Source organism: Theropithecus gelada, chromosome 1 (genome assembly GCF_003255815.1).
Source record: "Theropithecus gelada isolate Dixy chromosome 1, Tgel_1.0, whole genome shotgun sequence".
NCBI classification, from domain to species: Eukaryota; Metazoa; Chordata; class Mammalia; order Primates; family Cercopithecidae; genus Theropithecus; species Theropithecus gelada.
In genome coordinates, this window is record NC_037668.1 from 152,986,841 (window position 1) to 153,131,019 (window position 144,179).

Genomic DNA, 144,179 nt, shown 5'->3' on the forward strand with positions numbered 1-144,179 from the left:
ATTATAAGAATAGAGTTGTTAAACAAAAAAAGACTTAGAAGGAACATTTAAAAAGTTACTTAGTCTTAGAGCTTGCCAGCTGGATACATCACACCTGAGTGAAGCTGTGGAAAGGCTCCGAGACACCAGAGCTGGAAACAATGCCCTCAGCTCCTGAACACGCTTGCGAGTCCCTGGAAGATCTGAGGTTCCTTTTTAAGCGGAAAGATAAGTAATGCCTTTTCACCTCAAAGTAAGGCCATTAAGCTCCAGATGATCCTCAATAAGGGACACCGTCCTCTCAATATTCAAGAATCACCTTCTACAGGGGCCTCTAGACTGCCCATTGTGGGATATGACCTAGGCGAAATCCTGCTTCTGTATTCTTTGGACCTGGCTCGATACCACTTTCAGCAACTCATGGAGCCAACTCAGCCTAGACAGTGAGAGGCTGAGACTCACAGAACCACCACCGCCCCTCGTCAGCAGGAAACAGTTACAGAAGACTGGACTGCATCCACTTTCCACCAAAGATTTGGGGTCTTGGACTCTTAAGGCAGGGGTAAATGTTACAGTAGGTAGCTAGTCAGGTATGAGCAGGGCAGGAGAAGGCTCCCCACCACACACACACCAAAGTGTTGGGCAACCATCAGGTGATGGCCAGGTGGTTGTTAACAGTTTGTTTAAAGTAATAATCGGTCACAGCTGGCGCCAGGGAGAGGCAGCCTCCGGCTAGATAGAAAACACCTGAAACTGATCAGCAGCTTCCCAATAAGATCCTGGAAGTATGCCAACAAATCAAACCCCCAAGTCAAGATGTCAAGCTGTGCACTTGGTTTCTTGAGTCGCCTGCTTGGCCCTCTTCCAAGTTGTACTTTCCTTCTTTCCTTTCCTGTTTTTCCTTACTGGCCTAAAGCTTTTAAAATAAACTTCCACTCCTGCTCTGAAAAAAAAAATTGCTTAGTCAAAATTTATTTCAAGGCCTGAGAACATTCAGACTAATCAAAATGGCACTACTGTAACTTCTTTTTTTTCTTTTTCTTTTATTTTTATTTTTTATATTTTTGAGACAGAGTCTTGCTCTGTTGCCCAGGCTGGAGGGCAGTGGCGCGATCTCGGCTCACTGCAAAATCTCCACCTCCTGGGTTCAAGTGATTCTCCTGCCTCAGCCTCCTGAGTAGCTGGGATTATAGGTGCACGCAACCACACCCGGCTAATTTTTTGTAGCTTTAGTAGAGACAGGGTTTCACTGTGTTAGCCAGGATGGTCTCAATCTCCTGACCTCGTGATCCACCTGCATCGACCTCCCCAAGTGCTGGGATTACAGGCGTGAGCCATCGTGCCCAGCCTTGTAACTTCTTATAATAGATAATTAATATAAAACTTTGAAAAATGTAGATACAGTTAACTAACCTCTACTAACCTCTATGCACCATACCATTCCATCTTAAAAGCAATGGCTGTTTAACAAAATGGAAGGTGACAGCAAAGTATCAAAGAACATTCACACACTTAGAGAACATAATTAACAGCAAGCTAGTCAGACAAAACAAACACAAATGTTTTCACATTTTTCATGTTTATTTTTAACTTTGCTTCATAAAGCCACATATAATTGAGCTTCTTTCAAGTATAGGATTTCTAATATTAAAAATAATATTTTCTACATAGCTCTATAAAGAAATGAAAAAAGCCACAAGCTGCATTGTTTACCATAAATTCATACACCAAAAAGTAAAACACAATCCAATTAAATTTATACATGTTTTCCTTTTGTCCAACAACTGTTTCAGATGTTTTTCTATGTACTTTCAAAATATTTTTATTAAAGTCAGTTCAAATTCATTTATGCAGATTAGGAAAAAAATGATCCATAGTGAATTATTTTTAAAATTACCTTCTATATACTTCTATCCCTCCACCAAACCAACCACCAAATCTATTACTAAAGTGAACAATAATGCAATATACTGTTTGAAGGGGCCCAACGCAATCTGTAATCTTAATTTTCTAAATATCCAAAGATTTCAGCTTTCTGCCAATATCAACAAAAAGACTCAAGTGGCCAAAAATCACAGTCAGTAGGACGAAAAAAATCTACAGTATGAAGATTGTTTAACAAAACCTATGCCTTTCTCTCAGGCTACAAGCATTCTTAGACTAGCATTAAATTACATTGTGTGTATACAACTACACCAGTTTAGATTTGTCCTGGAACATATAGTTACATTAACAATAAATAATTTTATAAGTATTTTATAGTTTAATTGGCTCTTAGGCTAGAGGGAAAACAAGCAGTGTGTGTGTGTGTGTGTGTGTGTGTTAAGAAACTGGTACATATAAACGAACGGCTATGTGTTCCTTTAAATTTTTTTTTAATGTGTTCACTTAAATCTTGAGGAAACCTAAAGATGAAGTCTGTTGTGTCTTTGTTTTTCCTAAAAAAGGAAAAAAAATCAAAGTCAAGAAAAATGTTAAAGTCTTACAGATATCTACAAGAATATCTACTCTGAAGAAGAAAGAAGTGTTATCCAACAAAAAGGAGATCTATAGATTAAAAAAAGTTTATCTTACTGTCTTAACAACAATAAAGATCTGCAGAGGGAGTCCAGACTACTTAGAACTGAGGCAGCTCTATACAGAAATGAAAATGGTGCAACGATGTGACTGCCCAGATAATGACTAAAGCCAGGTGCAGTGGCTCAGGCCTGTAATCCCAGCATTTTAAGAGGTTGAGGTGGGAGGATTGCTTGAGGCAAGAGTTTGAGACCAGGCTGGGCAACGTAGGGAGACCCTATCTCTACAAAAAGATTTTAAAATTTAGCTGAGCACAGTGGCTTCCCCTGTAGTCCCAACTACTCAGGAGGCTGAGGTGAGAGAATTGCTTGAGCCCAGGAGGTCAAGGCTGCCATAAACCTTGATCACCATTGTACTCCAACCTGGGTGACAGAGCAAGACCCTGTGTCAATAAATAAATAAATTAAAGAAAGAAAGAAAAAGAAAATGACAAAAAACAAAATTTCACAAATGTCTTCATGCTTATAATAATATATTAATGCATCATATATCACAAATACAAAGTCTGGAGTTTTCCCCTTAGGCTTATAATAAACTATAAAACTCCTATTTAATGTATTTACTTTTATAAGTCTTCTCTGTTTAGGAGTATATGCTATACAAGTACATACATGCTGGGTTTTTGCCAAGAGAACTATAGTTCTCATCTCAAATTAGTGACTTGCCTTTTAGCCCATACTTACATACATTTCATTTCCATTATAAGACACTTAATACCCTTCTAGTGGTACATTCTAATCAACATATTTTGAAAATCTTGATTTTTAAATAAAGCTTGTTATATATTTAAATAAATGAAACCTGTTAATAATTTAACAGTTGAAGCACAAGATAGTAATTACGTTGTTTTGTTTAAACTAGTTCACAGCTGTAGGAAAATGTTTGATTTTACAACTATAACCAAGGTGAGACTGGACAGTTGTAAGCAGTGAAATACTAGAATACAGTGAATGAATAAATAAGATTTTTTTTTAATCAGTGGCCATTCATTATTTTGCTTTTAGGAACCTGGAAGAAATGGTCTTCTTTAAGTTCCAAATGTTCTGGTAAATGTAGGTGTTTCTTAGCTTCCTCAATATCACCTTGAATTGCTGAAAAAAGTGACTCTAAAGAATCAAAGTTCTTTCAGGTCTGAGGTAGCCAAGGACGGCCACATTGAAGATCTCACTGCAGAAGTCCTCTTTGAAGATACCCACGATATGCCTTTCCATGGCCTTATTTGTGTTCTTAGAGTATGGGTTCCATCCTATCCTCATGACCATCTTATAGTCATCTCCACTTCCAGCACTGGCCCAACCATAATAAATGCCAGTGCATGCATCAGCTGGAAGAGTACTACTTGTTCAGGAAAGTTCGCTGTGGCCATGCCCAGTGCTTGGATCCACAGCACCTGGCCTGGGCAGAAGTAGAGCAGGTGCCTCAGAATGCAGTCCGCTCGCTCGGGGCACGGGCTGTGGCCCAGTCCACGCATTGCCCAGACCCCAGCACAAGGGGGTCCATTGGGGGACTGGGTGTGAACTCTGTGCTGGGGCAGACGCCCACGACACATGGTGGTGGGTGGGTCTCTCACGCCACCGACCCCAGGAATAGTTTCTGAGGCAGCTGGACTAGGGAGTACTGTCATCTGCACCTGCTTCTCCCACACACTTCTCTGATGGAGGCCCCCAGGGACGACACTGATGGGAGCAGAGGCTTCTCAGGGATGATTTGGGGATGATTTGGATGGGGAAGGCAGAGAGAAGAAACAGGCAGTCTTGGATTATGCAAGTTCTACTGTATTGATGCAAAACTTCAATTCGTCCGCACCACCTCCATTTAAACTGAATCAAACACGTGTTCGCACAGCATCAGTTTCACTATGTCTGAGGCCCCAGACCCAGGTTGGGGAGAGGTTTGCCTAAGCGTGCTGCAAGACCACGCACAGCCAGCGATGTGCAAGTGCACACCTGCACCCACACAGGCGAACACAGCCCAAACATGTGCAGGCACACAGTGCCGTCTCTCAGCCGACAGACTGCGAAGGGAAGTGAAGTGGGACCCGAGCTGGGTGCCAGGCCAGTGAAAATCCTGAACTGGCTGCTCCTGGCTCCAGAGAGTGCAGATTCATAAGGTATGTTGAGGTGAATGCATGGGTTTTAATGCGTGCTAAGTGACCTCTTTGATGGAGATTTCAGGGTAAGGTTCAATCCTTACACTTCATGACAGCCCTGGCTCCCACCTCGGCCATCATCTTAGGAAAAGTCAAACATCCTCTCCAACAACCACTACAATTCAGACACTTCAGATATTTAAGTTCTTCCCCTTGGTGCAAACAAACCCAGCAATGGCAGTTATTGCATCATCTAAAAAGAAACATTCTCTTCTCAATTAAACTCATTCTTGAGTATTCAAATCCAGTGACTAGGCAATTTTAATCATCTTCTCTAAAGCAAACAGAAATTTCCGCCAGATTATCAGGCCCACTTAACTTCCTGAAGCCAGTCCCTGAGGGAGCATCACCAAGTCTCCTACTTAGACCACCGGGCTTGAGGCAGCTCTGGACACCTTGAGCACAGTCAGGGAGAGTGGGAGAAGGGAGCAGAGGGGCGCCACCTGCTCCTGCCATCTGGGTCCCTCTGCGTCTCAGTCCCCTTCAGCTGGAGCCCTCCCACTGCTCGCATACACCTCATACTCAGATTTCCAACTGAAATCCTCTTCCCCCTCTCTGGCCAGGCCACAGGCTCTTTCTTGTCTTGGTGAAGCCACAGGTGTGTGACAGTTTGGTCTCCATTTGCCCACCAAACCCAGCCTCCTCACCACTGGCCCCTCAAGTCCTGCTCTCCTCAAGACTTCTTTCCTGACTATCCTGCCCCTAGTCGACCTTGCACCCCAACCTTGCTCTCTTCTCCACCATCACTAAGGAAGGCTTTTCTTGCCTACCAGACAACAAGCTTCTTCCCCGGGCAATTTATTTTCCCTAGCTCAAAGGTTACCATTCACCCTTGGTGTTTATTGACATGATTTCACTGAACTACAGATGTAGTATGTGTGGCAGCTGGGGTGTGGGGGAGAAATAAAGGTGGCCTATACCATCTACATGTGACATTCCTTTCAGTTTTCCTTCCCAGTTCGTTTGTTTCTTTGTTCTTGCATCAAACATTGCCCATTTATCATTTGTCTGGTATTGTGAAAGACATTGGGCATAAAATAAGATAGATAAGACACAATTTCTCCCCTCAGCCCCCAAGGGAGCTCAGAGTCTAGTAGGACAGTAGTTAGAGGTTCACAGCAGATAGCTACAATACAGTGTAGTGAGTGCAGTGATAAGGCATTGTGGGAGTGATGCAGAGGGGGTCCGAACCTGGGTGGGGAGGAGGCTCAGCTGAACGTTGAAGGATGAGCAGGCAATAGCCAGGGGAAGGTGGGGGCAGGGGAAGGGAGATCGAGGGATAGCGGTGTAGCAGGGAAAGGAAACTGTGGAAGGCACCATGACATGTGCTGAGAACTGAGGGTAGTTTGGAGTTGCTGGAACTGAGGTTGGTGAGCGATGAGGCCAGAACTGCTCTAACTCTGGGGGGTGCCATACATACTGCAGTCGTCATGATAGGTAGCCCCTGTTGTGCACAAATTTTGTGGCTTTAGTCCATGGCCCTGAATGTGGCTGAGAGGTAAAGCTAAGCTTGGTGATAAGGACTACAATCTGATAAGGACTGAAGAACTTGAACTTCAGCCTCATGCTATCCCCAGGTGACTGAGCCCCCACCATGCTGTGTCCCTCTGGGCACCCATATGCTGGTCTTTTCCTTCTCACCCCTTACTCCTTAGATCACAGGCTGTTAGAACTAGAAGAAACTTTAAATGCCATCAAAGGCAATCCCTTCTTTCAACAAATAAAATAACACTAAAGCAAATAAAGGCCCAGAAAAGGGATTGGTTTGCCAGAGGTCACATAGTCAGTGGTAAAATCTTCCAGGTCTGTTCTTCCCCCAGACCCACTTACCTACTGGCAATATCCTCAACATACACCCTGCCCCCCGCAACTTCTCTTGGTGTTTTCTTTCAGGCGTTTGGATGTGGCTGAGGCTGATTTGCCAAATCCCCTCCCTAAACCTTACAATTAATGAATTGGGGGTGGGTCCTGGCAGCTGGACAATGAGGCCCCTGGAGAGGTTTATTGGGGAACTGTAGGAAATGCACTTCCTTCCTGAGCAAACTTCCAGAAGTGCCAGGTGCTCCTGGATGTGTGGGAAGGACCTGCACACAGCCACTGGGTAGAAATTCTCAAAGGAAGTTTGGAAGAAGGGGAGCCTTGGGAGACACACAAATGTAAGGCAGCAGAGCTCCCATCTTTAACATTTCCCCTCACCCCTTTGGGAAAGACTGCCAGAGACACCTGTGCAGCCTGGTGTGTGGTCTGGGGTGACTGTAGAGAGGGGAAGTCAAAGGAAGAGAGACTTTCCTGTTGCCACCTACTTGGTAGTGTCATCGGGGTTGGGGTCGGGGGCAAACACTTGGAATTTCAGGCCATGATCAGGGAGGGAGCAGTGGTCCCCCCACTCCGCCCTCATGATGCTGGGAGGGCTGGAAGGAGCCTAGAATGCTCAGAAGCCCCTGGTGCCTGTGCAGCTGTAGGCCTGGGTTGCACATGTGTCAATTCTGTGTATCAACAGCAGGTGTTTATCCTCTCTTCCCCTATTTTCTCTCCCCTTGATGTCAGGCTGTCCCGTGACTTGTTTTGGCCAATGGAATATGAGAGCAACACTAGCGGGAGCTTTAAATGGGTTTGTGTTTTGGCTTCATCTCCTGAGCTTTCCGGGTTATGGGGAGAGCTTGTCCTGAGTGTCTGCTAGTTCCAGGACGAAGACCCACAGTCTGAAGCAGAGCCACAACATCCGACGTGCAGGCTATTGAATGAGAAATAAATACAATTGCCATCTGAGATTTCAGGGTTGTTTGTTAAGCAGCATGGTCAGAGCAAACCCTAGCATACAGTTATTTTGAGCAAGACTGAAAACACAAATGACCAGTGACTTAACACAAAAAGGTTTTCTTCTCTCATGTAAAAATCCAAAGGTAGGCCATCCAAGGAGTCACCAAGACCCAGGACCCTTCCAGCTTTCAGTTTCATCCTCTCCAGGTTGTGACCTTCATCTTCATGATCCAAAGTGGAGTGAGTGATCAGAGTCCACATTCTAGCCAGCAGGAAGTAAGGTTGAGGGATGGCAGAAGGACATGCCTGTCCCTTTAAGGAGACTTCCTAAAAGTTTTACACAGGGAGTAATTTTGAAAATATTTAACGACCAGTAAGGCGTGGGTTTCAGTTAATCAGAATGAACGCCAGCTATAAACAACAGGTACATCTCTACCTGGGCATGGGGGGTAACTACCAGCCCTGATCACATCTTTCCACTTACAGATCTCATTGGCAGATCTTAGTCACATGACCATACATAGCTTCAAGGAAGCCTGGGAAGCACAGTCTTTACTCCAGACAGCCTTGGATCCAAACACAAGTTGGAGGTTCTAGTATCGAGGGAGAAGGAGAAGGTATTTACAGTGGGACAGCTAGTGTCTCTGCTACGCAATTAAAGACACTTAGCAGATCTCTTGGTACAGGTCCATAAGCCCTTTCCACAATTTTAAAAAGAATTTTCCAAGTTTCTCTGAAAACTTTCATGAAAAAGTATTTTTCATAAATCATTAGTCAGCAGAATCTGACCTGATGTGTCTATTCAATTTGGGGCGAATATTCATACATTTGCTGCAGAAATATAATGTGTTTGATTATGAGGTACTATCCTGAATCCCCCTACATACATACAGTATGTATACACATACGCATATAGGCATGTACACAGTATTACCTTTATAAAATCTAAAAAAAGCCTGAACTTGAAGCACGTTTGCAGGGTTTTGGATAAATCAGGTGATCATACATCCCAGTTTTACAATTGTAGTCCTGGTGAAATTATTATTTTTTTTTTTGAGACGGAGTCTCGCTCTGCCGCCCAGGCTGGAGTGCAGTGGCCGGATCTCAGCTCACTGCAAGCTCCGCCTCCCGGGTTCACGCCGCTGGTGAAATTATTGATAGCTCCCCCACCCCTCCTTTACACTTTCAAAATTGCCTGGTTTGCATGATAAATTATATGGTCAACCTGTGGATAAGGGATTGTGTATCTGTACAAAGTTAAGCTCTCAATAAACGGCAGCAGTTATTACAATTCCCAAGTCGAGCTCTTATGGCCCCTGTGTATATACAAGAATATACTAAAATTTTTTAAGGTAGCCATTCACTTCCTCACACCTAAACAGTACCCTCATCCTGATTTTGGCACCATTCTTTATGAATTGGCTTCCAAGACTGCGTGGCAGCCAACTTCATCCCAGTTGCCTCTTAGTGGTCACAGGCTTGGAAGTAGTGAGCACTAAATCAAGGCTGTTTTATTGAAGCAGAAAAGGGACTAGCACATTTTGAATGTTGACAGGCTTTTCTTTCTTTATTTATGGTGAATTTAAAAATAGGCCTGGAGATGACTTTTTGCAGCTGAATTCTGCATTCATGGTATCCCCTTTCCACAGGAGAGGTGTGGAGAACATCCGCCTGGAAAGTCCGTTTCTTGATTTGAGGTTCTTCCCCCAGGTTCCACAGTCAGGAGCTCAACTCCTGGGACAGGCGCCAGTGTCTGTCTAAGCAGGGCCAGGCCTGAGCAGCACTGTAGATGGTCCCTTTCTGTTCCCTCTTCCCTGCATTCCCTCACCATCCCCGCTCGACTTACCCTCTTCCAATTTCCCACAGCAAAGCACAGTGTGATATTTCCCAAACTTGGCTCATCTCCACTTGCATCTGGGGGTGTTGGAAAACACAGATTGCTGAGCCCTGCCCCCAGGAGAGTGATCGAGGAGGCTGGGGCCAAGGCCACGAATCTGTATTTTTAACTGTCCCCTTGGTGATTCTGAAGAGCACCCTAGATCAAGAAACACTGGGCTGGGCACGGCGGCTCATGCCTGTCATCCCAGCACTTTGGGAGGCCGAGGTGGGAGGATCACTTGAGGTCAGCAGTTCGAGACCAGTCTGGCCAACATGGTGAAACCCCGTCTCTACTGAAAATACAAAAATTAGCCAGGCATGGTGGTGCACACCTGTAATCCCAGCTACTTGGGAGGCTGAGGCACGAGAATCACTTGAGCCTGGGAGGTGCAGGTTGCAGTGAGCCGAGACCACGTCACTGCACTCCAGCCTGGTTGACAGAATGAGACTCCATCTCCAAAAACAAAAGAAAAAAGAAAAAAAAGAAACACTGGCATAGTGCAATGAGCAAGGGCTTTGGAATCAGACTGGAGTTCAAATCCAGCTTCTGCCACTGTGGTCATGGGCCATTACTAAGCTTCTCTGAGTCTCAGTTTGCCCATTTGTAAAAGGTGAAAATTGAGAAAAAAAACAACAACAACTATATATAGTTGTTGTTATTGTTGTTTTGAAGGGTAGCATTTTGCTCTGTTGCCTGGGCTGGAGTGCAATGGTGTGATCAGCTCACTGCAACCTTAAACTCCTGGGCTTAAGTGATCTTCCCACTTTAGCATCCCATGAGTAGCTAGGACTACAGGTACCTGCCACTGTGCCGATAATTTTTTAAATTGTCGTAGAGAGAGATTCTCACTATGTTGTCGAGGCTAGTCTCGAACTTCTGGCCTCAAACAATCCTCCTGCCTCAGCCTCCCAAAGTGTTGGGATTATAGGTCTGAGGCACCACACTCAGCCAAAACAATGTATTTAAAGATCCTGAAACCATAATTGGCAGATTAAAAGGACTCAATAAATATTAATTCCCCCCAAGTTCTGAATCACAATAAAGCATAATTGATTAATAAGACAGTTGTGGGTTACTCTTCCAGAGAGACCAGCCCAGCATTTAAAGGGGGAGGGACAAAGTGTTAAGACCAAGAATCAATTCTCTCGCTGGGTACAGTGGCTCAGCACCCATAATCCAAGCATGTGGGGTTGCAGTGCGCTGTGTTTACACCACTGCACTCCAGCCCAGGCAACAGGCTGTCTCAAAAAAAAAAAGAAGAAAAAAAAATTAATTATTCCCTAGACTTTGGTGGAAATGTTTGAGGGGAACAGGAGAGATCTTCCTAGCCCCTGTAAATTATACCTAAAGGATTTCTTATATATATATATATATATATATATATTTTTTTTTTTTTTAAGACAGAGTTTTGCTCTTGTTGCCCAGGCTGGAGTGCAATGGCACGACCTTGGCTCACTACAACCTCCACCTTCTAGGTTCAAGCAACTCTCCTGCCTCAGCCTCCCAAGTAGCTGGGATTACAGGTGCCTGCCACCACGCCTGGCTAATTTTTTTTGTATTTTTAGTAGAGACGGGGTTTCACCATGTTGGCCAGGCTGGTCTCTAACTCCTGATGTCAGGTGATCTGCCCATCTCGGACTCCCAAAGTGCTGGGATTACAGGCATGAGCCATCTCGCCCAGCCGATTTCCTATCTTAATGGAAAAATTTTAAAACCTTTACCCTTTATTTTTCCCTTCTTGCCAATAATCCTTTTCCTGTCCCTCATTTCAAAATCAGATTGGTCTGATTCTATCATGCCAAAACTACTGGCTAATTTTAGCTTATATTTGATAGAATGACAGCCTGTGGGGGGAAGGTTGATTAAGTCTGTTTCTTTTGTCATGATCATAGTATAGTCCCTATATGATATTTACTCAGCTCTCTTTGCCTTGGGGCAGGGATGACAGGATGCAATGGTGAGCTATCAATCACTGATAATGGCTTTGGTAGGCTTTCATGATGGCCACAACCATGTTCCATGTCCTGTAAATTCATAGCTCCACATCCATAGGATGCAGCCACAGGTGGAAGTGGTTCTTGGAGGAAGGTGGTGGAGAGGACTCTTTTTGGCATGAATGCTGAAAGGCTTTCTCCAGCTCTCCAATAACAACAAAAGCAGTTTTGTCTCCCATGTTGTTGTATGCAGTCAACAAATATTTATCAGTTGCTTGTTTGATTTTATGTTTTTATATATGCAATTTCTCTAAAATCTTTAGGAATCTAAAGTTCTTGGTTCTAGGAATCTAGTTCTTGGTTATGGGAGAGGCATGGAGGGGGACAGATGAAGTGTGAGATTAGATAACATTTTATAGTTTAACTTTTACATTTCTGCTATATTGTGTGGCTATATGGCTTAATGAGAAAAGATGGTCTTTGGAGTTTGACATGCTTGGTTTCAGATCTTGCCCCCACCATGCTATTATTGAGGATAAACTCTCAGTGGCATAACCCAGTGAAACTTTATCTCATCTAAGTCATAGTCTTAGTGCAGGGAGCAGAGGTCAGGATGAAGGGTGCCCTGCTCCATGTAGTCATTCAGGGATCCAAACTCCTCCCGTCTTCATCACATGGCTCCATGGTACCCGGGGTCATCCAGATAGTGATGTGAAAAAGGGAAGTGGAAGCTCATCTGCAAAGTCTTTATGGGCCAGGCCTGAAAGTGGAAAAAATCACTTCTGTCCCCATTTCAGTGGCCAGAACTCAGTCATGTGGCCTGCCTAACTGCAAGAGAGCTAGGAAATGTAGTTGAGCATGTGTCTAAAAATGAAGAAAATGGATACTAATGAGCATTAAAAGGTTCTGCCACAGCTATTCATCAGCTTTGTGACCTTGAGCAAATGACTTCAACTTTCTTAGCCTCAGTCCACTCATCTGTAAAATGGGAGTAATACAGATCTCATGGGACTGTTGTGAGACTTAGAGGAAATAGTATACATGACGTGCTTGATACCTAGTGCGTCCTTCCCATTTTAAATATACAGATAAGCAGTTTTTCCTTCCTCTGGGCAACTCCAAATATTGACTAGCTGAAAGTTGGCCTTCAGCAAACTTTTATGTCATTAGGGGAATATGGATCAGCACCCACAACTCCTATGCCCTGGGAGTAGAGGGTTGAGTTTGGGTGATCTCTCAGGGAGGCAGCAAGGTGGTCCCTGAATCTTGGGGGAGTTTGTCTTAAGGTCTTTTTGCAACATATGTGAAGGTTTTGCTGAGCTATTATCTGAATAACCAGGAACAGTGGTTCTCTAGTTACCTCGAGGAAAGTACCAGAACAAAATGATTTCCATGCAGCACCAAGCATTTATGTTAACAGAAGTAAAAAAATCTGATGGAACTACTGGACTATTACAAAGACTTTGGAAGAATCTTTCCTTCTCTTGAGATCTTTAAGAAAAGGTCAGTTTCTTTTTTCTTTTTTTTCTTTTTTCTTTTCTCCTTCCTTCCTTCCTTCCTTCTTCTTTTTCTTTCTTTCCCTTCCTTCCTTCCTTCCTTCCTTCCTTCCTTCCTTCCTTCCTTCCTTCCTTCCTTCCTTCCTTCCTTCCTTCCTTTCTTTCTTTCTTTCTTTCTTTCTTTCTTTCTTTCTCTCTCTCTCTCTCTCTCTCTCTCTCTCTCTCTCTCTCTCTCTTTATTTCTTTCTCTTTTTTGACAGGGTTTGGCTGTGTTGCCCAGGCTGGAGTGCAGTGGTGTAACCTCAGTTCACTGCAACCTCTGCCTCCCAGGTTGAAGTGATCTTCTTGCCTCAGCATCCTGAGTAGCTGGGATGACAGGTGCCACCATGCCTGGCTAATTTGTTTGTGTTTTTGTAGACCGGGTTTTGCCATGTTGCCCCAGCTGGTCTCAAACTCCTGTGCTCAAGTGATCTGCCAAGTGCTAGGATTATAGGCATGAGCCACTGCTCCTGGCCAGAAGAGGTCAGTTTCTATATTTTGGGGCTGTTCAGCACATTTCTTTTTGGATCAGAAGAATGGGCTGAGGCTTCTGGGGCCACCTTCATCCCTCCTGTCCTTTCACGGAGTGGTCCTTTTCTCCCTTCTTCAAGAAATGAGGCACCTAAACCTTTGTGGCTGAGTTGACCTGCCCCTTAGCCTCTGAGGCCTGCTTTATAGGAACCTCCAGAATGCCTAACCCCTGATCGGGTTCCAGAACAATGTCCTAGAACATACTGTGCACTCGATCAGCCATACCCAATGAGAGCCAAGTTCAAAAGGGACAGTGTAGGGAGATGCAAGGTGAGAGGAGAATAGTGAAGTGCTGTCCTGGGAAGTAAGATATAAATAAAATGCCCCTGTTTCCAAAGAGGCAGTACAGCCCACAGGCTCTGTTCTCGGGCGTGCCGTGGAGTTAAACCAGAGCTCAGAGTCAAGACAGGAGAAAGAAGGCACAGGCTTGGCAGCCAGATGCTTTTTCTTCCTCTGCTTTCTGTTGGGTGGCTTAGAGGATGCACACGGAACCCAGACTATGCTCTTTCCTCTGAATGACTTCTGGCCACATCCCTCCCCGACCCCAAACTGAAAGCCATTCTATTTTTTTTTTTTTTTTTTTTTGAGACTGAGTCTGGCTCTGTCGCCCAGGCTGGAGTGCGGTGGCCGGATCTCAGCTCACTGCAAGCTCCGCCTCCCGGGTTCACGCCATTCTCCTGCCTCAGCCTCCCGAGTAGCTGGGACCACAGGCACCCGCCACTTCGCCCGGCTAGTTTTTTGTATTTTTTAGTAGAGATGGGGTTTCACCGTGTTAACCAGGATGGTCTCGATCTCCTGACCTCGTGATCCGCCCGTCTCGGCCTCCCAAAGTGCTGGGATTACAGGCTTGAGCCACCGCGCCCGGCCAAGCCATTCTATTTTAATATTTCTCTTGGGAAGTAGATTCCAAAATTTCCCTAAGTCTTCCTGTAAGAGGAGACTCTGATTTCCAGTAAATCCAGGGTCACATAGTTTTCTATATTCGTTTGCATTTGGTTTGCATAAATTAGCATGCTACCAAACGCTGGACTCTGAGTCAAAGCAAGCCAGGGAATTAATGCAAAAAGACTCAAGCTTCTGTGCCCCTGGGAAATGGCAGAGGAAGACAGCTTCAGCCTCAGAGCACACAGCACTGAGTTGTAAGAAACAGGTCTCATCATCCCTTTGGCCAGCAGATTTTCACCCTGGGCCCACTGAGAAGCCTGCCAGGGGGTCCTCTGTTGTCTGGACCCTGAGGCTTCCTCCTCAATGTGTTGGAGCCTAGGAGAGAGGATTAGAGTTATGCAGTAGGTGTGGGAGCTGTGTGTGATGGGATAGGAGTTGGGTGAGGAGGGATCCTCAGTTTTGGGTAAAGGCAAAAAGGCAAGGAAGCCAGGAAAAAGCAAGGAATTGGAATAAAGACAGAGTGTGGGAGAAAGGGAGTGAGCTGGGTACAGGGGTGGGAGCAGATGTAGAAGGAGAAGGACAGAGAGTCTGACTCAGGATTGAGACAACCCGTGGGAAGTGGACCCCTAGTGTAGAAACAGGAGAACCAGAAAGGAGAGGTAAGAGGGGGCAAGAGTTGGGGGAGTTAAGTAGAGGCAAACCAGCAGGCAAGCACTGCATGGCTAGTTGAGAACGGAAAAGGGACGTAGTGATCTAGGAAGTTTCTGTTTAAAGGCAGACAGTGTATGGTCAGGCAGTTTCTCCAGGGGCTGTATCTATTTTCTTGTTTTTTGTTTGTTTGTTTGTTTGTTTTTGTTTGTTTGTTTGAGACAGAGTTTTGCTCTTGTTTCCTAGGCTAGAGTGCAGTGGTGCAGTCTCCACTCACCGCAACTTCTGCCTCCCAGGTTCAAGCAATTCTCCTGCCTCATTCTCTCGGGTAGCTGGGATCACAAGCATGTGCCACCACTCCCAGTTAATTTTGTATTTTTTTTTTTTCGAGATGGAGTCTTGCTCTGTCGCCCAGGCTGGAGTGCAGTGGCGCGATCTTGGCTCACTGCGAGCTCTGCCTCCTGGGTTCACACCATTCTCCTGCCTCACTCTCCCTAGTAGCTGGGACTACAGGCGCCCGCCACCAGGCCCAGCTAATTTTTTGTATTTTTAGTAGAGACAGGGTTTCACTATGTTAGCCAAGATGGTCTCGATCTCCTGACCTCGTGATCCGCCCGCCTCGGCCTTCCAAAGTGCTGGGATTACAGGCATGAGCCACCGTGCCTAGCCTGTTTCTATTTTCTTTTGCCAGACAGGTTATGTTAGACTGGGGTTTCTTGCTGGGGTCTGTCCTGGGACTGTCTGAGGTGTCACGAAGAGCCCACAGGTACAGATGACAGATTTGAAAGTGACTCCAGGCGCAGCAGATGACAGCAAGATGGGGCTCCAAGTTGTTTTTCTAGAAGTAACAAGCTGCTGCACTACCCACACATGTAACTCATTTTCCCTGTGGCCAAGACACTCCTGTGCCTGAGGGAAAGGCAATGTCTGCGGCAGAAACGGAGCTGTCCCCCAGCCAGGGGAGAGAGTGGCACCTGGTATGGTGCCCAGTGCTCTAAGGCATGGAGCTTATTGACTGCTGACTGTAGACCAGCCACTCACCACAGTGTAGGTTGGAAGCCTCCTAAGGCCATGCATTTTGCAGAGTCAGCCCATGGTGGGGCCAGGAGTGTGGGCTCCAGTGTCACCCCTTTGGGATTTAATCCTGGCTCCACCTCTGAGGGCCTTGGATAAGTTCTTGTAACTCCTCTATGCCTCAGTTTCCTCATCTGTAAAATAGGAACAATAATGCCTACTTCATAGAGTTGTGGGGAAAGAACCAAGCACGATAATCCCTGTAGAGTTCTTAGAAGAGTGGCTGGCAGAGAGGAAACACTCAGTACAGGCTATGATGACACACGGCAGCCCTGATAAGATGCAATAGAAAGATTGCAGAGGTTGGAGAGAAACACCGGATGGGCTCCCAATTGCTTGGCTCCATGCCCGATGTGGCAGCTGCTCTTAAAATTTCAACTTCAGTTGCTGCAGCCACAGCAGCAGGCTGTGTGGATGATGGCCAGGTTCAGGCTCTGGCCAACCACAGGTTGGGAAATGGCACTGTTAGCTCATGATGTTTCATCTGGTTTAATGATGTTTCTTCCTGTTTTAAATTTTCCTTTCCTTTTTTAGGGGAGTATAAGGGAAAGAAATTGCTCCTTCCTTTCTTTGGAGAGAAGGAATCCATGAGCTGGAAGGAGGGACCCTGGCACGAAGAAAGGCACAGGCCCCTCCATAACTTGTTTCTACCACTCCCCTTGGAGGGCCCTTGGGGAGGGTTTGTTAGTCTTGAATCTGTGGCCAGGAGAAGCCAAAAATCCTTCGTGGGGTTTCTCCCTGTCCTAGGCCTCCTGTCAGAGCTAGTGGAGATCTGCTGGAAGGAGGCCAGGAGGAGGGGATGTATGGATGCCATCATGCCTGGATGGAGGACCAGAAGGTCTTTATAACAAATATAAAAAATATTTGTGGAGCTCCTAATATGTGGCAAACTGTGGTAGACCTGGATACCCAGAAACACGGCCACTCCCCTAAAGGAGGTTGCAGGCTATACTAATTAAAATAATTATTTCAGTACCTTCTTATCAACAGAGTCCTCCATGGAGACTATTTCTCCCCCTGCCCCAGGCACACAGAAGCCTTGAGGTTCTCACTGTGGCCCCACGGTGACAGCACACCCAGGTGGGACTCTCAGCTTATCACTGATTTGCAGAGCTGCTGTCTTGCGCCGAAAAGCAATGTGCTGGTGGATTAAAAAAAAAAGTTCTGAGAGGCTTCTTAGAAGGTCATTCTCCACATCATTAACTATTCAGATTCTGGAGCACAGTGCCAACCCCCTCTGTTTACCACAGCCTTGATCTTCCTCTCAAGGTCCAGTCGCTAATGCTATGGGATGTCTGGTGGCCCCACTAGGGCTCCCCCAACCCCCACCTTGAGCCTTAGCTTCCGCCTGTTTGGAGCTGTTATCAGAGGCAACAGACTTGAACATGACGGAGTTGCTGCCTCTTGGGCCTGACCAGAGAGTTGTGTTTTCTTGGCCTATATCATCACAGATTTATCCTCAGCCTGACCGCAGTCATTATCAGCTAAATTCACCATCTCTAGATGCCCAGATGATTTCAAAAGTGGCCTGTAGGCTGCCAGTTGGTGTTAGAGTTCAGAGAATCCCTGGACTTCAGCATTAGAAAGGAGCAGCTGCTGTGTCGGGGGTGTCAGGGGCTGGATGCAGGGGCTGTTGCACTGATCCCAACTTGCTCCATTCACAAGCCCCTCATCCATCTCTGAAGACTGGACCAAAGCCAGGGCTGGGGCAGGCCTCTCTGGGCACAGGGGCTTGTTAGCATTAGTTTCATTCCTTCACCAAGAGGCCTAAAGACATTGGAATGATGAGGCAATTAATGTGAAACGGAAACAAGCGGCTTTAGTTCCAGGCATTCGAAACCGAAAGGAAGCTGTTGACATTCTTTGAGACCCACTCTAGGCTATGCTTTATGCTGTGCTAGCCAGAACTCTGCTACTTACTTGAAGTAGGACCTTGGGAAAGTCCCTTCTCTAGGCCTCAACTTCCTCATGTGTAAAAGTGCATCTGGGATTAGTCAAGCCCCTTCCAAGCCTGCCATACTATGGGTCTAAGTATCTCAGTAATCTCTCTGTCACCCAGGGATCAAAGATTTACAGATGTGTAGGAGAGATGGGGAGGAACAGACTAAGACATGTCCTTATGAGTTTAGTTAACTAAAAGGTTTGGGGAAAGAAAGGGAAATAAGAAAATAAAGTGAAAAGGTGGAAGAAGGCAGAGTGTAAAAGAGGGAGCTAAGGAAAGTACAAAAGATAGAGATGTCTGCTGCAATTTCTCAGTACTCTTCAGATACATCCTGGCCAGGTTTACTTTCTTAGGGGGCAGGATAGGTTGTGAGGGCGTGGAAAATGGTATTTTTTCTAGGAGAGTCACAATAGTATTGCCATCCCACATGCTCTTATACGATGTGACCTTGCCATTTCTCTACCAAGATAAATGCAGTCTAGTTTCTCTCCCTTTAAATCTGAGCTGGCCTTAAGACTTGCATGAACAACAAAATGTGTTGTTATTCCAAGTGACTTCTGAGGCTTGGTCAGAAGCAGCTTTCCCTTAGTTACTTTAAGACGTTTGTTCTGAGGGAAGCCAATCTGACCACCTGAGGCCACTGTGCTGGAGAAACCACACATAGGCATTCCTGTTGACAATCCTAGCTGAACCCTGCCTTCTAATAATTTCCCTCAAGTCTTATCAAATAAGTGAATGAAGCTATCTTGGACCCTCCAGGCCAGCCCATGCTCCAGCTAAGTATTACTGATCAATTTCACTTTATACCACAGGGAGCAGAAGAATCACCTAGCTGAGCCCTACCCAAATTCCTGCTGTGTTTGTGCCTAGATTTTTTTATAAAACTAAAAGTACTGGAACAGGATGGTAGGAGATTTTTTTTGTTTGTTTTTTAACCCTTGTTTCAAACAGCAATGAAAAATCCTTAAAAATGTATAAATAAGACTTTGAGGTTTTAGAGGTGTGAAATTTCAAAAGAAATCTGGAGGCTGGGTGCAGTGGCTCACACCTGTAATCCCAGCACTTTGGGAGGCAGGCAGATCACGAGGTTAGGAGATTGAGACCACGCTGGCTAACACAGTGAAACCCCGTCTCTACCAAAAATACAAAAAATTAGCTGGGCATGGTGGCAGGCACCTGTAGTCCCAGCTACTCATGAGGCTGGGGCTGGAGAATGGCATGAACCTGGGAGGAGGTGGAGCTTGCAGTGAGCCAAGATTGCACCACTGCACTCCAGCCTGGGCGACAGAGTAAGACTCTGTCTCAAAAAAAAAAAGAAATCTGGAAGCCAACTTTTCATTTGCCCACTAAGGACTTTAGTATAAAACTACCATCTTCTGTAGGTCATCATATCATTTTTGTTTTTGTTTGAGACAGAGCCTCACTCTGCCACCCAGATTGCAGTGCAGTGGCGCAATCTTGGTTCACTGCAACCTCCCCCTCCCAGGCTCAAACCATCCTCCCACCTCAGCCTCCCAAGTAGCCAGGTATGCACTACCATGCCCAACTAATTTTTAAATTTTTTTTTAGTAGAGATGAGGTCTCACTGAAGCAGTGTTGTTGTCTGGGGTAAATACCTGGGTTCATAATCTGGAGCCAAGAAGATTAAGGACATGAACACACACGAGGAGTAAGTTTAGTAGCAGAGGTTTAATAGGCAAAAGAAAGAGAAAGGAGGGCCGGGCACAGTGGTTCACACCCCTAATCCCAACACCTTGGGAGGCCGAGGTAGGAAGATCACGAGGTCAGGAGATCGAGACCATCCTGGCTAACACAGTGAAACCCCGTCTCTACTAAAAATAGAAAATTAGCCAGGTGTGGTGGCGGGTGCCTGTAGTCCCAGCTACTCAGGAGGCTGAGGTAGGAGAATGGCGTGAACCCGGGAGGCGGAGCTTGCAGTAAGCCCAGATCACGCCACTGCATTTCAGCCTGGGTGACAGAGCAAGACTCTGTCTCAAAAAAAAAAAAAAAGAAAGAAAGAGAAAGGAGAACAGCTCTCTCCCTTGTGAAAGAGAGGGCCTCCCAAAGGGGAAAACCCAGCCTGCAGTGGACTACACCCGATTTTATAGGCAGGCTTGAGAAGGCAGTGTCTGATTTATGTAGGGCTCACAGATTGGTTTGACCAGTATGATGTTTACATAGTATTGGGGGAATCTTATTATGTAAATGGGGTCTTTGCCTGGCTGGTGCTGTATTGTCTTCTCCTTACTGCACATGTGGTTTGACAAAGGGAAGGGAAGATGGAGCTGCCATTTTGAACATGCCTCGTCCCAGGTAGCCTTTTCCTGTTGGCACAACTGCTGGCATTCACCTGTACAAGCTTCTGGCTTGCTTGTCTATGTCTGCAGCTCGATTTTACAGGCTGCTCTTTGTAGAAAAAAAAAAAAAGAAACTATTTTGGGACTGCTTTTCATGAAAAGAAAAACCTTACCAAGGACTCGCAGTAAGAAGAAATTAAGCAATTTCTTCTTAACTCCTATATCATTACTATATTGCCCAGGCTGGTCTCAAATTCCTGGGCTCAAGTGATCCTCCAACCTCAGCCTCCCAAAGTGCTAGGATTACAGGCATGAGCCACTGTGCCCGGCCATATTGTATTTTTTTAAAGTACATTTTATCATGAAAAAGGGAGAAAAGGGACTACATCCTACCAGAATGGCTAAAATGAAAGAGATAAACACTATCAAATTTTGACAAAGATATGAAACAACCAGAGCTCTCATATATGCCAAGGGGCAGCGTAAAATGGCATAGACACTTTGGGAAATAGCTCGGTAGTATCCACTAAAGCCGAAAATATGCATATATTCAATTCCATTCTTAAGTATATACCCTACAAAAATTTATGAGCATTTTAACCAAAAGATCTGTGTACAAATGTCCATAGCAGTAATCTTTTCTTTTCTTTTTCTTTTTTTTTTTTTTGCTCCAGTCAAGTGAGAAGCAGTGATGTTTTAGTATCCAAATTCCCATCAACAGCAGAATGAATAAATAAATTGTACCATATTCACACCATGGAATGTTGTATAGCAAACAGAATGAATGGACTATTACCAGAAAAGACATGGACAAATCTCATAAACATGATGGTGAAAGAAACCACAGTCAAAAAAGTACATTATTATGTGATTCCATTTATATGTAGTGGGAAAAGGAAGCAACATTAATTTATGGTGTTAGAAGTTAGGATAGTGGTTACCCCTAGGAGTAGTGACTGAAAGAGATCATGAGATGGTTACTGAGGGTGTGCCATGATGTTTTGTTTCTTTATCCGGGTGCTAACTGCCTGGGGTTGCTTACTTTGTGAAATACCGTTGAGTGGTATGCTTCTAACCTGTGCACTGCTCTGCATATGTGTCATACTTCAAAATAAAACAGTAGGATACAGGAGGAAGGACATAGTCTCAAAGGAAAGGACAGGTTGTTTTGTTTTGTTTTGTTTTGAGACAGAGTCTTGTTCTGTTGCCCAGGCTGGAGTGCAGTGGCGGGATTTCGGCTCACTGCAACCCAAATTCAGGCGATTCTCCTGCCTCAGCCTCCTGAGTAGCTGGGATTACAGGTGTGCACCACCAGACCAGTTAATTTTTGTATTTTCAGTAGAGACAGGATTTCACCATGTTGGCCAGGCTGGTCTTGAACTCCTGACCTCAGGTGATCGACTTGCCTCAGCCTCCCAAAGTGCTGGGATTACAAACGTGAGCCACCATGCCCGGCCAGAACAGGTCTTTTAAAAATATATTTAACTTTATGAAAAGTTTTATGAAAAATATACTATATTTGTCCACATTTTTCTCATCTCTGCTTGACCCAGTATAAATTGCTTTAAGACAGGGTTCTGGGGCTATGCCAATGTCAGTGGGAAGAGAAAACAGGGGTGACAAGATTGGCATCATCTGATACTGTGAGGAACAGGCCAGCTCTTTAAGGAAAGTGCCTCTCAGCTGCTCCTGGCTTCTGCGCTCATAGTTCACACGCACTGTGTTGTGTGCATGTCTAGGAAGATGCTTCCCAACATTTGCAGACCATAGCATACACAGAAAATGACAACATTGGAATGGCACACTGGCGTACCAGTTGGGGCTCCTTGCGGTCAATGCTGACTGGCCTCATCCTTCAGCCGCCCCCGGGAAGAGAGATCAATACATTGGCACATCTGTGGGAAAGCTCCAATTAGAGAGTGTGGGGAAGACATGGGCCTTCATGACACATTTCAGGTTCTCTAAACTGGCAAAGGGGAAGAGTCTGGGCTTCCTTTGACCGTTTGTTCTCGAAGAGCCCAGCTGTGCACACCCCTCACCCCTGCACTATAGCTCCCATTTGGGTAGTGAAAAATCCCAGGACTCAGGGGAGTTATGCAGCATTCGGGAATGGAGACCTGGAAAGCCATACGCTCCTCCTTGCTTTCCCGTGAGCCTCTCTTCTTGCTGTCCCCTTTATAACCAACAGTCCCTGCAGGGGGAAGGCGCTCTGCTTTAGTCAGTTCCACCTCCCTTCCAGATCTCATCCTCCTTCCAGCCTAATTTTCCTCACACTCTCATGCTTCTTCCCACTGCTCACGCCCCACCGCCGGCTCTCCTCCAGCACATCACACATTGCGCCCAGGCACGCTGAGCTTGTCTGCCATCTGTGAACAGACCCATGTCGCCCAAGCCCTTCTCTTTCCCTGTCATGCCATAGCCTCTTCCAGGAGTGCTCAGCCTGCTGTTTCCGCTCAGACCTTCCCTCCTCAGCAAAGCCTCCTTCTGCGTGCTGCCCAAGAGCCATCCCTACTTGGGTTTGTGTTACTGCTGTGTATGGCAGCATCTTCACAGTGCCTGATTTCCCATCTTGGCCCATCGTAGGTGCTCAACAAGTGTTTCTCAAATGACCACCAGCCTACAGAGGGACCCCGACACTAACTCCACCCTACCCCGACTCTTGGCAGTCACTCACTGTCCCCTTGATGGGAGCCCAGCCTCTCGGGGGACCTGTCTTGTGGCCATTCCACGCTCTGTCACCTCACTGCCAGGAGACTAGAGCCACACTGCCTGGATGAGACTCATCTTTACCAGCTCTCAGCTCTGCCCGCTGCCTGCTCAGGGGTGGCCACCAGCTGAGGGATTGAGCTGATTACAAGTGAATCAGCACCAGGCTGATTGTGGTGTGAAAAAGGGGGAAGGGTGACTGTGTCTTAGCCTCAGTCCTGGCTCCCCCCATTCTAGCCCTGACCTGCAGTAACAGCACATGGCCACCAGAGGCTCTACTGGGCGACTCATGCCCCGCGGAGAAGAGCCCAATGGGAGAGCATCTGACCCAGCTCCCAGCAGATGAGAAATGAAGTGTTCAGGAGACCTCTACTCTCAGAGGTCTCTGGAGCTGAAGCCCTGCAGCCCCACCCGGCTGCCTTATCCTTGTGTTTTGCCCCTCATGGGTCTAGAAGCTGTTTTCTCACACCTTAACATCTTCCTCCTTGCTTGCCATGAGCTCCTCTGCTTGCCGCCCCCTTTACAGAACAACAGTCATGGTAGAGGGAAGATGTCTCCACTTTTGTCAGTTCTGCCTCCTTTAGGAGAGTGTCAGGCCTAACCCATGTGTGCTCTATCTTTCAGGGCATGGAAAAGACAATTGTCCTGTTTCATCTTTTCAACGCCTCTTGACTCTCTCCCCCGGTCTCCTAACAGCCAGCTAGGTTCAGGGCCTCCCATCTCTGGCCAGGATTAGTGCAATGGCTTTCTGAAGGGTCCCAGGCTCCAGGAAGCCCCTTGCCCATCAAGTCTCCACCCTGGAGCCAGACAGCCCTCACTGCCATCAGACATCAGCCTCCAGTGGCTCCCAAAGGCCAGACATCCACACAGCACCCCACGGCCCCAAGATCTGGCTACTTGATTTTCCTGCCCTGTGTCCCTCCTCTCTCCTGGTCTTCTACCCAACAATCGCCCCAACACACTGTGATGTTTCAAGTCTTTGTACTTTGCACACATTTTCCTCCGTGGCCTAATTCCCTCTCTCCACCCCTCACTCTACACCTCTGCTACTTTTACCCTTGCTCCCCATTCTTTCTTCACCTGGCACACAGCCCTACTTATCCTTCAAAACTGCCACTTCCTCTGTGAAACCTTTCCTGACTCGTGTCCCAAAATCCCTCCTTTGAACAAATTCTGTTCCCTAAACATGCATCTGTCATTGTATCCGTCACTCAGAGTTGCAATAATTACTCACACATATGCCTGTCCTGTGTCCTCCACCGGCTCTGTACCTCCATGTGGGACCCGTGGCCAGCACACGTCGGTGGTGCCCAAAAGCTGTTGCACTGGAGTTGTTCCCTCTGCCCCATCACCTCCCACCTTGAGCAAGTCCTTTAGACAACCTGATCTGCAAAATGGAGAGATGTGAGAATCAGAAGAGAACACGTAATGAAAGGGTGTTATAAACTGCTAAGGGCTGTACAAATGTTTGTATTGCATTTTTGTCTTCCAGACCAGTGTTTACCTACAGTTGCCTGTGTGGAAATCAGAAGATTAAAGGAATGCGATGTGATCTTTTTGTAATTTCCCCACTTGGGTCAAGGGAAAAGCTGGTCGAGAGTAAACCATTAATTCATCTCCCTGCAGGACCCCCAATCTTCTCTAGAGTTCTGGGTTAATGATTCTGAGGTTGTTTTCCTCACAGAGCCAATTCATGTCTAATCTTTGGCATGTTCTCCCCTTTGTTAAGAATAACTTGACTCACTCCATTAATTCCTCATCTTGGGGTCAGGAGCCTTGTTTTGCAGAAGGAAATGGTGGCTACGTGTAAGTCTTGGGCCTTCTTTCTTTTTCAACCCCCTTTCTTTCATGGATTCATGCCTACAATTCCCTCTATGGACAGAAGAGATCTCTTCTTACCTGCATAATGAAGTGTGTGACTTTTCTCAAAAGTAGCTTTAGGAATTAACTATGGAGGTCCAAGTAGCAAGGATGCTGTGACCTAACTGGTAATACCCTCATGTGTGGTTTAATTGCTTTTGGAATCCCAGCAGAAGAAATTTTCTGAAGATCTGATATGGAGAAACCATTCTGGACCTGGCTTTTAAGTGTTTTATTAGCAGCTGGGTGAGGACTGGGCTGCAAAGAGATACAGCCCCCATCAGAAGCGGTCCCTTGTGGGGAGCAAAGCCTGGAATTCCAGGAGGGAGGTCTGTTTCTAGCTGAGGCAGAGGCTGGGGAGCGAAGCCTGGGAGCCAGACATGGCTTAAGGGTGGTCTGGACACTCTTGAGATAAGGCCAACTAAGGACTCTGAGCTCACTGAAGTTCCAAAGCCAACTCACAGCAGCTCACCACCAGGCATCTCCCCTGCCCCCACATTCCCTCCTCTCAATCCAGGAATTTTGGTGCTCATCTCTATAAAGTTTAGACCATGGTGGTAGGAACTTGGTAAGTCTCAGGTTCTTGTGTTGCCCGATTCTCCTTGGATTTGCTGGTTTTGCTTCCTTCCCATGTCTCAGGCAGGTCTTTGCATAAAGAAGTGGGCTGGTAGATCTGCAAAGGTCCCTGTGTGACAGGAGCAAGTTACCCTCTTGAGCCTCAGTGTCCTCTTCTGTAAAATAGGGATATCATTCTTTCTTTCCCAAGGCTTTTTGTAATAATGTCATTCACATCTGAATCTTAACCAAATGGGCCTTTCAGACTTAGATTACGTTTGTGCCTGCGTAAAAATGAAAGCATTAAGGAGAAGGAATTGGTGAATATATGTCTGGAGCAATAACTTCATCAGAACTGCCACGGTGATTGTAGGACCATTCTGATTCCAGAGGTATTAACATGCAAAACTCAATATTGAAATGCAAAAGCCAACAAAATAATAAACATCCTTGTACCTACCTCCTTGCTTAAGATCTAAAACAATTCCCAACGCCACTGAAAGACTGTGTTCACCTCCCTGATCCAATCTCTTGCCTTCCCACCCCAGAGAAAGCCACTGTCCTGAATTTTTTCCCACTCCCTTGGTTTTGTTTTACCAAACACGTATCACATATGTAACATATTATTTGTATTTGATCTTGTTTTTGAACTGTCCTGTAGGTAGAATTTTATCTTATTCTGCAATTTGCTTTTTAAAGTTTTTGAAAGAGCAAAACTTATCTATGCATATAATATGTGTAGCTGTCATTTTTTGTCACTGCATATACCCCTCTCAATTCTGTTGTCAGAAATTTAGGCACTTTCCAGTATTATTTTGCTATAAACATTCTCATGACTGTCTCATGGAACATGTGTGTTTCTTGGGAGTATAATTAGGAGTGGAATTGCTAAGTCTAGACAATGTTCCTCCCTGCTCTGGTTGCCAACACATGCTGCTGCTCCCTTACTCCCTCCGCTGAACAGTGCAAGGGGGTGAGAGTTCTGTTCTTGCTTTGTCTTTGTATCTTCCAGGGCTGGGGGGATAAGTTTATAAAAAGGATGGGGAAATGGTGGAGGTAGAGCTTCCAAGCTCCCAACCAGACTTTCAGCCATAGTCCTGGCGACCCAAAGCGAGGAAGAGGTTGAGAAAGGCTGGAGCACTCATCTAGGCTCTGCTGAGCATGGGTGTGAGGTGGGGCTCCCCTTGACTGGATCCTGGGGTCTCAGGCTGCAGCACAGTTGACATCACAGAATCCACTGTGAGGTCACTGCTGGGCTGTGGGACACAAAAATTCAGCCAGCAAGCCACTCTCAGATGTATGGTTCTTTATTTAAATGGCAGTAAAGAATGCTGGAATAGGCTCTCCAGGGACACTCCTATGAGCTCTGGGCTCCTTTACAGCTTCCATCTCTGGGTCTTATTTACTGGGTTTCAAAAGTCATTGTCTCCATGATGTCCAGTGTCATAGAACCAACCATCTCCAGCCCCTGGCCACCTTCTGCTGTCTCGGCGATGGCCACGTTGGTGCTCCTCTCCACCGTCTTAGCCATGATGTCCACATCTCTGCCATGTGGTGTGCCCACTCCTTTTGTAGTAAGGTTGGCTCTGACGTTCCTCAGGAAAGAGCTAATCCTGCCAAGTCTCTTGCTGGATCCGGAGCTGGTGGTCGATAAACTCCTCCCAGATTTGTGAGAGGTCCTGGACTCCTTTGAGATGGGCGTGTGGCTGACACCTTTATGCGAGTCCCCATGCCTGCTGCTCCCTGGGCTGCCACAGCCTTTCTCCTTTTTGTCATCTCTACTGGCTCTGTGGCTGAATGAGGACCTGCTGGAGGACTTTCGGGCAATCTTGTCCCCCCTTGTTTTGTGGTGGCTTTCACCTGTCCTGCAGCGACGGGAACTCCTTCCAAGAGCCTTGTCCTTTTCCCTTCTTTCCCTCCCCTCCTTGCAAGCTTCAGCACTGGCCTGGGTTCGCTCCCTTCCATGCTGTCCACTCAGGCTGCTCTTGCTCTGCCGGGTGGAGACAGGAAGTCCCGCTGCTGCATCCATGTCTGTTTCTGCAGCAGTCCTGCTGGTCAGTTCTACTCCTGCAATGGCCAGGCTCATGCTGCCCTCTCGGGAAAGGCTCATGGACGTGCTGGAAACATGCTCTGAGGACTTGCCTGCAGCCCCTGCCACGGCCACCTTTGTGCTGTTTGGAGCCATGCTGGCAGTGCCTGCAACGGCCATGTTGCTTTTGCTTCCTCCTGCACCTATGGTGGCCACCCCAGCTATGGCTACGCTCACTTGTCCAGGGGCAGAATTGGCTGCTGCCACACTCAAGGCACCTGCTACGGTGCCTGTTGCTGCCCCTGCAGCTGCCCCTGCTGCTGCTGCCTCTTTAGTCACCCCTGTTGCTGGCTCCTCAGCAAGCTCCGTAGATGTTTTGGGGATGGATACATTGAGCACATTAGTGGGTTTGTGAAAGTCATGTTGGAGTCCCTCCCCTCCAGCATAAGCAGCAGAGGTGGCCCCACACACCTCAGAGACCATGTGGAGGCTCCGGATGCTGACCTGGTCCTGATCCCCCTTTCCTTGAAGATCCACGGCTTCCAGGCTCCTCCTGTCTTCCTGAAACACAGGCATCCACATCATGTCTTCAGCTGGAATGCCACAGGTACTGCTGTTACTCTCCATGGGTGGCCGCAAGAAGTAAATTAGTTTTTCCCAATAAGCAAAGAGGTCATCCCGTGTATTGAGAGCAGGACACAACTGCAGATAGCAAGATCTGCCAGTGGCAAACTTCAGGCGCAGCTGTTGTTTCTCATGGTCATGAACAGAGATCCGTACAAACTTCAGGGGGAGGAGCCTGGTGAGCTCTAAGTTCTTGGCTGCCTTGCGTTTTTTTCTTTTGGTGGCCTGGCCATGTCCAGCATACTCTTCGCAGCCGGTGGCTGGTCTTGCCAGCAGCATGACATCTGGGAGTGGGAGGATGGGGCTGGTTCGTGCAATGCCCATGGTCACCATACGGACACGGTTGTGCACATCAATCACTTCTCCCCTTTTGGTGATCTGGATAAAGTCGCTCTCAAATATCGGTGCATATTTGAATATATCATACTCCCCCTTGTACAGTTGTCGCTGCAGTCTCCCCATGGTGGTGTTGAACATGCTCATGCTGGAGCCACTCTGGGCCGTATAATACGGCAGCAGAGAATCACCATTCATGGCTGTCTTCCAGCACGATGGCAGGGCTGGTGAGGCAGGTCTCTGGGTTTTCCTTGGCCTCGGTGGCAGATGAGGGACCAGTGGTGCTCCTGGGTCACAAAGATGGCTCTGCAGCTTGTCTCTCAATCCCACCCCACCCCACAGGCCCCTGCTGTTGCCTGAGAGCCTCCCAGAGGCCGGGGTGGGGGTGGGAGTACAGATGATTGCTGTGGGGGGTTCTGTAGGGTGCCTGAACTGCAGACTCTTCCAAGATGTAGAGGTGCAGGGTGGGCTCCAGAGAGGTTTTCTTCTGGGTCTAACCCCCTGACCTCCACCTCCGATTTTTTTAACTACAGTTTGTAGTCTCTCTCCCTGAGAGTCTACAAACTGTAGTCCTAGTGACAGTAAGTGATCACCCTCTCTGCCTAAACCCCCTTTGCGGCCATATTTATCTTCTGCTTCCCTTTGTGACCTGTTGCTGTCACATAGCCCTTTGTTGTCATCCCCCAGGCCAGAGCCATGATCCCCTCACTAATACTTCTTTGCCCCCATAGAGGACAGCCCCACCCTACCAGGTACTCAAGTGGGTGCCAAAATAAAATTTTTTCAAATGAGAAAATATTGTGTGGTTGCTTCCCTTTCCTCACTCCCAATTCAAAAGATTCAGTAACTAGACAGGGTCTATAGGAATGCACGATAATGGGATAAATTTGAACCATTTGAGTACATGGTTTAAATTTTTTTCTGACCTAGAATTGGCAGTCTTGGTTCTTAGCCCACTCTTCCATAAAGATCTCAGTTCATGCTGACAACGGAAAACTTTAGTAATAACCTCAACCTTTAATAATAACATGAGAGATTGCTTCTCCTAGGTGCCATACTATGTATCAAACTCCATTCCAGTTTGATACTAGTGCAACTCTTCTCATCTTACAGGTAAAAAAACTGAAGTTGTGTAACTTAACTACATTCGTAGAACTTGTAGGCAGTGGAGGCATTATTTGAATACAAGTGTTGCTGCTTTTAAAGTCTTCCTTCTGAACCACTACAGAAGTTACAAAAAAAGCTTGGGCAAGCCAAATAAGTTGCATAATTAATTCTCTCTGTGTGTGTGTGTGTGCATGTTATGGAGAATCTAGGACAACCACTTCAGGAAGGGGCTGCGCTGAGTTGGGGATTAAATTATCCAGGGGGCCACCTCTATTCCTCCCCTCCATCATGTTTATACCAACATCCTGTGTCAGGGAGCCCAGATATTTTCTCAAGGCCCCCAGTGTTTGCCCCATGCCTCTTCTTACCCCCTACCCTGTGAAATGCCAGGAGAAGAGGGTAGGATGGAAATTGTGAGCTTACATTCCAGGAGCTTACCAAAGGCCCTCCTCTACTCACCTCTCTACCATGCAGAAGTAGTTTGGAAGCCATTTACACCCATGGGGAACAGGTGCCACTATACCTCCTGCCTTGCCATGCCCACAGAGCTAGCCCAGGAATAAGTTATTTCCAAGCTGTTCCCTGGAAGTTCTGAGAAGGAGCCCCTGCTTCCAACTGTCTTTTCTCCCAGCTTGACATTAGGCCTGAAATCCTACCTTAGAGATTCAGTCCTTGAAGATAAAGGCTAGCTCTTTCTTAACATACACACACCTGTCTATCAACTGATGGATAAACGAAATGTAGAGTATCCATATAACAGAATACCATTCAGCCATAAAGAGAAATAAGGCACTATTACATAATACACTAGGCTGACACTTGAAAATATTATGCTAAGTGAAAGAAGCCAGCCATATTGTTTGAAAGGCCACATATTGTATGATTCTATTTACATAAAATATCCAGCACAGGCAAGTCCATAGAAACAGAAGACAGATTAGTGGTTGCCAGAGGCTGGAAGGAAGGGGAAAGAAGAGTGACTCCTTAATGGGTACAAGATTTCCTTTGGGGACAATGAAAAAGTTCTGAAACTAGATAGTAGTGGTTACACAGCATTGTGAATGTACTTAATGTCACTGAATTGTACACTTCAAAATAGTTACAATGGCAATTTTTTTGTATATTTTACCCCACACACACACACTCACAAATGTATATACTCTTGTTTGAAGCCATTGCGGTTGGAAAAAAGCATAGGCTTCAGCTTTGGAAAGATCCACTGTGAGACCTCGAGCAAGTTACTGAGCTCTCCACTCCCTCATCTGTAAAATGGGGATAGCAGTTGTTGTGAGGATTAAATGGGATAATACATGTGAAGTGTTTAGTGTATTGTCCTACTCAATAAATGTTAGCTTCTGTTAGCATTAGTCCTTAACAGTCTTTTTAAGTGTAAATTCCTTCCTGAAAGCAGTGTTTGATGAGACCGTGTTAAAATCTTCTGGAGTGAGAGCCACCATAAGAACACAGGATGCTCAGTGGGCAAATGTGGCCTCATTTCAGGCAGATTCTAATTGGAAACACTGTTCACTCCACAAAGAAACAGTACGTGAACCCAACCAGAGGTTATGGGACAGGGAAGAGAGGAGAAAGCTTGACATGGGTTGGCGTGTTGAAGGTTTATTCAAAGCCCGTGGGGAGAAATTAGGATACAGATGGAAAATAGTATTTCAGTTAACAGAAAGTGGAAAGATTCCATTCCAGAACTCCTGCCCTGGGCCAGAACCCTTTAAAAGCTCTTGACTCTGAAAGAGGTATCAGGCCAGCTCTCAGGGAAAGCCAGCGGGGCAGGTGGAAGGCAAGAGAGGGAAGGGAGGGTGGCTTTCCACACCCTGGCAGTGTGACATCACCACTACCAACAGGAGACAGCTCGGTGCAAAGACACTGTCAAACCGGGTGCTTGACAATGGTGGTGGCCCCATCTAAGCTTATTCTCTCAGATCCCCCCACCTTCCCTTTCCTCTAAATGTGAAACAAAAGAAACGAAATAACTTGATGGTAAATGCATAGTCATCATCCTTTTTAAAATTAAAGTATCAAAACATAACCTTGGCTACATAAAACAATTTTTAATGCATTTGTGACAGAACTTCATTTACACTTACCATACACATCAAGTTTTCTTGCCACAGCCACCATCCGCCCCCAACTTCCTTCCTCTCTAATTCATTGTTGTCCATGGCAGCTTACAAATTGTCTTGTGTTTCATAATGGCTGGTGGCTGGTGCCTCTACCCATGACTAGAAGGTAAATGCAAGGGACGTTTTCCCCTCCACCAAGAAAAGGAACATAGATTATCTCCTGAAAGAAGTGGTGAATGGTATTAACATCAGATGGCTCTTGACAGACTAGGAAAGACCCCTGATGTGCGATTAAGAGAGTAAAATGAAGACACCTGTGTCATAAGTGATCATTTAAAGGAACCATACATGAGGTCAAAGAAGTAGGCACAGAATTCGCACGAATGAATCTGACATTTAATGAAGACAGTGACTCTCTGAAGAATGGCACCAGTGGCAAGTGACCAGTTTTTATGTCTAGCCTGTGAACCTTATAGAGAAGCACAAAAAGCAAGGGGGCCTGGCTCTCTTGCAGGCCTAAGGAATCATATGCCCTGGAAATTCCAGGAAATTCAGTGGAATACCTTTCTTTGAATTATCACACCCATGCTGTCTAAAATGGTTCCCTCTTTCTTCCTCCAGTACCCCTTCCCATTCTTTTCTGATATGTATTTGCCAACAATGAGACACACATTTAGACATAACAGATGTAACTCAAGTGAGTAACTCTCTGAGAGGAGTTCTGTGGCAGAATGTTAGGGGTCAAAGGTTCAAGCTGAACAGCAGGTGTATGTTTCAGGTGTTTGTACATTCTGAGAAAATAATTAAGGTATCTAGCAATTCAGATTTTATATCAAAATTCTAAACACCAAACTGTTGATCTAAAGGATATGTTTGGTGCCGTGTTTCAGGGTTTGTCAATGAGAAATTGAGCAGAAGGTGCCCGAGACTGAGGAACAGGACTGAAAGTCAACTATCCCATCTAGTGATGCCCCAAAGAGCAAAGGATGACATCTGGAGAAGTTTAAAGCTAGGCAACCCCCATAATGGGGAGGGAAAGGCAAGGAATGGCTAGATCTCAACAGCCAACAGATTTAAATGAACAGAAACCAACACAACACGTGTTTACCATGTCTTGGTTCCAATATTTATTATTCTGTCAGGTTAGGAATACTAGGATAAATAAGTAATATTTTCTCTTACAGAAAATTGTAATGATACTATTGAGTACAATTAAACACTCTGAGAATTTCACAGAAACATCAGAATTTTAACAGACAGTAGCCAGCATCCTTGTGGCCAGTGTGAGTGACTTCTCACAGCTGCAAACGCCCTGGGCCAGATTTCTTAAAACAGCTACATGACAAAAACAATGCTATCGACATCCAATAATGCTGAAGCCTGGGCACCACCTAGGCGCCACTGACTGGGGTTTCCAAATATGTCTCCACTGACTGTGGTTTTTAACCACAAGGAAAGGAAAATGGAATATTCTTTGGCTTTTCCAGCCGAGACACAACTCCTGACCTAAGTCATTGAGTGGAGAGTCCTAACCCTTTGGAAGTTGAACTTTCTGCTTTCTTCCTGTGACTTTGGAACTGAGTTTGCAACAGAGGACCTGCCATCATGCTGTCCATGGATTTTGTGTTAACACTGGGAGAATTCTGTTCTCCAGAGGCTGACAAGCTCTTCTGGCCACCTGAATATCTTGAGATACTGCACGTGGTGACAGCCCCGCACCCCCCAAAAACTCTTAGAAACCAGATCTGAGAAAAAGCATATAAAAGTCACATCAGTGTTGTGTGACACAAACATCAAAAGAGCACATTGCCTAGTTTTCTCTCACACAGAATTTCTGGACATAACAGCATATTTGCTAGAAAGCACAACCCTGGCCATTGCACAACTTCACTAAATGCTGTTCTCACTCCACATCCCCTACGAGTGACAATGGTAGCCACGGTGAAGGAGATGGCCCCATCCCTCCCACCCAAGGTACAGACACTTCTGCATGAATCCTAAGGGTGGGCATCCTGGTTTTTGTAGAATCCAGATGAAAGGCAGGCAGGACACTAGCTGGGGGCCATCTGGAACATAAGAATGGCCAGTGTGGTAAGGCCTAAATCCTGGAGTTGAGGCAAGGATGCACTTGCCCTGGTCCGAGACCCACTCTGGGGCAGAATGGGAAGGGCCCACTGAGTCATTTCAGGACCTCCCGCCTCATTGGTTCTCTGCTGCTGGGATTCTAGAGGTACACAGGAAGACAGCTCTCCAATGGCTTCAGGGTTTTCGGTATAAAATGAGGATTCAGTGAGGACTCCCCAATTGCCCCCATACCACGGCTGCTTAGCTCTGCAATGTTCCTTCTTTTATCTGTTGGATAAAGAGGTTTCTCTCATCTTCTGGAGTCCTCCCATTCTGAGCCCGGACAATACACGTGGGCCGATGAAGGTTGAGCATGTATATCAAATGCTGCTTCTCATTCTTGAGTTCCTCAATCTGAGCCTTCAGTTCAGCATTCACACTTTCCAGCTTCTCTGACTCCTGGGGGACAAGCAACAGAGGCATCAAGAAAGGAGCCAAGGGCCAGTGAGGAGAGAGTGGCCTGGACTGCTGCCTGGATGCAGGGGTGCACCTGGGACACCCTGGGGCCCATCAAGCTGGGAGAGGAAGATGGGAGATGGGAGAGCAGCACTAGGTTTAGGAAAATGCAGACCCTCTTCTTCAGAGAAGCCCTGGTGATGCCACAGAGGTGGCCTGTGACTCTACTAATACTGAAGCTGCAGAGGAACCAATAGTTCAGATACCTCATTTGCATGAGTCAACAGCCCATATGCAGGTCTTCTAGAACCCAAAAGGGCCTTGGGAGCTGGGGAGAAATCCAGACTCATGGAGGCTTAGTCGATTCTCAGTCACAGATCTCAATGAGAAGCTCATCTCCCCAGAAAAAATGTATATGGCAACACACAAAATTCCCTAATTTTCACTGATCCCCTGAAGCAATTAATATAACCCTTTGGAGATCTGTGGGACCTGGGTTAAGACTCTGCCCTGGCCTAACCACATTTGGAGGAGGGACACAACCACTGGAAAGACTGCTGGGCACCACCGGCCACCCTGCCTACCCACAAAAGCTATATCTCTCTCAAGGCGGGCCGGCTGAACACAGCCAGGGGCTCAGCTTGCTGGCTAAGCCAGGGAGAAGGACTGTAGAGTTAGGAAACAGACAAGAATGCAAAGCAAATGTAACCACTGCTTGTGGATTAAGGAAATTACTTGTTTGAAGAGATTAATTAAAGGCTATTCATAGTGAGCCAAATGAGAGCTGGCAGCTTCCTTTTCTCAGGAAAACAGTCAAGTGAAGCCTCTTTAACTGGGTTGGCATGTCCTGCAGCCTGGAAGCTGATGGACATGTATGAACTGGCCGAGGCTGCTGGGAGTCGGGCATCAGACGAATTCACACACCTGCTTTTATATATCCACAGTCACATCCATTGTGTTTACTGCTTTGCCACCTCCTTATTCTGCAACTGGCATTTCTGCTACCAGCTACAAGGCCCTTCTTGGGAAATTATAACCAGGTAAGGGGTTTTCTAACTCTTCTTCTGACAGCCACATGAAGCTGGTGAGGATAGGCATGAGCGAGAGGAAGGGGAAGGCTAGAAGGCACTTACTTTCTGCAGGCACTCTGTCTTCTCCTTCTTCTTGTTTCGGCACTTGGCGGCTGCAATCTTATTTCTTTCTCGCCGCCTCTTTTTCCTTTCATCTTCTTCAGGGGCTACCTATAAAATCCAAAAGGGACACATTTAAAGGGTAGTAAGAAATGCCACCTATCTCAAATACACTGCCTTTTACTGCCAGCAAAAGCTGGCAGACAAGGTCCAGTGCTAGTGCTAAAGGACCCCAAAAAAATAAAGCTCTAGACTTTTGTGTGAAAACCCCTACACACACACACATACACACGTGAGTGAAGAATAAAAATCAAAGTTAAAATTATACCAGCAATATATTAGTAAATTAAAAGTTAGCCAATTTTGAAAATGCATTTGGATTTTGAGACGAGGATAATATGCAAATTGATAACTATTGGTACTAACCGTAATCATTTAAAGCCGAAACAGATTCTGTTTGGTAAACATCTCCTTTCTTTGGGAACCAGGAACGACCTCAGGATCATCACCTAGCCACCCTCTCCCGGCCTCTTCTTCGATTCAAGACCCAAGGGCAAACCCCATTCACCTCTGACTTCACCTGGAGCATCAGAGCACCAGCTTCCCAAATTTGGGAGAAGCCCATGATGCTCCTGCAGAGAAGGCACCTAAGCCCATTCCCAACCAAAATGGCATTAATCGGCCCATGTTGGGGTGCCACCTGCAAGTGGTGAACTAGGACCATCTTTTAGGTCAGTCTCACTACTCCTTGCCCAAAGGCTGCAGTCATGCCAGTTTAGTAAGCGTGAAACACTTCCACTTGCCACCACGAGGAAAAGGCCAATAAAATGGTGGAACCTCAGTTCTGACATCCTTAAGCCACTATGACATCACCAGAAGCCGCCTCCCAGACTTCTCACCATGTTTATTATTCCAGGGGTCTTATGCAAGGTTGCCAAGTGTGGAACAGTGCAAGTGTGTAAGACAGAAGTGGACTTGGAGCAACACCTGGTCCCAAGGCTGTGAACATTGCTACAGGGAAGGGTGGGGCAGGCTGCCTGGTCCTTGCTCTACTGTCTAGGTGCTTGGGTCCTAGTAGTGATACAAATAGGGACCACCACACTCCATGCTTCTTCAGAACAACTGGACACAGAAGGTGGCCTCATCCTGACTCGTGGCTTTTAAGTGCCATCTATATGCTGATAATTTCCAACTCTATTATCTCTAGACCAGACTCTCCTCTGAACTCCAGACTCACATATTCAACTGCCTGCTTGACATCTCCACAGGGGTGCAGAATAGGACAGATCTCCTGCTCTTGCCACCACCCTAACCCCTATAATCCCAAATCTCAGCAGCAAATGGATGCTCCATTCTTACAGCTGTGCTGGCCAGAAAACTCAGTCACCCTTGAGTCTTCCCTTTCTCTCATACCCCACATCCAGTCTATCAGCAAATCCGCTTTACCTTCAAGTCAGATCCAAAGCCAACCACTTCTCCGCACCTGCACTGCTCCCTCCTGACGCAGCCCCCCGCCACACCCACTCACGTGGATTCCTGCCACGGCCTCCTTTCTGCGCACTCAGCTTCTGTCTTGCCCCTACTGCCCATTCTCAACATGACAGCCAGGGTGATCATTTAAAAATATAAATCAAGGCTGGGCATGGTGGCTCACGCCTGTAATCCCAGCACTTTGGGAGGCTGAGGCGGGTGGATCACCTGAGGTCAGGAGTTCGAGACCAACCTGGCCAACATGGAGAAACCCCGTCTCTACTAAAAAAATACAAAAAATAGCCAGACATGTGGCGGGCACCTGTAATCCCAGCTATTTGGGAGGCTGAGGCATGAGAATTGCTTAAACCTGGGAGGCAGAGGTTGCAGTGAGCCAAGATCATGCCACTGCACTCCAGCCTGGGTGCCAGAGCAAGACTCTATCTCAAAAAAAATGTACGTGTGTGTGTGTGTGTGTTGAATCTTGTTGCTTCTCTGCTCAAAACCCTTCTGTGGTTTCCCACCTCACTCTGAGCACAGGGCCACATCTATACAACAATAGTCTGTAAGACTCAATATGACCAGCCCCTATTTATCTCCCACCCCCATACTCTGCCCCACTGCACAGCCCACCAGGCACCAATACTCCCACCTCAGTGCCCTGAATTTCTTTTACCAGATACCCACATGACTTCTTCCCTCTCCTCATTCCTTCTTCCTTTCCTTTTGACCTCTGCTCAAAAGCCACTATCAGTGAATCCTTCCCTGACTTCCTAATTTAAAACAGCAACCCCGGCTGGGTGCAATGGCTCATGCTTGTGATCCCAGTGTTTTGGGAGGCTGAAGCAGGAGGATGACTTGAGCCCAGGAGATTGAGGCTACAATGAGCTGTGATCACCCCACTGTACCCCAGCCTGGGTGATGGAGCAACACCGTCTCTAAAAGCAAAATGAGTCTTGTTCCATCACCCAGGCTGGACTACAGTGAGGTGATCATGGCTCATTGCAGCCTCAACCTCCTGGGCTCAAGCGGTCCTCCCACCTCAGTCTCTCAAGTGGATGAGACTACAGGCATGTACCACCTTGCCCAGCTAATATTTTTATAGAGATTGGGTCTCATTGTGTTGCCCAGGCTGGTCTCAAACTCCTGGACTCAAGCGATAATCCCACTTTGGCCTCCCAAAGTACTGGGATTACAGGCGTGGGCCACCATGCCTGGCCTGAAAAGTTTTTAAACCCACCAACCCCACCCCTACCTGTTCTCTCTGCCTCACTCCCTGCTTTTTTCTCCTTTGCACTCATCTCTTAATGTATTTACATGTTATGTATTGTCTGTCTCCTCCCAGGAGAAGGTAAGCTCCCTGAGGGCAGGGGTTTTGTTTGTTTCACTCTCAACAACAGCCCCCTGCCTAGAACATGCCCAACACACAGTGGCTGTGAGCAAAACATGTGCTAAAAGAATGAACACCTGTGGTAGAACCCACCTCGGCTTTTGTGACAGACACCCCAAGGGGTCTGTCGCTGACCGTGACTGACTCCAGCGCAGAGGACATCCGGTGGCAGAGGTGCTTGTTCTGGATGGCAAACCTCAGCTCTTCCTTGACAAAGGGCGTCAGGTTAGCAAAATCCTCAAACACCAGTGACCCAGGAGGGGACAGGCAGGGGACGATGGCAGAAGCACTCACTTCCGAGGCAGAGACCTGGCCTGGGTGTTGAAGCATCATTTTGCTGAAAGACACATTGAAACCCAAACTGTTTCAGGGGCTCTGGGGCATGGGATCAAGTCCCTTTCCTCCACCAGACCTCCAACACCAGAACCCCACCCTCAGAGAAAAGTCCCATAAGCCATTGGGTTTCTGTTTTGTTTTCGTTTCATGCCATCCTCATCTTAAGTAAAACAGGTTCTTAAAATGCACACAGCTCAGTGACATGAACAAAATGCTTATTTGAAGTTTATTAGGGATGATGTTTCAGGCTACTCTGAATTCACAAGAGCTATGAGTTTTGGCTGGTGTGCCTATGTGCAAATGTGGCCTCAAACAGTCCTGAAAGAGGAAGAACATTTTTAAAAAATCAGTGAGGCCATTTTAAAAATCATGAGTAACCTCATTTTCAGCCTCTTTTGCAAAGAGGCTTGACATCAAGTTGAAACTATCAGTGAGTGGAAGTAAAAGCAAAAAGTGGGGAATCCTTGAATTTAGCAAATACATCTCTGAAGCTTCTCTCCCGGAAGTTGGGCCCAAGCAGTGGGAATGAGAAAGGTAACTGTAGCCAGGTGTGTTTCTTCACCCCAGACTTTGGCAGGGGATGGGGAGGTGGATTCTTAAGGTTAAGGTTGGCAAAGCAAAAGGCCTTAAAGAAAAGTGAGGTGCCATATTATGTGGGAGTTGTTCAGACCTGTGGTATAGGGAGAGACTTAGGCTGGGTGTGGGGACAGAGAACCCTGGGGCTGGCTCTGGCACTAAAGAGCAGTGACTTGAGCCAGTCACTTTGGCTCTCTGTGTCTGGTAAATGACTGAGAGCTCCTCCAATGCCAGCATTGAGTCTACACCATTGCTTTACCCAGAGCCTGGCCCAGCACCTGACTCGCCATGCCTCACTGGCCAACTGAATAAATGAAGTGGGGATGGGGCCATCAAATCAAATGCCCCCCATAGTCCAAGATTACCTTTCTCATTCCCATTGCTTGGGCCCAACTTCCGGGGGAGAAGCTTCAGCGATGTAGTTGCTAAATTCATCTCCCTCTATTATTCTATAGCTCAGTGAACCCAAAAGGATGACAAAAGGAAAAAAAAGAGTAGAAATAGTGACAGTTACACGGACCCAATTGGGAAGAGTCCCCCATAAGTCTTGGCCTGCTGTGTACTCCCTCCAGCAGTGGCCATTCCCCCTCCTCCCTGCAGTTGGTTTCCAAGGGGCAATGAGTATAGGGATGAGTGTAGGATGAGTGTGGTCTGGGCATTCCTCTCACCAGGGATCTGTGGTCATTAGCACAGTCCAGACAGTGAAGAAGCCCTCTGGCAAGTCTCAAACATTTAAGGAGTGCCTCCTTCATACCAGAAACCTTAGGGGCACTATCTCGTTTAATCCTCATGAGAACCCAGTGAGTTAGGATTTAGCCCCCTTTTATAGATGAGATAACTGAGGTTTAGACAAACTAAGTCATTTGTCCAAAGTCACAGAATTAATATAGGACAGCATCAGGATTTGGAATTAAGTTAGTTTGGCTCCAGGATTCATGCCCTTAATTTGTACATTGCAAAAAATGAACAAATATTATTACACATTACAAAAACAAACCAGTATTATGTTATATTGCACAAACAAAACAAAAAACCAGAGCAAATTTTTGGGGGACAGGCCTTAAGGTAGGTGGGAGGCCTGGAAATGAAGTGATGGAGGCGAGGCTAAGTAGAGATTCCTGGGGATAACTTGAACTCTGTTTAATGAACTGCTAATCTTTATGTCAGGGTGCACACCCAGGCTGCTTGCTACCTGCCCTCTGGCAATGTGAGCAAGTGGGTCTCTTATCCACAAAATTCTCATACTGGGGTCAGAAGATGAAAATCTGAAGCCCACTTACTCCATCATGTGTTATCATTGTACCTCCCAATGGCTTTTTCTCCTCTGTTAAAGAGGGCTTGTAACAATCACCCTATTTTCCGATAATATCCTATGAGGAATTGAGGAACTAATACATGAATATGCCCTGGAAAACATTCCTTTGGCCAGGAGCTCCATGATTACTAGGCCTCCCAGAGATCTCTCCAGCCCAGGGCTGGCTCTCTGACAGAGGCTCTGTGGGGTCCAGGAGGGAGGGTGGCTGGTCACCCTCTTTGATCTCAAAGGCTTCTGAATAGAATACCCTGACTTCAACTCCCCCTAGAGATCTAACATACACCAATGGAGGCAAGACTTCCAGGCCAATGAAAGCTGCCCTTGACTAGTCAAAGAAACCCAGGCTATGGATGTAATTCTTTTCCCAAAGCCCTGTGTCATGAGTCAGAACTGAAGTTCTTCTCTCAGTTTAATCCTATAATCTTAGGATGCTGGGAGGATACTTGTCACTGTCAGGCAATAAACTCTGAGAAACTAGACTTCTAAAGCCAGAGGCTTAAGATTCTCCCATGCATTCATGTTTCCCTGCCCTTTCCAACTTTATTAAAAACCCAGTGATTCAGGGATGACATTCAGAGCTACCACTGGGCTAGTCTTTGTTCGGAGGCCTGGATGGCTCCCTTCTACATGGGTACTTTGAATTTCACTGCAGTAGAGTGTAGTTCCATTTTGCCACCCAACTAGGTTTACTAATGAGATCTCAGGGCTTGGGGTCTGCTGTTTGTGACTCCCATCCCGACCCTTTTTCTTATGTAAAGTCAGCAGTCCCAATGAAAGAAGCTGAAGAATGTCAGTGGTATGGAATGCTTTTATGGAAAGCATTGGGTGGGCTTACTTGGGGACAGAAATGGTTGTAAAAATGTTAAAAGTCTTTCAGAAAGTAAAACAGATGTATCTGTAGAGATCTGGGTTTTCTTGGCACTAGGCTAAAGCTTAACTTCTTGGGATACTTTCTAGTTATTCCTTTACTCAGTCTCTTGAGTTATGATTCAGCCTAGACTCAGGCTGTGTCCCCACAAGGAAATGAAGTTAAATCATCAGACAATTTTTCAGAAAGTTGAGATCCTCAAACATCCTGATCATTGAAAAAAATTGTTTGGGGACCTCAGATCAGAGTTGACTTTCTATGCTGATCATAAAATTGTTCAGACTTGCTACCAAGAACTTGCATTTTGTTTCTGCTTGATTATTTCCAATCAGAAATCATGTTGTATCATTAGTAGTTACATCATTTTCAAGAAAGTGAAACTACTCATGTATTCCTTTAACTGGAAATTCAGCTCCCAGGTTTTTATTTCCTAGTAGCTACAGCTACATTGAATTTTCACTTTTAATTTTCATCCTCTTTCCACTAAGCATTGCTCGCTAACCATCTTATGTTACTAGGAAGCCAATACTGGCCTTTCACTGACTCTTCATATCTTGGTCTTCCTCCCAGACCTTTTGAAGATTGTACGTGCAAAGCTGGGCATCAAGGGCCAGAGACAATGTTTCTAAACCTATCAGTGCCAATCACAAGCTAAGCACTCACCAACAAATCACTTAGGGTTTCTGGGCCTCTCATTCTCTTCCTCTGTAATTTGGGATCAAAACTGCCTGCCCCAAAGGGCTGTTAAGAAGGATATATGAGATTTACATATACACTGGGTAGTTATTATTACTGTGACTCCATCTTCTCCATTTCAGGAAAAACTCATTATGTTGTTATCAATTCAACAAAGCCCTGTTAGTGAGGAATTAACTAAAACCTTCAAGAAATTCAGGTCATTCAGAGCCTCTTTTGTACTCTGATTGACCCCAAGTTCTTCGCAGACCAGGTAGATGTCACCCCACTATTTGCTGACACCAGCATTTCTGCATTACATATTTGAAAGAAAACCAATTCTCACTTATAAACCATATTTCCCTTGGAAAGCTTCTGTGGCATCTTGACTATGTCCTTCCTCCTCCCCTGCCTGGGTAACACTTGAAGCCACTGGCCTTGTCCCATGCCCAGCCAATTTTAAAAAGAAAGGAATCATGGACTCTATCTAATGGAAATCACACCCTCTCAATATTAGAATCATCTAGGTCAGATTTTCATTTTGTAATGAGTACACTGGTCCAGGGAGGTAAAAATGACTTGCCTGAGGTCATAAAGCTGGTGAGTGGCCCATCCCATGCCAAGCTGCTGACCACCCACCAACTGCTCATTTTGCTCCATCACCAATAGGTATCACCACCTCAAGGGATCAACCAACAAGGCAACCAGAGAACAGAGCCATTAGCCAGGTAGATAAGGGGTCAAGAGTCCTGGCACTTGGTACCAACCACAAAGGAGACTTTGACAGGACTGAGATAGGGAGGGGCTATCGAAGAAAAGGGCCATGGAGAGAAAGGAATTCTATAATGGCTAAAGGGCAAGGAGGAAGAGAGAGAAAAAGCCACAGATGCTGGGTGCTGTATCTTATCCCCACTGCGGGCGTGGGGTGCTGCCTTCTTTGCTGTCTCTGAAACAATTCTGACAGTAACTGCAATCCTCACCTCATCCCATCTTTGACCAGGATATCCTCAAAGCAGGAGCCTGTATGTTGTAGCATTATTCTACAACCAATGCTAACTGCAAAACAACGGGGACAGTAATACCAATTTTTTGCCTTCACTTTAAGTTGTGGAGACAGAAACTTCGAACAGAAGATATGACTGTCACCTACAACGAAAGGGGTACATTGAGAGAACATCCAGATTTCTGGCTCTCCTTTTTTTTTCTGGCTTCATCAAGGATTTAGTAACTATTTTATTTGTAAGAAAGCATATGTGACCTCTGCAATGAAATTAGGGAAAATAAAATGTTTAGGAGGAAAGGAAGTAGATGAGAGACAAAAATGGGGATAGGAGGAGCAGAGAAGGAGAAGGAATCCAGTGGAAAGAAAACTGGTGAGGGAGAAGATGCCCTGCAGAAAAGTCCCCTTTCCCCCACTGTCTGGACACCGGTCAATGACATTAGATAGAGACCCACAGCATTCAAGTCCCCTCACTGGCTCCTTTTCTTCCCACTACACCACCCCAGAATCTGAAAATCTCCAGGCAGAAAGGACCTTAGCAGTTATCTGGTCCAACCACTGCATTGTGCCCTCCAACACGCAGAGGGGGCCGGTACTGCCCATGTAATTCCCCTATTTCCCGGCTATTTCCCGGCTCGGCATACTGAGGCTCAACGACATCGATTGCAGTGTAAGCGCTCAGAGTCCTGGCACTAGACCACAAAGCCATTCTCTCAAATATCTGCACAACTGGCTCCACACCCTCGCTTCCCCGCCACGGTGGGTCTCCCGCGGACCCGCCGAAGGAAAAGCCAGAGTGAGAGTCCCAGGTGTGTGGGAGTCCCGGGCTCGGGTTCCAGACACCAACCGGTGCCGGGAGCCCTTCCCGTCGTCCGCCCTGGGACAGCGCGACACCAGCGCTCTCCACTTCCAAACTTATCCCAGCTAACTTTTTCTCGGGGTTGCCTTCTCGGTCCTGCCGCCAGCGCTCCGGGGTGCCCAGGGCGACCTCCAGCGGCCGCGCACGCGACGCCGCCCGCCCTCCTGCCCCTTCCCCATTCATTCCTCTCTGCGCGTGGGGCAGCCCTCCCGCAAGCCTCCTGCCTTCGTGCCTCTCTGCCCACCCCGGGAAGGATCGGCTCCCTCAGTGCCGTGTCTCGAAGCGAGGGATGCAGCGGGACGGCGAGCTGGGCAGCCTCGGACACCCCAGCGCACCCGCCCACCCACCTCACGCCCTCTCCCAGCCCCGCAAGCCAGCGCCGTCTGCGGAGGGAAGCGGCGCTCCAGGCTGGCCGCAGAGTGGACGCCCGACCTCCGTCACCAGGAACCTTTCGCGCCCCAAGTCAAAAGAGAAAGTTAGTTCTTTCGCTTTGCGGGAAACTTTTCAAAGCGCCGAGGAGCAGCGGTGGCTTAGAAGAAGTTAAAGCCAGAGTTATTTCCAAGCCGGAGACTGGGGGCGCGGATCTGGGGTGGGTCAGGGGTCGGCGGACTAGTTACTTAGAGGGGCGCGAAGGGAATGAAGGCAAGCCGCACTCGTCGCGCTCACTCCCTTGGCTTCCAGCGCTCACCTCCAGGCTCCGCTCGGGGCGGCCAGGGTCCGGAGGACGGGCAGGGTCGGGACGGGGTCGGGCGGGCTGTTTGTCTGGCCGGCGGGCGAGCACCAAGGACTCACGGCCGGCGCGCGGGCTGAAGGGTGCGCTCGGGCGGCGGCGAGAGAAGAGAGCTGTGCAGTGCGCGCCTGGCTGCGTGCGACTGTGGCTTGGAGAGCGTTGCATCACCCCTTTTATAGCCCTCAGGCGGGCGGCGCGGTCGTTTACTCCGTGTTGCCAGTCCCAGGCTGACGTAATGCTATTAATAGCTTCCCGGGAGAACCGGCCGAACGGAGCGGAGGAAGGGGGGTGGGGGAGGGGCCAAGGCGGGGCGGAAGGCGGGTGGAGATGGGGGGGCACTGGTGATGCAAGTTCGGGGAGGAGCCAGCCGAGGCGCGTTCCCCCAGCCTCGCTTACTGAGACACACACCAGCCCGCCCTCTCTCTCCATATCAGGACCGGAGTCGCCTGGGATAGCCGCCAGATGTGCGTACTCGCTGCTGCGTGTTCCAGGCATGACCAATGGTGCCCAAGCCAGCGGCATGACTCCACCGCGCTGGCATCTCTCCCTCCGCTAGGTTGAGGAGCGGGGGGGGCGGGGAAGGTGGGGAGGCGGGTCCCGGCCCCAGCCCAGACTAGGTGAGGCTGGGAAGCGGGCACGACCTTTCTCTAAAATGCGTGGTCATTTTCTGGAGCTTCAGGAAAATACCCCCTCCCCCACTGGCCTCCTACTTCTCTAGCAGGGACAGAATAGGGGCAGAAGCGTTGGTCTGTGATGTGGGGAAGGTGTCCAAAGTCACCCTTCGGTGTATCCACGCCGTTACCCGCCGGGTGTGACCTCCGCGGCGGGGACCGCGAGAAGCCCGCCGGTTAACACAAAAGCGGAGGGCAGCCCTCTGCTGGCACCGTGCGCCGGAGCCCACGGCCCCGGACCCTCCACATAGACGCACACGCAGGACAGCTCCGGGCTCCGAGACTAGGGCGAGTGGTAGGACCGTATCGGTTCGATTTTTCTTCTTTTTTTTCAATCACAAAGCGTTTGAAATTGACAAGAACGTCTCAGTGAAACCAACAAGAGCGTGAAAAGATCGGAGTCCCGGAGGAATCAGAGGCAGCCCGGTGGGAGCGTAGGAGGGGGCGGAAGCCAGTGGCCAGGACTAGGGGGAAAGAGAAGGTGCTTTGGGGTCCGCGAACCTGCCCAGGCCTGGGGGTCGCCCCGCTCTCAGGCAATATTTAGGGAAAACCCATCTTCAGCTTTCACGGGTTCTTCTGCTCCCAGAGCCTACTGGACTGGGACCAGACGGCCCGGAATGGGGACGCACTGACCACAGGCGGAACCCGCAGCAGAAATCCCCTCTGCCCTCAAGCCAGGGTGGCGGGAAAGGCGGGGCCCCGTAGCCGAGATTCGAGCTGAGACCTCAACAGAACTGCGTTTAAACCTCAAAAACGATTTCCTGATTCTTATTCCCCGACCCCAACAGTTTCTGCTCAGAGAGTGGCAGAACCAGTAACCTTCTTGACTGCCTGTGGATGACTATTTGTGGACATAAGTGTGGCCCGGGACTTTCGCACCTGCCTGGGAGGGAGACTTGCGCGGCCGCAGGGTGTGGGGGCACGGCAAAGGGCAGAAACACCTCCTTTCCACCTGCCTCTGGGAGAGAGGCGGCCGAAGGTCATAGTTTGGTAATTTGGGGTAGAAACTAGAGGTGTCTGGAGCCCGGGTCTCACTTGAAGTCCCCAGTTCCCCCCACCGGGGTTCCTCGCCGCCTAGCCCGACCTCACTCAGAGCACCCCTCTCCCCATGGGCCTGGGAACACGCGGAGGGCGGCCTCGGAAGTCTTTGCGCGCCGGCGGGCCCTGAAGCCCTGGGGTTCCACGCGGGATCCTCAGAGATCCGGCTCTGCACCTGACCCGATTTCCAGCGGCGTCGCGCGGGAAGTGCAGGGCGGGTGTTTTCGCTTTACTTTTCGCCCTGGTAACGGCTCTCCCGGCCCCACCCTCCGCTCCCACGCCCTCACCCCCGCGCGCCGCGCAGCACACCTCCACAACCCGCCCTCCCGCTGGAGTGCGCGCAGGTAAACCCCGGGCGTGTCGGAGCAACCCCGAGAACACCGGGCGGGATTAGATGGAGGAGTGTTTGTGCATTTGAATGAAGTTATTTGGTATCTCTACTTAGCTATTTTATCTACTTATAGATTGTCCTGGAATAAATAGCACCATTATAAAATGAAGCAAGGAGAGGAGGGAGAACATGTGAAGCTTTTTACTCTTTTTCTGCTGTGAAACAGAAATCTTTCACCAGTTTACAGCTTGAACTATGATTCCATTAATACACGCAAGCCAAATCTGTGGAGATCTGGTCCCGTCCTTAAGGGGAAATTCCAGTTAGGTCGTCAAGTAAATAAACAGCCAGACCGGCCTCCACAAAACGTCAGGGGCTCTGCCTTGGGAAGGAAAGGGTAACTGGGGTGGGGGGAGAAGCCCCTAACACCCTGGTCGGGTTATTTTTATTACCATTGTGCCTCCAGTTCCTTTTATTAATCTTGCTTCATTCTAATTACTCTTAGTTTGGAATCTCCAAGTTACACCTGGATAGAAATGCTGTCCGCTGTTCACAGAAGTCTGATCCTGACATTCTCAACCCTGAAAGTGATAAGAATCTTGACAGAGAACTAAGTCCACTCCCACTTGAATGAAACTCTTATCCAAGGAAAACAAAAGCTACTCCTGCCTGCCTCTCTCCCCTCAGCCCCCAGGAGAACCGTGAAATGCCTGCTGAATTGAGACTGGAAAAGAACAGAGCAAGGCAGAGCCCCTGAGGTCTTTGCCACAGGAGAGTGATCAACATCTGAGTCCTTTGCATCCTCATTTTACCCTGACTTAAGTTAATGCCACCAATGTCCAGTGTGCACACTCTCAGCACACACACAGCCAGTGCCATGCAGAGGAGGGCACAGAAAAACTTTCCACACCAAAACTCCTCTCGACGCAAACCAAAGAATGGCTGTCTTGCCTTAGAAGGAAGCCCTGGCTAGGGTGATTTCAGGGGTTAATCCTCAATGAAAGACGGTTAAGCAGAGACTTGAAGATTGCTGAGGTTTTATGCTGGTGAACGGCCTGGGGAATCCACATTCGGATCAGCCTTGGTATGTTTTGCTGAGTGAGATAAGAGTTGGAGACTTCATGCTGGGACTTGTGCAAAAGGAAGGGAAAAAATTAAAAGGGGAGGGGAAGGAACTAGGTAATTGAAAACAGCCCACTCGTGGCAACCAAATCTAAACAGAAAAACATTGCAGGGAGCCAACGCGAAAAAAAAAAAAAGAAAAAAAGTTCGAGATATTTAATGGTTCTAGCAGTTTCTTAGTTCAGTGCACAATCCCTTCCCACATTCCTCTGCCCCATTACTCTGTTCTGTAAACCCTAAGACTGTATTCGCACCCAGAATGCTAGAAACACAAGGTAAGATCCACCAGAGGAGCGGCAGAGTACTACCAGCCCTGTCTGCCTAGCTCAACCTACTTCTTCGCTTTGAAACAGGAGTGGAGTCGATTTTCTTATACTTTATTCTGTTTCTGAAGCCCACTCTTTCTACAAAGTCAGTTTGAATGTGGGGACTGCTAGTTTAATAGCGTCCAAAATGGGCATTGTCAGGAAACAGGTGCAGCATCACACAGTAGGCACCAAAGTGTGGAAGACACTTGGATTCTGGATTCAGCACTTAGATGCTGTGTCACCTTAAGTAAGTTATTTCTTCAAATGAAAAATGGCACTAACAATAGTGCCTAATGCATAAAATTGTTACAACATTTCTCTGAGGATGTGGCACCCGGTCAGCCCTCAATAGTGGTATCATTAATTAATTATGAATCAAGAAAAGCTTTCTGAGGTGCCCCTGAATCTCTCCAGGAACTCATTCAGTACCCCTTCTCAGTGGCAAATAGTGGATGAAGTCGAGCAATCTCCAAGAATGACAATCATAAGGGGGTGGGAATGAGAGCCCAGGCAGACACGGATGAGAACGGTCCTCATTCCCCATCACAGCAACTCCACCACACACCTGGGGCTCTCCTCAATGCTGGGTGGCCCTGCCAAGTATCCTGGCTAGGAGCAGGGGATTTGGGTTCAGGGTCTGGTTCTGTCTTTGATATTCTTGAGCAAGGCACTCCCCCTTTCTAAGGCTCCCAACTTTTCTGAAGTGAGGAGCCTTGGACTGAGCTCTGATGGTCCTGAATGGGGACCCTCTGCCAAAGCCACCCTATGGGCCTCTGGCAACTTTCCCTAAGAGAGATGGGGAGAGAGAAGACATCATAGGTAAGGCACTGAATACCACAGGGGCAGACCCATTTATGCAACCTTTCTTCCCCTCCAAAAACTAGAGTTAAGAAATGCTGTCCAACTTAAACACAGCCTTTCTCCCACCTCCAATACTTCCAAGAGTTTTCATCCCCATGGACTAGGTGCCTTGTGAGAGAGGGGCGTGGCAGAACACCCCAGGCATGGATTACATCTCTGGGGACTTCTTACGTGTAGCCCATCATCAACAACCATAGACATCTACCTTGGTCTACAGGGCCAAAACCCAGGTAGCAGATACTCCCATTTGAGAGATTAAATCCTGGAGACCCCAGAATCCAAAATGAAGTCCTGGAAGTCAGGGGATTAGCAGGACTCAGGAGACCTGGGATTCATTCACAGGTTTACCTCCAGTCAACTGAGTAAGTATACAGTGAGTATACAAGTCATAAACATGATGTCTCAGTTTCCCAGTCTATAAAACGGAACTACTTAGCATTGACTCCCCCTAGGTTGTTATAAGAATCAAATGAGATAGTAGATGTGAAAGTGATTTGAAAAGAAAAGATTTCTTTGGGGAAAGTTTTACTATAATTTTTTTGTCATTATGAAAATTTGGGAAACAGACAAGAAAAAAATATTACCCACAATCTCAACACTGTCAGCACTGTAGTGTGTTTCCCTCTAATCTTTTTTTCATGTACATGATTGTAAAATATAGTTATGATTTTAGATTGCATGCACCTTTGAAATTTGCTCTTTTTCTTGTTACCTCGAATGGTATATGGTCTTTCTTCTTAAAAATATGTCATTATAAATTATACCATATATGCAAAAGATTACATAGAACACACACATATATATCTATACATTTTGATAATAAAACACATTGGGAACCCACCACTCAACAACTAGACCCCTTTGCCTCCCAGAGGTAACCACTATGCTGATTCTTATTACCATAACTTGCCAATGGATGTTGTATGATTTATTTAATCATTTCTCTACTTTTAGAATTTAGAGTGTTGCTAATATTTTGCTTGAATGCTATACACATTTAAATCTTTTTATAAGGGAAGGGGCATCAAATACCATCATTGCTCAGGATGCTTAAACGGGGTTAAAGAATGAGTCTTGATGCCTACCTTCAAATGCTACACAGGGCATATATATGGTGGAAGATGGAAGGACCCCCAAATATTGTGACTACTTGTGCATTTTCCTTGTTTTCTAACATCCAAACAAAAAATCCTGCAGGCGCTTTTTCCTTCCTTTTTAATCCCTGCCCCTCTCTACTTCCCAACCTCCTTTATTTTCTCTTCATCTAGCTTGAAACAGAAAATGTAGTCTGCAGCATGGGCTAGTGGTACAGAATTAGAGCAGCCAGGCTCTGCTTCTCCCTGTGCCTTCAGGCAAAATTCTCACTGTAGCTCGGGCAGCTCTACCATCTCTATGCCAGTTTGGTGACATGAGTGGCTACCAGGTAGCTGGTCACCTCAGTCTGCACCTGAACAGGTGCAGATGTTTGGTGGTGATTCTCAGAACTAAAAGACACCATAACAAAAAGGACCCTAGAAGTCATTCACTTCCATCTTTCTCAAACTGGACATGAGCACACACACAGGTGTACCAGGGCCATGAGATAAACAAAGGAGTTCTTACTTGAGTGTCTGCCTTAAGTAAAAAATCCTTAAAATGTTGTGTTATATTAAACATATATAGATACGCGGAATTTGAATGTAAGTCATACAAGGATTTCTAAGGAAAGAGAGAAGATATCAAATACATTCTGGGTTTAGCGTCGGCTGCCAAAAGTTTTATTCCTGGGATCTTGAGAGGATTAGTTCCCTCCCTTCTTTCTTTCTTTCTTTTTTTTTTTTTTTTTTTTTGAGACGGAGTCTCGCTCTGTTGCCCAGGCTGGAGTGGAGTGGCCGGATCTTAGCTCACTGCAAGCTCCGCCTCCCGGGTTCACGCCATTCTCCTGCCTCAGCCTCCCGAGTAGCTGGGACTACAGGCACCCGCCACATCGCCCGGCTAGTTTTTTGTATTTTTTAGTGGAGACGGGTTTCACCGTGTTAGCCAAGATGGTCTCGATCTCCCGACCTCGTGATCCACCCGTCTCGGCCTCCCAAAGTGCGGGGATTACAGGCTTGAGCCACCGTGCCCGGCCCCCTCCCTTCTTTCTAAGTGTAAAATGCTGCTATGTAGCATTCTGGGTGTTCCAGGCTATGTACTAAGCCCTTCACATACAGTTAATGCTTTTAATTATTGTAGCCACCCTTTGATGGACCTGTGAACATCTCCATTTTATAGATGAGGAAACTGAGGCACAGACAGGGTAAATAACTTGCCAGAAGTCACCTAGCTAGTGAGCAGTAGAGCAGGATTCAACCCAGGCAGTCTGACTCAGGAGTCTGAGTGCACAGCCACGATACATACTACTTCCTGGCAAGTGCTCACGGGAAACTTGGGATGCTCTGATGCAGTTCAGGGCCCTCATTTGATGGATGAGAAAACTGAGCTTACAGAGGAAATGTGGCTCTCCATGGTGTCAGAATCATAAATTCTCATACCAAAAGGAACCTTAGCAGCCACTGAGACTCGTGAACCCCTTTTTTTCCCTCTGCCCGGGGAGATGCTGCTCTTGCTAAGATTAGGGTCAAGGTGAAAAAAGCTGATTGTGAGAAGAGCACCCTAAAACATTTCAGGGACATCCTTAGCTAGTGGCTGACAAGGTATACTATCCCTGGGGCTGAAAAGGGGGTGGTGCAGGGTAGAAGCCAGGGATGGCAGAGAGAACCTGTGGTCAGATAGAACTGAGTTAAAATCCTCCTGCTGCCACCACTTATTTTGTTTTGAGAAGGTCCTATAACCTCAGTTTCTCCTGTAAAATGAAGATAATATCTATTTCCTCATTTATATCTGTTTCCTTAATCATGGGATTAACGAACAATGCACCTTCATTATACATTGTATACCTGTATCAAAATATCTCACGTACCCAATAAATATATACACCTACTGCATAACCCCCAAAATTAAAAAACAATTCACCCTCAAAAGTGCCATTAAATAAATATTACATTTTTCCCTCTTCATGCCTTACCCTTGAAGCTACCAAGTCATGTGGAAACCTGAGACACCAAAGTGTCTAGACCCTCATGGAAAGTTCTGTCCCTCAGGCTGACTTACTGACTGATTTGAAAACAAATTTAAAAATCTTGATGTGTGGCCAGGTCATATTTAGTAATTACTATTTACTGAGCACATACTACATGCCAGGCACAATAGTAAGCACTTTTAAAAATACCCAGTATCTTATTTCATCCTTATAATAACATGTGAGGTAGCTTTTTTTATCTCGGTTCTACAGATGAGGAAACCAAAGCACAGAAAGGTTAAGAAAATTGCTTGTGGGCACTTGATTTAAACACAGATCTGACTTATTTCAAAACTTATATTAAGCGATACTGTCCTCAGAATCTTAGAGAGCATGACGTGTGTTTACTTTTCTTTAGCCTTGCCTCCCTTGTTGAAAATGAGCACCCTCGCTTTACCGAAGTCTTGCTGAATGCACAGATGCTTCTAGAGTTGACCTTACCAGAAAATTCTTACTCTTGATGTCCCAGGGGATTCATGCTTAATAAATTCCAGATCCCTGTGCCCTCAGGGATACTTTCCCCTCTGCCAAATTTGCAATTATTTCATAATTTACTTTAACCACAAACATAAGCCCTGTTATCGACTGAGTAAACTGAGTAGAGCTTTTTGGACTTTTATTCTTTTCCCAAAATGCGATGAACTTGAATCATCAGATGATGAACTTGTACTTGAAACTAGAGTGGCAGAGGGCAAAGTGAGTCACTCCAGTGAGTTTATGCCTATCAATCAATGCATCAAAATTGTGTCCTCTTACCAGACACTGCTCTCAGCAGTCTACTTAGACACCTTGGGGGTAGAAGGGCAATACAAGAGCATTTCTTGACCTGAGGAGTTAAAAATCTTGTTTAGGTGGCAAATTAATATACATGAAGCAGATGTGCAGCAATATAGTAGGTATTATATATATATATATTATATATGTATGTATGTATGTTTAGTCCTCCAACATTTTAACGAGCACCAACTATATGCTGGATACGGTGTCAGAAGCTGCAGGTACACAGTGATGCATATCTGCCTTCCAGGTGCTCACAGCTCATGGGGAGACAGACTTGACAACAAATAGTTACAGCTTGATGCAGCAAGGGCTAAAGTGGGGCAGGACGGCTCTGCCCAGGAGAGCTGGCAAGAGCTGATGGCTGAGGTGACTGTGGAGCTGGATGTTGAGTTGACCATTTTCTAGGCAAGGGAAGTGGACAGGCATTCCAGGCATAGAGAAAGTCATATGAAGAGGCTGTGAGTGCCAGGAAGGGGCTGTGCCCTACTCATCTCTGTCCTTATTTCCAGCTCTTTGCACAGTTCCAGGCACATGCCAGACCCACAGTGAATATGCATTCATTCAGTGGATGAAAATACAGAATGGAGAGAACATGCAGCATGTTTGGAGAACAGTGAGGCAATTGCTGAGCAGGAGTATTCGTGGAAGAGAGGGGACGTTAGGGAAACAAGTCGGGGAAGAACAGAGTGTGATAGGCTTTGAAGATGTAATAATCAGTTTGAACTCTATCCCCAGAGACAAAGGGAGGGGGTCACAGGGTCTGTCAGTGGCAGATGGACACAAGCAGATGTTTTTCGAGAAGACTGCTGGTAGAGGGCTGAGGGTGGGCTGGATGGGAGAGAAGATGCCCATGGAGGGCCATCAGGAGGCTGCAACACTGGTCAGGTGAGGCCATCGGAGGCCGGATGCACTGAGAAGATGGTGGTATCCCTACTCTCATATGTTGTTCACTCAAAATAAAAATTATTCACAAAACACAATGCTCTTATGCGTACTGAAATTAAAAGAGCCTTTTCCCCCTGGATCTTTTCATTGAAAAATTCAGGATTGCTTCATTAAAGCTGAGCTTCCCTCACTTTTGGGGGCCCTCCCCATTGCAGGTACCCTAAGCAGGTACCTGGTCAGTCTTGGGAGTACAGCAGTGTTGCCTCACCTGAGGCAGGGCTGGTGAGGAAAACAGGAGGGGATGATTTGGGGAAACTTCCAGGCAGACATCTTTGGATTTTGGCAGCAGCTTGGTTGTTAGGGTAGATGGAGAGGGGAGGAATCCCCCTATCTCAGATGTTATATAGCATAGCATTGGGGTGGGAAGAAACTGATTGGGTATCATAGGGAGTAGAAGTGAGAAGAGACTAATAAGTGCATTTTGGGACAAAATGCTTAGCAATGGGATGTCAAAGAAGGGAATGGTCCCTAGCCATCAGCATGTTGGGGATATCAAAGTAATGGAAAGACTCAGGGGGGAGAGGAGAGAGAGGGAGGAAGGAGAGCCAGGGTGGGGCCTAAGGCGTAATATAGGAGTCAGTGTCAGTGTGGATTATTGGAAATTTACAGATAATTACCAAGTACCATGAAAATCTACGTCACTGGTTCACAGCTGTAATCTGTGCTTTCCCTCAGGCTTTGGATAACAATATTTGCCCCAGCTAGCTTTCTTATAAAGTGATTAATGAGGACCAGGAATTGTCCCTCAAGAACCAGGAAAAGCCAGTGATCCTCAGCCTGACATAATTGAGAATTGACAAACTAGACACTTATATAAATAAGTCTTTTTTCAGTGCTATGCCACTATTTTAAAAGATATTCACAAAGAGGTTACAACTTAAGGAATGCTGTAGAGATAATGTGAGTCTTAAAGGCAAGATACATATCGTCTCACCTCAGTTAAAATGGTTTTATCCAAAAGACAGGCAATAACAAATGCTGGTGAGGATGTGGAGAAAAGTTAACCCTCATACACTGTTGGTGAGAATGTAAATTGTACAGCCATTATGGAAAACAGTTTGGAGGCTCCTCAAAAAACCAAATGTAGAGCTACCATATGATCCAGCAATCCTACTGCTGGGTATGCACCCAAAAGAAAGGAAATGAGTATATCAAAGAGATATCTGCACTCTCATGTTTGTTGCAGCTCTGTTCACAGTAGCCAAGATTTGGAGGCAACCTAAGTGTCCATCAACAGATGAATAGATAGAGAAAATGTGGTAAAATAAGCCAGGCATAGAATGGATAGAGAAAATGTGGTAAAATAAGCCAGGCACAGAATGGATAGAGAAAATGTGGTAAAATAAGCCAGGCACAGAAAGACAAACATCATATGTTCTCACTTATTTGTGGGATCTACAAATGAAACAATTGAACCCATGGACATAGAGAGTAGAAGGGATGGTTACCAGAGGCTCGGAAGGGTAGTAGGGGTGGGGGAAAGTGAGGATGGTTAATAGGTTACAAAAAAATAGAATGAATAAGACCTACTATTGATAGCATCGCAAGGTGACTGTAGTCAAAATAATTTGCTTGTACGTTTAGAAATAACTAGAAGAGTATAATTGGATTGTGATACGAAAGATAAATGCTTAAGGGGATGGATACCCCATTTCCCAAGATGTGATTATTCCATCTTGCATGTCTGTATCAAAATATCTCATGTACCCCATAAACATACACACCTACTATGTACCCATAAAAATTAAAAATAAATAAATTTTAAAAAACAAGATACATATCAACACAGAACAATCATAACTCAATAAAAGCTATAAATAAACAACAAAATACATAGAATAAGGGAAATAAATTTCCATAAAATATTAAAAGTAGTTGTTGGAAGTATGAGTGGGTAACCTTTTCTCTCTTCTACTTATATATTTCTGAATTTTCCAATTGTTTTATAGTGTGGTTGTGCTAATTGTTAAAAGATGAAAGCATAAACTTTCATGAAGGCAAAAACTAATATTACTGTGTGTCTTTCAAAGAGTGTATTTGCCTGCTTTTTTCCAGTCCTGCCATTAAGGGGTACTTAAGACTGAGATTCCATCCAAATCAAATCCTAGCTTAATTAAATGTATCAAGCACTCCTTGAACGCCTACAATGTGCCAGGGGCTAAGATGGAATCCAGGAAAGAACAAAATCGTTTCTAAGGTAGGAGAGGGAATGATGAATTAATATTCAATAAGCTCAGTTTTTGTCCTGCTAAACCTCACAGTGACTTACATAAGCGAAACAGAAAGAAATCCAAAGTGTTCTAATCTACACTGAGAACACTGTGGTAAGTGGAAACAACACTGGGCCAAGGTTCAATTTCTGGTTCTGCACTAACTGAGAAACCTGAGGTCCCTCTCTGAGGGTCAGATTCCTCCTGTGTTAGTCAAGGAGGTTGTGCTAAGGGAAAGGCTCCAGAAGGCAGCAAGAGTCTCAACCTCTGCCACTTGCTGGCCTGGGACATTGAATGTAAAGCCAGTATGACCCACCTTGCAAGGCTCATATGGGGCAGGGGCTGAAAAGATAGATAGATGATTGCTAGATAGATAAATGGATGGATAGCTAGCTGGCTAAATATATATAGAGAGAGAAATAGAGATAACTCAGTACCCAGAATATAACAACACATTAGTAAATGGGAGTTTCTATTATTATAAATTCTGAAATTCCTTACAGTTCTTCAATTTTGTGATTGTAAGTGCTGTGTCTACAGTCGATGATGATGAGGATGATGATCATGATGGTGATATTACTTTCTAAGGGCCCCTTTTTTCTTGTAGTCATTCCCTATTGACCAAGGTTCTACAGACGAGACACATACCTGGTCACATAAAAGTGAGTCACTGAGGAGGCCCCATATTTTCTCTGTATTGGATGTGCCTTGCTGGACAAATCACCTCTTTCCCTCAATTTCCAACACTTAGTCTCTGTTTTCTTATCTGAAAATTTGCCCCCGCCAACTTTATTCCTTACATAAAAGTGCTGTGAGGAATAAATTCATACACTTATTAATCACGTATGTATTGAGTGCCTACTGCATGCCTGGCATTGTTCAAAGAGCTGGAAATCCAAGAATGAACAAGACAGAAAGAGGCTCCACGCTGGGCACTTAGCAGATACCCCAACATTAATTTCTCCTCTTAGGCTTAATTTAAATGGAAATAAGACAACAGTGAGAATTCAAAGAGATTCTCAATTCAGAAGAACAAGTGTTATCTCTTCAGCATTCCTTTAAAGAATTTGGGAACAAAACACTGACTGTTAACTAGTTCACCATTTATGTGCTAGAGGGAAGCCACCTTCTTTTTCTCCCTTCGCATTGGCCTTGAAAGGGAGCCAGTGGGTGAGAGGGGACCTGGTCCTTCCTTTCTGACTTACAGAGCATTAGCTTTAACTTTCACATTCCCCACAGCACTCTACTGCCTTGGCTCTGTTACATGTCCTGACATGTAGAACCAAAGGAAACACAAAGTGAAAATGAAACAAATGTTCCACCTGAGTCACTGTCTGTGTTTCTCTTTTATCACCAAAGCAATGAACTCCCACACAACTGAGGCTTGTTCTATTTAGGTTGTAAAACGTCACCTTTGTAATTAAAGCACACTATTATTGTTATAAAGTAAACAATTGGAAAACATGTTCTTAGAAACATCTCTCTGATTCATAAATATTTGGGTGGTGAAATCACAGAAGTGGAATGCTAACCTTGCTAACACGCTAGTGATAAGATCAGTAGGCACTTATGTTACACAGGGGAAAGTTAGCCTTAGTGTGCAGTAGAAAAGTGAGATGGAAAAGAGGAGTTATCTTGTAATGGCCATTTGGAATCACGGAGGTTTAAAAAATATAAACTATTTTTTCTTATGTTAAATTTCACTTCACTTGTGTTGAATATTAATTCATTGAAGGATTATTTTGTTCCCACTCCACTGGGGCCACACCCCACAGGCACTTTAAGCCCCAGCCGCTTGAGGCGCTAGTGGTTTCACTTTCTCATCAAGCCTCTCACATCCAACATTCTTGTCGATGACAGAATTTCCTCCTCCTCCTGCCATCCAAACCTTTCCATTTGCAAAACTGCTGTTTCATTTTATCTTTCAAAATCCAGTTTCAAAGTCACTTCCTTGTGTAGGTAAAATAATGTTAAGTCACATCCAGGACTAACCATGTAATTAGCGGGGCCTATTACTAAATGCAAATGTGGAGCCCCTTGTTCAGAAATTATTGAGAATGTCAAGTCAGTGACAGCAGAGCATTAAGCCAAAGTGAAACCTGTTAAGGGTGGGACTGAACAGGTCATCCAGCTTGTGAAGCTAGCCATGGACACATCTTTTCTGTGTTCCCATAGTTCTTAGAGGATATTTTTGCTTCTTGGCCATTCAGCATCTATCCATCCCAATTCAAGTAATGGTTTCCCAGTTTTCCTCTGGGAAAGCCACTCCCCTAACATTTCTGGTCCCTGTGCATTGGGTGACCAGTCAGAGCAAACCAGGCCAGGGACCACTGTGGTTGGTCCAGGAAGGGGTTCAGGATCCATGTAGAGCCACTGTGCTGCGGGAGTACTGGGCTGGGGCTGCTGGAGGCAGCTTACTAGCTGGCCTTGAAGGCAAGGGGCTGTAGCCTGGGGCTGCTGAGGTTGCCATGTGCAACTGGAGAAAAAGGACAGAGTCAAGAGGTTCTACATCAAATTGGGTGGCAGCCACATTTTCTGCAGAGTTTTCAGTTGTACGAACCAGCAAGTCCCCACTTTTTGTTAAGCCATTTTGTACTGTTTTTTTCTAACAAGCAAAAGAGTCCTAGGGGCTACACATCTATTTGGTCTTTATGTACATATTTTTATACATGTGTTTCCCTACAGTTTTATTAACTCCTTGGGAGTGAGTATCCTATTTTGCTCATCTTACCATCCTCAGTGGTTGAGATATTATTAAAATATCCTTTTACTTTTTAAATAAATAGAATTGTAATAGTAGATGGTAAAACAATAATTGACAACCCTGCAATTATCCTCGATTTCTGTTGTGAAACTTAACCAGTCTGTAGAATCGGAATGGCTGTGAGCCCCTGCACATGGATTCAGTTCAATACATGCTAAGTCCAGGTGGCCAGGCAATCAACCAATGGGTTAATTCTGCTCACAGGTGCTGGCAACACTCTCTTCTTTCCCCTGACCTGTAGGCCTGTAAGGGGCCCAGTAGCTTCAGCCCACAAAGCACATTCACACCCATTAGCCCGTCTGCATCTCCCACAACCCTAAAAAGGGGTCAGGCGGGGCGCTTCATCTCCATTTTACAGACTGGAGATTGAAATAGAGTCTGGGCAGTTTCAAAAACATGTTCTGTTTGTGTCTATAGACCCAGGCTCTCCTGTACCCCCTGACACCCTCATCTGAGACTCTTCTGCCCTCTGTCTTTGCTCTGTCTTCTCCCTCCTTGCTCTTTGACCCTTCCACCCTAGTAAGGCAAAATGTGTAAGAGGTAGAGTGACTTTTTAAATCTGACACCAGTAGGACTCTGTTTATTTACAACGGCACAAAATAAGCACAATGCCAACTCTGGAAAATTGTTAGTTTGTCTGTTTGTTTAGTTCAGAGTCTCTGAATATTTACTTTTTATAAATAAGTTATTTGTATTTAATTTTAAAAGAAAAATAATGAATTCCAGCTAGAAACTTACAATAAAACATGTTATAGTCCTTGCCAATCTTCCATTACATTCATGAAGCATGTAGACTACCTAGGATGTGTCTTAGCCTCATGCATCATTTCTCCAGGCCTCATCTACAGGGGCTGCTGGCCAGCTGCTCTTCAGCTCCACCGAGCCCCAAATGGGAGGAAATGGAATTCAACTTCACAGGGAGGGCTAGACCAGACAGAGGGAAGACTGATGCTCTGTGAGCGCTCAGACATTGGAGCAGGCTACCAAGACGGGTGGGTGACGATTCCTTCTAGGTGGATGTGTGTGCCTGAGTGGGCACCCATATGCAGGCAACTCAAGGACTAATTGGACATAGGGAGCTATCTTACGTGAAATCTGAGAGCTCAAGAATTCTGGGAGTGGCTACTGAACATCACAGATTGAACAGGGACTTTGGGGAGGTTCTAAAGATCTACAGAAAAATAAAGACAACCCTAGGGCTAAGAATGGTGACTGATATAAATAGAGACGCAGACACATAGGTATGCTTACAATCATTTACAAAGTCTTAAGAACACTTTTTTTGTTTTTAAAGAGACAGGGTCTCTCTCTCTAATCCAGGCTGGAGTGCATTAGGGCAATCATAGTAGCTCACTGCAGCCTTGATCTCCTGGGCTCAAGTGATCCTCTAGCCTCAGCCTCCTAAATAGCTGGGACTACAAGCACATGCCACCATGCTCAGCTAATTTTTAAATTTCTTCTTCTTTTTTTTTTGGTACAGATGGGATCTCACTTTGTTGCCCAGGCTGGTCTTGAATGCCTAGGCTCAAGCCACCCTCCCACTTCAGCCTCTCAAAGCACTGTGGTTATAGATGTGAGCCACCACAAGCAAGAACACTTATTTTTAAATGCCATATTATCAATGGGTATATTGGGCTGGCAGCACCCAAACCCATAGATCTGTTTTAATATCTCAAGAATTGAGACCATCAGATACAAGGGCTTCTTGTTGTGATGTAATAGAAAGCACACAGCCCACCAAAGGGGTTGAACCTGAATGAAATCCGGCCCCTAGATCTGACTATTTGTTTTTGTGAAATTCAGAGGATAGAGGAAATGGTTAAACAATGCTGAGGATGTAATCAGCCAAATCCAGAATGAGGAAAATTCTACAGAACAAATTACCTCATTTCTTCAACAAATAAATGGCATGAAAAATAAGGAGAAAGAATATAGTAGGTTAAAATAGACTTAAGAGACGTATCAACCAAATATAGTGTGTGGACCTTGTTAGGATCCTGATTCTGTCAAACTAACTGTAAAAGGACATTTAAAGACATACTTTTGGAAATGTGAACCTAGATTAGCTAATTCAATGATACTAGAAAATTGTAATTAAATTTGTTAGATATGTTGTGATTATTATCTTAAAAGCCCTTATCAGTCTTTAAAAGGAATAAAATACTTAGATGAAAGTTGAAAACATTATAAGTGAAATAAACCAGATTTTTAAAAATGCTGTATGATTTCACTTAGATGAAGTGTCCAGAATGGTCAAATCCAGAGACAGAAAGTAGAATAGTGGTTACTAGGGGCTAGGTTGAGGGAGAAATGAGGAGTTATTGTTTAATGGGTACAGAGTTTCAGTTTATGATGCAAATGTTTTGGAGACAGATGGTGGTGATGGTTGCACACAATGTGAAGGTTCTTAGTGCCACTGAATTGTACACTTACAAATGGGTAAAACAGAACATTTTCTGTTATGTACATTGTACTGCAATTTTAAAAGAAGTCCTTATCTGTTAGAAACATACTCTGAGATGCCTATGATTTGCTTTAAAATACTCCCACCCGACAGAGGTTGCAGTGAGCCAAGATCACTCCACTGCACTCCACCCTGGACAATAGAATGAAACCCTTTCTCAAAAATAAATAAATAAATAAATAAAAATAAATAAAAATTCCCACCCTACCCTACCACCCCATAAAAGAAAAGTGTGCGGAAGGGGAGATGAAATAAGATAGGCAAAGTATTGATAATCGTTAAAGCTGGATTTCATGTATATGAGGATTTATGTGTGTATGTTTGCAAATTCCCATGATTAAAAAGTTTAAAAATGACTGCAGAATGCCTCACTATCAAGGATAAATGAATACAGTGCAAATCTGCCCACAAACGTAGCTGAGCCCAGCTGATTGGAGGAGCGCACACAATGGACTGGGGCCGAGCGATGGAGAGCATTCCCCATGGCCAATCCTTGGCCATCGGGTGTCTAAAGAGCACCTATGTTTTCAAAACTACATCCTGACCTCTGCTCTTGCCAGAACATCCCAGTGACCTTCTCAGCTGGTTTCCTGAGCTTCTGGATTATATTTTTTCTGCAGACATAAGCCAAGATATCACTTTAGATTTTCCCCCTTGCAAGAGGAGCCTGGTGGCAGTTGTTGAATATAGTTGAGGAACAGAATGGCACAGGCTGGTGAGAACACTCAGGAAAGGTCCTCTCTGTCTAAGGAGACTGGGGAGACTGTGGTGCAGGAGGCTCCGTTAGGAAGAGGGGTCTTAACACATGCCCTTAAGAAGGTGGGGAAAAGTATTCCAAGTAGAGGACTCAGAATATGCAAAGATAAGGAAGCATAAAAAGGAGTATGTCTCTCTCCAGAAAGGGAGAGCAGCCACATGTCCCTGGTACAGGATACAGGGGAAGAGGCAGCTGGGAAAGTTGGGATCAGATGGTGGATGGTCTTGTATGTATTGCTATGAATTGTATTCTTTCAACAAATGGAGAGGCTACCAAGGGCCGTGTTCTTTGCAAAGATGTACAAGAAACCAGACCCATGAGAGAGGAATATTTTTCACTTCTGTGCAGTCTTTCTTCCTCATCTATGTGGTTGGTGCACTTACCTTATAGTAAGAGCCATGAAAGTACATTATCCTGCTCCCCTAATGCTGCCCATATCCAATGCTAACTTGGTAAGTCTTTCAACAGGAGACTCATTAAGCTTATATTACCACTCAAAGTGGTGCCCGGGAAATGTGCAATTTCTGATGGCACAATAATACAGATGGCCACTGAAAAATGAGTATCTGCATTTATGGCTCCTGTGTTCACACTGAATTCAATTTTTGAGTATTTCCACCTGTTACATTTTAAAAATTGAAGTAATATATGCACAAGAGAAAAGAAATCAGATAATAAGGAAGTGTTTATATTGAAAACTAGCAGGGCTCACCCCACACACATGCCACCTGCCAGAGACTACTACCTTTAACGGCCTCTTTTAAAAATTATTTGGATGGTGAACTTCCTAACTCCAAAAAATATGCTTATGTGACTTTTTAAAAACAGTTTCTTGGTCAGTTTAAGACATTCTTTTGTTCTTTTTTTTTTTTTTTCTTTTTTTTTTTTTTTGTGAGACAGAGTCTCACTCTTGTTGTGCAGGCTGGAGTGCAGTGGTGTGATCTTGGCTCACCGCCACCTCCGCCTTCCTGGGTTCAAGCAATTCTCCTGCCTCAGCCTCCTGAATAGCTGGAATTACAGGCACTCTTTTGACTCACCTCTATAAAATAGAATATAACTTCCTATTCCCTTCCCCCAACTTTTTTATTTATAATTTACTTCTACTATGGGTTTCCGCTGTACACTTATATGATATACTTAATCTTCTATTTCTTCCTCCATCTAGAAAGTAACTTTTGACTCCCTAGTACATTAGCTGAGGATATCAGCACAGTTCCCTTCTTTCTGTCTCTCCCTTGCTCCCATTATCTGCTATTTGTACCTTTAATTTTGCATCAAGAATGAAAACATTTACAATGAACTCTGTTTCCATCCTCATGTCTTCCTTGCTTTGTGGGTAGGTTGATTTTAAGAGCGGAGAGCTAATAGACAAGGTTTGCATTATTATGACTATGTCAACCCAGGATTGCTGTGATGCTGAGGAGTATGCTAGGATCACATTTCTCCACCCGGCCACAGTCACCACTCATGGCCACTTCAAGGAGAATGTGCCTGGTGAAAGCAGAAAAATAGACTCTCTCTTATGATCTGGGTTCAAATGTTCAAAGTGATGCTATATTTTAGATGACTTTGGATTGGGAGAATAATTTTGTTTTAAAAATGTAAATACGCCTTCATATTCACAGAAAAAATGTATATACATGTATTACTTATATTTTTGAAAAGGAAGTTATTGCCAAATATGAAGGTGACTAAAATATGGCATCATTTTGAGCATTTGAAGGAGTGATTATGTGGATGGTGGAGGAAAAAATCAAAATTCAAAATGTCCAAGATGAGAAATAAATAATGTCCAAATGGAAAAAGCAGGAAATGAGCAGTATACACACATGATTGATAAATATGGAGAAGAAACAGTGAAAAGAATAGAAAGCAACTGCCTTCAGGGAGTGGGAATCAGGTGTGGGGTTGTATGGGCTGGGAGACTGTTTTTTGTTTTTTGTGTTTTGTTTTCCATTATAAGCCTTACAGTATTGTTAGAGTTTTTAAGCTTTGTACATGTATTACTTTGATTAAAAGTAAACTAAAATTTAAAAAGAGAGTAATTGTCCTTCTCATCCTACCCACAAGGTAATTACTGCTGCCCCAACATGATAGGCCTTGGGGCGCTAAAAAGATAATCCAAAGCTCTTTGTGCGAAATGAATCATGTCTCCTGGTGGTGACACCCTAGGGTGATGAGATGTGATTCTTTATTGGTAGACACAATGTCAGTAAACCTGTCTTTACTCTTGAGCCAACTGGGTCTACCTTTTCCCTGGTGGGAGCTGGTGGAAACATGCCGGGTTAGGGCTATTTCTGAGCAGGGTGGGGAGTGGAGAAAGTGTTGTTTCAATTAGTCCCCTTGACTAATCCACGCCCTACCTGGAGTCTCCTAGTCCTAAGCCTCTTCTGTTGGGTTTCAACGTCTCCTTAAAACAAGCTTCTCAAGGCGAGAGGGGTAGACTCCCGGCTGCAGGGGTAGAAGAAGCTACTGAGGACAGCCCTCTTGAGTCAGGCTTAATGGCTAATTTTCCCTGATCTCAACATCCCCCCTCTCACTCACCTCCCACAATCACTGTCACCCCACATGCTGAGTCTCACAGGGGTCTACAGAGGGACTGCACCACCCCCCGCCCCGCCTGCCCCTGCCGCCCCAGCAGGTGCCTTGCTTAGACTGCTGCATTGTTAAACTAAGTACCGGCACCCCATCCCACACTCCCCATTTTCCACAATTCTGTTGACATCTCTTGTCTGCTGTTATCTGTCTTCCTGTTCTGTCATTTAAGATAATTCATTTTTTAAATCCCTGTAGTGGACTTGGGAAGAAAGAGAGGAGATACACACATATGTGTGAATGAATGGTTAATGCTTCACTTTAACTGAAGTTACAACTGACTTTCAAATGGAGAGGCTGGATTTTATCTGCTGTTTTCTGCCCTCTGTTTTAAGTTCATATTCTGGGGTATTTCCATGTTAGCAAAACTTTGTCCTTTGACCAATGGCAGCGTCCCTGAGTCCAGCCTGTGGGCTTCTAAGCATGTGGGTTGGTCACAAGAGGTGCAGACTAGAGATTGTGGTTTGCGTCACATAACCCAACCCCATGGCAGCAATCCTGACTTCTGCAAAATCCCACTCACAAGTCAGTTGTTTGGAATGCAAAGCATATTTTCCCATAGAAACAACATCATAAAGGAATATTTTAGTTCTCAGGTCAGCTTTCCAAAAAGTCTGTCTGATGCAGATAAAAACTCATAGGTACAAATATTCTTAATTTATTAATGTATTCATCCCCACCATTTATTGAACACCAATTATGTGTAATTTAAGCATGACATTATTATTGCAGGATTCTATCAAACACAATCTTTTAAATACATCACTTTCCCCTATTTTTTAGCTTCCATTGTTTTTAACTTGGAAGCTCTTCTCCAAAATGTAATCTTCTTCTCCCCGCCTTCCCTCTAACTCACCCATTCCACTTTAAGAGAAAAAGGCAAAACTTGTGTCAGAGTCAGTAAAAACGTTCATTTGGTCAGTGCAGAAAGTTCCCAGAACTTCTCTGCACCTAGAGGGCTCCTCTGCCCTGTGGAGGGCCCAGCCCAGTGTCACTTTCACAGTAAGAAGCTGCTCATTGTACTTTCCCCAGGGCCCTCCAGGGACTTGGGTAAAATTGAGAATTGGCTCCCCGTCAATTATCTTTGGGATTCCTAAGGTTGCAGCACTGACCTGAACACAAAGTCACTTTTTAAGGCTTAACGTGATAACTGTTGGCTATTTTTTGCCTTCCCATAAAATTCAAAGGTAACTGGAGCATGTTGCCAGTTCAGTGCTTCACATGTTTATTTTCTCCTACGTCAATTCATGTCTGGCTTCCAGAGGGCTCATGCTGTCCACTCATGAGGCACGGGCGACAGCTACTTTGTGGTGGAGATTGGAAACTCTCACCAAATGAAGTTCTTTGGCACTTTCTCCAAAGTTATTCAGGGCAGGAATATTATTCAAGATGGCAAACTCATACTGATGTAGTCATTCATTCATTCACCAAATACTCCTTTAGTGCTTACTGCATGCCAGGCACTGTGCTTGGTCCTGAAGATGCCCCGTGGAGTCACTGCTACATCATTAACTCTGCACTTTGAGCAGCAAAGAAGAAGGAAGTGCCATGTCCTAAGAAGAGTATTCCCTCCCACTGACTTGCCCCAAATAAAAATTCACCAGCTTAGGAGAAAAGGGAGAAAGGGGAGAGGGAGAAATAAGGGAGCTGCCTGTGTGGGTCCTCCTTCCCCAGTCATGCTCTGGGTCAAGAGATAATAGAAACTTCACAACTAATTAGGGAACCCCAGGATGGAGGTTCCCTGAGCCCCCTTCCACAGGTGACCTCCCCCAGAAGCCTGTGTGTGAAGGTAGAAGAGGCATGGCTGAGTGAGGCATCCAGGCAGATGGGCTGAGGACAGACTCACAGTCTAGTGCAAAAAGAGGAGCCAAGACCTCCCCTGCCCACGGGCAGGACCCCGGAGGGTCGAGAGAGGCTACAGGACCCAACAATTTTGGGAAAAGGAGAATGCCAAGGCCACTGGAGACCACAACAGATCCTAGGTCATTTGGAAGGAAGTCAGGAGGATGGATGCCAATGACCAAAGGCCCAGGGGACTCCACACTCCAACAAAGCCACTGTGGACAAAGAGCAACAACCATAGAGCAGGTGCTTCTCTCTCTTGGCACCAGGGCAAAAATAACCCTCATTTTACACACACACACACACACCCCTAGAACTGAGAGCCCCTCTAGGAAGAATGTGAGAAAATCTGCCTAGGTCGATAACCGGAAATGACCCTGTAACCCTTCATTTGGCTGAGGTTATCTGAAGAAGACTCTGTTTTCTGTGACAGAGGGAGGGTTCAGAATTTAAGAATTACAAAATATAATCTATTACAGTTTTGCACACATGGATATGTGGCCTATGAAACTTGCTCCTGCTTCACACACAAATAAATGTTTAAAGCCACATATCTTCATAAATTCTCAGGGAAAGCAAACAGGTGCTGAAACAGAGGAAAGCCCCTACATTGGATGGGGTGGTTTGAGGTGGCCCCTCCACGGAGAGCTCCCCTGATGGTGAAGCCTGAAGGAGAAGGTGCCAGCCAAGCAGAGAATCCTAAGGAGAGGGCTCTGGGCAGAAGCAACAGCACCAGCCAAGGTCCTGAGGCAGGAAGGGATTCAGCTGTTTGAGGAACCGAAGGAAGTTCGCCAGGACTGGCCATGGGGGCAAGGCAGAGAGAGCCAGGCTGAGTCTGGAGAGGTCGACAGGCAGGAGGCCCCAGCAGCGCCTTTGCATCCCCAGGGCTCAGCAGCCCCAGAGCTGCCACGCACAGGAGCCCCACTTGCCTTTCACTCCCCGGCTGTTAGTAATCCTTCCTCTCACCATCCTGTGGATCGGCCTCACTATTCAGGCACTTCTCCCTGTCCCCTTAGAGGCTCCCTCACCCCCTCGGCCCTCAGAATACATCTTATCTTGTAGGGTTTCTCTTCTCCTTTTGGTGCCTGACAGGTTGGAGAGGGGACACCATAAGGTGATCACAGGACTGGAGAATGGGCAGCCACAGGGCTGTGTTTACCATGCAGATTCCTGAGTCTCTGTCCCAGGTATCCTCATACACAGAGCCTGCCTGGGGTCCTGCGATCTGAGTGACCAGAAATTTCCCACAAGAGTTCCATACAGGTGGCCTGGGAGCCGCAGTTGGAGAGACTCCAGGTGAAAAAGAGAGGCCATGTTAGGCAGGAGGGGGAAGTGAGGGGCAACTTTATAAAGAATTTTAACTCCAGCATAGCATGATGATGAATTTTATGTGTCAGCTTGACTGGGCCATGGGGTGCCCAGATATTTGGTCAAGCAAGATTCTGGGTGTTTCTGTGAGGGTGTTTTGGATGACCTTAGCATTTACACTGATGAACCAAGTGAAGCCGATTGTCCTCCCCCGTGTACGTAGGCCTCATCCGGTTGTCTGAAGTCCTGAAGACAGCAAAAAGACTAAGTAAAAGATAATTCCTCCTGCCTGACTGCCTTTGAGCTGGGACATCAGTTTTTTCCTGCCTTTGGACTTGAACTGAAACATCAGCTCCTCCTGGGTCTTGAGCCTGCCAGCCTCAGACTGGAACTGCACCACTGGCTCTCCCCAAGCTTGCTGACTACAGATCTAGTGGCCCATCAATCTCCGTAATTGCATGAGCCAAGTCCCTTACAATAAATATCTTATACACATGCGTCTTATTGGTTCTGTTTCCCTGGAGAACCCTGAGTAACACAGGGAGTAACAGCTGTTTTCTGCTTTCTGGACGCTCAGAACTTTGTATTCCAGTGGGAGAAAATCTGTCCGGATGGTAAAAGTTGTTCATAAATACATACTGGTATAAGAAATCAAGAAGTGGTATGCAGCATAGGTCTCTTTGGGGGACTTTAAGAAATAATTATAGCTGCTCTTTACAAGTACTATGAGTACCCTGTGTGTGAGAGGTGATATTTTATCTCCTCCCCCTTGTAAATACTTATGTAACGTCTGGCTTTCTTGCGTTTCACCTACCATGAGGGCAGAGATACGGTCTGTTTTGGTCATCACTGTATCTGTGGGAGAGAGCCCAGGATATGGTAGGTACTTGGAAAATACCTGTTGAATGCGTCAGTCCATGTATTTCTAATCTTTACAACAATGCCACATGGTAGATACCATGATCCCCATTTTAAAAAAAAAGGAAACTGATGCCCAGCGGGAGTGTTGTTATTCTCCGATTACTATGCCCCACCCCTTCCATCCACTTCCTGCCCTCCTCTGTGCCCTGAGGGGCTAAACTCTACAGACTTATAACCTGTGCTCCTGGCTAGGGAAAGAGAGAGGTCAAGGTTAGGACCTCTGTTCCAGGGCATTGTTCTGACAGTGGCTGTGTTTCTCCAGGGCCACAGCCCCTGTCAGATGGCTCTTGTCCATGATGCCAGCTTTCAACAGGATCCAATAAAATATTCCCTCCTCTTGCCCCGTAAGCCTGGGTGGTGATGGCTTTCTGCGATTACTAGTCTCTCAGTGCTTCACCATCCCCTGTGGGTTCCTGTAATCCTGCCCAAGCCTCAGTTAATAGTCCCTTTGCTAAACTCTCCTCAGTTAAACGTGCTGTGTGTGCCATCAATTTCCTGCTGGCATCTTGACTGATAAAGAGAAACGAAACCCAGGAGGCTGAAACAGGAGGATCACTTGAGCCCGGGGGTTCCAGAGAGTAGTGCACTATAAGCATGCCTGTGAACAGCCACTGCACCAGCCTGGGCAACATAGCGAGATGCCATTGCTTAAAAAAAAAAAAAAAAAAAAAAAAACAGAGAGAGAAATTAGATAACAAAGTCACACAGCTAAAAAGCAGTGGAGGCAGGCGTCAGACACTGAAGTGTCTAGCTATGAAGCCCATTTTCATTTTGTTATACTACCTCATATTCTTCTCTCAGAAACTGGTTAGGAATGAGCCTGCCCCATGACAGTCTATGTTTTCCTCTAGACTATTCCATAACCCTGGCATTCTTTAGCACTCTCCCTTTCCCTAGAGAGACGAAGGGTGGCAGCATGGAAATAGGGCTCGGCCTTTTGTAACCCAAGAGACCTGGATTGGAATCCAAGCTCTGCTACTGATTTTGTGACTCGGCAAGGGCTTGACTTCTCTGAGCCTGTTTCTCGGTGTGTAAACTGAGAGTCATACTTCAGCGGGAGCTAATGAGGATTAAGTAAGCAAATGTATTTCTATCAAGGGCTCAGTCAAGTTGGCCTTTCTTCTCCTTTCTTCTAAGCACAGGTCTCATGGAAAGGCCGGAATACTTGCCTGAAATCACTCAGTCTCTGGTTTAAAGTGCTGCTCAATCCCTCTGCCGGGAGAGATGGCAGGAGCTTTGACAGTTGGAAAAAACGCACAGGCATGTTTCAGAAGGTGGACTGCAGAGCGCTCAGTGCAGGGGACCGAAGCCCAAGCCGTCTTTCAGGCATTGTTTTACTGACTTTCTTGCGACATGGCAAAAGGTGAATCTCATGACCAGTGTGTGTTTTCTCCAGCACTAATGACTGTGACTAAAATAGAGCTTTGTGGGGGAGAACCCACACAGCCCTCCCCTTGGAGAAGTTCTGAAGGCTGCCCTACTTTGCTTTGCCAGGGTGCATTGGGTTTGAGAGCCATTGGTTGGCAACTTCAGTCTCTCTATAAGCCTCAAAATGTGCAAAAGAAAAAGCATTAATACGGGCTCACCAATACAGAATTTACAGAGGCTGGCCTGGTTCCTTTCCAAAAGGTGGTGCACGATGAAGGTTAACTTCTGAGGTGGGAAGGGTTGCCAGATAAAGGATAGGGTGCTCAGGTAAGTGTGAATTCCAGATAAACCACAAATATAAGTCTGTCCCACTCAATGTTTGGGATATAGTACACTAAAAGTTCTTTGTTTCTATTTGAAATTCACGCTTACCTGGGCCTGGTATATTTTCATTTGCTAAATTTTGCAATCCTGTAAGTGAGGGGAAGGGAGATGTTTCACTGGCTTACAAAGCATTGTTTTCAAGCATTCTTCACACATTTCAGAAGCTTCATTTTACTCAGAAACCAATGTGCTTGTTATGAATTGCTTTTTTATACTCACTAAAAGAGGACTCTAAATAGCATCCTATCAACTGAGTTCTGATGTCTATTCCTTGAAATAATAAAACTGTATTTCCTTAAGAATATGCAATTATATCTTTATCTAGAAACCATGTATCTGAAAACTTCAAATGTCAAAATGCTGACAAACTTTTATTATATCTGTGTGTAAGATATTTCACATGTATATATTAAGTATGTCTTTGGGTACTCAGTAATTATTTTATGATTTTCATTTTATGAAAATCAAAGTCACCATTGTGTGGTTTGCATTTTCATAGTATGGACCATATTTTGTTTATGCTGTTTATTTCTCTTCAAACCATTAATAACTATATGATAAAGTATAATTTTTTTTTGCAGTGCAAGTGTCTAAGGAACCACAGACAGTTTTGTATTTTAAATTCCATAAAACATTATTCCATTGACAAAAACAACGTCAACAACAACAACAAAATAAAACTCCTACAACACCCATAAGAAATGCCATGGGGTTCATGCAGTTCACTCAGGGTACTGCTGAGCTCTTCTTACATATCTACTCAAAAAGTTCTTGGTTTTTGGACTTTCCATCTCAAGCAGGTAGAGGGAAGCAAACTAGGAATGTGGCTAGGACTTCCACTAAAGTCAGGTACACCAAGAGCATAAGAGCAGAAGCCCCACTGAGACACAGGACCAGGAACTCCAAGAGTCCTGCAGGGGCCGGCAGATCTGCGCACGCGCCAGCCCTTAGGCAGCACTGTGTTACTGAGACACATAATCATGTTGCATGTCCTCATGAAAACTTTAAATTACATCCAAGTCAAAAATTTTGTCTTCCCATCCCTCTCTGGAAAAGGTACCATAGCACTTTAAAATATACTATTCTATGGCCAGGCGCAGTGGTTCACGCCTGTCATCCCAGCACTTTGGGAGGCCAACCTGGGCAGATCACTTGAGGCCAGGAGTCCAAGACCAGCCTGTCCAACATGGTGAAACCCTGTCTCTACTAAAAATACAAAAATTAGCTGGGCATGGTGGGGGGCACCTGTAATCCCAGCTATTCGGGAGACTGGGGTGACAGAATCACTTGAACCCGGGAGGTAGAGGTTGCAGTGAGCTGAGATTGTGCCACTGCACTCCAGCCTGGGTGACAGAGCGAAACCCTGTCTCAAAATAAATAAATAAACAAACAAAATGTATTACTATAGTTTTGGGAATCCTAGACAATGTCACAATTTTCTCAGAAAATTAGAGTGCTGCAAATGTAGGGTAATTAAAACTGGATTTTAATATGCTTGTCCTTAGTAGTGAAGATAGAGTGAAGAATAACTATCACATATTACATAAGCAAGTGAAGGCTAGGTATGGTGGCTCACGCCTGTAATCCCAGTGCTTTGGGTGGTGAAAGCAAGTGGATCACTTGAACTCAGGAGTTTGAGACCAGCCTGGCCAACAGTCTCCACTAAAAATACAAAAATTAGCCTGGTGTGGTGGTATGCACCTGCAGTGCCAGCTACTCGGGAGGCTGAGGTGGGAGGGTCACTTGAGCCTGGGAGGCAGAGTGAGCAGAGATCGTGCCACTGCATGGGCAACAGAGCAAGACCCCATCTCAAAAAAAAAAAAAAAAAGTAGAAATTTGAAAGAAAACAGTAGTGAAAATGAAAGCATTCTCCTCCCAATAGAGTTCACACTCTGTTGAGAAGAAGGATACAAGTAAGTAATTGTGTCCATCAGGATAGCTTAAATTATGCTGCAGTAACAAAGAACTCTACAATTGTTTCTTTCTTTTTTTTTTTTTTTTTTTTTCCTGACCTTGTGATCCACCTGCCTCGGCCTCCCAAAGTGCTGGGATTATAGGCGTGAGCCCGGCCTACAAATCTGTTTCCTAACCAAGGTAGTTGATTTCTCATTCACCCTACTCCATATCGGCTGGGATCTGCTCTGCTTTTCTCGGAGCCCAGGCTAATGAAGCAGCCATCACATCTGGATACAGCATTGTCATTCTTCCATGAGATGCTCATTTTATAGAAGAGGAATCCTGGATTTAGGATGATTAGGTGGCTTAACTAGGCAAGAGCAGAACCAGCCCTGAAACCAAGGTCTTTTAATCCCTACACCAATACTTCTTCTCTTCTACAGATAAGTTGTGCTGTGTACTAGGCTGACTGTTTCCCAGAGGGACTGGGAGTAAACAAAGCTCCAGGTTAAACTCCAAAGGTTCAGTCCTTCAGTTTTTGATATGCTAGCCATCATTCATTGACTCAGTTTACCATGTGTTGGCACTATTTTATGCACTGGGGATACGATGGTGATAAAAAAAACGATATACTGCCCTGGTCCTTGTGGTGCTTAGAGTTTTATGATGGGGAAGGTACATGGAACTGAGCTTCCCAAGCTTGGAAAGGAAGACTAAATAAAACGGCTCTAGAAGGCCGTGAGCAGTGGCTCATGCCTGTAATCCCAGCACTTTGGGAGGCTGAGGCAGGTGGATTGCCTGAGGTCAAGAGTTCGAGACCAGTCTGGCCAACATGGTGAAACCCCGTCTCTACTAAAAATACAAAAATTTACCAGGCGTGGTGGTGCACGCCTGTAATCCCAGCTACTTGGGAGGCTGAGGCAGGAGAATCACTTGAATCTGGGAGGCAAAGGTTGTGGTGAGCCAAGATTGTGCTGCTGCACTCCAGCCTGGGCGCCACAGCGAGACTCCGTCTCAAAAAAAAAAAAAAAGAAAAAAATTCCAGAGAGTTGCCTGGGGCTCTAGCTCCTAGAAGTTTCTTGCCTAGGGGTGTGGGAGGACACAGACACAGCCTGGTGGTTGGGAATGAGTCCACGACTGGGTCCGCTCTGTCCCTATCATCACTGAGCAGCAGTAACCCTGAAATGCTCCCAGAGACTCTGGTTCTGGGTCGGGGAGCTGGAGGGCTGAGTGGACCACTGCAATAGTGGAGAAGAAGGAGGGATGAGCACCGAGTGAGGAAGAAAAAGACAGAAAACCAAACCAAACAAACATCACTTTCCCCTGAAATGAGCCGGCAAACTCAGCTTTCAAAATACATGAAGAAATCTAATGCTAAGGAAGACAGCCAACAAAGTGAATAGTCAGGACAGGATTCTACTCCCGGTTAAAAGTAGAAAAAAGATCCAACTAAAAAAAAACCTCAGAAATGATTAATATAAACATTGGAATTTAAAATGCACCAGATAGAACATTTCTGGCCTGGATAAAGTTGAAGAAGGCATTAGTGAAGTGGAAAAGGGTGCAGAGGAACACACCCAGAATGCAGGCAAAGATGAGAAAGTATTAAGAGACATGGAAGATTGATCACATTGTACACTATAAATACATATCATTTCATCTGTGAGTTAAAAAAGATTAAAGAGTTAAATGAATTTATCTACAAAGGAATAAAAATTAGTCTGCCAGCAAGCAGCCTTCTCATAGATACCAACCCTCATTTAATAAAAATTCTGAAAGGAAAGAGGAAATGACAGTGATGCAATATTTAAAGAGATAATGGCTGAGAATTTTCTAGAAGCGAAGATACATTGCAATTGAATTGCAGAACACCGTGGATAAAGAGATAATTGTAAATTAACAGGTTGGATCACCTCACTCGTCAGAATGACTATTATCCACAAAAGATAACAAATGTTGGTGAGGATGTGGAGAAAAGTAAACCCTTTCACACCGTCAGTGGGAATGTAAATTGGAACAGCCATTATGAAAAACAGTATGGAGGTTCCTCAAAAAATTAAAAATAGAATTACAATATGATCCAGCAATCCAACTACTGAGTAATAGGTTCAGAGGAAATGAAAACAGTATGTCAAAGAGATATCTGCACTTCATGTTCATTGCAGCATTATTCAGAATAGCCAGAATCAACCTAAGTGGCCATTTACAGATGAATGAATAGAGAAAATGGGGTATATGTACACAATGAAATACTATTCAGCTGTGAAAAAAGAAACAAATCCTGTAATTTGCCACAACATGGATGAATCTGGAGGACATTATGTTACGTGACATATGCCAGGCACAGAAAAACAAATACCATGTGATCTCACTCGTATGTGGGAACTGAAAAAAGTTGATCTTACAGAAGTAGAGAGCAGAATGGTGGTTACCGAGAGCTGGGGCTGTGGTCGGGGTAGGATGGGGGTGGGGCTGGTGAGTTGAAGAGATGTTGGTCAAAGGATATAAAGTTTCAGTTAGAAGGAATAAGTTTGAGATCTACTGTACCACATAGTGACTATAGTTAATAAGAATATATTGCATTCTTGAAAAATGCTTAACAGAGTGAATGCTAAGTGTTGCCAGCACAAAAATGATAACAATGTGAGGTAATGTACATGTTAATTAGGTAGATTTAGTCGTTCCATGTTATAATTTTACTTTAAAACATCACATTGTACACTATAAATACGTATCATTTTATCTGTCAGTTAAAAAAAGGTTAAAGAGATAAATTATTTTATCAACAAAGGAATAAAAATTAGTGTGATAGCAGCCTTCTCATAGACATCAATAGATTCTAGAAGATAATAAGGGTAATAAGTTGAAAGTGCAGAGGGAAAACAATTATCAGTCTAGAATTCTATACCCTGAAAAATAAAGAATTTCAGGCATCCAAAGATGAAGACAGTTTACCAACCACAGACTGTCACTTAAAGAACTACTAAAGAATATTTTATTTTGGGCCGGGCTCGGGGGCTCATGCCTGTAATCCCAGTACTTTGGGAGGCCGAGGTGGGCAGATTACGAGGTCAAGAGATCAAGACCATCCTGGCCAACATGGTGAAACCCTGTCTCTACTAAAAATACAAAATCCATCAGCCGGGTGTGACGGCACGTGCCTGTAGTCCCATCTACTCAGGAGGCTGAGGCAGGAGAATTGCTTGAACCTGGGAGGCGGAGGTTGCAGTGAGCCGGGATCACACCACTGCACGCCAGCCTGGGTGACAGAGCGAGACTCCGTCTCAAAAAAAAAAAAAAAAAAAAAACGACAACAACAACAACAAAACAATATTTTTTAAAAATAACTTTTATCTTTAAAAACTTTTAACTCTGGAATAAAAATAAGATGGGGAACAGGGTCCACATGTAATTAAAAAGTGCTGAGGTCCTTGCTGTAGTCAAAAGGACAAGTAAAGTTCTACTTAAGAAAAAAACTAGTAAAAGCAAAATGAAAAAACAAATTAAAAACAGCACAATAAGTAAGTGTTCAACTTAAAAAACTAGGCAAGAACAACAGAGAAATCCAAACTAGAAATAGGAAAATAATATAAGAGAAGAATGAAAGAAATTATATTTAGGGAAGGTGAATAAAACACAAAGTTAGTTTTTTAAAACAACTTACAGAAAAAGATAAAGCCTGAGCACAACCAATCAATAAAAAAGAGAAAAACACAAACAGAAAGTGGGAATAAAAAGGGATAGAAATAGATACAGTGGAGATTTTAAAATACATAAAAGAATACTATTAACTCCATCTGAATAAATATGGAAACTTAGAAGAAATAAATAATTTTCAAGAAAGAAATTAAAATTTGGTAATTTATTCAGATAAAACCAGAACAAAGCCTTAGCTACTAAAGACATTAAATTATTAATCAAAAGTTCTTCCATCTCCGAAGACACCAGGCCCAAATATTTACCAGATTTTTAAAAAATAGATAAGCCCTGCTTTAAAAGACAAAAATTCTTTCAGAGGATGGGAGGAAAAAGGAAGAGAATTTCCTAACTTATTTTTTGAGATATTAAAGCCAGACAGGGACAATCCAAATAAGGAAAATTATAACTTAATCTCATTTTTCATGTAGATACAAAACCTTAAAGAAAATATCATGACCAAGTGGAATTTCATCTCTAGAATGAAAGAATAATTCAAGATTCAAAAACTTATTAAATTAAAAAGGAAGGCCTTTTTCCTTTATTTTTTATCTTTTTAGTGTCTCAATAAATGCAGAAAAGGTATGGACAGAATATAGCATTCATTCATGGTTTTAAAAATCTTAGTAAACTAGGTATAGAAGGCAATTTTCCTTACCTGACAGAGGCTATACATCAAAACTCTACAAGCAAATATCATATTAACTGGTACTATTTTAGAGACATTTTCATTAAAGTCAGAAATTACAGAAGGATGTAAGTTCCAAGCCTCTATTCAGCATTATACTGAAGTTCTTAACTGATGTAATATAAAAGAATGGAAAAAGAGAAAGATTAGAAACTGTTCTTGTTTGCTGAAAATGTGATTGTCTACATAAAGAACTCAAGAACATTTACGTACTCTTAGAACTAAAAACTATCCAGCAAAGGTTGCTAGATACAAAAAAAAACATGCAGAAATCAATAGCATTCTTAATAGTAATAACTAATTAGAAAATATATTGGAAAAATCCCATTTATAATAGTAACAGAAATTATATGGCACCTAGAGATAAATTTGTTAAAAGGTATGAAAGACCTCTAAGAAGAAAACTACGATAGTATTATTGAATAAAATACAAGAAGATCTAAATAAATGGAGAAAATTACTATGTTTATTGATTAGAGTACTCAGTAATATAAAAATGTTAGCCATCTTGGTGGCACCTCTGGTGTAGTGGTATCACGCAAGATTTCCATAAAAATGTTAGCCATCTCCATATTTGTTTATAGATTTGATGAAATTTTCATATTAAAAATCCTCAAAATGTGCACAATTCTTAAGAAGCTAATTCTAAATTTCATGTGAATGGGCCAGGAAAAGCCAATAAAATTTGGAAGAAAAAGAAGAGAGGGTAGCAGGACTTGTCTTGTTAGATATTTAGACTTACTGAAAAGATTGTGGTAGTATTGGCATAGGGAATAGAAATAGACTAATGGAAACGAACAAAAGCCCATAAATATCCTATGTACACGAGGAAGCTCTGTACGTGACTGAAATAGCCTCACAAAGCAATGGGAGGAAATTGTGGAACTGGGATAACTGGTTATCCATATGGGAGTAAGTGAAATTAGATTCTCACTCACATCAACCATAAAGATTAAAGACACAGATGTGAAAAGCAAAACTTTGCAACCTCGAGAAAAAACAACATATAGGAAGATACACTCATTATCATCAAGTACAGAAATTTTTTATATAAGATACAAACATACAAACAATAAAATAAGAGGGATATATTGGATCACATTAAGACAAAAAAACTATGTGTTAAAAAAGACAATATAAACAAAATGAAAAGATATTATAGAACAGGAGGAAGTATTTGTGATGAATATACCAAAATGGGAAATATTTCAAGAAACAAAAATTATATAAGCTTGATTATTTGATCACAGTGCAGTATAACTAGCTATTAATAATAGAAATTAAAACAAAAAATAAAGCATAAGGACAGAACAAAAATTAAACAAAACAAAAATTAAAGTATAAGAACATAGCAGTTAGAAGATAATTAAAATAAGAGCACAATATATCAACAGGTGTGAAATATTGTCAAAGTTGTACTAAAAGTTAAAGTTACAATCTTATTTGTTTTTATTTTCAAGGAAAGGAAAAATAAAAGCTTTCAACTCAAGAGTTTATAAAAACAGCAATGACAACAAAATCCCTAAGAAATCAGTAGAAAGAAAAGACTAAAGGCAAAACCAAAACTAACTGAATTAGGACACAGGAAAACTTACAGAATTAATTTGAGAGCACTTTTTTAAAAAAGTAATAAAGTAGACAAATATTAGAGAAACTAAAGAAGAAAAAAAACCCTATGGATAATAAAATTAGAAAATAAAAAGGGGAGGTTCAGCACCAGATGAGATATTTTAAATACAAGACAATACTTTGCAAAATTATAAATTATAAATCTGAAAACCTAGATGAAATGAATAGTCTGAAAATATATACATTATCAAAATTAGAAGTATAAAACCTACATATGCCAATCATGGCTGAAGAACTTAAAAAAGAAAAAAAGGAAAGATTTCCCTCCAGGAAAAAAATGTGTCTCGGCCTAGAAAACTTTATAGGAAAAAAAAAAAAAAGAAAACTTTATAGGAAAAAAAAATCTTTCAATTCCTAAGGAATACGTAATCACTATGTTTCAGTAATTTCAAACATTGACAAATATGGAAAATTTATGTAATTTACTTAACAGAGATAACCCTGATGTAAAACCCTGAAAAAGACAGCTCAAAAAAAGAAGATAATAAACCTATCTAAATTGTGAACATAGAAAAGAAAATCCAAATTCAGGTAACAGTATGAAAATAACCCAAGGAGGGTTTAATCTAAAATAAAAAATTTTATGTTTTAATATCTTTAAAATCCAACAGTGTAACATATGACATCCACAGGCTAAAAAAGAAAATCCAAATAAGATTCTCAATTAATGCAGGAAATACATTAGAATTCAACAGCTGGTTCCTATTAAAAAATAATTACAAATTTAAGAACTTTTATTAACATAACAAAAAGTGTTTATTTCAAATAAAGTCATCTTTAAGGATGAAATATTAATGCAATATTATTAAAATCAGGATCAAAACAAAGATATAGTTTGTTGCCAGTTTTACTAAATTTTGACCTGAAAGTTCTAACTGATGAAATAGGGCACTTATAAAAATAAGATGCACAAACACTGGAAGGGAGAAAATAGATTTGTAATTATTTGTATATGATATAATTACATTCCCAGAAATTCAAAAGAACAATTCAACTAAGAATTATTAGAATCAATATGAGAGCCCAAGAAAACTGCTAAATATAAAAAAGACACAAAAGCCAGTACCTTTTGTATATACAAATTTTCTGTATAAAAATTTGTATATAGAAATTTGCTACATTGCTTTTCTATATAGAACTATTATCCAATTAGAAAATATAACTTTTGGAAAAGATAAAATGACAATAGCAAAAATCAACAATGATGACATTGGAAACTTCTGTGGAATGCCTTGGAAAAGCTATAATGAGAATGTGAAGGACCCATATAAAAAAATTATACAATGCTGTTGGAAAATGTAGAAGCTTTGAATACTGAGCTTTATGGCAACGACATCAGTGCTTTGCAAATTAATTTGAATGGTCAATATAATTTCAATAAAAATCTCAATAGTGTTCTTTTCAGAATTTCACAAAATCATTCTAACATTCAACCAAAAGAATAATTAAGCATGAACAGCAAATAAAATGTGGGGTTTTTTTGTTTGCTTGTTTTTTGAGACCGAATTTCACTCTTGTTGCCCAGGCTGTAGTGCAATGGTGCAATCTCGGCTCACCGCAACCTCCGCCTCCCGGGTTCAAGCCATTCTTCTGCCTCAGCCTCCTGAGTAGCTGGGATTACAGGCATGCACAACTACGCCCAGCTAATTTTATATTTTTAGTAGAGATGGGGGTTTCTCCATCTTGGTCAGGCTGGTCTCCAACTCCCAACCTCAGGTGATCAGCCTGCCTCAGCCTCCCAAAGTGCTGGGATTACAGACATGAACCACCACGCCCAGCAGCAAAGAAAATGTTGAACATGAAAAGGAATGATGAGACAGGGGCCTTGCCAGCTCTTAAATCATTTTTAAAAGCAAATATAAATAAGAGTATGGAACTGACAAAAGAACAAGTGTAAAAGTGTACATATCAAGACAGAATAGATATTCTGAGACCACAGTACATATGAGAACTCTATGGTAAATAAAGCATCACAAATTAGCAGAGAATAAAAGTATTGGCCAGGTACGGTGGCTCACACCTGTAATCCCAGCACTTTGGGAGGTCAAGGCGGGGGAATCAACTGAGGTCAGGAGTTCAAGACCAGATGAAAATGGCCAAAATGGTGAAACCTCATCTCTACTAAAAAATACAAAAACTAGCCAGGCATGGTGGTGGGAGCCTGTAATCCCAGCTACTCAGGAGGCTGAAGCAGGAGAATTGCTTGAACCTAGGAGGCAGAGGTTGCAGTAAGTCGAGATTGCACCATTGCACTCCAACCTGGGCAACAGAGTGAGATTCCCATCTCAAAAAATATATATATAATAACAATAAAAGTATTATTCAATACATTGTTCTGGGTTAACTGATTATTTAGAAAAAAATTAATCTAGAGATTTACCTCAAATCATAATCAAAATAACTTTTGATGGATAGACATAGTTAGATGTAAAATACATACACATTAAAATAAAATAAAGAAAAACCAGAAGCACATGAAAAAATGTTCAATAACTTTACCAAGGGAATGCAAATTTAAATTACAATAAGCTACTACTGCACACCTAACAGAATGGCTAAAATAAAAATGTCTGACAACACCAAATGTTGACAAAACTTTGGAGCAACTGAATTCTCATGCATTGTTGGTGGGAGTGTAAAATGGTATAACTCCTTTGGAGAAAAGGCTGGTGGTTTCTTATAAAATGAAGTATACATCTATCCTATGGCCAGAAATTCCATCCATAGGTATTTAAGGAAAATGAAAGCATATGTCTATAAAAGGACTTTTACAAGAATGTTCACAGTTTCATTATTCATAATGGGACCAAACTGGGGACAGCCTGGTGTCTATCAATAGAGGAATGAATAAACAAACTGTCATATAGACATACTATAATGAAAGCTTACTTTTAGTAACAAAAAGACACAAATCCCTGAAGCTTACCAACACAGATGAATTTCAAGAACATTACGCTGTCAAAGAAACCTTATGCAAAAGAGTTCATGCTGTGTGACTCCATTCCACATAAAGGTCAAAAACAGACCAAACTAATGATGAAAAAACTAAAATTTGTGGTTGCCTATATGGGTAGTATGGGAGTGAGGACAGGCTGGGAGAGAACACGAGGAAGCTTTCCAGGATGATGGTAATTTTTATTTTTAAAAAAGGTCTGTAGATATGATTTACATAACACACTTACTTAAAGGGTACAGTTCATTGTTTTTTCGTATCCTCATAGATATGTGCAACCATCACCTGAAAAAGTCATACCCTTTAAGTTCTATATCTTGAAAAGCATATGCATCTGTCATTTGTCAAAACTCACTGAATGATCCATTTAAGATTTGTGCATTTCCCTGTAATTACATAAAATATGGAAATTTTATCTTTAAAAGGCTGTTTTCTATTAGAAGAAAATATGAAATAGTTTTTAAAGTTCTATATGAGAAAAAGTCATTCTCCAGAAAAAAAAATTGACAGATTCGATTACTTTAAATCTTAAAATCTCTCTGTGCCAAAAATATATAAATATAACTTCCATTCAAATGTGAATGTCAAGCCAGGGAATTATTATTATTCGAAAAAAATAATAGGGAGGTCTTTGTTGATATATCTTATATATGTATAAAACATTTTAAATCACTGCAGATATTAAGATTCCAACAGATGTACAGGCAAAGGCTCTGAACAGAAGATTCATAAACAGAGAATAAACTAGTTAACAAACATGGAAAAAATTTCTTTTTGTTTATAGAAATTAAAATTACATCAAGAGCTACATATATCAAAGACTGTATGATTCATATATTATTTAGTTTATTTATTTTTGAGAAATATGTTGATTCTTTTTGAGGAAATATATTTAAAGTAAATAAGCATTGCCATGAACGTAGATTTAGCTACAATAATGTTTATTACAGTACTATTTACAATATTGATGAATCAGATATTACCCAAATATTTAACATAGAGTATTAGTAAGGTAAACTACAGTACAAAAATATTACATTAACTTGGGACTCTTGTACAATCATTAAAAATTATGTTGTAGAAGAAGAAGAATTCTTATGAGGTGGAAAGAATGAAGTGGGAAGACGTTTACCTTTCAAATGAAAAGAAAAAAAAGCCAAAAAAAAAATGTATTGGTTCTGTTACACTAGCTCTTTCCCCTGCATCTCCACTGTGGACACACAGGCATTGAGCTTCTGTCTACCGTCTCCCTTCTCTTTTCCCCGTTTCCCTTTGGAAGCCATTCCTGTCTTTCATCCTAGTAAGAAGGAAGTAGGCTCGCATTAGAAAAGTGGAAAAATGAAAACAAGAAGGATGTACAACTCTGTTCTGGTTAACTTTTTAATTGGGCAAAAAGTATTGCCATGATTAAAAATTCAAAGTCAGAAAGTGTATATGATGAAAAGTCTCTCTACCTCGTCCTAGGCTCTTTAATTAGTTTCTCTTATCTCCTTCCAGATATACTTTTTAGAAAGACATTTAGCAAAAGCAACAAACAAACAAATGAAACACAAGATAATAAAAAGAAAAGAAGGCAGGGAGGAAGAATATGGAGGGAGAGATGGGAAAAGAGGGAAGGAAGAAAGAGTAGAAGAAATAAAGAAAAGGGTACTAGGGGAAAAATTCAAATAAGTTTATTCTGTAACGGCTCTAAACAGCCAATATTTATTTTAGAATATATGTTAAACATTTGGATCCTTCAGCAACCTGCTACTAACTTAAAAACACTATTAAATTAATATTAAATTATTTACAAGTATTTTTAAAATAAATAAACCAGGATCAGAAGTAAGGAGCCTTTTTACTTGAGATGCCTTAAGGAATAGTCGTCCACACCCAAATTAGGATGCCGGTCCAACAAACATTAATGAACTACAGTAACGACGGAGTTGGGGAGGTGAAATTACGACTGTATTGGACATGCAACTTTGAGAGAAAGAGAGCAGTGGAGGTTTAGACATTAGAAATGCCTGACCCTGCATTTACCCCATTGGAGAACTGGCCTAGGACAGAAATACCAAATGACAGTCACCAGAAGGACACACTAAATTTGCTTTCTGGCATCATCTTCAAATATTTGGGATGGGACCACAGATCCTGACTCTCCTTAACGGCCATTTTGGATTGATTTGCCGTGAATGGACTGGCTTAGATTTACTGCTTGAAGTAAGCCTAACAATAATTATTAATGGGTCCAGGATGAAGGGATCACTCAATACAAGTAGTCCACAAAAGCACACCTGAGCCTCTTAGTTCAGGGTAGGTCGATGTTTTTGGTGTGCTCTTTCTCCGGGGCTCCTTCTTTTTCCATGAGGGCGCAAATGTGGAGCATGCAAAGGATGTATACTCAAGGGACAAGGCTTAATAAAATTGTGTTGGTCATCAAAGACATTCTTAAGTAAACAGAAATACTTTTGTGTGTAATTCAGCTTGGTAGCCCCAAAATAATAACCAATTTGTTTATGAATAACTTATGTATAAGTGAATGTATAATTAGTTCACAATTTTTTTCTTAACACATTAAAAAAATTATTGACCACTCTCCATGAGAATGACACCTTGCTAGATGCAATAGCAAACCACAAGAGCAGAGCTCTGGCGTTTATAGCTTTTATCTCATTCGTTAATTCTGCAAATACTTACTGAGCACCTTCTATGTGACAGCTCTAAGTTAGAAACTGGGGCTACAGTAGTGGGCAGACCCTGTCCCTACCCTACAAAAGTTCAAGGCTCTTTTTCTGATGTAGGCAGAGAAAGTGTTATTAATATTCTCATTATGAGATGAGGAAATTGAGGCATTCCCATTCCAATATTCAGTTCTGGAACAGGACTGGAGCCCAGCTTTTCGCTCCTGAGGTCTAAATACTTGGCACACTGCACTCCATGTCTCTCAGAACTTTTCCCATAATAATGAGACAAAGGAGCTTTAAGAAGACATTCCGCAGTCCCCCTCTCCATGGGCTTCTGCCCCTGTCTTTAAAACTGGGGGAAATGGGTTTTGTCCTTGTTCCTGTTTTAGAAGCAGCAGCACAGCCTTAGAATATTATTATAATTATTAATACTGGTAACATCATAAAAAATAAATAATTTGCTAAAGTCTTTAAATCCACCTTTCCCAAGAGTTGGGTAAATGGAAAATAAGCTATAAAGACATTTTTTTCCCCATAAAAAGATCAGACATCAAGGCATTCAGATAACAATGCTAGATCTGAATTGGTTCTTAGGGAACTCTAAGTTCACCTGCCTTTCATGACATCTGAATCCTTTGCACAGAAACAGAGACGAGACAGAAGGGTTGTTTTTCCTGAGAGCATTTTCTTATTCCTTCACTCATTGCAGCTGTTAGCAGCAGCTGGTTACTTGAGTGTGCTGAAATGCCCACTGCCGTGTAAACACTCTCTCTAACGCCCTGCATTACTCATAGTTTGAAAATCACTTTGACTCCTGAAACATAATTATGTTAATGTCAGATGAGTCAGCAGGGGGACAACATGCTGCTCCTACGGCAGCTGCACCTCCTGCCAACCTCTGAACGTATCAGAGCCTGGGGCTTCAAAAAAAAAAAAAAAAAAAAGAAAGAAAGAAAGAAAGAAAAAAGAAGGAAAGAAAGAAAAAGAAAACCCCTTTCTGTGGGTGGGAAGAGAAATTATATTTATGGCTCAAAGAACAGCTTCAAAGAAGTGGCCAATTTCACTTTCCCTGCAACATGAAAGGAAGAGTTAAGTAAAATCGCTATCCCTAGGTTAATCTGTTTATGTGAAGAATAAACAGGAATTTGGAAACTTTCTCTAGGGAATCTGTGACTTTCCCTCAGAGACGGTTCAAGACAAGTCACTCTGGTCACTGTTCAGTCGTGATCCATTAGTCGCCGTACGAGGAGTTTTCACTTTCCCAGGAAGTGATGCCAGGCAGTGCAGAAGGTGCATCCTCTTGGGCACCAATAGGAACCAGGAGGTTGCTCAATTTTCAGGGGTCCCCAAACCCTGGATGGCTTCCCAGCACACACTTTGCTCCAGCGGCATGACCCCCACAGACAGTTTGCAGCCACTTTTGTGAGCTGTTTACAGCGTCATTTATAACCTCTCAACTATTTTCCCTCCCTCGGTTGCTGGGGAAGGAACAGGAACTGAGTAGGACAGGGCTAGAGGTTTCTATGGCCTGGCTGACCATGACCTCCACCCCATCTATGCCCCTGGTCACAGTTCAACCTGCCAGTAACCCCAAACATCACCCCTCAGCCTGCCTTACTCCACCTGCCCTGTCCAAACTCAGGGTGTTGCTTTACATCCACATCGTGCCTCCGAAAAGGCTCTCAGCTTCCTTACCTCACTGATGTCTCACAAAAATCCATATTTTATAAATGGGAAAATTGAGTTTCAGAGAAGGGGTGTCTTTGTCCACGGTCGCACAACAAATGGCAGAGCCAGACACTCAAACTTGTGCCCTTTCTGGGCTGCCAACAACAGAACCACAGATCCACATTTAAAGGATGGAAGAGGACCAGTGGGGCTGGAAGAACCCCAAGTGCACACGTTTTTACAGATGAGAGGAATAACCAAAATCTAAAGAGAAACAGTGACTTGCCCAAGGTCACACAGCTTTTACTTGGCGGAACTAGCTGCCAAACAAGATCTCTTGACCCTCATTCCAGGGCTTTTCCTCTCTAACATCTTTACTCCCTCACTCTGGACTTATTCCGTTTAAGCACAGGAAGAACCAGCTCTCCCCATACCCAGCCTATATCCAGTTAACCTATCCATGTTACACTGCTGATACAAAGCATTCTATTCCCAAAACACAAGGGCCCCAGAAGAGGTAGGAAAGTCAAGAAGGAGAACACACTAGAAGGAAGGTGTTAACCAACTCCAATTGCTTCCTATTATGAATAATCAATGCCTTACATTGACTACAGCACTGACTAATGGTATCCCCAAATCACGGTTTCATCCAGGATGAGACCGAGACCACATCACTGCCTCACTGGGATGCCACAGGTCATCCCGCAGGTGTTATGTAACCTGAAGAGGGGTCACTAAAAACCTTAATCCAACCTAGAGCTTCTGCAGCACTCTAACTCCTGGACTTTTTGATCCCCATCCCTCAGATCACTTCACTGAGTGCCATATGCACCGAACTGCTCAGTTTCCCACCCCTCTTCCGGGTGTCACCCACCCAGCAGGGCCACAATGGGTACTCCCCCAGCTGGAGGCTTCCTGACCAAACACCTTTCTCCTGTAACATTTTTCCCACTTAGCCCCAAAACCAGAGAAAAAGTCAAGACTCACATTTTGGGGCGAGGTGCTGAAAATCCTTAGGAAATGGCAGAGCATCCTATATAGAGGAGGATTTCTCTTCTTGTCACATCTTCCCATCTGATCCCATCCAATTTATCCTCAAGGCATGGTTGGTCAACTAAAGCTAACCCCACCTCTGCCCCCCAAAGCAACCAACAGCTGTTACTATATTGAGTGGCAATATGATGTCATATCATAGGTGACTAACCCACCAAGGCTTCCCTGCGAGCCATCATCTAAATATGACAGCCTTCCATCATCCTGACCTTTTCACAGGAGAAAGCTGAGTGAGGGGCTTGACACTGATCCGGGGCTCCAGTGCATGTCTGGCCTTCTGTAGCCAGCACCTCTGGGGACACACATGAGCAAATGAGGACACACAGGCCCCTCATGCACAGATTCTTTTCTAGTAGAAGACACTTTCACCCAAGACAGCTTTCTTGCCCTGGCCTGACTTTGAAAATAGTAGCCATCAGAATAGATAAGAATCACAGTCATAGGGAGGAATGAGGAGGCCTGTATATATTTACCATGCTATATATACAGGTGCTGGAATAGATTCTTTACATACAGTTTTGCATTTAGCTCTCAAAACTCTCTGAGGAAGGCATTACAATCTCTGTAAAGTTAGAGAAACTAAGATTAGAGGGGTAAGTAACTTCCCCCAGGTTACAGGGCTTGGCTCAGATTCCAGCCCAAATCTGTGTAACGCTACAGTGGAATGAACTCTACAGAAAAGTGTTAGCACCTCACTTGGCTTTCTTAAACATCAACTTTATTGTGTAGAACAGTTTTAGATTGACAGCAAAATTAAGTGGAAAGTACTCAATTTCCCACAGACTTCCTCTTCCCACACTTGTATAGCCACTTCCTTTATCAATATCCCCCACCAGCTGGTACGTTTGTCACAATCAATTAACCTAATTAACAAATTATTCATACATGAAATCCATAGTTTACGCTGGGGTTCACTCTTGGTGTTGTACATTCTATGGGTTAGGGCAGATTTTTAAACACAAGTATCTACCATTATTGTATCCTACAGAATAGTTTCACTGCCCCAAAAACCCTCTGTGCTCCACCTGTTCATCATCCCCACTCCTCAACCCCTGGTAACCACTGATCTTTTTAGTTTCCATAGTTTTGCCTTTTCCAGAATGTCATATACAGTCATTCATCACTTAACAACAAGAATATGTTCTCAGAATTTTATCGTTAGGTGATTTCATTGTTGTGCCAACATCATAGAGTGTACTTACACAAACCTAGGTAGTGTAGCCTACCACACACCTAGGCTATATGGTATAACCTATTGCTCCAAGCTACAAACCTGTATGGCATGTTACTATTTTGAATACCGTAGGCAACTGTAACACAATGGTAGGTATTTATGTATCTAAACATATCTAAACATAAAAAAGTTAATAGGTTGGCTGGGTGCAGTGGCTCACACCTGTAATCCCAGCACTTTGGGAGGCTGAGGTGGGCGGATCACAAGGTAAGGAGTTCGAGACTGGCCTGGCCAACATGAAATCCCATCTCTCCTAAAAACACAAAAAATAGCTTCGCATGTTGGCAGGCGTCTGTAATCCCAGCTACTTGGGAGACTGAGACAGGAGAATCACGAATCTGGGAGGTGGAGTTTACAGTGAGCTGAGATTGTGACATTGCACTCCAGCCTGGGCGACAGGGCAAGACTCTGTGTCAAAAAAAAATAACATTAATACGTTTCACTACTATGTTATGACAACTGTATCACTAGATGACAGGATTATTTGAGCTCCATTATATCTTTTTGCTTTTTTTTTTTTTTAAATTTTTATTGTTGTTGTTGTTTTTTTTTGTTTGTTTGTTTGTTTGTTTGTTTGTTTTTTGAGACGGAGTCTTGCTCTGTCGCCCAGGCTGGAGTGCTGTGGCCGGATCTCAGCTCACTGCAAGCTCCGCCTCCCGGGTTCCCGCCATTCTCCTGCCTCAGCCTCCCAAGTAGCTGGGACTACAGGCGCCCGCCACCTCGCCCGGCTAGTTTTTTGTATTTTTTTAGTAGAGACGGGGTTTCACCGTGTTAGCCAGGATGGTCTCGATCTCCTGACCTCGTGATCCGCCCGTCTCGGCCTCCCAAAGTGCTGGGATTACAGGCTTGAGCCACCGCGCCCGGCCAATTGTTGTTGTTTTGATACAGAGTCTCGCTCTGTCGCCTAGGCTGGAGGGCAATGGTGCGATCTCAGCTCACTGCAACCTCCATCTCCCGGGTTCAAGCTATTCTCCTGCCTCAGACTCCAAAGTAGCAGAGATTACAGGCACCTGCCACTGTGATCAGCTAATATTTATATTTTTAGTAGAGACAGGGTTTCACCATGTTGGCCAGGCTGGTCTTGAACTCCTGACCTCAAGTGAGCTGCCTGCTTTGGCCTCCCAAAGTGCTGGGATCACAGGTGTGAGCCACCACTCCTGGCCCATTATATCTTTTGGGACCACTGTTATATCTGCGGTTCATTATTGACTGAAACGTCATGTGGCACATGACTGTATGTCCATGTGTTTTCTATCCAATTACCATGCAGGTTTACCTTTTTTTATTCCATCCATTCATACATCCAATATTTATTGAGCACTGAATAAATGGAATGAATGTTTGTGTCTCCTCCAAAATTGTATGTTGAAGCCCTAACTCGAAGTGTAATGGTATTTGGAGGTGCAGCCTTTGAGAGATCATTAGGTTTAGATTAGGTCATGAGGATGGTGCCCTCATGATGGAATTAGTGCCCTTAGAAGAAGAGGAAAAGATAGGAGAGCTCTCTCTCTTCACAGGCACAACACCAAGGAAAGGCCACGTGAGGACACAGCAAGAAGGCAGCTATCTGTAACCCAGGGAGCCAGTCCTCACCAGACACTAATCTGCTAGCACCTTGATCTTGAATTCCCCAGGCTCCAGAACTGTAAGAAATAAATATCTGTTGTTTACACCACCCAGTCTATGGTATTTTGTTATAGCAGCCCAAATTGACTAAGACAAGCACCTACCACATGTTCATCTTAGATAACAAGTCCTTAGAGGACATTGAATCTGTTTAGGTAAGTCTCTGCGCAGAGTTGCACCCATTACAGCACCTCATTCCATTAATAAATGCTTCCCTCGCCCCTTATCTTCACTATGACACTTAAAAAAATTTCTGGCTGGGCGTGGTTGCTCACACCTGAAATCCCAGCACTTTGGGAGGCCAAGGCGGGCGGATCACCTGAGGTCCAGAGTTCGAGACCAGCCTAACCAACATGGAGAAATCCCGTCTCCACTAAAAATACAACATTAGCCAGGCATGGTGGCACACGCCTGTAATCCCAGTTACTCAGGAGGCTGAGGCATGAGAATAGCTTGAACCCGGGAGGCGGAGGCTGTGGTGAGTCGAGATCGTGCCATTGCACTCCAGCCTGGGTAATAAGAGCAAAACTCCATATCAAAAAAAAAAAAAATCTTTAAAAATTGAGATGAGGTCTCACTATGTTGCCCAAGCTGGTCTCAAACTCCTGAGCTCAAGCAGTCCTCCTGCCTCAGCCTCCCAAAGTGCTGGGATTAAAGGCATGAGCCACTGCTCCCAGCCAAGAGATTCTTTTTGATTGGGGTTGGGGAGAGATGGGTGGGGGGATAAACAGAAAGCTACTGAGTGGTTGAAAGTATGAAGCCTGTGAGGCCATCTGCATGAATAATTATCATCAAACTGTAATATAATATTTGTTATGTGTAACAATACAGATATCAAATTATTGTGATTATTATTATAACAAACCATTATGCAGCACTTCCTGTGTTTTAGAATTTAAGAGTTTTTACATAAATGGTAAATCTACTTGTTGCCCGAAAAGGCTGTACAGGCTGAAATATAAATAGAATGAAAGTTTCAAATAAATTCCTGGAGGGCAGATCCAGAACAAGTTATTAAAGTGGAGTTAGAAATAATCAGGGTGCATTCCTAACCTATGAGAATGATGTCATGAAGGGCAAGTGCCATAATCCAGCCCAACCCATGGTAGTGTCTCCATTGGAGGCAGAGCTCATGGCCATTGCTAAGGAGTTACTATGGAACTGGATTCCACCAGGGACCCCCGAGCTTCCAGCAAGCAGGGAAACCCTTCCACCTCTGTCAGGGTGCAGACCATGTGTGTCTCGCTGCCCCATGGCTCTCCTTCCGCAAAAGTGGAGCTTTGCTTTGTGTCACACAATGAGTCACAGGCACAGTTGGACACTGACCCAGGATTCCTGTTCTTTTGCTTGCCAGGGCTGTTTGCCGGAGATCACAATCCTTCCACATTAGTGGCCAGTTACATTTATGGTTCTTAATGACATTTAATGGGGCTTCTGGGATAAAGAAATGACAGAGAGTAAAGACTGGAAGATAAAAAATTAAAATTGAAATGACAAACAAGATCTTTATTACTGAAGGTTTAAAAATGGCAATCCACTTCACTGTGTCATTCCACTGGGAAATGATTCCTGAGTCTGAGGAGGAACAGCTCACCTGTCTTCAAACAAGGTGGGAGGCAGAAGGAAAGAGGAAGTGGGAATAGCCAATGGTCATCAGAAATCGTGTTCTCCAATTCTTCCCTATGATTTCATGTCTATATTTACTTCATATCATTTGTCTTCCCTTCCATCGTATATATGACATGTTCCCATTTGCCATGCACATTCATACCCTTTGTCCTACCTGCATCTTATAACAGTGGTGTGTGTGTGATCCATGGAAAAGAAGCAGGCTGGAAGTCAAGTAACTAGAAATCTCTACCCCTAACAGGCCGTAAGACCCAGGGAGGCCACCTCACCTAGACCTTAGTTATAAAACAGGGGCTTGCCTGGTTGGCCTGGAGGTAGCATACCACTCTAAGTTTCCATGTGTGTGTGTGTCCACCCCGAATACAGAGGAAGAAGTTCCTGTCCCCACAGAACCCCCATCGCCCCACCCCCAACAATACCTGAGGCTGCCAGCAGTTTTTCTCTCCTGAGGAGCACACACAAGGTGTTTGGTCACAGGCACTAGGAAACCTGTAAGAACTGGAAGAGCAGTGGGCAATGCTTCTATCAGTATGAGGGGCAGGAGCTGGGGACACCAAGGAGAGAGCCTGCTGGTGGCTGGAGACTGGGGGCGGGTGGGGAGAGGAGTCAGCTCTAAACATCTCCCAGGAGTCAGCTGGAGGTGGAAGGTGCTTCTGGTACACCCGGCATGTGTAGCCTGAGGAAGGGGCTGCAATAGTTAGCCAAGGACCAGTAGTGATTGTCAGACGGTAACAGTGACAGTGGCTCACTCACTTTGCTTCATTTCCAGGACACAGTCACCATCACTTTGCTCAAAATTTTGCGAAGTAGTTGTTGTTTCTAATTTGTTTTTGGCACAATCGTGCTGTTCCGATGGGAAACTTTATGTTGTTTTATGCTTGAGAGGGGACGATGATAGAGGAGATAACAAAGTGTTTCTTCTGCACTTGGGCACATCTGGTCGCTGGTAGGCCAGGTGAGGACTCTTTAAGTAGAATGGCCTCTCGAGTTTCCAGAAAGGAAACACAGAGTCAAGGGTGGGCCTGGCAGGGCTGGAATGGAGAGCCAAGTGGGGTGCCTAAGATGCAAAACTGAAGGCGGTGCTCATGGTCAGGCTCTGCAAGCACAGGGTGGGCACTTGATGCGATGCCTCCTCATACACCTTCCTGTGTCTGGGCCCTGAGGTCCGCCACCTCCATCTCTGGAGATCTGGTCTGGCGCGGGTTACCTGCTGAAAGGCACTGAGATTGTGTTACAAGTGGAAAAGCTGGGTCTAGGGGACTCACATGCACAGAATAAGACACACATTTCACAGCCCACCTTCATCACCAAAACCATGAACTTTGGAGCCTGATGACCTGGGACTGACTTCCATCTCGCCATTCATTAGCTGTGTGACCCAGCGAAACATGCTTAATCGCGTGCCTCGATTTCTATCCTCATCAGTAAAATGGGGAGGACAGTACCTACCTCAGAGAAGAGGATTAAATGACAGGAGGACAGAGGCTCATGAAAACACCTGGCACAGAGCAAACCTCAGTAAACTGTGAGTTCCCTGTAAGGCTGTCATGTTGTTTACGATGATGTGTTGGCCAAGGATCCTGGCCTCTGGAAACCTTCATTGGCAATATTAGCATAGTAGGAGGGTTTGGAGATCAGTCCACGAATTTACCACCCAAAGATATTAACTGGTTTCTGGTCACACCACTAATGACAGTTTAGACACAGTTGAAACAGTGATAAATGGGCCTAGTTGGCCCAAGTTGATGGATTCAAAAATAAATATTTAAACTACAGCTTTTCTCTGACAGCAGAGGCATCAGACAGCAGAGACGCCATAAGGGAAGGGTTAGAGAGTCAAGGGCCATAGAAAACTCTTCCTGACACTTGCTTCAGGCTCAGAGGGCAACTGAGATGTCCATCTGGTTAACCAAGGAGGGCTTCCAGGAAGAGGTTCTGGGACTTCAAAGAGCCTCCAACTAGGCTCGGTTGTTCTACCGTGTTCATCATCATCTCAACAGTCAACTCTCTTTAAGTATAAAAGGGTACAAGATGGGTTCTGAGCCTGCAGGTGTGTGAGTGGAGTCATCTCCCCAGAAGTTTCACGATAGCATGCCTGGTCCCTTTAAGGCATCGAAACTCAGAACATTCTATCAGCTGCCTCGGCCTCCCCGTGGCGCGCTTACGTCACCCTTCGGGGAAGCGGCTGACGTCAGCGCGTTCTTGGCGAGTGGGGCGGGGCCGGTGAGTCACCCGGACCGCGCCCCTTGCTCCCCGCCCCCGCCCGGCCGCGCGCACGTGAGCGCGCGCCGGGCGGGTTGCTAATTTTAGCTCCAGCGGCTTCCCTGGGGTCCGGTGAGGTGAAGGCGGATAGAGGGGACGAGGCGGGCAAGGAGCGCGGCTTTCCTCGTCCCTTCCTGCTCCGCCGTGGGTCTTCCTCGAGGACCAGGTCCAGCCCGAGGGGTGGGGGCCCACGGGCGACTCGAGGTGCTGGAACGCGGGCTCTTACCGAGGCGAGAACCGAGGGGTCTCCCCGCGTGGAAACCCCTCCCCTCCCTCGGCCCTGGACACAGTCGGCGCTCAATAAATGAATCAAGTGTCTTCCTGGACAGCGACCCTGGGCTTTCGGAAGAAAGCCAGAGGGGCAGGGTTCTGGAAGGTTCCCTGGCGGCTGGGGTGCGGTGCGGGCTGAAATCCGACCGGGAGCGGGGCGGCCCTCGGGGACCAACTGTGGGGGGCACCGCCGCGGGAGTGGGGCAAGGGCGGGCTTGGACCCTTGGGGCCACCGCGTCAGTTGGTGGGGCCATGGGAGGGACCATGCCCGCCCGCTGTGAAGGGCGGTGGCCCTTCTAGGGTCAGGCCAAGCTCAGAGGCCTGAAGGTCACCGGGTGAGGAGCCAGCGTGGTGCCGCAGAAGCCAAGCGCCCCGTCCCGAGTCCTGCGCGAACCAGGATGACCTTCCAGGAACCAGATGAGAGCTGCATATTCAAGAAGGAGTGCTAGACACCTTGGGAAATCGACACTCTACTGTCCTCGAGTGGGGGTGGGGGTCCTGGAAAGAAGCTCTGTCAGCGTAAAGTGAACTGCAGTTTTGACTTTGCAGAGGGATCTACCGTGTCACAGTGACCCGCATTCCTGTCATTGGTGTGGTGTGTTTCACAGTCACTGCCTCCCTAGGTAGACTGTAAAACGGCGTTCTTCGTAGAGCCTTTGACCTCCTCATAAGATTATGTTGGAAATTACATGATAGTAAACATAATGATAAACGGGGAATGTTAAATGTTAGTATGGGAACATTTTCTAATGGTTGCATCCTTAAAATTTTCTATTTCAAGTTTTTGAAGGCTATAACCTTTAAAAAAGCTGACCGTAGGAAAATGGTGGAAAGAGTTGTGGAATAAAGGTGGCTTTATTTATGACATGAATAAATGACAGAAATTGGTATGTGTCATTTTCCTTTGTTTTCCAAAAATATCACATTGGCCTTTGTAAATTGGAAGTTTTTCAGGTGTCAGTGTGGAACCTGCAAGATTTTTAGGGCTTTATATCCATCTTAAAACTGGTTTTAAAGGATTGGCAGTTACAATCTAATACTGGTATTTGTAACAAATACGTCCAGAGGTAGGCATACTGGTTTTTTTATATTGTTATATAGCAACAAAGGTCTCTTTGTCCTAATTTTTAGGACAAAGTTGCAACCACATTTTCCTCAATGTAATGCTTATAGGAGGAGGGTCTTAAATTGATTTGAAAGCTGGTTGTATTAGGGTTTTCCAGAGAAACAGTACCAATAGGATATACAGGCATGCCTTATTTTATTGTGTCTCACTTTATTGCACTTTGCAGATAATGTGTTATTTACAAATGGGTACCGTTGGTACCGTTTTTTCCAGCAGCATGTGCTTACTTTATGTCTCTGTCGGCATGTTTTTAGCAAGAAAATATATTTAAATGAAGGTATGTACTTTTTAAAGACATAATGCTATTGCACACTTAAGACTACAGTGTAGTATAAACAACATATATGTACTGAGAAACCAAAATATTTGTGTGGATCCCTTTATTGTGATATTTAGTTTACTGCAGTAGTCTTGAACCAAACCTGCAATATCTCTGAGGCATGCCTGTGTGTATTTATATGATTTATTATAAGGAATTGACTTAAGCAATGATGGAGGCTGGCAAGTCCCAAGATCTGCAAGGTCAGTAAGCAAGCTTGAGACCTAGGAGAGCTGACAGTGTAGTTCTAGTCCAAGTCCAAAGGCAGGAAAAAGCCCGTGTCACAGTTAAAAAGTAGGAAAAATTCTCTCACTCTGGGGAGGGCCAACCTTTTCATTCTATTCAGGCCTTTAAATGGTTGGATAAAGCCCACCTACGTTATAGAAGGCACTCTGCTTTATTCTATCAATTGAAATGTTAATCTCATCCCAAAACACCCTTACGAAGATACCCCAGAATAATGTTTGACCAAAATATCTGGGCACCCCATAATCCAGTCAAGTTTGACACAGAATTAACCGTCACACTGACCTGTCTGATTTCCAAAGATCTTGGCTGTAAAATTGTGACTTTGGTCTCTAAGGCAATTATGAGGGTGAGTTTTTCGTAAATGGTTTCTTGGATGTATTTGCTTCTATTGAAACCTTAAGAGGACCCATCATTTAATTACCTCTTCCTATGTTCTTGATAGTCTTTATTTTTAAAATCTAGTTCAGTTGAATGTAATAATCTCTTTCACCTTTTTTAGAAGCTGAGCTACAATTATGTTTTAGGAAGCTGGTTGATCCATCAAGTAATCTATCAAGTAATGTTGATCTATCAAGCAAGTTAATCTATCAAGTAATGAAGCTAGCTGGTATTAAATAATTCTTTGTTTTTAACTATTAAATATAGGGCTTTCGGTATATAATATAAGCAGCATTATGGTAATATTCTGGAAGTTTAAATCATTGCAATGATTAACAGCATTACAGTGTTATTTTGTGTTTGAGATATTTTTAAAGATAGCATTGCTTCAGCAACATTGTAGTCATAATAAATATTTTGCAGTCTAAATCCTTATTTTTAAAAATCTCATAATTTTTTATATCCTATTTAAAAGTATTTATATTGATATATTGGATTGGATTATTAGCTTTATAAATAAATACAATCATTGGACCTCTGTCAGTCCTGAAAACAAAACTTGTTTTGCACCTAAATTGTATATTTTATTTTATTTTATTTTTAGCTGAGTAGTTAAGATTTCAGGCCTTTTTAAAAAGTCATGTTTAGTCAGGTATAATTTACATGCAGTAAAATTCACCCTTTTAGGTTTAAAGTTCTGGAATTTTGACAAACATAGTCATGTAATCATTACCACAATCAAAACAAAACATTTCCATCACCCCAGGAAGTTCACTTGTGCTTCCTTGCAGTCAATCCCATTCCTGAAAATAAAATTTTAAATAAAATTAATAAATAAAACTTTCTAAAAAACATATCTGGTTCATGCCACTCTCTGTCACCATCATAAATTGACTTATTTGTTCTCAATATGGAATTCACAAGTCATAGCATCACATCAGTTGAATAATTCTTTATATTCTTGCTGATCTAGTCAAAGTGAGATCATTCAATGCTCAATGGATGGCTGCATAGAAACGTTTAAGACTTGAGAGGATACAGCACACCGGGGGGACTATCATGATGACTATTAGATAGGATTTGGTATTTAGGATAATACCAAAAAACTGCAGCGTGTTCCTTAACAGGAGCTCCAAGGGACCAAATTGATTCAAATCAAACAAGTCAAAGCTTAGGTAAGTAATATCGACAGTTCAACAGTATTTGAATCCAGTTGGCCATAATCCTTATTCAAAGTGTGATGGTGGCCGGGCGCGGTGGCTCACGCCTGTAATCCCAGCACTTTGGGAGGCCGAGGTGGGCGCATCACGAGGTCAGAAGATCCAGACCATCCTGGCGAACACGGTGAAACCCCATCTCTACTAAAAATACAAAAAATTAGCCCGGCGTGGTGGTGGGCACCTGTAGTCCCAGTTACTCCGGAGGCTGAGGCAGGAGAATGGCGTGAACTGGGGAGGCGGAGCTTGCAGTGAGCCGAGATCGCGCCACTGCACTCCAGCCTGGGGGACAGAGCGAGACTCCGTCTCAAAAAAATAAAAAAATTAAAAAAAAAAACAAAGTGTGATGGAAATTAAGGACCACAGCTTGCTATAGAATGATCTGATTTAAATAAGTATCCAGTTTTGTCATTAATTTAATAACACAAGCCATAGTAACCTGGAGACCCACTAGAAGAACATAAAGATTAGAAACCTGCAACCTCTGCCTCCCGGGTTTAAGCCAAGCTTGCCATCCACCACTCAGGATTCCTGCAAACCAACTGTTAGCTGCTGCCCTGGACACAGCATTTGTTCCTTTCCCTTAAGAAATTTCCTTCATGTATTTGATGGTAGTGTCTGAAGAAACAGCAGTTTCAGTCAGCTTTGTTTTTAGTTAAGCTTCCTCTACTAACAAAATTAGGGGAGAGATAGGCACAATATTCAGTTTTGTCAATGCTATATACAAGCCTCCAAGTTGAGCAAAAAGGAGCTCTAAAGCCACATGATGTTCCAGTAAATATTTTTTCTTAAAACATATATGCTGGCTGGGTGCAGTGGCTCACACCTGTAATCCCAGCACTTTGGGAGGCTAAAGTGGATGGATCACAAGGTCAGGACTTCAAGACCAGCCTGGCCAAGATGGTGAAACCCCATCTCTACTAGAAATACAAAAATTAGCCAGGCTTGATGGCACGCACCTGTAATCCCAGCTACTGGGGAGGCTGAGGCAGAGGTTGCAGTGAGCCAAGATGGCACCACTGTACTGCAGCCTGGGTGACTCTATCTCAGAAAAAGAAAAAAAACAAAAAACAAAAAACATATATGCGTGCTATCATCCACCTTTCAAAGGATGACTTCTGCCCATTTGAACCTCTGGGAGTTCTGGTTAACCATAAAGTCCAGGATTTTTCCCCAATTTATGGATTCGATTCAAATTCCATATGACTGATGCGCTACTACTGCCAAGAGTGAGCCCTCGGGAACCCCACTGGAATCATTCCTCAGTGGAAACTAGCTTATCTTCATAAGCCTAACAGTTGCTCTGGTTTTTTGCTAGAGCATAAGCCTTACCTAAAGCCATCCATAGATTACGGTTCCATGGATTTTCCTGTAAGGAAAAGGAAGTAGTTAGGACATAAGGAAACAGGGGAGAAAGGAAAAAGATAGACCACAGTAAACAATTGTCAGCTGAGAATAACAAGACTTCAAATGTTCATGGTTAAAGATCTGATGAGAGTTCATTATGATGATAACACAATTGAGAAGAAAATTTGGTTATTTCTGTTGCATGCAACGTTTTAAGATAGTAACCAGAATTATGACTGATAATGTTATTCCAGACTATCAAATTTCTATGAATTTCATACAATTTCTGAAACATATTAATAACACATTCACACAAATATAATCCAAAGGTTAGCATTACTTATTATTTGATAATGCTTCCCATATAATTTAATATACCAAGTAAGCCCAATTAGCTCAATATTTCTCTTTTCATAAGGAGAAAATCAACTTACAAAGGGCAGAATAATGGGAGAAAAAGCATACAAACTTATTAGCATGCATGGGGGGCTATCACAGAGTGATTATGCCACCACGCAATGGGGCACAGATGCTTGTATATACACTTCTTCTTAGGAGAAAGGGAGGTAGGGGAAGTGTGGATGATTTTAGGGTAGCAGTAAATGAATTTTGGGGAATTCAATAGGCATGAAGAATATACAATGGCCTGAGACAAAGTCTGTTGGGCCCGCAGAGCAGACAATGGTTTGTGACAAAAGTCTGTCCAGATTTGTTGACAAACTTCAGTTTTTCTTCCTGTGATATGAGTTCGGTTACTGAAAACTCAGGGAAGGGACCACAGGTAATTGTTTTCTTCTTTGGTGGGTCCAGACTTTAGGCCAATCAGGGAACTTCAGAGAACAGATTCGCCCTGTGCTCTGGGAGAGCGAGTGCAGAGAGGGTTGGGGGCATGTCAGAGAGACCCTGAGAGGCTTCATCTGAAGTTCAGCATGTTAAAGTGCCATACTTTAGGATGTTGGTTTCTGAACCCCAGCACCATTGAAGGAGTTCAGGAAATGCCATCCCAAAATATGTATATTGGTATATATATATATTTTTTTGGTATATTGATTACTTTGAGCTAAAGGCACTTGAAAAACTGCAAAACAGAGAGGTTCTCTGAGTTTCCCTCCATCTGCCTAAAGACACATGCTACAAGATGAAGTCAGTTGTCACCAAATCTCTGAAGATTAACTCTTATCACAGAAGAGGAGGCCAGAAGTCCACCACACCCAGACCCTATCACAAACCATCGTCTATTCATCTAAGGACTCATTCATCTTTCCCCAAAACCATTGACTCTGAAGATCTTTCTTTTCTTTACCCGCTGGTCATTTTACCCATTCCAGTAGCAGAGATGAGTCAAGGGACCCTTGCCCTTTTCTTTTTCTTTTTCTTTTCTTTTCTTTTCTTTCTTTCTTTCTTTCTCTCTCTCTCTTTCTTTTTCTTTCTTTCTCTCTCTCTCTCTCTCTTTCTCTTTCTTTCGTTTGTTCCAAACAGTTTTGCTCTTGTCACCCAGGCTGGAGTGCAATGGCGTAATTTCGGCTCACTGCAACCTCCACCACCCAGGTTCAAGGGATTCTCCTGCCTCAGCCTCCCACATAGCTGGGATTACAGNACAACTTAAAATTGTTTGACTTTATGATGGTGGAAAAGCAATACACATTCATTAGAAACAATATTTCTAGTACCTGTACAACCATTCTGTTTTTCACTTTCAGTATAGTATTCAATAAATTATATGAACTATTTGACACTTTATTATAAAATAGGCTTTGTGTTAGATGGTTTTGCCGAATTGTAGGTCAATGTACGTGTTATGAGCACTTTTATTTTTTATTTATTTATTTATTTTTTTGGAGACGGAATCTCGCTCTGTCGCCCGGGCTGGAGTGCAGTGGCCGGATCTCAGCTCACTGCAAGCTCCACCTCCTGGGTTCACGCCATTCTCCTGCTTCAGCCTCTCCAGTAGCTGGGACTACAGGCGCCCACCACCTCGCCCGGCTAGTTTTTTGTATTTTTTAGTAGAGACGGGGTTTCACCTTGTTGGCCAGGCTGGTCTTGAACTCCTGAACTCAAGCAATCCACCCATCTCCACCTCTCAAAGTACTGAGATTATAGGCATGAGCCACCAGGGCCTGGCCCTTCTTGATTGGCCCTTTTCTTGATTGGCCTGCCTGATTATTGCCCTACGCGATTTTTAGCTAGGCTGCTCATTGCAATCTCCGTCTTTGCCTTTTATAATAAAATTTCTCCACACTGTGGCAAACAGAGCAGACTGAGTTTGGGGCTCCCTCTCTGCCAACCTTGGTTTGGCAGTGACTGTCTTCCTCTACCTAAGGTCACCCTACCCACACAACTATAGCTTGCTCTGGCTTCTGAGAAGAGCTCTTTCTCCTGGCCTTTTCAGACCTGGGGGTGGAAAGACTTCTTGCTCTAAGGACTCCCTGGCTGTTCCACCATGTATAGTCGGTTTTCCTTAGCCCTAGCCTCACCTTTGTAAACCGTCACTTAATTGAATCATTTAAATCACACTTGAGGAGTTTGCTCTTGTAAGCAGGGCCTAAAGCACTCCTTTCCCATCCATGTCTATCATTCCACAGGAAAAGTTTCATTAGGGACCATGGAGCAATAAAAAGCACTTTTATGTTTGGTTTGGTTTGGTTTGATTTTAAAACTATTAGGTTGGTGCAAAAGTAATTGCGAAAGTAATTTTGCCATTGAGAGTAATGGCAAAAACCGCAATTACTTTTGCACCTACCCAATAATAAATGTCTAAATTCACTAGTTGGAAAGCTAAAAGTAGTGCTCGCTTTGGCAGCACGTATAGTAAAATTGGAACAATACAGAGAAGGATGAGCAGATTCGAGAAAACTAAAAGTAAAAAGTATAAAATGTAGCAACTGTGAAAATAGAGAATACTTCAAGTCTTTACTGTGGTCATATAAGTGGGGAAGAGAGAAGGGAGGCAAAGCAAATATGAAGGGGAAAGTGACACTTCCATAAAGGTAAAGAGAGAGGAAAGGGGATAACAATAACCCCAAGACAGAAGCACCCAGGCTTTGGAGTGTTAATTAAATGATTTAACTGTACCTTGCGCTCATCACTCTGAAATGCTAGTTCTTTATCTGCTTTTTACCCTCAAAATCTTCAGGAATTACCTTTAAATAGAATACCACAGCTGCCCCTGGTAGAGGAGAGAAGAACTGCCTTTTAGAATGCAGATGCAGGTGACTGAAACTGGCCTGTGGGCTCAAGGGGAATAATCACTCTCTGATTTTTCTTTTGGGTAAATACAGGTTTTCATATATTGGATTTTCTCAGAGTGAGAAAAGAAAGAGTGACAATGAAGAAAAATGAAACAAGATGGAGAAATTGAGCAAGAGAATTGTTTATTGAACCAATGATGAATGAATGAGTAAATTGTGAGGGCAAAACACCAAAAAATAGTAACATCATCCTACAACCTACAATATATGCCATTTTGTCATATGTCACTCATAATAAAAAGAGAAAAGGGACAGGTGTAGTGGCTCACACCTGTAATCCCAGCATTTTGGGAGGCTGAGCTGAGAGACTCTCTTAAGGCTAGGAGTTCAAGGCCAGACTGGGCAAAATAGCAAGACCCTGTTTCTACAAAAAAAAAAGAAAAAAAAAAAAAGAGGCTGGGCGAGATGGCTCATGCCTGTAATCCCAGCACTTTGGGAGGCCGAGACGGGTGGATCACGAGGTCAGGAGATGGAGACCACGGTGAAACCCTGTCTCTACTAAAAAAAATACAAAAATTTAGCCAGGCGAGGTGGCGGGCGCCTGTAGTCCCAGCTACTCGGGAGGCTGAGGCAGGAGAATGGCGTGAACCCAGGAGGCAGAGCTTGCAGTGAGCCGAGATTGCGCCACTGCACTCCAGCCTGGGGAACAGAGCGAGACTCTGTCTCAAAAAAAAAAAAAAAGAATATAATTTTCATTTGTTTGAACCTTATATTTTCAGCATCCAGAATCTCTCAAATTCTGTGCTATGTAAAAAATACTACCTAATAGGGCAATTAGTTAACTTGTATGTAAATCTATAGCCATAGGATATTAATAGCAAAAAAACGGACTCATTGCCTTCCACAATTCCATCAATATTTAAAAGTATATACTAATGCTTCAATTTAACTGGCTAAAGACTCTTGTATATATTTATGTCATCTAATTATGGGTAGAACCAATATTACTCCTTGTTTGACTGACTTAGTTTCTCAGTGTTAAATTCATTTTGTGGATGGAATAGAAACAAAATATTCTAAAACATTTTAGAAACTGGAAATTTGAAGAATTGCTAAGTACAATGTTTAAAAAGGTTTTGCTTTCTAAAAATCAACTGTCCAGTTAGCTGTACTTTTAGCATATGACACCAAATCTGCTTGTTGCCTGACTTACTTATATCTTCCTCTAGACTGTGAGCATCCTGAATGGGAAATTATGTCTTTTCATATTTGAATACTTAGTGCTTAAGAAGCAGAAAGCACTCAGTAAATTCTTGTTGAGTGAATTTGACTAGCAAATCACTACAAAAGGTGAATTATAATCAGCAGTATTTTGAAATGAATCAAATAAGACTCTCTACTCTTATCCTTTCTCCTACACTCTCTATTTTATACCCAATAGGCATGGTCTGTTTCTGTCTATATGGTGTGCGTGTGTGTGTGTGTGTGTGTGTGTGTGATGTGAATGTTTCAATGCCACCCTTACAGTCTTGGATCAGAAAGATTTAAGGGACAGCCATGATTTTCGCACTTCTAAAATAAGTGTTTTCACATAATTTAGATGTCCGTTAAACACTTTTCTCACGTAAAGATACGTGATTCTGATTCCTTTGTGTTAGATGTGTAATTTCATACAATTAGAAGAGAGAAAAGATGAACATAAAGTCATTGTTTTAAAGAGAGTGTTGCCATGGGATGGAGTAAACATCAGATGACTGGAAACAAATGCTGTATGCGGGGAAGTTCAGTAGTACAACCCAGGCACTGACTGGGGAGATCTGGATTCTAGTCCCATGCTCTTCTGACTTGCTGTGAGAGCTAGACTAGCCTCTGGGTGCGTGTTTGTTTCTTCATCTGTAAAATGAAGATGCTTCATGACCTTTAAGATTCCTTCCACTTCTATAGTTCTATGCTTTGAATGACTTTTAAATAACAGACCACTTGAATTGCCAAAATTTGGGCCTTAAGTCTTTTTTTTTTTTTCTCTGCTCTATTGTGCCTTCAGTAAATCATTATGATGCAAACGTGAGTTTTTCAGAATTTCCATTTTTCAGATGGGAGTCTGAGCCGCCTGACTTTGAGTCATGTGATAGATTGCCTAACCTCATCTAAGGCGGTTAGCTCCCTTGGAGGAGGAAAACAAGCTAGACTCCTCAGGACAAAAGAGCTTATTCTACATCACTGCAATGCTGCTCAATCTGTTATTCACTAATTTTTTTAGATCAAATTGAGTCATTTCACTTTTCAGATTTTCCTCCTGCCTGTCTTATATTCAAACAAACCAATGTTTTTTTTTGGAACAAATGCAATGTAAAAATCACTGTTCACGCTTTCTGGTATTCCAAACTCCTTCCATAATTCCTTTTATTCTCCTCAAGTAGCTCCCAACTTTTGTTCCCTTTCCAATATTAGAGCATTCTCCTGGATTCTTGATGTTTACCCACCTCTTTTCTATCCTGAACACTGGATCTCCACTCCTTCCATCAGCATTTTAAAGGCTTTGAGGTACAGACACCCCTAGGTAAAACACAAGGACACCAAACATTGCAAAATGACAAAGATACTTTTAAAACTTTCTTCTCTAAATGAAAATTTAAAACTTGTCTCCTTTGAGCAGCATATACTACCTGATTTATAACCATCATCTAACACCATTACATACCATACTTTAATTTTTAAGATAAACAATAAATACAAGTCAGAATTACATTAGAAACAAAAAGGATTAAAAGAGTACCAAATTGAAAGCGAAGATTTGGTTTTGGTACAGGCTCTGCCACTTGAACCAAGCAATCTGTAAGAGCCATCCCCTCAGAAAGTCTGTGATTCTGTGACTTTCTACATCTGTGTCTACGCATGAATGATAGAATCCTCCAGAATCACGATACATATCCAGGTGACTCTTCTGTTAAAGAAAGGGAGGAAGGAAACTAATATTTTTGAGAGCAGAATGCACCCCATATCTGGTGTTGATCATGATACAGAATTATCTCATTTAGGTGTTTGTTTTGTCTTGTTTTTTGAGACGTCCCCCAGCTTAGAGTGCAGTGGCACGATCTTGGCTCACTGCAACCCCTGCCTCCTGGGTTCAAGCAATTCTCCTGCCTCAGCCTCCCGTGTAGCTGGAATTACAGGTACATGCCACCATGCCCAGCTAATTTTTGTATGTTTGGTCGAGATGAGGTTTCACCATGTTGGTCAGGCTGGTCTTGAACTCCTGACCTCAAGTGATCTGCCCTCCTCGGTCTCCCAAAGTGCTGAGATTACAGGCATGAGCCTCTGCACCTGGCCTCATTAGTTTTTTTTTTTAAAGAACTTTAGCAGACAAGCCTGTTCCCTGTGTGATGACATACAAATATCTTCAAGATGAATTGTTTTTAAAAATGGTAAGATACATATAAGCATCCATGACATAATCTCATTAATGAAAAAAAAATTAGGTCTTGCATATGCCTAGAAAATTCTGGAAAGCTACACAAGAAAATGTTAATAGTAGTTAGCTCTGATAAATATTATTGGGGGTTAGGAATAAAAAGAAGATTTTTACTTTTTCATTTTATATTCTTTTGCAGTTTTTAGAAAAACCCAGGGCAGGCACTAACCTTGTTCTTATATCTGCTTTAGGAGAAAGGAAACAAGAGGAGGCTTTGAAGATCTAAGAAAATCAGTATTCGTAGTGTAACTTATTTTATTGTTTTCTTCATCTGTGATGAGAATGATATTAAAGTACAAGAAAATACATTTGCCTAACTGTAGATAAACTCATAAAGTTTTCTTTTACAGGAATAAGTGGGGAGATACTAAGTTGTCTTTGCGCTGTCTTTGGAATGTAATGTTCAATTTTTTGGTTAATGTAGCTCAGAGATAAATGAAAGTGGATGAAATAAAGACTTGTGTGTAGGATGTGATGCAATTACAATCATACTTCGCTTAATGACAGGGTTATGTTCTGAGAAATGCATCATTAGGCAACTTTGTCATGAAGTATCCTAGAGTGTATTTACACAAACCTAGATGGTATAGCTTACTACACACCTAGGCTATATGGTATAGCTTATTGCTTCTAGTCTACAAACCTGCGTGACATGTTGCTGTATGTCTTCTGAAAAGGAGTTTAGATAACCTCTAAACAAGGTATTTGATTCAGATATAATCACAATTGTGAAGGGACATTACAACAGAATTTTACCATTCTCTAGAAAATAGCTGATACGCACATATGTAGGGAACTTGGAAGTATTAGTTGCCAAGATCTAACTAGGGCAAGGCTGGAGTTACTGATGGTCTTCCTCACCACAGATAACTTTCTTTTAGTAATAAGAATTTTCCAAGTTTTTACAAGAAAGAGGGAAAATGTGTTACACTGAGAACTATAGTGTATGAAAAGTTTAGCAGTAGGTTATCTAATCCTTTCCACTCATTATACTAGGAAGAAAACAGACTCAGAGATAACTCAGAGATAAGATAGATAACTTGCTAGAGATCACACAGCTGATTACCAGGAAAACCAGTACTTGGTCTAGGTCTCTGGTCCTGAACCCAGTATTTGTTTCCATGTGCTCTGCTGCCATGGCCACTTTATTGAACCATTTAGAACCTGAATTTCTGATAAGGACCTAAAACACACTGAGTAGAGGAACATCCTTACTTCCAAACCAAACAAAACCTAACAAAATATCCAATATTGTGACAATGATCATTTCTGAGTTCTATTATTCTGTGTTCTGAAATAGTACAAATAGTCCAGAATTCAACTAGAATGCCATCAGTGGAAGCCACCAATTTTTCTCTCTCTTTCTCTCTCTCCCTTCCTCTGCATCTCAGCAAGATAATATTCCAACCCCTCCATCCGTCTTCCTTCTGTCATTGTTTATTCTTTCTTTATAAAAACAAAAAACCTGTAAGCACTTTATAATCCTTCTCAGTAAAATATTCTAATACACTACAGCACTTAAATCAGAAACTTCTTTTTGAAGTCTAACCTAGAGCACTCCAAAGGAAACCCCTTTCAGATAAGTATATACGTATCAAAAGAACACAGGAAAACTAGAAAACTTCCAGTGAACAGAAAAGGGATGTCAACCATAGAAGGTAACTTCACTTGGCTTCGTGCAGACTATATAAGGAACTGAAACATAAAGGAAAAGGCACAAAAACTGGAACTTAGGTCAAATCCACCAAGAAGAGAAATGAAGCAGGGCAGAACAGAAGGCTCCGTGTGAGAGAAGCAGAAATCCCAAAATAGGAAATGAAAGTCAAATGACAAAAGACAAAGGGAAATTAAACATTCTTTACATAAGGAACTAGAGGAAGAAAAAGGAAAATATTGCCTTATTAGGTGTTAGAGGAGGACATACATACTCACCAGCCTGGTCAACACAGAGAGATTCAGAGGGGGTCACACTGCTCTATGGGAACAGGTGGGCTGCCTGTCTCCCAAGAGGACTTTCAGCCTGCCATTTGTTACTCTTGCGGAATGATTTCAAAAGGCCCCAGTTTCCTGAACTTTAAGTTGAAGGTAGTAATTGTGCCTTCCTACAAGGTTATTCTAAAGGGCCAATCATACAACATTTAAAAAGCACTTATCAAAATGCTTGGCACATAATAAATGCAGGGTAAATAAAAACTGTTATTAATAGCATTACAAATTTATTAATCCAAATTTTTAATTTTTCCTTATGTTATTATTTATTTATTTTTGCTTTTTTTTTTTTGGAGACAGGGCCTCTCTGTGTCACACAGGCTGGAGTGCAGTAGCATGATCATGGCTCACTGCAACCTCCAACTCCCAGGCTCAAGTGATCCTCCTACCTCAGCCTTCCAGATAGCTGGGACTACAGATGCATGCCACTATGCCAGGGTAATTTTTGTATTTTTTGTAGAGGCAGGGTTTCACTATGTTTCTTATGCTGGTCTCAAACTTATGATCTCAAACCTCAGCCTCACAGGTGTAAGCCACCGGACCCAGTCTTCCTCATGCTATTATTTATTATAGACATGGTATTGTAGCTATAAGACCTATAAAGACACAAGTAACTGCCTTCCCAGTATATAAGGCCATTGTTTCTAATAATCTGTTTTAATCAACAACCTGATGATGAACTATTAGTGACAAATTTTACTATCTCAAATTCATAAACAGGGAACAGACGTGGCTTAAGCCATTTCTCAGTGAGATACAGCAAAGCAGTGGCTTAGCTGAATGCAAGACCTGCACCTCAGAGTCCTGTACTGTGGCCAGGAAGTCCTGCTAAGACAAAAATAGCCACTTTGTTATTTTACATTCTTATTTATCATCTGTATCATGTAAGCAGTGACTTAGACTGATTTAATTATAGAAAATCTACATTTGCCCTATGGCATTAAGTATTTTTTGAAAGGAATGTCTAAAGTACCACTTATGTTTGCAAACTAAGGGCAGCAAAAGTTGAAAGGACAGAAGCATGCAATTTTAAAAATTTGTTCATATTATCACAAAACAAATCACTCACAAGTTGATACACTCATTAGAAAAACTTCCTTCTATATTTATCATTCTAAAAAACTGTATGTTTTATTTGGCCTTATTTTCTGCCCATCTGTAATACCAACATAAATACTAGTGATATTAATATTAATAGTTGGCCAGGCGCAGTGGCTCACACCTGTAATCCCAGCACTTTCGGAGGCCGAGGCAGGCAGTTCACCTGAGGTCAAGAGTTTAAGACAAGCCTGACCAACATGGCGAAACCCTGTCTCTACTAAAAATACAAAAATTAGCCAGGCGTGGTGGTGCGTGCCTGTAATATCAGCTACTTGGGAGGCTGAGGCAGGAGAATCACTTGAACCCAGGAGGCGGAGGTTGCAGTGAGCAGAGCTTGCACCACTACACTCCAGTCTGGCAACAGAGTGAGACTCCGTCTCAAAAAATAAATAAATAAATAAATAAATAAAATAAATAAATAAATAAATAATAGTCATTATTTATTCCTGCTTCCCTGGCATGCCCCTTCTCTCTCTTTCGGTCTCCAGCTTTCAGTTGTAAGATACCACATCAGAAAAGGGTGTAAACTGGTAAAGAGACTACAGAGTAAGCATTTACCCATCCCATATACTACAGTAGGGACCAGTAAGACCAGAAAACTAGAGACTGAAGCCATTCAGATAGGGGTTTCCAGATTCAGAGTGCTGGGCTCTGTAAAATTTCAAAATATTGGGGGAAGATTGGCGTAGAGATAATTAGAAAAACTTTCTTCCATATTTTACCCTTAAATTTTGCCACATAAGGATATTTAAACCGACAATTGCTACCATACACTGACAACATTCTTTATTAAATGCCAGAGTGTGTCAACTTTAAGAAAAACCTGGTAGGCAGTACAAAAATATCAGAGTCAAGGCAGTTCACAAGAAGTGACCAATGATCACTTTAAACCATCTCACATGTATGCATGAATGTTTACTCAATTATTTCAAAAAATAGTTTCTTCTCTTTTCGCTGGAGACCAGTAAAAATGGGCTGACCTAGTTCTGTGGAATGCTGTTTGGGAGCTGCTCTACAGACTGCTAACTAATCCATTTGGGGGCTAGGTAAATGTGAAATCCAAAATCAAGCAGATGACCTTCATTGAGGGGTTACTCTAATTCCAGGCCCTGTGCCCAGTGCCTTGCTTGCCTGAGGAGGGATGAGCTCCCCGTCGTATGTGAGTAGAGGAGTCTGCTCCTGCCTTTGTCTGGTTCTGATCACCACGACAACCATCACAACCCAGAAAAACTCACTGGTGAGTTGCTCTTTCCAAAAACATGATCACTATGGGAAATTTTAAAACTCCAATATAACAAAGCCATAAGCAGCGTTTTGGAGGCTGCCACAGCAGAATCTAACCACACTGGGATTCGATGTTCTTTCACAAAGGGACAGAAGGTTGCCAGGTTTGTGGGCACAAGCTTCTGTGCCGTGTGACAAAGCACTGCTTTGACCATTGTGCTGGGCCTGGTCTGAGACCACAACAACCAACCAGTTAGGACAAACCCAAAATAGCCCCATCTTCTAAATCAAGACGCAGAGAATGACCACCCTGAGTCACTCAAGTTCAATTGTTACACATTTTATTTTTGGGTAGCTTTAGTGGGCACGACAAGTGTTTCATTTGCTGGTTCTCTCCAATAAAAGTACAAAGAAAGGAACTAAGTCATGTGGTTCTGTTTGACTTACCATGAAGACTGCAACTAGTATGGATGATATGATTCCTCAGCTTTGGAAAGCCCATGCTAATTGTTTAGGACAGTATGTCTCTCTAACGTACTAAACTGTCAAAAAGATCTTGGCTCACAATCTGTTGCATAAGCAATTTTACCCCCAGGAATGTATGCATGTTATCATTTCAAATCTTTGTTGCCATTCAAAGTGACAAAACACAAGTATATGAGAGTTGGCTGTGGAATAGAATGGAATAAAGAGCTTGTTTGCCTTATTTGGGCATTTTTCCTGTCTATTTAAGATATTCCATTAATTTTATGTGTTTATAATTTTCACTGTAAATTTTCTAAATGTATTTCATCTTATCAAATGTATTAATATCATCCTTAAAAATTATTTTCATGAATACATGTAATCCAAATTATTCACCATCATCTGGTCCTCCTACCACTCCAACCTTGTATTTTATTGTTCTCCTTCCATTCACTGCTCCTCATCATTCTCTTTGTTCTTGTAAAATGCCAAGATCGTTTTCGCCTTAGTGTCTTTGCATTTGCTATTTCCTCTGCCTGCAGTGTCTCTGTGATCTTTATACAGCTGGTTTCTTCTTGTCACTTAGGTCTCTGTTCAAATATCATTCCTTGGAGAAGCCTTCTCTGACCACTTTTGCTGAAATATCCCATCTCCATAAGTCACTCTCTAACATATCATTTTATTTTGTTATCTTTATAGCATTTACGAATATCTTTTTTCTTTTTTTTTGAGATGGAATTTCACTCTTGTTGCCCAGGCTGGAGTGCGGTGGCACGATCTTGGTTCACTACAACCTCCACCTCCTGGGTTCAAGCCATTCTCCTGCTTCAGCCTCCCAAGTAGTTGGGGTTACAGGGGCCTGCCACCACACCAGACTAATTTTTGAGACAGGATTTCACCATGTTGGCCAGTCTGGTCTCGAACTCCTGACCTCAGGTGATCCTCCCACCTCGGCTTCCCAAAGTGCTGGGATTACAGGCGTGAGCTACCGTGCCCGGCCGTGAATATCTATTTTTGAAAATCTTGTTCGCTTATTTGTTAACTTGCTATTTGTTTGCCCTCTCTAGACAGAAAGCTCCACAAGAGTAGGGACTTTGTCTTGTTTATTCTTTTTTTTTTTTTTTTTTTTTTTTTGAGACAGAGTCTCGCTCTATAGCCCAGGCTGGAGTGCAGTGGCGCAATCTCGGCTCACCGTAACCTCCACCTCCCAGGTCACAGTTCAAGTAATTCTCCTGCCTCAGCCTCCAGAGTAGCTGGTATTACAGGCACACGCCATCTTTCCCAGCTAATTTTTGTATTTTTAGTAGAGACGAGGTTTCACCATGTTGGCCAAGCTGGTCCTGAACTCCTGACCTCATGATCCGCCCACCTCAGCCTCCCAAAGTGCTGGGATTACAGGTGTGAGCCACCGTGCCTGGTGCCTTTTTTTTTTCTTTTGAGACAGAGTCTCTGCAACCTCTGCCTCCTGGGTTCAAGCGATTCTCCTGTCTCAGCTTCCCGAGTAGCTGGGATGACAGGCATCCGCCACCACACCCAGCTATTTTTTTGTATATTTAGTAGAGACAGGGTCTCACTGTGTTAGCCAGGGCGGTCTCAATCTCCAGACCTCATGATCCACCCGCCTCCACCTCCCAAAGTGCTGGGATTACAGGCCTGAGTCACTGCACCTGGCCATCTTGTTTATTCTTATAGCTCAATGCTGGAATAGTGTTTGGCACATAGCAGTACTCAATAAATATTTATCAAATGAATGAATAGATGATGAATGAAAGGATAGGCGAATTCATGAACATTTTCATATTTTGTCACCTTTTCCCAGAGATTTTGTGTCTAAATGGCACAAAGGCTAATGTAGGTTCACCAATTCTCTTGATAATTTTATCAGTAAAGATAGACCAAATGACTCATGATTTAAGTTATCTGGCTTGGCACTCTATAACTGATCCCATCACCAAATAGTTGCCAAATCTCCACTTCAATTAAGTTATGTAGTTCAGTTTGACAGAGCAATCTAATAAGTGTGCAAATAAAGTTTTAATATGAAAAGAAACAATTAGATGCGATTTCATGATTTAGAATAGACAAATGCTTTTCAAAAGTGTTTATTTCAAACCAACAGCTAACATAATAATTGCTAGTAGGAAAATAAAAAGAAAAACCCAGTAAGGCAAAAGGCTTATTATTCTCATTTTTAAAATATTGATCTGGAAGTTCTAACCCATGCAATAAGATAAGAAAAAGAAAGAAATGATATAACTATTTTAAAGTAGAGACAAAATTATCTTTATAGATAATGATAATCTATTAGGAAAACTCAAGACAACTTTTTTTTTTTTTTTTTTGGAGACGGAGTCTTGCTCTGTCGCCCAGGCTGGAGTGCAGTGGCACAATCTCGGCTCACTGCAAGCTCTGCCTCCCAGGTTCACGCCATTCTCCTGCCTCAGCCTCCCGACTAGCTGGAACTACAGGCGCTTGCCACCACGCCCGGCTGATTTTTTGTATTTTTAGTAGAGACGGGGTTTCACCGTGTTAGCCAGGATGGTCTCGATCTCCTGACCTTGTGATCTGCCCGCCTCGGCCTCCCAAAGTGCTGGGATTACAGGTGTGAGCCACCATGCCTGGCCACAAGATAACTTTTTTAATGGACCAAGAATGGAATTTAACAAGATAGAGTTAAAAAATAAGCCAATAGGCCGGGCGCGGTGGCTCAAGCCTGTAATCCCAGCACTTTGGGAGGCCGAGGCGGGCAGATCACAAGGTCAGGAGATCGAGACCATCCTGGCTAACACGGTGAAACCCCGTCTCTACTAAAAAATACAAAAAACTAGCCGGGCGAGGTGGTGGGCGCCTGTAGTCCCAGCTACTCAGGAGGCTGAGGCAGGAGAATGGCGTAAACTCGGGAGGCGGAGCTTGCAGTGAGCTGAGATCCGGCCACTGCACTCCAGCCTGGGCGACTGAGTGAGACTCCGTCTCAAAAAAAAAAAAAAAAATAAGCCAATAAAAAGTGATAGCTTGTAGAGCAGCAATAGTTGCTTATGAAACTACAAAGGCCAAAAAATGGCTAACGAATTTTATGGAGGCTAGGCACAGTGGCTCATGCCTGTAATCCCAACACTTTGGGAGGCCAAGACAGGCAGATCACTTGAGGTCAGGAGTTCGAGACCGGTCTGGTCAACATGGTGAAGCCCTGTCTCTACTAAAAATATAAAAATTAGCCAGGCGTGGTGGTGTGCGTCTGTAATCCCAGCTACTCAGGAGGCTGAGGCAAGAGAATCTCCTGAACCTGGGAGGCAGAGGTTGCAGTGAGCCGAGATTGTACCACTGCACTCCAGCTTAGGCAACACAGCAAGACTCCATCTCAAAAAAAAAAAAAAAAAAAGAAATTTATGGATGTTAATATACCAGCTATAGGTTTTTCTTTTCCTAAAATCCAAAATGGTATTATCTTAAACTAAGGAATATAGCCATGGATTTTAATGTAATATTTATTTTCCTATGAAAAAGCGTATCTTATCAGTTGTTCATTTGGCTAATATTTATATTCCTGCTCTATTTATAGTTCTATACTAAGAACTACGGAGAAAACAAAGGGAAAGGAAGAAAACATTGCCTCTGTTTTTAAAGATTTTGAAATCCAGGCCGGATGTGGTGTCTCACGCCTGTAATCCCAACACTTTGGGAGGCCGAGGCAGGCAGATCGCTTGAGCTCATGAGTTTGAGACCAGCTTGGGCAACATGGCAAAATCCCATCTCTACTAAAAATATAAAAATTAGCCAGGCCTGGTGGCGGGCCCCTGTAATCCCAGATACTTGGGAGGCTGAGGCAGGAGAATTGCTTGAGCCCGGGAGGTGGAGGTTGCAGTGAGCCGAGATCACACCACCACACTCCAGCCTGGTTAACAGAGCGAGACTCAACCTCAAAAAAAAAAAAAAAGATTTTACAATGCTGTTGGAAAGAGATATTGTAATGTATGCATGCAAAATGACTAGGAAAACATTTCTGACAACAATTATTTGTCAGCAATAAGCATTTACTTATTACTGACAAAAATAAGAAAATACTTGTTAAGCATCTGTAATGAGAAGGTTCCTTTGCAAGTTGTATGCAGAGTGGTGAGTAGACTTACTATAAATATAAATAGAACCAAGTCCTTGCCATTGGTGCAAGATATTAGGGAGAATAAGGCATAAATTTTTAAGTTATAAAGCCATTAAACTGAACTTTGAAAGAGGAAAGAAGGCTTTCAATGAACAGACAACATGGGATTCCAAGTGGAAAGCATAACTTTGGGTAAAAAAGCATGGGATGTGTTTGTGAACACGGAGTAATCCTGTTTGACTGGAAGACAGGTAAACATGAAAGGGGATTAGGAGATAAGACCAGAAAGAAAGATGGGAGGTCAGGCCTCAGATGGGGTCTTGAATTCTTTTTTTTTTTTTTTTTTTTTTTTTGAGATGGAGTCTCCCTCTGTTGCCAGGCTAGAAGGCAGTGGCGTGATCTTGACTCACTGCAACCTCTGCCTCCCAGATTCAAACGATTCTCCTGCCTCAGCCTCCCGAGTAGCTGGGACTGCAGCTGGACTACAGGCACACCACCATACCCAGTTAATTTTTGTATTTTTAGTAGAGACAGGGTTTCATCATTTTGGCCAGGATGGTCTCGATCCCTTGACCTCGTGATCCGCCCACCTTGGCCTCCCAAAGTGCTGGGATTACAGGCATGAGCCACAGTGCTCAGCCTTGAATTCTTTACTGCAACTAATATAAGAAAGCAGCCTTACAGGAATATTCGTCTGATAGCGGCATTTGGGCTGAGTTGAAATGTGGAGAGACCGTTAGGAGGGGCCGTTAGGAAGCTTGAAGAACAGGGAATAGGGACCTGTACTGTGCTGGAGAAGCCTTGAGAGGCACTGCAGAGGTGGGCTTGACACTTTGGCACCCAGACAGTGCTTGGCCTTTAGGAGACAGTCAATAAATATTCATCAAGTGAAAGAATAATTTTTCTGTCCTGCCTTTAAAATAAGTTCTCAGAGCAGCATCTAGCTTTCTTTTCAAGCACTATTTATATGTGGTCATAAACTTATTTGTGAAATTGTTTGCTGAATGTCTTTTTCTCCTGTTAGACCATAAGCTCACCTTATCTCTCTCTCTCTCTCCCCTCTCTTTCTCTCACTCTCACTCTTGCTCTTTTTCTCTCTCTCCTTTATTTTTTCCACACTACATCCCCTGAGTCAGGCATATAGTAGGCATTCAATGAATGCATGCTGACTCTGTAATTAGTCAACTTATTAGATATGGGCTTAAGAGAGATGGAGGAGTGAAAGATGTTCTGTTTTAAACCTTATTTCAATGTTAGCGGCTTATGTTCTTTTACAAATATTAATAACGAAGTTAGGAGGAGGAGCTGGTTGGAGGGACAAGATTATTTGTTCTCATTTTAACCCCTGCATTTGAAAGACTAGGAGAATCATCTAGATGAAGCCATCCAGCAGACAATTGAAAATATGAGCCTGAGCAACATGACAGGACTCTCTACAAAAAAACAAAAACAAAAATTAGCTGGGCATGGTGGTATATACCTATAGTCCCAGCTACTTGAGAGGTGAGGTAGGAGGATCACTGAGCCTGGGAAGTAGAGCTGCAATGAGCCATATTGTGCCGCTGCACTCCAGCTTGGGCAATACAGCAAGACCCTGTCTCTAAAAGAAAAAAAAATACAGGCTGGGCACAGTGGCTCTCGCCTATAATCCCAGCATTTTGGGAGGCAGAACAGGGCAGATCACCTGAGGTCAGGAGTTCGAGACCAGACTGGCCAACATGGTAAAACCCTGTCTCTACTAAAAATACAACAATTAACTGGGTTTGGTCGTGCATGCCTATAATCCCAGCTACTCTGGAGGCTGAGGCAGGAGAATGGTTTGAACCTAGGAGGTGGAGGTTTTAGTGAGCTGAGATCGTGCCATTGCACTCCAGCCTGAGTGACAGAGTGGGACCCTGTCTCAAAAAAAGGAAAGAAAATTTGAAACTAGAACTCTGTAGATATTTGGCCTAGGGATAAAGATCTGGACTAGGATAACATCTGCATGGAAGTGTTAATTGAGATAGTATGGGTACTTGAGATCATCAGAAAGGAAATATAGAAAACGAAGAAAAACAGAATTGAGGAGAAATCTTGGGACACACCTGTGTTTTAAGTAAGGCACAGATGAGCCAACAGGGAGAGAGAGGTAAGTTAGTGAGAGGTGAGAGGCAAACTGTTTTCCAGTCACTCGAAAGATAAGGGAAGAAAATTTTCAAGGAAATCATGAACAGCTGCATCAAACTCATTAGGAAGATTAGCAAGGATAAAATTCAGGAAAAGCTATTACATAGATGTGAGCAATTTCAGAGTTTGCATAAGTGTGGAGGGAGCATGGGAAGTGAAATCGGATTTAAATGGACAAGGTATGAGATAAAGGCAGTAGATACAGATTACTCTCTCAAGAAATTTGGTGGGAAGGGGTGGGAGGAGAGAGAAAAGATAGAGTTGTCTGACTTGTTGTTTTTGTAGACACCCATTATTAGGTAAATAATTTGCCGAAAGTATTGAAACTACACACCAGTCCAGGTTAGGATCTGTCTGTCACGTAACTTCCCATGACGCGTTCTGTTCTCAAGGGCCAGTCAACAAACACTTGCTAACGACCTCCTAAAGCAGCAGCGGAGACTGGGAGCTGTGGAATGAGATGCAGAGGTGCAGACATAAAGGGGTGACAAGAGACAGCAGGTGGGAAAAGACCACCTATGTAACACTCACCTTTCTAGAACAGGAGGAAGGAAAAGAACTGTGCCAAGGGTGGAGCCAGAATTCATCAACTGGGTTCACCAACATCATTGACCATTGTTCTGTGCCAGCTTTGGTATCTGGGTAAAGGAAGATTTGGGGGAGGGATGAATCAGGTCTCTGCCTAATGGTGGGATCAGTCTACTTGTTATCGGTGGAGGGTGTCCAGATTCTTGGCGTTTTGAACAAAGAATTGGACAAAACGCACAAAGCAAGGAAAGAATGATGCAACAAAGGCAGAGATTTATTGAAAATGAAAGTATCCTCCACTAGCTGGGAATGGGCCCAAGCATAGGGGCTCAAGAGTTCCCTTAGAGAATTTTTGGGGGTTTAAATACCCTCTAGAGGTTTCTAGTGGTTACTTGGTGTACACCCTATATAAACGAAGAGGATGAAGTAAAGTTACAAAGTTATTTACTCGGCCTATGCCCTATGTAAATGGAGAGGATATTTCCTGTCATAGCTGAAGTATTCTCATTTGATTTAGTTCTAGGAAGTCCTTATGTTCCTGTCTCCAAACCCTATTCTCCTGCCTCATACTGACAGGTTCTCAATTGGAATAAAGAGGGGCTGGAATAAAAGGGGAGGTATCCATCCCTAAGCTGAATTTGAAGGTTGGCTTGAAGGAGTCAGAATGAGTAAGGGAAGGCAACCTTCAGCCTGGGGACAGACTTGAAGACAGCGCAAGCATGAGGACTGCCTTTTGTGGGCAGTGAAATTGCCTGGCTGCAGGGGCCTAAGGGCAAAGGAGGTTACAAAAGTGATCTTGAAAGTCATTCGCTGACCTGTGGAGGGAGCTACCCTTCCTTAAAGCCTGAAGAAAAAGTTTATTTTCTGCTCCTTCCATGTTGCTCCCACACTATTTCTCTGAGCTGGAGGTGGAAATAGACTTCTGTGTCATGATCACACTACTAGTTAAGAAAACATTTTCCACCAAAATAAAAAAAAATACAATCTCATAAGATCCAGTCTTCATAGATCTTCACAATGTCTGATATTCATGCGAAGGACACTTTCTAGACCATGCAACATCCGGCCACTCACCTTTTTAGAATAGGAGGAAGGAAAAGCTCACCATAATCATCAGAATCAACCCACTCTCTCACCCACTGACTGCAAGGCAGATACAAACAGCCTTCCCAGATGCCCTGTCATCTTGTGTCATCTTTGTCATGAGACCAGGGACGGTGTCCCTCAAAGATGCATGTGACTTCAGACCTTCTCCTGCCACGTAGCCCTCATCATCACAGTTGTAGTTTTAAAGAAACTGGTTGAACTTTGTCCAGTTTACTCCATGACAAAAAGCCTAAAGATACAAGGAAAATAGGCCTTCCAAAACTTATAGAGAGCATAGTTATAAAGAGTGACTTTATAATTCTACAAAGGGCTGTTACTTCCTGAGGGCAAAACAAAGGGAAGCAGAAAAAGGAGATCCACTGAGGTTGAGGACTGTAGGTGCAGACGGCAATTTAGAGGACCAATGGGAATTCCTTTCAACCATGATATTCCAGAATGATTATCCTTGAGTTTAATGCAGTATTTTGCACATCTTCCCTGATTAAAAATTTACTAATACGTGCAAATTTGCAGAAAAGTCCTGAGGGCTTAGAAACTGTGTAATCAGTATGAGATATTTGCAGAGGAATGGCAAAGGATCCTGTCATCCAAGGAGTCTGTAATAACCATGATATGGATGGGCTAACAGCTGCTGTCTGGAAAATCATGACCACTCCAACAGAGGGGTCAGGCTCATGAGTTTTGAAATACCCACAACGTGACACTTCCATCCACTCTGGCTTGGAAACTAGCTTCTGGAAGCTCTCTGTCTAGAAATAGACAAGTTCTTGTTCACTTGGGAGTTTTAGTCTATAAAATCAGGGAGGAGCTATAGGAAAACACCTAATATCTAGGGGCAGACACAATACAGTCTTCTTAGTGTATTTATCTCAAGTGGCCTCTGTAGAAGGGACTAGGTGGGTGTGTATTTGTTTTTATTCTTCAAACTTACCAAGCAATTTATATCAATGGCTCAAGAACAAATGGTGTATTTGTGCTATGGTGATAAGCACTCTGGAGATAGATGCAAAGAACAGTTTCTTTTGGCATAGTTGTTTTTGGTGACTGTAGCCTCATGGCTCAGGTATGTAGGTTGCTGTGAATGAGACGAGTGATACACTTTGTTAAAACTAGCCACGGTTCCCAGGTAGAGTTTGGATTTGGATTTCCTTAGCAGAGACTGAAACCAGAAAGAATTCTCACTTTCATTTACGACATGGCATTTCCTGATTCCTTTACTTTATTTTTTTTTCTCCTTTGTACAGCAAAATACAGTCATGTTTTGGTATTTGTGGGGGATTGGTTCCAGAATCTCTTTAGATACCAGATACCAGAATCCGCAGATATCAAGTCCCTGATATAAAACGCACATCCTTCTGTACACTTTAAGTCATGTCTGGATTATTTGTAATACAGACATGTATTACATGTACCTAATGTAATGTAATTACATGTACCTAATACAGCGTAAGTTCTAAGTAAATAGTTTTCATACTGTATTGGTTAGGAAACAATGGCAAGAAGAAGGTCTGTACATATTCAGGACAGGCGTGCTCTTTTTTGTGAATATTTTTGATCTGCGGTTGCTGGAATCCACAGATGCAGAACCCATAGATAAGGAGGGCAGACTTATTTGGGATAGTCAACCACAGAGACTCAAGGTTCTTCCTCACTTTGCATTATGAGTTTTTCACAGTCCCTCATGTTTTACAGAAGAAGCAGAACCAGAGAGAAGACCACACATGTGAAAGGAGGTCATACACACATGTTAATCCCTCAGTCATTCACCTTACCCAATCACCACTATCCTCTCCATTCCACAGACTACCCAATGACCTTGTGTTATTTATTTTCTCCCCAAAATTGGTGCTTGAAGTTTATTTTAACCCAATTTCACCTAGATACAAGTGTTATTGAGAAGAAAGCCCATTTCTAAACATGATAACTTGAATTTTTCTTTAATGACTCAAAATTTATCATTTATTTGATACACTTGCTTTTTCTATATATACATTGTTAAAACAATCATTAAAGTAAAACATGAACACATTGTCCTTTTTAAAAAGTATTAGAACATTACAGATAAAGCTAAGTGCTCTTTTCCTGTAATAACATAATCACTCCTTACCTCCACCCACCTCCTTTCCATTTCTTTCTCTCCCTCTCTCCAAAACTGCCACATATAATCAACTTTGTACGTAGTCCCACAGTCCTTTAAAAAATGCTTTTACATCTGTGTATGTCCAAAGGAGATATGCATTATTGATTTTTATTTTTCAAGAACTTGAAGTTTTCATACTGTCCAAATCTAGAATTTAGGAACCAATGGAGATGTAGAAGGGGACAGGTGTGCTCTGAGTGAAGCTTTCCCCATTCTCAAAAAAATAAAAAGGGGGCAACTCTTGGGTATGCTTCAACTCCTGGGCCAAGTCTGGAGTCCTAAGGCTTTACCTTACCACCTGCTTCAGTGTAAGTTTGATAAATCCACAATAGGAGTCTCTGAGAGATTACCAAGGTTCTCAGCTACTCAGTTTCCACCAGCGTAAAAGTGGGAGCACTGTTCCTCCTCCCTTGTGGTTATGATGAGAATCGTGAGCCAAGGTGTTTGGCAGTGCCTACCATGATGCTTCTCGAGAGTCTGCTTTGTCTGAGAGCCTCGGTAATCTCTCAGAGACTCCTATTGAGGATTTATCAAGCTCACACTGAAGTGGGTGGTAAGGTAAAGCCCCAAGACTCCAGACTTGACCCAGTGGCTGAAGCAAACCCAAGAGTTGCCCCCTTTTTATTTTATTTTACTTTTTCTAGAATGGGGAAAGCTTCACTCAGAGCAAACTTGTCACCTTCTACATCTCCATTGGTTCCTAAATTCTAGATTTGGACAGTATGAAAAATTCAACTCTTTGTCAGCTTCTCCTTGAGCTGCTGAAGGCATTCTTTCTTCTGAAAAGTGCTTGTGATGCTGCAAGTGCAGAGTGACACATTGTCTTAGTATCCCGAGGAGTATGGCTAATGGGAAATGACTTCAGTTTACTGCATCTTCTAGTAATCCTGTGATGCCATCGCAAAACAAAAAGCACATGACTACTCGTAAGCCCACTGCACCTGAAAAAGAAATTGGATTCTACTCGGAAAAACAGGCTGTAAAGCTAATCACTCTGATCCAATAACGTGGCCCTGCAGAGTGGCATCATCAGCCCAGAGACACAGAGAGGAGGAGGGAGAGCAAGGAGGGAGGGAGAGCACTCAGGGAGGCAGCTGCCCAGCTCTCCAGACACTCAAGCCAATAAAAAATTCATAAGGAGATGTTTTATAGCCAATGTCTAATACCCCTGCTGGGTCACAAGCCTATCTGAGCCAATCAATAGTATTCATCATGCTGAAAGGAGCTAGTGATTGCATGTTGATGAGAACTGGGAGGTTTTCCAAGCCAAGGCCAGTTTCTGGTTACTTGGTATGTGTCACCCTTAAAAATATAGAACTTATTTTGAAAATGGAACCCAAGACCTTTTAAAAAATACAGAGTGGGGAGAAGGAGACACACTTTTCAAATCTAGGGGGAAAGGGATGTTTGAATTCTTTTTAAGTCAAACCAAGGACTACTTTTAAACTGGAACAACTTTTTTGTTTCAATCCAGGTGGCCATTCCTTGTATATGATTTCTTTTTCTTTAGCTCCAGAATTTTTTTTAATAACACTTAAATAACAGCATCTGTGATAAACCCCTTCAAATACAAATGGGAATATATGACAATGAAGTCATAAGAACGAAAGTAAATGGAGTCAACTGTCAACTTTGTCATTACATACCACTACGTTCCAGGTTGATTTTATCTCTAAAAGCTTTTAAAATCATAGCAACTTCAACTTGAGTTTAAGGGTTTGCTTTCTACACAGGCAGTGATGTAAGGGCAGAGTGAGGTAGAGAGACAGCAGGATGAGACTTAGGAGCTGTGTGCTCAGAGATCTGCTGAGGATTTCAGGGGATTCCACACTTTTCCCTGGTCAGATGGGAACAGCTCGGGGAAACTTAAAGCTTTCACATGTGTGTTTCAGGCGTGGGTAAATTATAGCCCTCCCTGAGGTCTTCAAAGCAGATCACATCGGACATCATCTCTTCCACTCCCACCAAAATTGTTTTAACAAATTTGAATGTTGAATCCTTGATGTTGAATTAAACATCAAGAACTCACAAATGGAAAGTCTTGGAAAATCAACTTGTGAGCTGGCAAGACAGGAGAGGAGGAGGGTCAATGGGATAAACAGAGGTTCATCCTTTCCCTGTCAATGGTATCAGGAAAAAGCTGTGCCTTGCATCTTTGTAAGCAAATAAGATCTCTTTTCATAGCTGTAAAGGTACCGTTCAATGTGTTTGAGATACAGAAAAGTAAAATCAGAAAACAAAAATCATTTATGAGCCTCACATCCTGAAAAATCCACTTAACAAGATGGTGGATTTTCTTGTAGTCTTTCTCTCTCTCTCTCTCTCTCTCTCTCTCTCTCACACACACACACACACACCTCTACCAAATTGGCATCTTGTTATATACAGTTTCATATTCTGAGTTCAATGTATATTTATTTTGCAATCATTTTCGCATCTCAAAATAGTGAGATGTGGCATTTTATTGTCCAGTGAGAACTGTACTAAAGGAATGTGTCATTAGGTGCCTTTCATCTATTAACAGACAGATCATGCATTTTCAAACCCTGGGACTTTGCTGATGCAGGCCTATGGCATGGCCTGCCTGCCCTCCCACCTCTGTCCAGTGAACCCTGCTTGATGTTTCGTTCCAATGCCAACTATGCTGAAGCATAGTTCCCTGGCTGGAAATCATCATTTGGGAATTAGGGGTTTTGGGCCTTGGAGGCTGACAGGCTTGGACTCCATACGTGGAGCAATGCTTACCAGCTATGTGACCTCGGGACACCTTTTAACTAAGCTTCAGTTTCCTCACCTATAAAGTGGGGATAATACTCCCTTCCTTCAAGTGTTAATATAATGATTGAGAGGAATGTATGTGTTTGTTTTCTCCCCTCCACCCTTTTTTGTTTTCTGGTTTCTCTCCAAAGCAGCTATAGAGTAGTGGTTAAGAGCTTAAGAGAGCTTGAGCAAATAACCTAGTCTCTCCGTGTCTCAGTTTCTTCATCTATATTATGGGGATAATAGTACCCATCTCTGCAGGTTTTTAGGGAAGATTAAATCAGATGCTCAATGTAAGACCTCTTTTTTTTCTCTATGAAAATGCTTTAATAGAGGTGTCTTCACGGCATGCAATGTGAAGACACAAAGACCAGCAAGTGCACACAAAATGAGACATGGCTACCAGAGAAGAGTTTGTGAGTGAATGAAGAGTTCTCACCGCTTCCACCCTTTGCTCAGTAACAGAAGGCTGTTACTCCTCAAACTATCTCTCCTCAGCAAAGGCATCCTGGTACTGTCGGTGCCTGGCACAAGTAGGAGCACAATCCATGTTGGTTCTTCTTCTCTTACAGTCTTACGGGCTCTCACATGGGTGTTCTTTTATTGTCATCAGAATGTGGCTTTGCAGTGGACAATAAGGTCTTCCCTGTTGGCTGCCTCTTGGGGTCTTTGTCTGGTGAGCTTCTGAGCAACCCAATGCCTGGGACTGGTCCCTTCGTCCCTGCTGGCCATACCCTACAGAGGGCTCGGGTCACCCAGACGTCCTTGCAGTCCCTGCTTGATGGATACCCTGGAATGAGGAGCCCTTCTGAACTAGTAGCCTGAAGTGGGAAGAACCTCCTCAACCACTGCTCAGTAGCTAGGTATCAAACCAAAAAAGAAAGTGTGTGAGAGAACTGCCGGAGAATTGATTCTTTTCCCAGAAGAAGGCCCTGAGAAGAAGGATGTCTCCAAAAGTGCCACGTACAATCAGCTTTGTACATAGTCTCACAGTCCTTTAAAAAAATGCTTTTGGCCGGGCGTGGTGGCTCAAGCCTGTAATCCCAGCACTTTGGGAGGCCGAGACGGGCGGATCACGAGGTCAGGAGATCAAGACCATCCTGGCTAACACGGTGAAACCCAGTCTCTACTAAAAAAAAATACAAAAAACTAGCCAGGTGAGGTGGCAGGCGCCTGTAGTCCCAGCTAGTCGGGAGGCTGAGGCAGGAGAATGGCGTGAACCCAGGAGGCGGAGCTTGCAGTGAGCTGAGAGCCAGCCACTGTGCTCCAGCCTGGGTGACAGAGCGAGACTCCGTCTCAAAAAAAAAAAAAAAAATGCTTTTACATCTGTGTATGTCCAAAGGAAATATGCATTATTGATTTTTAGTTTTCAAGAACTTGAATTTTTCATACTGTCCAGATCTAGAATTTAGGAACCACTGGAGATGTAGAAGGGGACAGGTGTGCTCTGAGTAAAGCTTTCCTCATTCTCAAAAAAATAAAAAGGGGGCAACTCTTGGGTTTGTTTCAACTACTGGGTCAAATCTGGAGTCCTAGGGCTTTACCTTATCACCGACCTTGACCCTGAGTGTCCAGGTAACCTCCAGCTGCTCACCTGGCCTCCCTGGGCCTCATTTCCTCATGGGCAACATGACAGTAACTCTCCTACCTTGAGGGCTTTTTATTTTTTTTTTCTGTTTCCGTGAGTTCACATGAGGAATCTACAGGATAATTCCAGGTCTGCTCCTGTGGCTCTGAGGCTACTGGGGGGGGCGGTTAGAGCCACATCTGTGCTGTGACCTGGCCAGTACCAGTGCAGGGGAGGCAGAGCACGCTGCTGCTTGCTTAGGAACCCAAGCGGGTCGCTGGCATCAGGCATCAACCCTGGCTGGCAACTGAGGCTGCTGCCTCTGGCCTGCCTGGCTTAGAGGCTGGCCAGACCTGGGCCGAGCAGTGGATTTAGCAACTGAGCTAGGGAAGTAGAGAGAGGTTGAAAAGCGAGGAGGGGGCTAGCATCAGAGGCTGAAAGGATAGGAAACCAGGCCGGGTGAGACTTGAGCACCCAGCAGGATCCTCAGGCAGGAGATAAAGGTTTGGTCTTCTTTTTCTCAAGGGCATGTTTGGACTCTTCATTTGTGGGTGGTGACTCATCTCCACAAGGAGTTCTTGCGGCTCTATGCTGGTGTGCTCCACGGTCACTCAGATCTCCATTCTCACACTGTTGTATTCACAATGGCTCCCTAATGCCACGGCAAGCCCCCAGCCTGGTCATTTTCAGGGGTGAGAGGTGCTTTACCCCTGCACACACATTCCTTCTTCTCACACCCAGCTGGCTGTTCTCTCCGAAGCTTTCTCGTTGCCAAGTCCTGTCCTCAAATCTTGGGATCCACCTTTATTGGAAAGTACATCATGTTCAATATTACCCAGCTAATCCTCCAAGCTTGTCATTCACACTTGCATCTCAGGGAGATTTGGCAGCACAGCACCTCCCACACTCTCACAGCTGCCCTCTGACATAGTCATCTTTGTCGCAGGCCATGTGCTTAATCGGGCTGGGGGTTGCGTTTATTCGTCTTTCTGTCCATCACAGATTCTAGCTCAGTGCCGGTCCTATGGCAGGTGTTCAGTACACTGTGGCTGGGTGCGAGAAAGAGGAGGAGCTGGGCCAGACACTGCGGAGGGGTCACCCAAAAGCCTCTCCTGGCCTTCTCCCCTAGCCTTCTTCTACCAGCGTGGAAACAAAACCTCAATTTCCCAGCTACTCTTGCAGCTAGTGAGACAACTCTGGCCAATAAGCTATAAGTGGAAGTCTTTGAGGAACACTTTCTTTCCAGAATAAGAAGTAAACTTCTCTAAGAGAATGCCTTGGATCCTTTTGCCACCCCCCTTCCTCCTACCTGGAATGCAGATGTGATGCCTGAAGGTGCAACAGTCATCTTGCAACCATGAGGCAGCAAGCCACAGTCAGACTGGCCAAGGGAAAAAGAAGAAAGTACCTTGGTTCCTGATGGTGAACTGATGACCATTACTGCTAGGCTGACCAACCATGTGGAGGTTTCCCAAGATGCTAAAACAGGAATGGTCCTCGGCAAATCTGGACATTGGTCACCCTACCCCAGCCCTGGACTCACTGACTCCAGAAACATGTTATACAGTGAGAAAAATAAGCCCCTATTTATCCCAGCCATCTCGTCAGGTTTCTCCATTATTTGTGGTCAGAAGCATTCCTGCACATGAAAAGTCATTATTTCTAAGATTCAGCAAACAGACACACAGAGAGTTGTAGGTCACAGGTGCCAGCTGGCTTCCCAGAGGTTATCCTGGTTGAGTCCAATAATGTTTCTTTATAAAAGTTTAATTATACTCATTTTACAGATGAAAATAACTGAGGCACCAAGAAGTTTAGCCCAACTGGAATCTAAATCCTGTCCATTTCATGCCATGCCCTTTCCCTCTGCAACGCCACTGTGACTCATTTACTTTTAGTTCAATATGTGATCATCTAATGTTATCCTAGGCATGGGCCTCATGCTTTTCCGTTGAATAAAATTACTGTGAGACATAATCACTGCCTTTCTTTTTATGATTTCTTGACTCCAAAACATCCTGATGATCTGATCTGTCTTTACATGATTGAATAATAATGAGTAAGTGCATGTGAGAACTGATTTACAGAATTTTTTAAAAAATTGTTGTTGTGGCCAGGAGCAGTGGCTTACACCTATAATCCCAGCACTTGGGGAAGCGGAAGTGGGCAGATCACTTGAGGCCAGGAATTCAAGACCACCTAGCCAACATGGTGAAACCCCAACTCTACTAAAAACACAAAAATTAGCCGGGCGTGCTGGCACACGCCTGTAGTCCCAACTACTCCGGAGGCTAAGGTGGGAGGATGGCTTGAACCCAGGAGGTGGAGATAACACACACACACACACACACACACACACACACACACATATATATATAGTTGAATGGTTCAAAAGGTACAAAGGAGAAGGTGATAAAAAAGTCTCCTTCATGATACCTGTTGTTTTACAGATGAATACTAGGAAAATTTCCATCAGTTTTAAATGGATAGTTTTGATTGTGGACAACAGTGATAGTTCCATAAATTTGTATTCCGTTTTTGATATTACAGAATACTTTCAAAGACACTCATTTTCTCTTGCCAGTCAGTTGGGAAAGTTTTCTTCATATCCCCTTCATAGTCACAGATCTTCCCCTGAGCCCCTTCCGCCCTCGCTCCTGAGGTTGACTTCCCCCTGGGTCCCCTGCCCCTTTTGTAGTGATGCCCTTGGGGCCTCCTGGGTACAACTGTAGGCTCTTCTCGCTCTCTGTCCTAAGAACAGGCCTCTCCCAAAAGATGCTGGGGGTGGGCTGCAAAGGCTGTCCTGCTCTTGTAGGAGTGCAGCAGAGGAACCCCTTCAATCAGTGTCCCTAACCCTCATTTTCTCTTACAGTGCACATATTTATTTACATTTTGCCCTTTAATGTTTGTGAAGATTCTATAATAGCATATAGTTTATAATAGCATGAAAGATAGTTATTGCATTAATTGAAAAAGCATACTATTTCAATTACATTAAGTAACCAGATTAATTAATTAAAACACTGCAATTATACTAATTGGAAAACCATCTAGGTGTATGTATATATATCATATAATCAAGACCCTCAACAAAACCTATGTTTAGAAAAATTCCTAGAAATAACTTATTCTTTCCTCCCTCTCATCCCAGCTGTACCTCTTCCCACACATTCTCTCAGTTGAAATCCACCCAGCTTCCCAAGCCAGACCCCTTAGCATTATCACCCTCGACTCCTTTTCCTAGACTCCCACCACCAGCACCCTCACCACCTGCCAATCCTGACTGTCACTAAGGTGTGTCCATTCTACCTCCTTAACCTCCCTCCAAACCCACAGCTACCACCCTAGTCCAGCCCCCACCATCCCATCCCATACCCAGGTTTCTGCAACAGCCTTAAAACCAGCCTCCCAGCAGCCTCCAGTCTTATTCTGCTTCAACCATTCTTTACATTTCAGTCAAGGTTCTCTTTCTTTTCTTAAAAAAAAAATATGGCAACACACCCTGCTTAAATTAAAGGTTCTAATTATATCCTACTGTCCTCAGGAAGCAGTTGGATTCTTTTGGAGTTCTGGCCCCTGCTCGCTTCTCTGGCCTCCTCTCTTGCCTTTCCAGATTCTGCTCATGGCCTATGAGCTGCTGCTGAACCACTTGCATTGAGCCCATGCCTTCTCTCCTCTAGGCCCTGCACAGGCTGTTCAGCATGCTCTGCACCCTACCCTCGATGAACTCCTCCTAATCCTCCAGGTCTCAGCCTCACCGACTTCAAGGCAAAAAGTTAAAACAAAAATGTCAACCAAGTCAGCCGAATAGTGATGATGTGTTTTCACTCTCATGTATATATAACTCAGTCAATTCATTGATCATTCATTGCAGAATCATTAATCCTGTACAATTTATTAGGCATATTTCATCTAGTGGCCCAGGGCACCACTGATTCTAGGTGAACCTATAGCGAGAGTATCTTTTTGCAGACTTATTCATTCATTCATTCAATATTTCCATCTTTTGTTTATATTTATTCAACAAATACCATACAAAAATTAACAGAAAGAAGTCTCTGTTCTCAAGGGGCATGATCTGGTGGAGGACACAGACTCACTAACAAAACATTGCTCCTCGCAGTTAGTGCCACAAAGAGGAAGACAAAGCACCACAGTGGGTCAGAGACAGTCTCATGGTAGAATAGAAGTTGAAGTGGCAGGAGAGAAGAGTTTAACAGGTAAACGAGGCATGAGAGATGGGGGACAAAAACACAAGGGAGGGAAGCTCTTTCCAAAAGAGGAAATAGCAGGTACAAAGGCTGAGAGTTAAAACCTGGCTTGTACAAGGACCCAAGTAACGTGTGCAGAATGACCAGAGTGCCAGGGGTGTGGGCAGGGTGGCCCTGGGAGCCATGCATCCCCAATACCCTTCTGCTGCTTAGTATACCCTCATCCTCCATCAGACTGGAAACCCTTTCTCCTTCCTCTCCCTCTAAGTCCTACCCATTCTCAAGACCTATTTCCTTCAAGAAGCCTTCTCAGACTAGGTACCAAGCAGATGAGCATTCAATTCCATTCTGTTTTGTACATGACCATGCAAAGATTTCATAATAAACCTTACCTTCCTGACAAATTGTAAACTCCCTAAAGGTGGAGACTGTGATTTACACTTATTATTTTTCTTTAAATTTTTTTTTTTTTTTTTTTTGAGACAGAGTCTTGCTCTGTCACCAGGCTGGAGTACAGTGGCGCAATCGTGGCTCACTGAAACCTCTGATTCCCAGGTTCAAGCAATTCTCCTGCCTCAGCCTCCCGAGTAGCTGGGATTACAGGAGCCCACCACCATGACCAGCTAATTTTTGTATTTTTAGTAGAGACAGGGTTTCACCATGTTGGCCAGAATGGTCTCGATCTCTTGACCTCATGATCCACCTGCCTCGGCTTCCCAAAGTGCTGGGATTACAGGCGTGAGCCACCATGCGGATTTACACTTATTCTTAAATTCCTCTGGACATTTGGGTAAGAAACCGAGTATTGCTCTGTAACTATTCAGAGACAACACCAGCCTGGACTCTCTTAAAGTCAAAGTCCTGGACAACGGCCATGGACCCAACATCAAGCAATGGCTGGTGAGTCTCTTAATACATACCTCTTATCCGTCTTCACGTACCTGCTATAATATTGGATCATAGGTTTGTGGTGAGCATCAGTTAGATGCCTTAGCCTAATTTTCTTATTCTTGGAGAAGAGATAAGTAATAATGTTATGGAATTTAAAGCGATTCTCATTAGAAGTCCCTACTTTTAATCAACCTTTGAATTTTGTCTTTTGTTTTTTCGAGATGGGGTCTCACTCTGTTGCCCAGGCTGGAGTGCAGTGGTGTGAACATGGCTTATTGCAGCCTCAACCTCCTGGGTTCAAGTGATCCTCCTGCCTCAGCCTCCTGAGTAGCTGGGACCACAGGTATGCATCACTACACCCAGCTAATTTTTTAATTTTTTGTAGAGATGGATTCCCACTATGTTGCTGGTCTTGAACTCCTGGACTCAAGTGATCGACCCACCTCAGCCTTGCAAAGTACTGGGATTACAGGCTTGAGCCACCACGCCCAGCCTGAATTTATTGTTGATTAACTTTTCACCTATGGAAAGTAACAGCTGTTGCCATCTGTGAAGCCCTGGACTCTTAGAAGAACCAAGTCTTTGTTCCATCTCTATTGTGTGTCAGCCTTGTGACCTTGGGCAAGTCATCTATGCACTTTTAAACCAAAGTTTCCCCCATATTTCAAATTGAGCTGATAATACCTCACAGGGCTATTGTAAGGAATAAACGTAATAATGGATGTGAAATTAATTGGTAGTATATGAAGAGTTATTTTAAACATCAGAGAGTATTTTAATCTTTATTGTAAACTAATGCTCTCTTTCCTTCGTTTTATTCCTAGCATTCAGAATCCCAGTGCAAAATTCCCTTTCCACAGGGAAGTGAGTGGACTGTACTGATTTTAAGGAGAGAGAGTGTTCATCATCTCATATCTGGGAGATCTAGGAAATCACCTTCTCAGGCGATCTATACATGTTGGAATAATTATGTCTGCCTTACTGAGGATGGCAGGTTCTCTTGGCAGAGGGAGCACAGGCTAGGTAAGGAGCCCTGCCAGGTGCACCATCCCAAGGGCATGGCACCAGCTGAGGAAGCTGCCCAGGCTAAGCTCTGAGAACAGTAGTCTGTCCCGGAGAGAATTCTGTATTCCAGGCTGTCCTCGTCAGAAAGAGGGTTCTGATTAGATTTGTCAGGGGAGATTGGTTAAACAACGCAAACCAAAAAAGTGGGCTCCAAAGCAAAGACTCTAAAAAAAAGGAGGCGAGGATGGAACTATGGAAGGAGAGAACAGTCTTATGTACACAGCAAACACCAAGCTAACCTGCAGTCAGAGGCCTGAACTCAAAGCCTGTCTCTGATACTAACTGGCTGTGTGACTTTGGGAAATTCACCCATCCTTTCTGAGCCTCTGTAAAACTGTGCTCTGTAACATGAGCGTAACAATTCCTAGCTTTTGGTGTTATTTAAGGATTACATTTGTGGGAAAGAGCTTGACAAATTGAAAATGCTATATGACTATAAGCTGACTATAAATTATACGCTATGTAATAAATTACTATAATAATCATTCAGACAGCCCATATGACCTGTGTGTCTCTGGGCCTCCAGGGAGTTGTCCATTAAGAGGCCTTAAGTAGAATTCCAACAACCCCAGGGACTGAGAAGGCATCTCCTGCAGGTGAGGTGTATGCATGAAAGCCAGTTGGTTCCCACTGGTAACTCAAAGGCCACCCCCAGGGAGCTTGTCATTGTTTCTGATGCGCATCCCCATCCTGGGGGGCACTGCTACATCCCCCTCATTCCCACCTACACTTCACACTTTAGGGTTCAAGGCCCTTCCTCTTGCTCTACCTTTTTTTCAACTTATTTTTATTTATGTTTTATTATTGTTTTTTAATTCTGGAGACAGGGTCTCACTCTTCCCAGGCTGGAGTGCAGTGGCAGGATCACGGCTAACTATAACCTCAAACTCCTAGGTCAAGTGATCTTCCCACCTCAACCTCCCACGTAGCTGGGACCACAGGCATGTACCACCATGCCTAGCTAATATTTTTATTTATTGTACAGATGGGGTCTTGCTATGTTGTCCAGGCTAGTCTTGAACTCCTGGCCTCAAGTGATCCTCCCACCTTAGCCTTCCAAAGTGCTGGAATTATAGGCGTGAGCCATCACACCCACCCTTCCTTACCTTTTTGAGCCTCCCAATAAACCTGTAGCTTAGCAGAGCAGATAACAACCCCTGCCTTCACCTACACACACTTTTTATAAATGACTTCCCTGGGGCCACAAAGCTCAAAAAGACAGCTGGAGATTTTTAGCCTCCGCAGCCTGGAACCCACAGCTTGGAGGGTCAGCTGAGATTTGAACCCAGATGCCTAACATCCTTGCTGTGCTCATAGCCCAAGCTGCTGCCTTCGGGGTAAACAAAACCCCTATTAGCACAAAATTCCCTGGCAACCTTGACTAGGCCTGGACACCTGCTTCTACCCACAAGTGTTTATTTTCTTGTGTTGTTTCCAAGGGGACCAGTAGACACTTGCTCTCCTGCTTTGGTCCTCACTCCCCATGTGTAACTGGGGAGCCCTGTTGGCCCCCATTGTGATGCATGGGCTTCCTCAGGCAAGCAGGCAGTGACTGAAGCCCTGCCAGCCGCGTGGGCCGTTCCTCTGCAGCACTGCACTCAGATGCGATTAGGCCTGTGTGTCACAATGCTTGGCAACAGTTCCGGGAGGCAGGAGACCTTTGCTCATGCCATTGTCCTGTCAAGTAACTACAATTTCATTTGGTGGTCGGCTAGCTTGGCCTTTTGCATCATCCTATCCTGCCCCCTCTTCCCTCTGCTAATGGTTAGTCCATCATTCCAGATTGTTGAGGGGGCACCCTGGGTGGAAGTGTGAAGTTCCCACGTCTTTCCCCCTGAAGCAATTTCAGAATGATCACTCTGGATAATGAAAAACTGCTACATGTTTTAGGAGGAGACTTCCTCGGAATTTCCTGTTCCTGCCGTGGTAGACTTTAACCCCAGCACCACGCACTCTGAGCTAGCTGTAGAGCAGGACAGGGATTCAGACGTTCATTCATTCAACAATTTTTATTTTTATTTTTATTTTTATTTTTTGAGACAGAATCTTGCTCTGTCACCCAGACTGGAGAGCAGTGGTACAATCATAGCTCACTTTAACCTCTGCCTCCTGGGCTCAAGAGCTCGTCCCACCTTAGCCTCCCAAGTAGCTAGGACCACAGGCATGTGCCACCATGCCCAACTAATTTTTAAATGTTTCATAGAGACAGAGCACTGAGATTACAGGTATGAGTCACTGTGCTTGGCCCATTCAACAAATTTTAGTTGAGCACAATCTACATGCCAGTCGCTGCTCTAGACTCTGGGAATACTGCTGTGAACAAAACAAATGAAAAGCCTTGCCCTCATGGGGCTGACATTCAGGGGTGGGGAAGGGAGTGAAGAGAAGAGACAGGCAGCCAGATGCGGTAGCTCACACCCGTAATTCCAGCACTTTGGGAGGCCAAGGCGGGCAGATCACCTGAGGTCAGGAGTTTGAGAGCAGCCTGGCTAACGTGGTGAAACTCCATTTCTACTGAAGATGCAAAAAATTAGCTGGGTGTGGTGGCACATGCCTGTAATCCCAGCTACTCAGGAGGCTGAGGCAGGAGAATCGCTTGAATCCAGGAGGCGGAGGTTGCAGTGAGCAGACATTGCACCATTGCACTCCAGCTTGGGTAACAAGAGCGAAACTCCATCTCAAAAAAAAAAAAAAAAAAAAGAGAGAGAGAGAGAAGAGACAGGCAAACCAACTGAAAAAATAGATATGTTACAAGATTCTGGGAAGAAAAATTAAACAGGAGAAGCTGACCATAGAGGATGGTCTTCCCAGCACCCACACAGTGCCCAGCACAGAGCAGGTCCCTGACTCTAACTGACCTGGCCAGCTCCTCAGGGTCAGGTCTAATTTCCCCAAGCCCCTGGCACAGCTGGTGAGGGGCTGCTAAAATGGAAAGAGCCCCTAGAATCAACCACCAACACTGATGGCAGAAGTATCCCCAAAGAGCCAGATTCCACCCAGTGTAGCCACCTCCATCCAACCCTGCCAGGATGTCCTCTCTTCCACATCTTCCTCTGCCCTCCTCCAAATCCTGGCTACCTGAACCCAGTCATCAGAACCTGCACAGTCCTAATGTTTTGCTGGGAAACCAACCAGCAAAAAGACCGTGATAGTACAGAGACGAACAATCCGCAGGGCCTGTGCAGGGGCTGTGGGAGCCCTGAGGATGGGGGAAGTAGTTTTTGTAGGGTTCTGCCCTTTGCATTGTAGGATGATAAGCAGCATCCCTGGTCTCTTCCCACTGGATGCCAATAGCAACCCACCCCCAAATTGGGACAACCAAAAATATCTCCAGACTTTGCCAAATGTCCCCTGGGTGGGTTGGGGTAGGGGGGCAAAATCAGCCCTAAGTGGAGAATCACTGGTTTAACTCAAGGTCAATTCAACTTATTTTACCAAGAAGCACCTTTTATTTATTTTGGAACTTTTATTAACGCTGCATGTAACCTATATTATTCTCAACACTCTGGGAAGTGCTGGTTTCCAGATAAAGCTCATGTTCCCTATCCCAGGGTGCAGGACCTTGGGATCTGGGCCCTGCCTGACCCTCTGGCCACACCCTGAACCACCCTTTTTGCTTCTCTACTTTTGGCTTCAGTAAAGGCCAGCCGTAGTTGCCTTCAAACACTGCATTTGACATTCTGGGCTCAGGCTGCTTCTGCTGTCTGGAATGCTCTTCCCACCCATCCTCACCTGGCTCACTGATTCATTCTTCAAGTCTCCACTTGGGCATCATCTCATCAAACTCTCCTGAAGCCCAAACAGGGCTGAGCAACCCACACTGCTCCTGAGCTCCCGTAGCATCTGAAGCACTACAGTCCTACAGTATGCATAGTTTAAGGTTATGGACTCATTTCTCTATTTGACCCGCAAGGCAGAAACCCTGTCTTTTCATCATTGTTAGCTCCAGAATCTGGTAAAGTGTCTGGCACAGAGTAGATGCTCCATACAGGTCAAAATGAATTGAAAAGTAAATAGAACTTTGGAAGGCCAAGGCAGGAGGATCACTTGAGGCCAGGAGTTCAAGACCAGCCTGGGCAACACAGCAAGATCCTATCTCCACAAAAAAAATTAATAATTAGTCAGGTGTGGTGGCACATACCTGTGATCCTAGCTACTCGGGAGGCTAAGGTGGGAGGATCACTTGAGCCCAGGAGTTGGAGGCTGCTGTGATGGTCGTGCCACAGCACTCTAGCCTGGAAGAGTGAGATCTGGTCTCGGAAAAAAACAAAACAAAACAAAACAAAAGAGAGAAAAGTAAATAGAACACAAAGATGCGTGAGATAAAGATACAGGGAGTGAGGGCGGGAGAGCGCAGGCTCGGGGAGGAAAGGAGCGGAGGGGTATCTTCTTCATGCAACATGGGAAGAGATGATTAAGTTGCCTGCTCCTGCTCCTCATTTTTTCCTCCTTCCGGCTAAACAGTCCTAGTTGCCTTGATCTTTAATCTGATGTCCATCTCATTTTCCAACCCTCTAATCATCTTCGTCATTGGCATCACTCCGTGCTTCTCCACATTTTCTAGAGCTGCTTTTGTGTGTAAGACGATGCGTTCAGAGCCGCAGGAACACACAGCCCCAGGAGGACGGCTTCCACTTAATTAGCTTGATTCCACAATTCCCTGAGCCTTACGTCGCCCGACCTGGTGGCTGTTTAGAGGAGCCCTGCCTCTGGGCACCGGCAAATTATTTTCACAGGGAAGCTAGTGGAGAGAGTGTAATTGATGATTATGCTAATTCCTTCCTTTTCTATGTCAGGGACTGCTCCGCAGGGAGGCCAGGCTCCCGGGCGGGTGTGTGTGTGAAGGTCTAGCAAGTTCTAGGCTCCTTCCTCCACAGCAGCCCTCCATGTCACAGGCTCTGAAGCTGTGCGGAGACCGCCCACTGGTGAAAGGACCTCCCCAGGGTCACCCTCGGAGGAAAGACACGGCCCGCGTGCGAGGGCGGGGCGGGGCGGGGCGGGGCGGGGCGGGGCGGGGGGACATTCCACCCTAGCTTCTGGAAGTCCAAGCTTACACCTTTCCCCCACCCCGCAGCTCCCTCTCGGGGTATCGGTGACAGCAGGGGAAGCCAGTCCCTTAGCAGCTCTGAGATCTTGTGACAGGCCGGGCAGCCTTGGACTGCCCAACTGTGGCCCCTGGGCGGTCTGTAGCATCTAGGGCCCGCCGCCGCTGGAGCGGGTGCTCTCCTGAGCCCCTCACAGGAGCCCGCCTGGGGAGCCACTGGGCCCCTCAGCTTCCTCAGCCCGAGCCCAGCACAGTCTGGCGGCGCTGGCTCCCGACGTTTCTGGCTGGGTCTGGCGCCTCCAGTCCGCGTGGACCTGGCGGGGGCGCGCGGCTCGGAGCGTGGAGATGGAGGGGCGTGGGGCACGGCGGGGGCTGGGAGGCTGCGGCGGGGCAGGGCACTGCAAGGACCTTGCCGGCTCCAGGACCCGCCTGGTCCTCTAACGAAGTCCCGGCTTCATGGCGGACCTACAGAGGGAGCCTTGAGGTGTGGAGTCTTGAAGACGCTGTCCCAGGCTGATGCCACCTCTGTGTTCCCAGGATGCGTGGCGGAAGCAGGAGAGGCCCCTCCCTGACCCCCAACCGCCCCCAACGCAGAAGCTGAAGGAGGCTCCGGCCTGTTTGGTGAGAGGACCAGAGGCTGCTGCAGGAAGAGAGGGCTGCGGCGCCCGTGGTGGTGGGGAAGGGTCATTTGGCTTGGATGTGGATTCCAAACTGCCCTGGCCGGCTGTATCCTCCCGGATGGAAGGCAGTAGGGCAGCAGCACAGGAGGGGGGCCAGGGAAGGCGGGGGCAAGGGGCGGGAGCTCTCTGTGACTCCTCTGCCTCTGGAAAACCGGGAGGGCATGAGGCCTCGTCTGCAGCAGTGTCGCGTGCGTGAGCGAGATGTGCAATGTCAGCTCCGGAAGCGACAGCTCGGCTGCCTCACTGCCTGGCCTACGCCCTCCACAGGAAGTCCTCCTTCTGCCTTCCCCTTCACACCTCCTTGGCAACTGTCCAGAGTCCAGGGAGTGAGCTGCCTGGGAAGAATGCAGCGACAAAAATACTTAGCCTCATCCAGAACTTCCCTGGTGGCAGCTGGTCCCCGACCATGGGCTTCCCCTGGGAACTGTTGTGTTGGGGAATGAATTCCCAGTCTGACCCTGGCTCTGGCACGCCCCTGGGCGGGGGGGCTTGGAGAACTCACCCAAACTCTCAGCCTCAGTTCCCACCCCTGTCAACTAGGGCTAATAATACCTCCCCCAAATGCCCCCTGGGGGTATTAACTAATATAATGTCGATGGCCACCTTTCTTTACTCAGAAGAGCAATGAGAGGATAGAGTGCCACAGGAAGCACGCAGGGCGCCCAGTAGCGGTGCTGAGTGAGCTACCAGGAGGCACGTGGCGCTTGCCTGGAGACTGTACGCCAGCAAACAGCCACTCGGGGCGCTTGCTGGGCGCCGGCACTGTGCTGAATCTCTAGGTAAGCCCCATTAGTTAAGCATTATCCCCATTGCGCACATGAGGGAAGGAGACCCTAGAGAGACTAAGGAATCTGTCTGAGGTCACCCAGCGCCAGGATTCAAACCCTAGCTGTCTGCTGCCAAGGCCCCCGCTGCCAGCCACTCCACGGTGCTACCCGCTGGGGGTGAGGTGCCAGGGTCTGTCCCAGCCGGCCCTGAGTCACTAATCTTCCCATATGATCTCCCTGGGACTCCACGCCCTTATCTGTAAAGTGGGCATGATCGTGCGAGCTCCAAATGGATGTTGTGACGTCATCTTAGTGGTCCTCACCCCTCTGCAGTGCGCAGCAGGAGACACTTTATAAACAGAGGATTACCTCTGCCGCCTTGAGCCAAATGGCTTGCCCTGCCAAATTGTTGGAATGGTTCAGTGACAAGTGTGCTATTAGGAAGAAATTTATGATGCTTCATTCAGAGTGAGTCACTGAATCCCTGCGGTGAGGGTCATCAGCTAACTGGGGAACCCTGGCCCCAGCTGCCTTGGGTCTGGTTACCTCCCCACCAGAGGGTCAGTGGTGGCCAGTGACACAGGTAAGTGAGGACAGTTGGAGAGGGCAGGCAGCTTCCAGTAGGGGAGGAGGTGGTGCCTGCAGTGGATCTGCTTAGACCTCACACTACGTGCCACGGGCTCCAGAATTCCCTTTCTCTTGCCACCAAGTGTCCCAGGATGCCCAAGTGCGGCTCCAGGCCACTCTTCTGCTCCTCTCCACCACATTTGCTCAGCCCTCCCCAGGACTGGGTCAGCCAACAGATATTTCAAAGTGTTTGGGTGAATTCTCTTCTCTCTGCCTTTGAGTTACAAAAGAGGACGATGATAAAGAACTAAACTTCAGGGGCAAGAAGATTTAGCTCAGATGTTGCAGTTCTGCTGGGATTGTTTTTTGTTTGTTTGTTTGTTTTCCTTAAAAACTACAAAACACTATGTTCATGAGAAAAATCTCCAGCCTTAGAAGTTGGTCATAAATGTAACTATATGAGAAGAACCAGTGTAAGAAAACACCTTCCGGAATTGCGGGTTATCTTAGACAGATGTCACTGCAACTCGCCAAACAAATCGATCCTTCCCCATCTGCTCCCTGGGGCAGTATGAGGGATTTATTTGATATACCCAAACCCAGAGGTTAGGATGAGGACACATAGACTGCCTGACAGACACTTAAATGTATCTGGAGTATGCACAAGGTGAGAACCTGCTCCCTTCACTGGTGGTTGCCTTTCTAGTCAACCACATTTTCCAAATGGCTCATGGCCAGGCAGGTTGCAAAAGCAGGTGGCTAGGCAGTGAAATGGGGTCTGTAATGTCATTCACTGTGAAGCACACTCCCCCTCCCTGACAGGAGAGCCCCTCTGGCTCTTTCTCAGATCCCTTTGACTTCTCCTTTAATCTTAGCCCCATGAGGCTCACCCACAGGACACAGGTTAATAACCAGAGCTGTAGATGTAGAAACAGGCACACCTAGGAGCTGACCTCCTGAGAGTGTGAGAAACGGTCAAAGAACCCTAAAGAAGAGACAAAATGGCTTTTCACACTGTGGCTGATCCCTGTGGGAGAAAATGCACCCCACACCTGACAGGTGCCATTCATCACAATGGCCCTGTTGGAGCCAAGCTCATGCTTGGTGCCGTGACCTAAGAAATCAGGGATGCACACAAAGCATGTCCTGAGCATTTGTGATGTGCCAGGCATGCTTCTAGGTGCATTTTCTGCTTGAATTCATTTGATCCTCACAGCAGTCCTGTAAGGTATTATGTGATGGAGCCTGGATTTAAGTTAGACTCTCAAATTCCATCTCCAGTGGTTACATTATTAGAGATGTGAATTTGTCTCCAAAAAAACACTTAACGGTACTACTATTATTTGATCCCTTTCCCAGTGCCAGACAGTGTGCTAAGTATGCATTTTACATATGTTAATTCGTTTATTATATGCAAAACCTTTTTTTTTTTTTTTTAAGACAGGGTTTCCCTCTATCACCCAGGCTAGAGATAGTGGCTTGATGGCAGCTCACTGCAGCCTCAGCCTCCTAGGCTCAATCCATCCTCCCATCTGAGCCTTCTGAGTAGCTGGGACTACAGGGGCACACCACTATGCCCAGCTAAATCTTTGTATTTTTCATAGAGATGGGGTTTTGCCATGTTTCCCAGGCTGGTCTCAAGCTCCTGGGCTCAAGTGATCCACCCACCTCAGCCTCCCAAAATGCTGGGATATAGGCATGAGCCATTGTGCCCAGCTGCAAAACCACATTTTATAGCTAAGGAAGTTGAGGCTCAGAGAGATTACTTACTCAAGGTAATAAGGCTAATAAGTAGTGAAACTGGGACTTGAACCCAAGTTTCTCCAATTCCAAATCCTTTAATGAGAATTAGTGTGTTTTGCTTCTTTCCCCAGTATGAGGTTGTGGTATATGTATTTGTAACTACCTAAAGCCATGAGGGTTTGGTTAACAAAATTCTATAAAAGGTCTTGTATGAGCATACAGGCAATACAAAGAGCATGAGAAGACCTCCCGCTAAACGTGGTGGATTGACATTCTGCATGTATCTTTTCTCACTTTCTTACAGATTTTTCACAAAGATAGCTGCAATAATTTCTCCTATTCCTGAAACAAGCCTCTTTACAGTGTGATTTTGTCAGTCCTCCCATCAAGATAAAAAGCCTTGAATCTGATCTGACTTGCTTTGGCAAACATAATTCAGGGGAAGTGATGTTGCCTTTAACTTTTTGGAACACTGCCCTGAGACCACCCTTTAAATAAGCTAGTCTAGCATATTAGAAGATGAGGGGCCAAGCGGGCAGAGCTGAGGAACCCCAACCAACAGCCAGCACCAATCACTAATCACGTGGACAAGACCAACTTGTATTTTCCAGGCCAGCCAATGCTAACTGAATGCAGCGGTATGAATGAATTCAGGTGAAACCAGCAAAGGCCTCACCCAGTCAGTTCCTAGAATCATAAGAAATCACAAATTACAGTTGCTTTAAGCCACGAAGTTTGGCATGATATATTATGTAACAATGGATAACTGATACATCTTTCCAAATCCCACCTCACTCGCCTCTCTGCAAAAAAAAAACCAAACAAAAAGAAAACCATTAATAATGGAATTATAAATCCGTTGGATCAAAAGGATGAAGCGATAAGAAGACAACCACTGGGGAGGAAAGACTTCCAAACATTTTTATCGATAGGCAGGTAGGTAGAGGAGCAGTGTCTGCACAGAGCTGAGGAAGTCACACCCCACATGCACACAAGAGAAGTGTATGATGAGAAGTGAACTAAGGTGCTCCATGGAATCTTCAAAAATTTGATGCTTAAAGGCACCAGGTACCACAGAAAGCAGGGGTGAGACCCAGGGCTAAACAATAGGAGGCCACCCCCTCCTCTCTTTTTACATGGAAGAGGCCAGAAATTTATTATCTGGAGAAGTTGACCTGGAGATGCTGTGAGTCAGGTCTGGAACTCAGGACACTACTCACAGCACAGCATGACAGTGAGGCAGGAGTTTGAAAAATGGGAGAGTAATTTAAAAATATATATAAACTACGGACTCTCAGATTCTTTGGCTGTTCCCAGAACACTAGCAGCTAGGTGTCACTGCCTTTCCAGGCAGGCAATTGGAAGATTCTTCTCTAGATAGATTGAGCTTCTTCTTCACCCACATCCTCCACTCTTAGGAAAAGATCTCCACAAAATAATACTTGAAAGTTCTCAGTAAAACAGCCTTCTAGCCATCTGGTCACCCCCTACTATGATGCTCACTAGCCTACAAGACTTCCTTGCCTTAAATATGAAGGATCACCAGATATTTGAAATGAGACAGGTCAAAACAAACAGAAAGGCCAGGCACAGTGGCTCACGCCTGTAATCCTAGCACTTTGGGAGGCCGAGGTGGGCAGATCACCTGAGGTCAGGAGTTTGAGACCAGCCTGGCCAACATGGTGAAACCCCGTCTCTACTTAAGAACAAAAATTAGCCAGGCGTGGTGGCGGGAGCCTGTATTCCCAGCTACTTGGGTGGCTGAGGCAGAAGAATCACTAGAACCCGGGAGGCGGAGGTTGCAGTGAGCCGAGATTGTGCCATTGCACTCTAGCCTAGGGGGCAAGAGTGAGACTTCGTCTCAAAAAAAAAAAAGAAAAGACTCAGAAGAATCAGACACTGACAATATACAGCAGGTAGAAAAACCTTTAAAAAACAAAAAGGAAGCCATAAATTAGTAATTTTGGAAAAATACGACATAAAAGGAACAGTCAGAGAAGAAAGCTCTTTGAAGCTTAAAATATAACTAAAGCAAAAAATTTTAATAGAAGCTGTCCAGTACAGGGAGTTAAAAAAAAAAAAAAAAAAAAAGGTTCACACCAGAACACATCAGTATCAAATTTTAGAACCAAATGATCAAAAGAACATCCAGAAAGTCCTAGAAAGAGAAACATACCTAATAGACAAAGGAATGAAAGCAGGAAGGGCATAGAACTTCTCATCAGAAGCAATAAACAGAACACAGTGGAGAAATGCCTTCAAAATTCTGAAGGAAAATGATTTTCAACTCAGATTCAACCCAGATATAAAATTCAACCCAGAATTTTATATCCAGCCAAATGATCAATCAAATATGAAGGGAAAATAAAACCATTTCTGGAATACAGGACTCAAAAACTCAAAGTCATGAAAGAGGAAGCCAAGGCCTCCGGGAACATGGGCAGCAAAAGATAAGTAAAATCTCAGGGCAGGGAGAGAGTAGCCAGCTCAGCTATTATAGTAGAACAGAGAACTGGGGAGGGAAGTCTTGCTAAGTGACCGGGAGATGGGAAGAACTGGTAAATTATATGGCATGTATAAGTAGTGGGGCATTTTATTGCTATACCTTTGATAGACCCAATAAAGGAATTGGGGGAAATTGCAATCAGTAAGAAATGGGAAAGGGAGTGATGGTGTCTTACTTATTCCAGAAAAAAAATTGTCTGAGAAATGGCACTTAACTGAACATTTTGAAATCTAAAGTAGGGCCAGGTGCGGTGGCTCACGCCTGTAATCCCAGCACTTTGAGAGGCTGAGGCAGATGGATCACCAGAGGTCAGGAGTTCAAGATCAGCCTGGCTAACATGGTGAAACCCTGTCTCTACTAAAAATATGAAAATTAGCTGGGCGTGGTGACGGGTGCCTGTAATCCAGCTACTTGGGAGGCTGAGGCAGGAGAATTGCTTGAACCCAGGAGGTGGAGGTTGCAGTGAGCCAAGATCATGCCACTGCATTCCAATCTGGGCAACAGAGTGAGACTCTATCAAGAAAAAAAGAAAAAGAAAAAAAAAGAAATCTAAAGTAAAGACAGAAAAAGACATCTGCCTAGTGGAAAGTGGTGCTTCAGAGGAGCAGGGCAGAGGAGGGAAAGAGTCGGGGCTGTCAGCTGCTGGTTTTTTTGCTCTGCCTTTTAGCCCTATTTGATTTTTAACTTCGGGTATGGGTCACCTTAATAAAATATAACATTAATTTTTATGCAAAAATAACGGGCATGGGCCTGAGAGTCATTGCCTGGATTCAAGTCCCGCTCTGCAACCCTTATTGGTGACAGAGCCTGGGTCAAGCCACTGGTCTTGCTGAGCCTCAGTTTCCTTATCTGCCTTCTAAAATGGAGGTGAAGATGAAATATAAATGAAATATAAGGTGTAGATGAAATGTAATGAACACAATGACTGTTAAGGGCCTGGCACAGGATATGTGTTTACTAAATTATAGTCATTGTGATTTTTAAGATTTCTGAGAGGCCGGGCGCGGTGGCTCAAGCCTGTAATCCCAGCACTTTGGGAGGCCAAGACGGGCGGATCACGAGGTCAGGAGATCGAGACCATCCTGGCTAACACGGTGAAACCCCGTCTCTACTAAATAAATACAAAAAACTAGCCGGGCGAAGTGGCGGGCGCCTGTGGTCCCAGCTACTCGGGAGGCTGAGGCAGGAGAATGGCATGAACCCGGGAGGCGGAGCTTGCAGTGAGCTGAGATCCGGCCACCGCACTCCAGCCTGGGTGACAGAGCCAGACTCAGTCTCAAAAAAAAAAAAAAAAAAAAAAGATTTCTGAGAAATTCCAGGATATAAAAGGAAAGCAAAATTTCACTGTCCAGGGTTTGGGAGGAGTCGAGAAAGCCTGGTTGAATGTCACCCTTGCATTTGTCAGTAAGTTCTCTGGCTGTTAAGCAGCAGATATTCTGCAGCCTCCCACCCAGCCCCTCCATGCCAGTTAACAGTGATGTCGTAGTCAGCTTTCAGAGCGGGTTATGAGGAGCTAGGATTCCGCAGAGACTGGCTCTTCACATAAAGGCCCAATTCATGCCCAGGGACATGCTGGAGGGTTTTCCTTCTGACACAATCATCCCATACAATAAGCCACCTCCAGGGGATGGATCAAAAGCAGCTCCAAGATGGGCATTTCGTGCAAAACTGGAGGAAGGCAGCCCCGGGCTCAGCTGGGGGCTGGGGAGCACAGTGGAGTCAGGCAGAAAGGTCCTGCCCCTGACCTTCCAAGGTCCTGGGCTTCGAGCAGCCAACAGTGGTCTTATGCCCCACCCAAGGGACAGGCCTCTATGGAAGGCCTAAGGCTGAGAATGCTGACCCCTTGACCTTAATATATGTACATGTATATTTAAACAAATGTATTGAATGGGGAAATGTCTAGAAAGAGACAAACTCTAAAATGTTAACCATAGTTCTTTCTGGATGGTGGTATTGGGGCTGATTTTAATTTTTTTCTATGTATCTGTATGTTTCAATTTTTGTACCAGGATTATACATTCCCTTTGAAGTTTTGATTAATAATAGCAATAATGAAGTAGGAGGTGCTGAATCCCTGAGCGTGGGGAAGGTAGGAGGGAAAGTTCCAGGGCCCCTAAAAGGAACAAATGACAGTCAGCCTGAGAGACTCCTTAACAGCAGGGAACGTGTCACTCATCTTCCAGACAGAATTCTTAGAATTCAGAGAGGCTGAGGGTTGGGGTGTGCAACAAGGCAGAATAATAGAAAACAGCTAATGCTTTGATAACAACGCATGCAATGTGTTGTTCTATTCTTTAGCTCCTTTAATCCTCCCAATGGCCTCATGAGATAGGGTCAATTATTCTCCCTATTTGACACATGAGAAACTGGGGTCCAGAGAAGCTAAGTGCTTGCCCAAGATTCCTGCTGGAACTAGAACCCAAGCATCCCACTGCAGGGTCTTGGCTGGTAACTGCTACGCTTTAATGGCAGCAACACCATTATAATCAGAGAGAATGAGAGAAATGCTTAAATCACAGGGGCTATCACTCTTTTCTGAAAGAAAAGCTACTTTTTATTTTCTGGATGTCTTTACTAGTACCCCTCTTTCTGTTTCACTGCCTAGGCCCCCAGAGAGAAGAGCAAGGTCGCAGCTGTGGACTTAGAAATCAACCACAGCGATATAAGGGAATGAACTAATGGTATTTGCAGCAACCTAGATGAGATTGCAGGCTATTATTCTAAGGGAAGTAACTCAGGAATGGAAAAACCAAACATCGTGTGTTCTTAATCATAAGTGGGAGTTAAGCTATGAGGATGCAAAGGCATAAGAGTGACACAATGGATTTTGGGGACTCAGGAGAAAGGATGGGAAGGGGATGAGGGAT

The 144,179-nt window shown here is 44.2% G+C and overlaps 2 protein-coding genes, 1 long non-coding RNA gene and 1 pseudogene across 8 annotated transcripts; all 4 read right to left on the bottom strand.

The window, feature by feature from the left end:
* Positions 1 to 3,531: 3,531 nt before the first annotated feature.
* LOC112630797 lies at positions 3,532 to 4,105 on the bottom strand (annotated as a pseudogene).
* Positions 4,106 to 26,602: 22,497 nt separating this feature from the next.
* FAM71A (family with sequence similarity 71 member A) lies at positions 26,603 to 28,921 on the bottom strand. The gene has a single exon (XM_025402292.1). It carries the CDS (start codon positions 28,496 to 28,498, stop codon positions 26,714 to 26,716), a length of 1,785 nt encoding a protein of 594 aa, XP_025258077.1. The 5' UTR covers positions 28,499 to 28,921; the 3' UTR covers positions 26,603 to 26,713.
* A 3,667-nt stretch (positions 28,922 to 32,588) lies between these two features.
* On the bottom strand, positions 32,589 to 86,461 carry ATF3 (activating transcription factor 3). Of its 6 annotated transcripts, none has more exons than XM_025392212.1 (5): positions 44,313 to 44,627; positions 42,412 to 42,419; positions 38,089 to 38,284; positions 35,139 to 35,246; positions 32,589 to 34,008 (listed from the first exon to the last, which is right to left on the bottom strand). In XM_025392212.1, exons 1-5 carry the CDS (start codon positions 44,517 to 44,519, stop codon positions 33,811 to 33,813), a joined length of 717 nt encoding a protein of 238 aa, XP_025247997.1. In that variant the 5' UTR covers positions 44,520 to 44,627; the 3' UTR covers positions 32,589 to 33,810. The 6 variants fall into 6 exon arrangements, with proteins under 6 accessions (XP_025247997.1, XP_025248018.1, XP_025248010.1 ...); XM_025392233.1 differs by lacking the exon at positions 42,412 to 42,419 and adding an exon at positions 43,972 to 44,072 and having other exon boundaries at positions 38,089 to 38,332; positions 44,313 to 44,494; XM_025392225.1 differs by lacking the exons at positions 42,412 to 42,419; positions 44,313 to 44,627 and adding an exon at positions 86,310 to 86,461 and having other exon boundaries at positions 38,089 to 38,332.
* Positions 86,462 to 96,045: 9,584 nt separating this feature from the next.
* LOC112619073 lies at positions 96,046 to 103,775 on the bottom strand. The gene is made up of 3 exons (XR_003118169.1): positions 103,704 to 103,775; positions 98,018 to 98,054; positions 96,046 to 96,271 (listed from the first exon to the last, which is right to left on the bottom strand). It is a non-coding gene; the product is annotated as an uncharacterized LOC112619073 (long non-coding RNA).
* Between the last annotated feature and the right edge of the window lie 40,404 nt (positions 103,776 to 144,179).

Bases quoted from the DNA above. Each gene is read 5' to 3' on its own strand.
- ATF3 (XM_025392212.1), bottom strand. From the start codon at position 44,519: ATGCAACGCTCTCCAAGCCACAGTCGCACGCAGCCAGGCGCGCACTGC. The intron at 35,247-38,088 runs GTGGGTTCTACC...TGGATTTTATAG, and splicing joins TGTCTGTCACAAAAGCCGAG to GTAGCCCCTGAAGAAGATGA. The intron at 34,009-35,138 runs GTAAGTGCCTTC...CTTGTCCCCCAG, and splicing joins AGACAGAGTGCCTGCAGAAA to GAGTCAGAGAAGCTGGAAAG.
- FAM71A (XM_025402292.1), bottom strand. From the start codon at position 28,498: ATGAATGGTGATTCTCTGCTGCCGTATTATACGGCCCAGAGTGGCTCC.